Source organism: Dryobates pubescens, chromosome Z (assembly GCF_014839835.1).
Source record: "Dryobates pubescens isolate bDryPub1 chromosome Z, bDryPub1.pri, whole genome shotgun sequence".
In the NCBI taxonomy this organism is placed as follows: Eukaryota; Metazoa; Chordata; class Aves; order Piciformes; family Picidae; genus Dryobates; species Dryobates pubescens.
In genome coordinates, this window is record NC_071657.1 from 41903128 (window position 1) to 42047306 (window position 144179).

General features: G+C 41.8%; 3 protein-coding genes across 4 annotated transcripts; 2 read left to right on the top strand and 1 right to left on the bottom strand.

The window, feature by feature from the left end:
* Nucleotides 1-4301: 4301 nt before the first annotated feature.
* Nucleotides 4302-15143, bottom strand: GIN1 (gypsy retrotransposon integrase 1). Its single transcript, XM_009903094.2, is given in 10 exon segments — nucleotides 4302-4683; nucleotides 4685-4711; nucleotides 4713-4797; nucleotides 7631-7919; nucleotides 8388-8552; nucleotides 8650-8838; nucleotides 9443-9748; nucleotides 10822-11015; nucleotides 12085-12230; nucleotides 15075-15143. Coding segments are annotated over 9 exon segments (1572 nt in total). The 5' UTR covers nucleotides 12224-12230; nucleotides 15075-15143; the 3' UTR covers nucleotides 4302-4505.
* On the top strand, nucleotides 15005-75437 carry PPIP5K2 (diphosphoinositol pentakisphosphate kinase 2). Its single transcript, XM_054178958.1, has 31 exons — nucleotides 15005-15088; nucleotides 23971-24362; nucleotides 25756-25951; nucleotides 26626-26716; nucleotides 37343-37428; nucleotides 38973-39127; nucleotides 39502-39603; nucleotides 42159-42320; nucleotides 43362-43483; nucleotides 46533-46634; nucleotides 47200-47286; nucleotides 48201-48276; nucleotides 48361-48470; nucleotides 49470-49555; nucleotides 50191-50316; nucleotides 50420-50541; nucleotides 53844-54026; nucleotides 55979-56120; nucleotides 57049-57272; nucleotides 58803-58930; nucleotides 59125-59239; nucleotides 59978-60085; nucleotides 60172-60288; nucleotides 61467-61640; nucleotides 64043-64216; nucleotides 65425-65494; nucleotides 67497-67616; nucleotides 68489-68551; nucleotides 72337-72468; nucleotides 73994-74122; nucleotides 74535-75437. The coding sequence occupies exons 2-31, from the start codon at nucleotides 24219-24221 to the stop codon at nucleotides 74636-74638; spliced, it is 3750 nt and encodes a 1249-aa protein (XP_054034933.1). The 5' UTR covers nucleotides 15005-15088; nucleotides 23971-24218; the 3' UTR covers nucleotides 74639-75437.
* A 9756-nt stretch (nucleotides 75438-85193) lies between these two features.
* MACIR (macrophage immunometabolism regulator) lies at nucleotides 85194-93268 on the top strand. 2 transcript variants are annotated; one of them, XM_054178741.1, is made up of 2 exons: nucleotides 85194-85270; nucleotides 92246-93268. In XM_054178741.1, the coding sequence occupies exon 2, from the start codon at nucleotides 92258-92260 to the stop codon at nucleotides 92888-92890; it is 633 nt and encodes a 210-aa protein (XP_054034716.1). In that variant the 5' UTR covers nucleotides 85194-85270; nucleotides 92246-92257; the 3' UTR covers nucleotides 92891-93268. The 2 variants fall into 2 exon arrangements, with proteins under 2 accessions (XP_054034716.1, XP_054034717.1); XM_054178742.1 differs by lacking the exon at nucleotides 85194-85270 and adding an exon at nucleotides 85395-85455.
* Nucleotides 93269-144179: the final 50911 nt, after the last annotated feature.

Genomic DNA, 144179 nt, shown 5'->3' on the forward strand with positions numbered 1-144179 from the left:
TATCTTTGCCCACATTACACCAGCCATTTTGGGGATATATAAATACCCTCAGATGCATTAATAAAGTGTCTTCAATGTCTTCAATCACCACATTGGAGTCCGTGCTTTAAGCTACTCTATCAGGTCAGAACTTGTGTACATGGAACAACTTTACACTATGGCAAGTGTTCAAATTTTCTCTGAGCTTTCCCAGCAGAGTGTGGTGCTTGCAATCTCTCAGGTTTCCTGGTAGGTTTTGTCAGTTTCTATTGTTTGTCTGTCACATCATTAGTTTGAAATCCGGTTTTATTTCAGTGAACTTCCCCTATTCACATGTGGCCCCATTTAAGTGCACTGAAACCTGCAGGTTAATGCAGTAGACCAAAATTAGCAGGAAGCCTTAATGATCAGCATTGCACAGTATGTTGAATGTTTCCTGGTTTCCCCATTGCCTTGTTACCGTAGCCTTTTCTTTCTTTCCAATGCAGCTGTTATAAATACACTTGCAGTGCCCAAGAGCTTCCCCAGAATGAAGCTGACTGTATTGTGAGCAAAGAACTAATCAGTTCAAGTGGAGGAAACAAATAAACAAACAAATACAACAAGTAAAGAAGAGGAAGTAGTATTCTTTTGTGCCTAACAAAGCTGAAAGAACTCTTGCAAAGAACTTTATTCTACAATTTTATGGCTGATACTATTTTTTTTGCACATACTAGATACATTTTGTAATTGCACACATGCACATTTCTCATATAATAAATCCACCCTAGCAGATGATCTCACTTTAGTTGATAATGACCACAGAAGAAACAAAAGTTCATACAGAGGAGGACAGGTTGGTCTTTGAGACCTCTGTTAAAGGTTAGCGTAGGAACATTATCCTGAAATGAAGCTCCAAAACCCATGGCACACAGCACTAAAGCAGGTTATTGTCTTTGAACTACTACTCCACAGTAAAAACACACTGTATCACCACACTGCTCATCACTAAAAAATTTAAGTAAGGCCACTGTTCACAATTAGTGGTAATGCCATATTTGCACGTGGGTTTATTTTCCTGTTGTCAGTAGTTAGACAGGATTTCCTAGCACTTACCAAAAAAATTAAGTAAGTTAAAAAACCCCAAACAAGATTACAAATGTATTTCACTTACTTTACTTCCTTTACTTCCTTGACTGCACTAGACTGAAGATTATAAAGGTCAGCTGTCCACAGGGGACAGCACTGATTGAAGGTAAAAATGGCTAACAGAAAAATGGGCTTCTTGGATATTCTGCGCTTGCTAATGACAGCACAAAACTTGTTCACCTCCAAATGCTCCCTGGATCTGGCATAGAGAAAGAGCTTGTTAAGCCAGCATCCAAAACTGCCTCCTAATACTTTCTTTCTGAAACAGTCACAGTGGGGAAAAAGTATGTATGTAGGCCTGGATTTTCAGAAGACACAAAATACTTTATTTCATTTGAATTTTAAGAAAGATCCTCTCTCAGTACTGAGCTCCTTTCTTACACAGCTGCATCCCATGATATCAAGGAGAGTCGGTACATTAGGTACTATTTTCTGCACAAGTTAGACACCACATTAGCCTTGAGGACATCTTGTTACCTAAGATTAACTGAAAGGTCTATGCCATCTACTAAGATGGTATTTTCTCCACCTGTTATTAAGTCACATGACAGTCAACAGCAAAGATGAGAAGGAATGAACCCATTCTGAATCACCCACAATACCAAGTTTCTCAATTTCTAAATTCAGAATTTAGAATTTCTCCTAGTTTTCTTCCTCTTCATAGCAGTCCCACATAAAAATAACTGACTTGCACTCTTCAGTTTTCCAGATCACACAGAATTTCAGAATCACAGAATGTTAGGGGCTGGAAGGCACCTTGAAAGATCATCTAGTCCAACCCCCCTGCCAGAGCAGGATCATCTTCAGATAGATGAGAGCAATTTGTTACAATCTAAAATACTAGATCACTCAATGAAGGAGATATGCTAAGCAGGACTCTATTGAAAACAAGTTAACTATTCTGATAAGCAGTTGTTTTGTCAAGCTATGTTGCTGTAAAACCAAGTTGTATTTAGCCTTTTCTTCTTGCCTACAGCAATACCTATCGTATGATTGAACAAGAGGACTTCGATATTCATACAAGATTGCACACCATTGTGAGAGGGGAGGATGAGGCATCTACAGTGGAGTCAGTAGGCCTTGCACTAGTCAAGTTGCCAGATGTCCTGAACTGCCTGAAACCTGACATAATGATCATTCATGGAGACAGATTTGATGCTTTGACCCTGGCAACATCTGCAGCACTGATGAATATTAGCGTACTTCACACTGAAGGCAGGGAAGTTAGTGGGACCACTGATGATACATAGAATACATATTGAATACATAGAATAAACCAGTTTGGAAGAGACTTCAAGATCATCGCATCCAACCCATCAACCAATCCAACACCACCTAAACAAGTAACCCATGGCACCAAGCATCCCATCAAGTCTTCTCCTGAAAACCTCCAATGACGGCGACTCCACCACCTCCCCAGGCAGCCCATTCCAATGGGCAATCACTCTCTCTGTATAGAACTTTTTCCTAACATCCAGCCTGAACCTCCCGTGGCGCAGCCTGAGACTGTGTCCTCTTGTTCTGGTACTGGCTGCCTGGGAGAAGAGACCAACATCCATCTGTCTACAACCTCCGTTCACGTAGTTGTAGAGAGTAATAAGGTCACCCCTGAGTCTCCTCTTCTCCAGGCTAAGCAACCCCAGCTCCTTCAGCCTCTCCTCCTAGGGCTTGTGTTCCAAACCCCTCACCAACTTTGTTGCCCTTCTCTGGACACTCTCCAGCAAGTCAACATCCTTCCTAAACTGAGGGCCCCAGAACTGGACACAGTACTCGAGGTGTGGCCTAACCAGTGCAGTGTACAGAGGCAGAATGACCTCCCTGTTCCTGCTGGCCACACTGTTCCTGATGCAGGCCAGGATGCCATTGGCCCTCCTGGCTGCCTGGGCACACTGCAGGCTCATGTTCAGTCTACCATCGACCAGCACCCCCAGGTCCCTCTCTGCCTGACTGCTCTCCAGCCACTCTGACCCCAGCCTGTAGCTCTGCATGGGGTTGTTGTGGCCAATGTGCAGAACCCGGCACTTGGATGTGTTAAATCTCATGCCGTTGGACTCTGCCCATCTGTCCAGCCTGTCAATGTCCCTCTGCAGAGCCTCTCTACCCTCCAGCAGATCAACTTCTTCCCCCAGCTTGGTGTCATCCGCAAATTTACTGATGATGGACTCAATGCCCTCGTCCAGATCATCAATAAAGATGTTAAAGAGCATGGGGCCCAGTACTGATCCCTGGGGCACACCACTACTGACTGGCTGCCAGCTGGATGTGGCACCATTCACCACCACTCTCTGGGCTCGGCCCTCCAGCCAGTTCCTAACCCATCGCAGTGTGCTCCCATCCAAGCCATGGGCTGACAGCTTCGCCAGGAGTTTGCTATGGGGAATGGTGTCAAAGGCCTTGCTGAGCTCCAGGTAGACTACATCCACAGCCTGCCCCACATCCACCAGGCGGGTCACCTGATCATAGAAGGAGATCAGGTTGGAGAGGCATGACCTGCCCTTCCTAAATCCATGCTGGCTGGGCCTGATCCCTTGGCCATCCTCTAAGTGCTGTGTGATTGCACTCAGGATGATTCCATCAGACATGCTATAACCAAACTGGCCCCTTTGAAATAGTCTTCTTAGCACAAAATTCAGACCAATAACGACTTCATCAAAGAATTCAGAGAGTAAGTCATACCAGTCTTTCATCTTTCCTAGACTACTGTCAGTGGACAATTTCAAGCCGGTACTGCCTCCAGGAAGGTGTAAACATAAGTGAAACCACTGTTTGTGATGAAAGCACAAATTAATATTGAATGCTCTTAAGACTTTGACACACTTGAGAAACTGGAATTGTTCACCCTTGGTAAGTTGGGAGCAGCTGAATTTCTCATTATTTCACATGCAGAACTCTGTACTTGATTTTGGCAGCTTTATTTTTTTTTGAGATCTTGCAGCTGTGGATTAGACTAGAAATTACAAGCTGTGAAAGTCAGAGTTTGCATCTTCTAAGGAAGAATAGGAATTTGTTTTATAACAAAGGAAAAGGAGGACTTTCTGTAAGGAGGAGCTTCTCTTCAGTGGAAGTAAAATTTACATCAAGTTACTTAGATTATATTCATTCCACAGTATCTCTGCACATTAGGAATGAGACATCTAATGAGCAATGAAAAGGTCACTACATAGAAATAATGCATTGTGTCCTGAGACAGTTGTGCCTGAACTTCTAGTCATCAAGTGAATTATTCTCAATTCTTCTTCTGCCATAAATTAACCACTGGACCCATAAAATGCTCTTGAAATAGTGGTAGAATGTACTGTTACTAGGTTGTGTCTATGCCCCTACAAATTAACCAGTACTCCCATGGCTAAGGAATTCAGAAGTTCCACATTGTTTGGTAATGAAAGGTGACACAAGACTTATGTTTGAGAATCCTCTGTCTTGGTCTGAAGTGTCCAAAATGGAAAAGGGCATTGCTCTGATTTTAGAGTGTTTGATTCAATGCAATCATCTTCTGTCAACTCAGACTGATGTTCATCATCTGTTGATTCTTGATCTTTTCAGGCTGCAGGTGGCATTTGTACAGCAGACGTACTAGGCATTTATTTCCACTTCAGCAACAGCCTTGTTGGCTTGGATTACAGGATGTTTCAGATAAGCCAATATAGTCATGGTCAACAACTACTGCACCTTGCAAAAAGTAATGGCTGTCTGTAAAATAAAAGAAACCATTAAATCAGATGCTTCAAGGCATACTTCAAATCTTACCAGAGCCCTAACTTACTTTTCATAAAAATTTCTGTAAGAAGATAAGAATGTTTGAGTGGCAGCAGTCTGATAATGTAAATTTTCTAATTTTACAGAGCATCAAATGTTTGGCTACATCCATCCAATAACAGATGCCATGCTCCACATTAAGGAAGTCTTTGTTTGCTAGATATTGACTAGTTTCTCACAGACACAAAAAAAAAGGTAAAATAGTCAGGTTTTGCCTTACCTCTTTAAAACCTTGCCAAGTTCACACATCTGAAGTGTGATACACATAAGATACATTTGAGATTTTTGGAGCAAGGTAAGCTAAACAACACACAAAGAAGTGCTTTTTCCACATTTATTTTTTCCAGTCAAGGTTATGCCACCTGACTGACATCACAGAAGCATGTATAATAAATACAATGCAGATTAAAAATAGTCCACCCATACTCATAAATTGAAGTCCTTTATTATAGAATCATAGAATTGTTTTGGTTTGAAAAGACAACTGAAATCATTAAGTCCAACCACTGACCTAATATCACCATGGCCATTAAATCATGTCCCAGAGTGTCATATCTAGACATTTCTGTAACACCTCCAGGGATAGCAAAGCCACCACCTTTCTACAGCCTACTGCAGTGCGTGACCACTTTTTAAGGAAAGAGGTTTTTCCTACCATCCAATCTAAATGTCCTCTGGCATAGTTTCAGGCCATTTCCTCTTGTTCTATCACTTGGTACTAGGGAGAAGAGGTCAAACATTCTCCTCATTATAACCTTCTTTCAAGTAGTTGTAGAGAGCAGTAAGGTCTTCCCTCAGTATCCTCTTCTCCGGACTAAAAAAATCCCAGTTCCCTCAGCCCCTCCTCCTACGACTTGTTCTTTATGCCTTTCACCAGATTTATTGCTCTTCTGTGGACATGCTCCAGCAACTCAATGTCCTTCTGATCGTGAGGGGCCCACTGAACCAGCAGCCCCAGGTCCTTTTCTGCTGGGCAGTTTTCCAGCCAATCTGCCACAAACTTGTACCATTGCATGGGATAGTTATGACCAAAGTACAGGACCCAGCACTTGGCCTAGTTGAACATCATAGATTCATAGAATGGTTTGGATTGGATCACCTATTTCCAACCCCGCTGTCACTGGCAGGGACATCTTTTACTAGACCAGGTTTCTCAAGGCCTCATCCAGCTTGGCCTTGAACAGCAACAGGGAGGGGGCATCCTCTGGTCAACTTAATCCAGTGTCTCACAACCCTTACTGGCAATTATTCTGACAAAGCCTGGTCTACATCTCTACACAAGGTAAATATGTTTGAGTATCAGTCTATAATTTTAAGATTTGTAATCATTCATAAGCCATTCAATTTTTCATCTGTGTCAGACAACTAACATTCTGTCACTTCCTGGAAAGAAATTCTACATTTATGTACTGCTTCTGCAGTATTTAGTGGTAAACATATTACGCTCTGATGCTACATAGACAACTACTTTTAACTATTTATACTGTGACATGATTGTAATATTGTAATACCTGGAAACTACCTGCATGCTTGACATGCATGCAACTTTCTCCTTACAGGATCAGCAATTTAATGAAGACTAGGAAACCACAGAGTGATCATCCAACAGTAAAAGTAGTGCCCTGGAGATGTGACATGTAATTGGCAGCTTGGTTATGAAATCTGTAGCTGACAACTAGCACAAATATCAGCTTTTCACATGAAATTCCAGAATTGGTTTCATCTTTACAAATCCCTCAGCCTTAAGAGGCAGTGAAAGAAATTAGCATCCCATTACAGTTTATGCATTTTCAGGAGTGAAAGCATAACCACACATAACCAGTAGCTTGGGAATTGTTCTACTTTTCAAGAACCCTGAAGCAAAGTGTACTTGTTCTGTGACAGAAGTCTTCTAAACACTGAGTGTTCATTTTCCTCAAAATACCTGTAGTGACTGAAAAACAGCATCAACATAAAAGAAACAGCTGCCACTGTCTGATTAACACAGCAGTATTGCAGAAGGACACAATGAATATGTAAAAGCAAGAGTGCTGCCTGATTACTCAATCCTCCGGGAATTTCTAGCAGTCCTATTGCAGAGCATGACAATTTTGTTTGCACTGGTAAAAGAAACACATTTTCTTCTTTGATAACACAACTTAAAATAATCTCCTCAAAAATCACTTCTCTAAAGCATTAAAACAGGAAGACCACACTAGAGAACATTCTTTTGTTGTTAAAAAAAAAAAAAGTCTAAACATGTAACATCTACACTAGTCAGACAGCGAAAACGAAAACAAATATTCTATCTATAGCACAAGCAAACTGAACCTGAATTCCGTCTGCATCAAAACAAAAATCAGTCAGAAAATGCACAGCATGAACAGGCCCAGACTTCAGATTAGAAGCAACTTTGTGGAAGCTATTTTTAAACAGACTATAAACAAAATTCATTATCTCTGCTCCATGCTTCATAGCCACTCACATTCACAAGTCTCCTTACTGAAAACTACAATTATTAATAGTTTAGTATTAATATCCAGTATTAACTTCATCTCATGTTGGTGAGTGAATGATACTTATTCATTCTGATAACCTAATACTATGACATGACGGAAAAGCTTAAACAAAAAAACCCTGAAACAACAACAGGAAGGAAAAAAAACCAACAATAAAACCACCAAACAACAATAAAACCTAGAAAAAACCCAGCCAGAAAGAAAAGTACAAACAGCCCACCAAAACAAATCAAACTTATATATACATATATAGAAAAAAATACACACACCTGTTTCACTGGACCCTCTTATGTATGGCCTGAGGTGAGACATCTTGATGGGTCTTTTCAACCTCAGTCCTCTGGCATCTCTCAATATTGCACAGCCATTGTCTGTGATATAATCTATAATACAAGGACCAACCCATTCTGACTGGAAACGACCATCTTTCCACCAGTTTTTCCTTTGTCTGAGGACTTCGTGACCAACTTTAAGTCGAAGGGTGTTTAATTGCTTTGGCTTCTTTTTGACAGTGATTTTGTTTCTGATTTTTTGTTCATCTGAAGTGTTCTTCTCCACCTCAAGAAAGACACATATGAATTACATTTTCTTTTTCCAAAAGTAATAATGTATTTTTGTAACATTGGTTAATAATACAGGACCATAACATTAAGTGATTTTGGATGCATGTAGTTCATAAGATGCAGAGCTGGAGAAGATGAAAATGATTAAATACTGAATAAACTGATTTTATCTTCATAAATTAATAGTCCATAGTTGATGGTTTTCAGGTTCTGTAAATATGTAGCCCTCTACATCAGCTATGATGTGGTAACAGGTGTCATTTAAGGTCACTTCCTCCAAATATAGGTGAAATTTGTTACAATAAAGCTCACAGAGGGAGGTTAAAAACCAAAACAATCAACAAAACAAACCCTAAAAAGTCACATTGCTTTAAAATATTAGTTATAATTTTACACCTCAAGCCCTTCCACCTTTTTTATCTTCAGTCTTCTTACTAGTAAAATTTCAATACATAATGATTACCTGGCAAACTGAGGATTTCTCTTCAAGCACTTGACTGGCTTTTTTAGTTGCTTCAAATATTTCAGCAAACATACTGTATTCTCCTTCCACACATACATTCATTGGCTCAGCAACATGTGGGTTACGATTAAACATTTGGAAATATGGGGTATTTTGATCCGGCTCCTATTTTAATGGGGAGAAAAAAAGAATGGAAATTTAACATACAACTTTGCAGCTATTTGGAGGGGCATCAGTCAAAAGAGGAAGAACTTTCACATACCGAATTTATCAAATTAAAAGCATAGGCAATAGCAGACAACTGTTCATCCCAGTCATTTGGATGGTCAACACAGTATTTGTTAAGGAAAGGTTTTATTGTCTTGCACGTTCTTTCATTTATATCATCTATTTGAGGATAAGACAATACAATTTTTTTCACTCCAAACATTGCAAACAGTTCTTCATTGATCTTCAAAAGAAAAAGAACACAATTACCGAAAGGTTCCCTCTTCTGTATCATAGTTCAAGTAAATAGTTTCCCACCCCTTTTGTTGAAATGATGGTGAGCAAGCAAGAGTCTTACATACATATTCCCACCAAATTGTCCACAATCAAGAATAAGAGCTAAAGGATCAGTAGAGCTTAGGAGCCAGTAATTGATAGTTTCTAAACATCAATTTGGCATATCATAGTCTTATGATTTCATCACCTCTGAGAGGAACACAGTGTGAAAAGTTCTTCATAATCAATATAGGCTAATGTGAAAAAATACGCTTAGCTGTCTGCTACACTGGAAAATACTGGAGTGTGAAAGCATGTGCCAGTTCAACTGCATGACAAAACCTGCTCTATGGCTGCAACAGAAACCTTCTGTTTTGCTCTTTATTCCTGCGAAACACTGCAGAATTTTACCACTGCAAATAATTCTTGTCATTTTCTGTATGTGTCAACTTATTTTTTTGCTATTGAAGAATATTTATTTTTTTCCACAGTCTTAAGATCGAATTTAATATAGGGGTAAACATATTCTTTCTTGGATAAATTAAAGAGAAACTAGCCATTCAAATACTTACTTGATAAACAAGCTCCTTGCCTTGATCAATAGGCATTTTTTGAGGAGGCCCATACAAGAAAAGCACATTTACAATTGCCTTAGCAATTTCAGCTGCTGAAGTGTCAAGCAGTGGCAGGATAACAGTCCATCTTGTAAACAAATCTGTCATAATCATGATGCATTTGTGGCTCCTGTCAGTAACATTAAAAGGTCCCATTAGGTCTATAGTGACTGCTGTCCATGGGTCCTCTGCTTTGATAGGGTGTGTTTTGGGTGCTGTGGTAGTTGTATTCTTTGCCACTTGGCAATGCCGGCAAGCATACACCTAGTGTAAATATCAAGATGCTATCAATAAAAAGCAATGGTGAAGACTTAAGACAATGAGTGGGATCATAAATCTCTACAATCCCTCTGCTAAGGTAGGTCAGATTAAGAAATGCGAAACTTATTTTTATCATCTTTATTATTATTTTTTACTTTAAGGAATTTTCAACCCCAGTATAAAAACAAAATAAACACAAACAACAGTGAAGACTGGGAAAAGGACGCATGTAGGAATTCACAGCTGAACTCCACCCCTCCTGCAACCACTGTCCTCTTTCAATTCACAGTATAAATCCTAAAGTCGACTACCATTTGAAATTACTAAAGGAACTATGAAGCAGACAAGATCAAAAGAACACCCTAATCCTTCCCCTTTTGGTTCCAGTGTGTATGCTGTGGTTGAAAAACACTGACAGTGTATATAAGCTTACATGAATAACATAGATCAGCTTTTTCTAGAGAACAGAGACCCTTTGTCCAACTCTGAACTGAAAGCAAAAACTAATTTTCAGCTCATGCTACAGTTGCACATGAATCCAAAGTATTCAGGTGATGAAGCAAGATGACAGGAACAGAAATTTGTCCATAAAAGATGACACACTCTCTGGGGATCATGTTCATGCATCTTTAGCTGAATGAGGAGAAGGAATTTTCTGAAGTAGTGAGTTCTTTAACTGTTTCCTGAACATGCCCAATTATGAGGCAGAGGCAGCATTTTCATACTTTTATCTGCCAGCTGCTACTCTGGCCATGTATCCTGGGGATGGTACACTGCATCCTACCAAAGAAATACAAGGCAGTCTTTGCAAGAGAAATCTTTATCAAAAACCAGATGTTCTCTGCATACTTAAATGCAGTACAACTCCCCACCACAGGACAGCAATATGAGATCACGTGGTCTGTAGTAAAAGAAAAAAGCAAAAGAAAACATTATGCTTTGCCAAGTTTGATTGTAAGCTTACATTTCCTCAACACAAAGCTTTGTGCTGTTGTGTGTGCTGTATCAAAGTAATGATTTCAAAATGTTTGTCATGGATTACTTTTAAAAAGTATCCTGCAGCTATGACACCATACCCATTGCTTGACGTCATTTGTTACAGAGGTCCAGTAGTACTTAGATTCCACTAAAGTCAGTGTCCTTGATATGCCATGATGAGTACCAGCAGCATTTTCATGACATTTCTCAAGCACCTTTTTCTTCTCTTCATCTGAAACAATTACCAAGCGCATTTGTGTTCTGTCTTGTCCAACATAGAACAATTTATTTTCTGAAAGAAGGAAAGTACAAGCAAATTATATAAAACTGCTTTGCCTCTTGTTTAGTTTACCGAACTACTGGTTTCAGTACAGAATTTATTACCTCAGCTCACTTCTGGGCAAATGTAGCTTTGTCTTTACAAATACTTTTAATTTCAACTTGAGAAAAAAAATGCTTCTTTACTCTGAGGATGATGCAGCACTGGAACAGGCTGACCAGAGAGGTTGTGGAGTCTCCTTCTGTGAAGATCTTCAAAACCCACCTGGAAGCATTGCTATCTGACCTTCCCTAAGGGGTCCTACTTTGCAGGGGTGTTGGCCTTGATCTCTGGAGGTTCCTTCCAACCCCTAGCATTCTGTGATTCCTCTGAGGAGACAATTGTTCACCTGTTTATTAGTCTGGATATGAGGCCTTACAAGGGCAAGGTAGAATGCAAACAACATTCCCATAGGAAGTCTAACTGAAATACAAGGTAATGTCAGGGGTAGGAAAAGGAGCTGGGAATCGTTGTGAAACTTATTGTCTGTCTGCCAGCAACCAGACATTGTGCTTTGCAGCTTTAACTTCTCCCTGTCTTCTTTCTACATACACTTAACCAGTTTGATGCAACTGAGAGAGTAGACAAGACTACTAAGGCTCCTCATAGGAATGTATTAAAACTGAAAGGGTCAAAAGGTTCCAAGGTGACAGATGGTAAAGCCACCCTTGCCCTTCTGTCCAGTCTCATAATGTGTTCTTCAGGCTAGACCAAGCACTCCCTTGTCCACAGCTGCTGATCTGGATTTCCCTTTCTGTAGTCCTTTGAATTATACAATGTGATGGCTGCGTATCTCCACAGTATCTAGAGCAAGGTTTGACTTTTGGATAGATACACAAATTCCTCCTACGAAGGACTATAACAGACTCAGTATCCATTTCTGCAAACATTGTTATATATTAGCAATGTTAGGCACCTTTCGTTTCATACAGAATATATTAAAATCACAGTATGCTGCAGAGTAAGAAACACCTTTTTTTTTTGTTTGTATCAGTAAGTCTTCACCTAAAAATCCATTTTCAGAGTAGTTTAACATTTTTACCTTTGAAAACAAATTTTTTGGCTGCCCTCCTGATTCCACTTCTTTCACTTGATAAGGTTGTGGGATGATACTCTCCTGTTCGCTTGTAGTATGCAATTTGCTTCAGGTGGAGCCCACCATTTTTTCCACTACGCACCATTGCTAACCTGAACAAAATGCACAGTATATGTCAGAACAATTGTCAGAGATGCAAATCTTCAGTTTGTACTGGTTTCTTTGTAGTTCAAGAGTATCCCAATAATCTAGTATCTAAGATGTGGCATCATCCATTGCATTGCTCTTGATATGCCCATGCCATCAACTAAAGCAATGAGGAACACTGCCTGATGCTAAGCTTGTTCTATGCAAAGTTATTTTTGGCCACGTCTATTAAAAAACTTCCAGAGTACAGGGACAGCTAGGATAAACTTTGCTGTGTTATCAATGTCAGATGTATGCCAGGAACTTCACATTCAAACAGTGACAAGATCTTTGCTGCACTGAATACTTAATTTTGCACAGCTCAGAGCTGGCTTTCAAAACCAGACAAGTCTCTTGTCATGCAACACTGATGTCTTAAAGTAAAATTCTACTACTGGAGAGAATTTTTCAGCGTTACAATCCCACTCGCAAGGTAGTATTTCAGAACAGGGAGCTGTGGAGCCAGAAGAGCATACAATTGCTAGTCATCTTGACTGGTACAGCAATTTTTTAATAAATTTACATCTGATAGCACAAGCCAAAGTAACCCAGAGCTGGTTAAATTGGGTAACTAATAGCAGAAAGGAAGGTGAGGCTACCATGACAAAATTGGTGTTTAAAGAAGTCAGTTAACTAGCATCTCTGACAGTAAAAGGGTACTCGTGAAAAGCAGTTAAAACATCCTGTATGTCAGAGAGACGCATTCATGCTTTCTTCAGGGTTGTCCTTAAAGGTCAGCCCTGCAGCTGTCCAAGTGTGGCTGCAAGTCAAAGGTAGGATTTATCACTTAATTACTGAGATGATGAACTATTTTGGCTTGGCATAGACTTTCACATAGGGCAAGAAAAAGAGATTATTCTGAATAATCTTTATTCTTCCTGTACATTTTTCTTGTGAAACTGTCCCCTGAAATATGGAACATTCTCTGTGTAGTACATTACACATTTGCATGACAAAGCATTAAGATACATGTAAACAAAAACATACCTTATATTTCGGTTAAGCAAAGATTCTATCCTTCCTGCAATAGCAGTTTCTACTATAAAGGTCTGTAAAAACATGTATCATCCAGTAAAGAAAGAATGCATATAAATATAATCTATTTAGTCAGATTCTGATCCAGCAAATCGTTATCTGCTTCAATAGTCTGCCAGATTGCTGCCTAAAGAATAACATAAAGCAAACTTCCTTTCTGGATATTTAGTTTCCTACATCCCTACTTGTTTCCACACCCCCCACCCCCCACCCCCAATACCTACTTACTTTGGTTTAATCTTGGGGGGGGGGGGGGGAAATGTAAAAGTTTTTAAATTTATAAAATCTTCTGTCTTTCTAAGTTAAAATAAACCACATTACATCAAGTAATTTTAATGCTATTTCTAGCAATACTCATACTCTATCTAGTAGTCTACAAAAACACCAAAGACTGTCAACGGTTCAGGCCCAGCCAGCCGCCAAGCTCCACATGCCTACAACTACCCCCAACCCACAATGGAATGGGAATCGGGAGTTCAAAAGAAAGAGGGGGGGGAGGGGAAAATAGTGCAAAGCCCTGGGTATTAAGTCAAAGAGAGTTTAATTGCACAGTACAATGAAATAACACGTCTGCCTGCTCCTGGGTCCCAAGGCAGAAGAAACTGCCATATCACAGTTGCAAGATCAAAGATCACTTTTGCCCTGCACAGCACTTCCCTTCCACAGCGGGTATGGCATCAACATGGTATTGAATACTCATTGGCCGGTTAAGCTGCCTGTGTTGGCTATAGCCTCTCTAAGCTACTTGTGAAATAAAAAACAACAACAAAGAACAAATAAACCATCTTCCCCCTCCCCAAATGAACAAAGCAGAAACAAACTGCACACCAAAAAAGCCCCAAACTAAACAAAACTCAAAAAACCACAACCAAACCAAATCAATCCAACAAAACAGTAACACCAAACCAACAAACCTTTATCCCTATTCCATCCAAAGCCTGGACAAGCCTTTCCACCATCATTAAGCAATTCTTAATACCTTTGAAGCTAGAAAAGAATACACTGCTTTAAAATATTTCAGTAAGGAGAACAGAACTTCCACATAACCAGCTCTCGGTTTGGTTCAGTGCCTTGGCTTGAAACGGTCATACCTGCTAGGGACTATTTTTCCTTTAGCATCTCCACTTTCAAGTGTGACATCTAACCGGGCATTGGCACTATTAGATTAAAGACAGTTCTCAGTTAGGATGGAAGCTGCACTGCAGATGTTAAACAGTACAACCTCGTTGGCGCAGACGGGTAAATAAAACCTCTGCCCTAACCTGACTACCGCGTCGCAGATACCCTTCTATTGATTACTGCAACCACCACACGAAGAAAGACGAGTAGGCACGGCCGTCGCATGGCAGGGAGAGGTCTAGCACAGAGACCAGTAGAACTGTGAAGGTAGGTACACTCAGCTTATCGCCTGCCACAGCATCAGATGTGCCTCCCAGAGTAGTCCTACCCGCCCTCACCATTCAGAGATGCAGCGATACCACAGCCCCAAATCCGCGCCCAAGCCCCTATTCCCACGCGCCCACAATACTACAGCGCCCAAGATGCCCGACAAAAGCCCGAGACAGCCAACTGAAATACTTTTGCCCACGCAAGGCACGCTGGGAGCTGTAGTCCCAAGTCGTCAAAAGACCCCAGGCGGCAGCGTGGCAAGCCTGACGCATGCGTAAAGCAATAACGACGCGATCTTTTCCCTTCCCTCCCTCCTCTCGGCTCCGCGGTGAAGTCGCTGACATGTCAGGCGCTCAGGGAGAGCCGCCGGACTCCTAAGCACGCACCTACTTCAGCAGAGGTATCAACACGGCCTGTCCTAGGAGCCGCAGCCCACTGACTTGACTTCACGTCCCGACGACAACCCTTGCGTCCCAAGACTTTTGCGGCGCTCCCAGAAGCAGCGGAAGGGAGGGTGAAGGCGGGGCGCACGGTGCGCGGGGACGGGACGGGGCGGTGCGAGCGCGCGGAGGTGGGCGGGGGATGCAGCTTAATGGGACGCGGAAGTACAGGTGGCGCCACGCATGGTGGTGCCGCGTGCAGGTGAGGAATTCGTCCCCAGTGGTGCTTAGGGCCTTTTCTTAGCTCTCTGTTGTTTCTCTTTCCCATAGGAAATGTGGAGGGTGTCGGCTTCATCGACCTCGCCTGCCGCGCCCCTCTATAGGATGAGGTGCGGCGGATTGTAGCGGGGCGGGTAGTTCCTTCGGTTGCGGCCTGGGCACCGGCAGCGCTTGCCGCTGTCCCGCGCGCCCGGCTCCCGCACGAGGTCCTGGCGTCGGTTCCCCCTCTGATGCGGCAGCGCCTTCGGTAGCCGGCGGAGGGCCGGCGCCCTGTGCCGGCCGCTCAGCGGGCTGTCGCCTGAGCTCCCCGGGCGGTGTCGGCGGCGCCTGTAGTGAAAGGTTCGGTGGGCTGTGTGCAACGGGATCGGCCCTGATGGAAGGGCGATCCTGAAGGCAGAATGGGCAAAACCTGTGTAGACCACTGTCTTTCATGCAGACCTAAAACATGCTGTTCGGTAAGCTGCAATCATTAGTAAGACACTGTGGGCACGGCCAGTAAGCACACGTAACTTTTAGCTGCATTTTATGGTTACTTAAGGTCTCGGAAACACTCTAACAGCATTGAAGTTAGTTCGCAGCGTGCTGTGCTGTGAAAAAGGCGAGTCATACTTTTCAGTCTGGGGTGAAAGGCAGTGTGCCTAAGCAGATTATGTGTGGGTGTGGAATATCACATCTGTTAAACTGTTGGATTTGGGGTATTTTGGTGGTATTCCAAAAGCTGATGGTAAATTCAAGTGTAAAATCCGTTGAGGTAAGGGAGATTGCTGTCTACGTTTTAATCAAGGTAGGAAAAAAAAGCAGCAGCAGGCCTGAGGCTGTGAATCAATTATATGTAGTAACCAGAAAACAACCTGTTGGGCGCTGAGGTGGGAGAGAGTATAGAGTAGCTGTGTAATGTTTTGCTTTGTTCTACTGGTGTTTTCCTGAACCTGGAGACTTCACTACTCAGTGGTAAGCTTTGACTATGCTTTGGTTTTGGCACTTTTATTCTTGCCTTGTAGTAGCTGGTTTTGTAGTTAGCCAGTCTCCTTACACAAGCAGAAGGACTGGGGGAGATGGGTATCACGACCACAGGGAAAAAAGTGTTTTTCTTTCTCATGAAAGCCACTTCCATAATGTATCTTAAAGTGAAAATCTAGTTGTTACAGTTGTTACAGCATTTCCACATTTTGTGTATCTTTCTAATTATTGTTTCTCTTTGTCTATTTAAGCTGCTACATTTCCATCCCTTCTGCATCCTTTCCTCATAATTTCTGCAAATTTTGCTATTCTAATATTAAGTAATTTTTTTTAATTTGCCTTTAGTGTCAAACTCATATAATCTTTTATTGTGATGAACAAACTTTGATTCAATCAATAAATTTATTCTTGCTGGTTTTAGCATTAGGATTTGACTGAAGTAATATGCCTCTTCTATGGTTCAGTATGTGGGAAGTATGAGTTTTTATACTGATTGGCTGATTCTTTCTGAAGAAGAAGAGTTTCATCCTTCTGGTAGTTGTAGTTAGAAAAGATCGGACCTCCAGAGGCTTAGCCCGAGAAGCTTTAGTACATAATTTTTTGCAAAAACTTTCTCATGTCTACAAAATGGAAGGAAAAATATTTTAATGATAATATGGTGAAGCTGTTTTGACATCTTTGAGTAGGATCTCTATAAAGTGCAGAAACCAGCCTTTCTTGAAATACTCAAACTTGCCACAAATGTGTCTCTTTATGTGATATGTTTGATAAGGTTCAATTTAGAAAGGAGCCTAGAGGTTAATGAAGATGAAGGTTATCTGCTCTGTAGCTGGGCAGGAGAGGCTTGTAAAGCATGCTTGATGTCAGTTTGTAATAGCGTTTGCCAGTTTAAAAGAAGAATGCCTTTATATCTTGAAGGGAAGACAGTGATATTTACCAGACATGGTTTTTCTGGACCTTTCAGGTTATTCTGACACCTCTGTTGAAGGATGGTTCATTATACAGTTGATGATTGTTGAAGAGCTGAAAGGTGCCTTGTGATAATACAGTGTTAGGGGCTAAAACTGACAAGTTTTAAATGAATGTCATTACTCTTGCTGAAAAGTCACACTTCAGCTGGTGGGATATCAGGGAAAAAACAAATTCTGCATGTAAAGAATTTGGTAAGATGCATTTAAAATTTCTTTAACTTTGAGATCGGAAATACTTTGCTTAACTATGATTCCTAGGAAACAAAGTGAACATGGAGAAACCAAGCAAGTAATTACTGTTTGAAAACTTATGTTTGTACTTTAAATCTAGAAATGTCATTCATTAAGAACCTAAGAGGCTTATGTTTCCTTGCTGCAAAGCTGACTTTTTAACAGAATCTTGATTTGCATGGCACAGTACAACTCTTTTTAGTCTTCTGGGCTAAATTGTGGAGGATCAAATTGAAGACTTAATTTAGGCACAAATATTTGGTACAATTCTTGAGAAATAATTCTTCCCTGGGAGAAGATTGAGGCAAATGCAGTTAGTTGCCTAACCTAGCCAAACAGCATTTCAAGAAATGTAAAAGCCCCTGTAAGGAACACTGATAAAAGTTGTTACCAGTAGGAAATGTCAGTAAGGTGGGTATTTCTGGATTCTTGTTGCTTGAGAGCATAGATGTCTTGCAGGTAAGATTTTGCATCAGCCTTCTGCTTGGAATGCAGATCAGTGAGCCCTCCCTTGTGGAAAGAAACCCAGTAGTTACCTTTAGAGAAAGAAAGTGGTACATGAGGAAAGTGAAATTGGATTATGGTAGTCTGATGATTCATCAAAAGAGCTTCAAACTAAATTTGAAGGGGAGAATGGATAAAACCAGGCTTGCTAGCAATAAGCCTGAGGGTGGCACATCAGTATTTGTGGGACATGATCCTAGCCAGGGTCTTCAGTCTGCCATCCTAGTGAAGGTATGGGATGGAGTACCAATGCAGTACCAAAGACACAAGGTATATTGATGGGCTAGTAATCACAGAAGTGCCAGGGAATGGCCAGGTAGGAGTTAAGCCTTCCTTACCTTCCCAAGAAGGTGACAAGATAGTAGCTGAATTGAAGTGAATCTACATGAATGTATGCATGCAGCACAGGCAACAAACAGGAGGAGCTGGAAGCCATTGTGAAGCAGGAAAACTATGATATAGTTGCCATCACGGAAACATGGTGGGATGATTTGCACAGCTGGATTGCTTCAATGAACGGCTATAAACTCTTTGTAAAGGATGGACCAGGAAGGAGTAGGAGTGCAGCGGCCCTGTGTGTTAGGGAGTATTTTGATTCTCTTGAGCTTAATGATGGTGACAGTAGCATTGAGCGTTTATGGGGAAGATCAACAAGATGGATAACATGGTAGGAGTCTGTTACAGGCCACCCAGCCAGGATCAAGAGACACGTGTATTCTATAAGCAGCTGAGAGAAGTCTCCGTCACTACCACTTCTTGTGGGGGTCTTCAACTTACCTGGTGTCTGTTGGTAATGCAATACAGCAGAAAGAAAACAGTATAGGAAGTTCCTGGAGAGTGTGTAAGCTAAGTTCTTAACACAGCTGGGGAGTGAGCCAGCCAGAGAAGACACCCTGCTAAACCTGCTGTTTGTGAACAGAGAGGGACTCTGGGTGCTGTGAAGTTGGAGGATGTCTTGGGCATAGTGATGGTGAAATGGTAGTTTTCAGTTCTTGGGGTGGTAAGGATGGGAGGTCAGTAGACCTGCCATCTTGGACTTCTGGAGCACAGACTTTGGCCTGTTGAGGAGATTCATTGACAGACTCCCTTGGGAGGTAGTCCTGAAGGGCAAAGGAGTCCAGAAAGACTGGTCCCAGTTGGCTGGAAGTTAGCAGATGTGGGACTCTTTACAAGAAGGGCCAGAAGGAGTCTGACCTCAGGACTGTGAAGGTCTATAGAACATATCACCTTGAGTGCCGTTATGCAGTACATACCAGACAACCAGGGTAGGCCCTCAGCAAGGGTTTATGAAAAGCAGGTCCTGCTTGACTAACCTGATGTGCTTCTGTGGCAAGATGGCCCACTTAGTGGATGAGGGAAAGGCTGTGGATATTGTCTACTGGGGCTTTAGTGAAGCTTTTGACACTGTTTCCCATAGCATTGTCCTGGAGAAGCTGACAACGCGTGGCTTGGATGAGTATAGTCTTTGTTGGCTTACAAACCTGTCTGGAAGGCTGGGCCTCTGAGGTGGCATTGAGTCACAAATGTTGTTCCCCAGAGCTCAGTATGTGAGCTGGCTCTCCTTAGTATCTTTATCAACAGACTGGATGAGAGGATCAAGTACACCACCAGTAACCTTGCATGTAACACCAGGTTATGCTGGACTGTGATCTGCTTAAGGGTAGGTAAGATCTTCAGAGGCATCCAGACATGCTGGATCAGTTGGCCAAGGCTAGTGGTGAGGTTCAACAATGCAAAGTCCCAGGTCCTGTACTTGGGTCATAATAACTGTTTGCAACGCTTGGGGAAGAGTGGCTGGAAGGCTGCCCAACGGAAACGTATCTGGCATAGTGGTTGGCAGATAACTGAGTGTGAGCCAGCAGTGTGCCCAGGTGGCCATGGACAACAACATCCTGGCCTGGATCAGAAACAGTATGTACAGCAAGAGTAGGAATGTGATTGTTCCCCTGTGCTCAGCATTGGTGAGGCTGTACCTCGAATACTGCTCTGGGCTTTTTGCTACAAGAAATTCATTTAGCTGCCAGACTGTTCGAAGAAGACTAGTGAAGCTGATGAGGGGTCTAGAGTACAAGTCTTGTTGAGGAGTAGCTGAAGGAATTGGAGTTGTTCAGCTTGGAGGAAAGGGAGGGAAGACCTAATCTATCACTCTTCAACTACCTGAAATCAGGCTGCAGCAGGGTGAGTGCTGATCTCTTCTCCCAAGTAACAAACAATAGGACTAGAAGAAACAGCCTCAAGTTGTGCCCGGGGAGGTTTATATTGTATATTTGGAAAAAATTCTTTGGTGGAATAGGTTGCTCAGGGATGTGGTTGAGTTGCCGTACCTGGAGGTATTTTAGTCATGGTGCTCAGGGACATGGTTTAGTGGTGACTTGGTAGTGCTAGGTTAACAATTGGACTTGATGATCTGAAAGCTCTTTGCCAACTGACACAATTATAGGATTATAAGATACTATGACCTTTGCTGGCTACCAGGTGCCTACCAAGCCACTCTATCACTCTTCTTCCTTCAACAGGGTAGGGGGAGGAAATGTGACAAAAAGTTTGTCTGTTGAGATAAGGACAAGGAGATCACATAACAGCTATTGTCATGGGCAAGACAGACACTATTTGGGGAAATTAATTTAGTGTATTGGCAATGAAACAGAATAGGATAATAATAATAAATAAACAAAAACCTTTCCCTCACTCCTTTTTCCCTGGCTCAGCTTCACTCTCAACTCTTCTACTTCATTCCCGTAAATACTACAGGGGAGATGGAGAATGGGAACTGTGGGCAGTTCATAGCACTTTGTTTATGCAGCTCCTTTCTCCTCATGCTCTTCCTCCGTCCCACTGTGGGGTCCCTCCCATGGGAGATGACATGTGGCCTAAGGCTTCAGCAATTTACAACTCACATTAAATAAAGCTCAGCAAATAGCATACTAAATAACACAATATTATAACTTATGAATCACTCAATTTGAATTTATTTAAGCTAAACAATTAATAATCTCTTAGCGCACGTAGAGTATCATGTAACAGAATGAGCATCGCTTACAGTTCTTGAACAGGTAGCTGTTGAAATCCACAGTGTGAATGTCACAAAGTGGTTGGTAGTTCTTTTGTTACAATGGCATCTCCAAAAGTATTTTCCTGAGTGGTTTGCGATTTAAAAATATTTTACAGCTGTTTAATGCATTATATATTGTTTTTACACTTAACAGTTGAGCAGCATTTTTGCTCTATTTTTTCCTTTAGTTTTCACTAGAATGCAGTACAGGCAGTGTATATTTGTTTTTCTGATAGCTGTAGTGGCACAGAAGAAACACCAGTGAAATCCATCTGTTTATATGGGAGTTGTATGTGTTCTTATTGGTATTTGGAACGTGGCTGTTAAAACTTTGAACCCCTTTTACATGGCTCTTCAGACCACTGCTGCTATGTTGAGCTGATTTTGTGGTGGCAGTTACTGGAATGCTTATCTTTATGCTCTAAGTATATCTGGGAAGCACCACGGTTGGATGCCTGAGGTGATGAAATGTGTGGAATGAGGACAGAAAAACTCTCTGTTAACACTCAGTGAGGAGTTCTGGATTATTCTTTTAGAATATACTTGTGGAATTCTTATATAATATACTTATGGAAGTGGAGAAATACTGTGTTAAAAAAAGTCTGTAGTACGCTGCTGGAGTGAACACTGGACGGGAATTGCTTAGCAGGCTACTGAAAGCTATGATTTGTGTACAGCCCTGTTTGTATGTTAATGTTGAGCTTGTCTGTGTGTCATTTTTTATATTATTTTATACACCTTCCACTAGTAAGTGTAAGGTACTAAGTAAATGTGCAGATGAGTTTCTTTTAACATGAGAATGTAAAATTAGTGGATTTACTGTTTAAGCAGGTGTTTTTTTCCTTTTAATCAAGTTTTATCATTTGTTGGTCATGAATAGGAGGTTTTAGGACAGGTGTAATGAGCAGGCCACACATTTGTTTGGAAGTCTTTTATTAGCTAAATTGTGGTTTTTCAAAATGAGGGGATATAATATTTTGTTATCTTAAAGCTGTAGAACGGAAGCCTTGTGTTAACATCAGAGGTTTGAAGGGAACATAGTCTAATTAATTTTTATCTGGACGGGTCATTGCACGGTAGACTATTGTTGCCCAATTAGTGTTGATACTATCTCTTTGGAAATGGGTCAGTGTCTATTTCAACACAAAGCTCTGGGTTTTGTCTTGCTTGCATTGCAATCTTCCATGGTAGACATGCATGTAATCTTCTAGTCTTCACTGTCTAATGAGTCTAACACCAATACTCTCCAAATTCATGAGTTAGAAAGGTAGAAAACCACTGAATTTCATATAGGTTTGTTAGGGAATTAAGCTTGTCAGGTTATATCTTTGTGTCATTTGGAGACAAATAGGTTGTATTTTCCCTTCAGTTGTTATTTGTATAGTTTCTGCTTCCTTTAGAAATAATGGGTTAGAGAGACTTGGGTTGTGCCAGAGATCCTCAAAATAACCATTCATTAATTGTGCACAAAATTCACAACTTCTGCTGCTCTCACAAAGTGCACTACAGAGACAGATAAAAAAAGCTTAACACCTCTCATTTGGTGACCTTATGCTTATCTGCTCAAGTGGTTAGTTTTCCTTTATGAAAAAATGTTAGGTTTTAAAAAGCTGTTGATGTACTTGTTTCCAGTTTACAGAATTTGGGTAGAGGGAGGGGAGAAGCTGGTGCAAGATCTGTTAAACTTAATTTTCAAGCTTATGGGTATTTTTGGTTTAAATACAATATTAAAATTCTCTCTTAGTTGCCAGTATATATTGATAATAATCTCTGCTTTTTTGAAGCTTGCTAGAAATAGGACTTGGAAAACTTGCTTTCTTCACCATGTCATAAACAGGAATGGTTTATTTCAGTACCTAATTACTCACTCTCATGTAAGCAAGATGAATTAGGTGTTTGAAGTTTCGTTTTATTCTTGTCACTTGAAGGACAAAATGGCTGAAGTTTCACATTCTAAGAGAAAGTAATTTTTCATCAGTGGAATTGAAGGAGAGCAAATACATAAAAAATATATTTAAGAAATTTCTCTGTCATTCCAGGATCATTATATGTCAGTTGTTTGTTCTTCAGCTTCAGGATCTGGAACAGCTGTATTGTTTACCCAAACTTATCCTATTGCTCTTTGACTCAGGGCAGATTTTTTTCTGAGTAACTTTTACCCTGTTTACCATGCTTTTTCACAGGAAGCTAAATCATTGCTCACCTTTGGGAATTTACTGTTGCTTCACTTAGTTCATAGAACAGCCAAAATAATTTTGGCAGATACTTAAAAACACATTCAGTTCTGCTGAAGCATCATTGTTGAATGGCAATTGCATAATGATCTGACTAATAAACAACCTGAAACATGTAACTGAACTTCTAAACAAGTAGCTGCTTATCAATATTCTAAGTACTAATAGTGGATTATAGTTAATGGTATAAACTCATGCACAACATAGAGCAGGAACAGTTACTCAGTTGAAACAGCAGAATACTGAGCTTTGAGCCTGTTTCTGTATAGCAGCTATTTGGCCTAAATTTTATTTTCATGACTGGTTAGTAGAACGCAATATATGGTCACTTCATTGGTATATTAGTGCTTAGAAGTACTTTTGACCAAAAGCAATGGTAGTGTACATCTCCGTAAATACTAATTTTTCAGTATGAAAATAAAACAGGTTTTCGTTGAAAATAAATAAACAAATGTCAAGCTGGCATGTGTTCTGCTTTTGCACTGAGGATTCACTGTTTTTGAAAGAATAGATTTAAGAATAGTATTTAAGAATACTATTAGATCTATTTCTTGTGCTTTTCTCTGAGGTATGTAAATTTCCAAACACCTTTTATAAATCAGAAAGGTTTATTTTTGTATGTCCTTATAAAATGTGGGGTTTTTTTTTGTTGTTTACATATTTCTTTTTAGGTTAATCAGTTATGATATGATCTCAGGGAAGCAGTAACCTATTGTGGGCTTCTTGGAGCAGAAAACCAATAATGAGCAGATGATACCAGTTAAACAGTGTCTGGCAGACGTCATCACAGTGGCAGTACTACACAAATAACATCCCCGAGCAGGGGACTTGTGTTTGCAAGACAGAAGGAAACATGCCCAGTATCTCAGCTTCCAAACTGGCTGCAATTTCTGCATAGATTTTTCCCAATCTTGTAACCATGTCTGTTAATGCAACAGAGAGTGATCCTCCTAGATTCTTTGTGGGTGGAGAAGATGGAGAAGAATTATTTGATTCAGCCAGATCTACAGATTACGAACACTTCTATGATCATGGAGAAGAAGAGGAGGAAGAATATGACTCTGTATGTACCATAGGAGCATGTGTGTAGTGTTCTGTGTGTTTTCTAGTATTATTTTCCCTTAAAATAGCATTAGATCACAGAATTATAATACTGAAATTACGTTCTGTGTTGGGAAATTGTTCATATTCAGACAATGATATGTCAGTTATATTTGTAAATGCAGTGCACTTGAAAAGTGAGTATACCTTGAACTTCAAAGTGGATGTGCTTGACCTTAATACAGAGCAGGTGATGTTGATATGTCAGCTTTGCAGACTTGATTTGGATTCTGAGAATGAGCTTGATGGCTTATGCCTTTGTTTTATTTATTAGGATAATTAGTAGCAAAAAATATCAAGAGTTTTTCTGTGTATTGTCAGCTGCTGCAGAGTTCACTTTTGATTTATGAGTTTGATCAGACTTAACGTTTCTTTTTTTCCCCCTATTGTTATTTTCATGAAGATCTGACATGTTATCATTCCTCTTCCTTGTCTTGGTGTATAAAAGGTGCATATTAAATTAATCTTGAGTTACAGTGTAGTTTATTATCCACTCAGAGTGTTCTGGATTATATTTTAGCGTTGTGATTATCTATTTTTAATTTTAAGGCAAACTTTTAATTGTATTATACATGAGTCATCTTGTTGTTCCAATTTTTTTAGCTGTATTTTGCTGTAATGGTTTATTTTCAGGAATAGTCAGATTAAATATGCTGATTTTAAGCTTGTCTAAAAAATTTAAATACAAAGAAGTGTTAATAAAAGACTTCATCATGATTAACTTGGAAATGCAGAGAAGTGGTGCAGAACTAGCAGCTTAGACAGCTCAATTCATTCAGTGTATTTTAGCAAGGGAAGGCTGAAATAAAGGATTGCTGTGCAGGGATTTTTTGGTTCTTTTTAAATAGAGCAGGACATGGGCTGTTGCACTTAGGAAATTCTTTAAGGCTTAGAACATGAAAGAATATATAGAAGAACATTATATTTTCTGGTTTACTAGTTTTCCTTTTCTTAATTGGTTTATAATATTAATAGGATGAGATGCTTTGTGACTAGTAAGTAGATACAGAAAAATTAGAGAGTTTAAAAAGTAGATAATTTCAGAGTAAATGATAGGTATGATTTAATTCAGAATTGACATTTCTGACTTAGATTTTGGTCTTAAAAATTTGGTCCTAAAACAATAGTCACAGAATTATTGTAAAGCTATTGAATGGTTTAGCTTTCTGGGACACTTTTCATATGGATGCAGTGCAGCACACTGTTAGTGGTGCATTTTGTTACCTGCTAGCAATATAACTGTTTGAACACTTAATCAAAGGTAGTGCAAAATTCTAATAGAAAATGTCTTCTGATGGTAAACCCCTGTTCTGTTCTGAGAAAAACTTAATAATTGCTTTCCTCCCCCTCTTCAGCCACCAGAAAGACAAATCGCAGTTGGGATTTGTTCAATGGCTAAGAAATCTAAGTCAAAACCAATGAAAGAAATTCTTGAACGCCTCTCCATGTTTAAGTACATAACTGTGGTAATATTTGAAGAGGATATTGTTTTGAATGAGCCAGTAGAAAACTGGCCTTTATGTGACTGTCTCATTTCTTTTCATTCTAAAGGTAAATCTCATAATACTATAAATATTTTTGACATCTGAGTATTTTAACTGACTTGGGGATATATTTTTTTTGTGTGTCTTGTTTTATTGACTTCCCTGGGAAGCAATTAATTTTTCTGGGTTAATACAATACAACTTACTTTTGGAATATTTTCATTACTTGAGAAAGGCCTATCTGACATTGTATTTAAAATACCTATTCCACTGATAAATGTGTAGCCAGTGGAAATGGTGATTTAATAATTAATTGATGCAGTATCTGTGAAGGCATGCTGCTTTTTCGATCAAATGTTGGGAGTCTGGACACTTGTTGATGTATCTTTGCTAAGGTGCTTTATGGGGCTGGGCAGTTAACTAAAGATGAATAGGCTGAAGTTAAAAATCATATTTTCAAGCAGAGGCAATAAAAGCAATAGTGCTGGCCTTACAGAAGTATAGGGCACATGAAGCAAGGAGGAGTGTGTTGAAAACAGGACCACTACTTTAGGCAGCCTATGCTGACCTTAGCTTGTAGATTCATGATCTTAAGCTGATGTTGTGTATGTCAGTATTTGAGGGAGCATCCCCCTACTTAAACATTATCTCTGGTTGTGCTCTAAAGCCTGGATATGAAGATTCCAAGCTGTTTACTGGTGTTGTCTTGCAGTTTTAATTTAATTGCCTTAATTATTTTAGGATTTCCACTGGACAAAGCAGTTGCCTATGCAAAACTCAGGAATCCATTCATAATCAATGACTTGAATATGCAGTATCACATACAAGACAGGTAAGTAACACTAAGTACCTGTAAACAGCAAACTACTTTTAAGGTGGAGACTGAGAATCTGTTGTCCCTGCATAGACTACTGTGCAATATACAGAACTTTTTCTAAATAAAATTACAGTACATCTTATGTTTTGTTAATGTATGCATAGGTGTCTGGGATATGTCTTTAGGTGTGGGTTTTTTCATTTACATCTTTTGTATTGAGACATTTGAAGATTTGGCAAGGTAGAAATTTGGTAGCACATTTCTTCAAAGCTTAGCAAATAAAAAAAATAACTTAAAATGTGTATAGCATAGTTATGTATAGCAACTGTAAAACCTCCTATAATTAAAGAACTTATGACTTATAAAAGACTATGCATTTTCCTGTTAAGTGAATACTTACAGGAGTTGTTGGTATTCAAAGATTACATGGTTATTCAGAAAGAATTTTCTTTTGGAGCCTCATTCATGTATAGCAAATATTAACAAAACAATAGCAAGCAAAGTACATAAACATTGGAGCCTTCTGAATATAGAAAAGACTTTGGTTGCTGTCCTGTATAAATTTTTTCAACCATTCATGTTAGTAATCTTTAATAAGATAACGCTTGTCCTTGTTGAACTTCATGAGGTTTGCAGAAACCCATTTCTCAAGCCTGTCAAGGTATCTCTGGATGGCATCCCTTCCCTCCAGCTTGTCAACTATGCCACACCATGCAGCTTGATGTCTTCAACAAACTCGCCAAGGGTGCACTCAATCCCACTTTCCAATACAGATGTTAAACAGCTCTGAACCAAATACCAACCCCTGTGGAATGCCACTCATAACTGGTCTACACTCACATGTCAAGCCATCAACTGCAACTTTTTGAGTGTGACCATCCAGCTAATTCCTTATCCACCACATGATCCAGTTGTCAGATTCCTGCCTCCAAGGATGTTGTACAGGATGGTGTCAAATATTTTGCAAAAGTCCAGTTAGACTGTAGTAACTCCCTTATTACTGGGAGGCCATTTGCATGATGAGTGAGGCATGAACACCATTACTGCTCCACAGTGGAATTCCAGAAATGCAGAGAGTAGAGAATCTCAGAACTCCTTTATTACAGCATTGCAGAATCCCCAGCATCACAGAGTTTAGAGTGTCAGAGAGTCAGAAGTGTAAGTCCCAAATATATCCCTAGCAGTATCTTTATCCCCAATCTACCTCTGTTGCTGAAAGTAGCTGTTTAAATACCCTTTCTTATCTTTTCATTCAACCAACAAAACCCACCCCTGTATATAAGCCAAAATCATCCCCCAGTAAATGGTACCAGCATGTCAGGAGGCTGGCTTCTGCAGGATGTTTTCCTCAGGCATACTGTTTTTATTCTTTGCAGCGTCTGACTTGCTCGCTAGAGGATCATGTGCTCTGCATGCATCCCACCAACTACCTTTGTTTGCAGAACAGCATCTGCAACATTAGATGACATTATTGGCTGTTCTCTTACCCACCAATGATGTAACCTCATTGTAGGTGGCCACCGATTTTGTCAAGCATGCTTTGCTCTTAGTGAACACTGACATGATGGCTGTGACTAGTCATCTCTTTATTTTCTATGTACCCTAGCATGGCTTCCAGGAGGATCCACTCCATGATCTTGCTTCTTGGTCTTTCTTTTTCTCCATTCAAAAAAATTAGTTACTACTCCCTTTTTCCTGTCAATGGGAACTTCACCAGACTGACATGACTTCTCAGATATGATGGATAGTGGCTTAGCAGCTTCATCTGCTGGTTACCTCAGGACCCACAGGTGCATCTCATCAGGTCCCATGGAGTTGTGCCCCCTTCAGGTTCCTTAGATGGTCTCAAACCTGATCTTCTCATACAGCTGGCAGTTCTGCATTCTTCCAGTTCCTGCCTTTATATTCTGTTGCTTGGGACTTGTGCCTGAAGCCCTTGCCAATGAAGACTGAGGCCAAAAAATATAATTGCTGAGTACCTCAGTCTTCTCCATATCCCAGGTAACTAGGTCTCCCATTTAGTTTTGGAAATGGCCTAGATCTACCCTAGCCTTACCTTTTGTCATTGGCATATCTGTAGACGTTTTTCTTGTTGCTCTTGATGTCCCTGGCCAGATATAATTTTCAGGGCTTTGGCTTTCCTAACCTGATTTCTGGGGGCTGCTGCTGGCAGTTTGTGTTCCTCCCAGGTTATCTGTCATTGCTTCTGCCCTATGCAGGCTTCCTTTTTGTGTTTGTTTCAGGATCTTCTTTTTCATCCATGCATACCTTCTGGCATTTTTCCCTGACTTCCTTCTTGTTGGGATGCATTGCTCCTAAGCTTTGAGGAGGTGATTCTTGAATATTTATCAGCTTTCTTAAGCCCCTCTTCCTCCAGGACTTCATCCCATGGTACTCTTATCAAGTAGGCCCCTGAAGAGTCCAAAGTCTGATCTCATGAAGTGCAGCGATTACTGTGCCCCCTCCTTATTGCCCTAAGAATCTTGAACTGCTCCATTTCATGATCACTGCAACCAATGCTCCCCTTGAACTTTGTTCCCTGCCAGCCACTATTTGTTGGTAAATACAAAGTTCAGCACAGCACCTCTCCTCATCAGCACTTCTATCACTTGGTGAAGGAAGGCATCAAGGCATTCCAGGAACCTCTTGGGTTGCTTATGTCCTGCTGTATTGTCCCTCCAACAGATATCAGAGTGGCTGAAGTCCTTGATGATGGGGGGGTGAATGTGAGGCAGTCCTATCTGTCTATGGAGGGCCTCATCTACTTGGTCTTTCTGATTGACTTCCTGTAGCAGGAAATCACTATAAAGTCACCTGTCCCTGCTGTCCTGACCCTAAGCTCTCAGTCAGCTCCCTCCATCCCCAGGCAGAGATACATTCATTCCTGCTGGTCATGGACATACAAGGTGAAATCCTTTGCTCTTCTCCATAGCCTGTCATTCCTGAAAAGCCGGTATCCTTGCATTCCAACACTCCAGTCATAAGAGACATCTTACTGTGTATCACAGTATAACTAAGGTTGGAAGAGACCTCGAGGATCATAGAGTCCAACCTGTCTCCACAGACCTCTTGAACACCTCCATGGATGGTGACTCCACCACCTCCCTGGGCAGCCCATTCCAATGACGAATGACTCGCTCAGTGAAGAACTTTCTCCTCACCTCGAGTCTAAACCTCTCCTGGCGCAGCTTGAGACTGTGTCCCCTTATTCTGGTGCTGGTAGCCTGGGAGAAGAGAACAACCCTTTCCTGGCCACAACCACCTTTGAGGTAGTTGAAGAGGGCAATGAGGTCACCCCTGAGTCTCCTCTTCTCCAGGCTAAACAATCCCAGCTCCCTCAGTCTCTCCTCACAGGGCTGTGCTCAAGGCCTCTCCCCAGCCTTGTTGCCCTTCTCTGGACATGTTCAAGTGTCTCGATGTCCTTCTTAAACTGAGGGGCCCAGAACTGGACACAGTACTCAAGGTGTGGCCTAACCAACGCAGAGTACAGGGGCACAATGACCTCCCTGCTCCTGCTGGCCACACTATTCCTAATGCAGACCAGGATGCCATTGGCCTTCTTGGCCACCTGGGCACACTGCTGGTTCATGTTTAGGCAGCTGTCAATCAGCACCCCAGGTCCATTTCTGTTTGGCTGCTCTCCAGCCACTCTGACCCTAGCCTGTAGCTCTGCATGGGGTTGCCATGGCCAAAGTGCAGCACCTGGCACTTGGACTTGTTAAATGCCATGCCATTGGACTCTGCCCATCTGTTCAGTTGGTCGAGGTCCCTCTGCAGAGCCTTTCTACCCTCTAACTGACCAACATCTGCTCCTAACTTGGTGTCATCTGCAAATTTCCTGATGACTGACTCAACCCCCTCATCCAGATCATCAATGAAGATGTTAAAGAGGATGGGGCCCAGTACTGATCTCTGGGGGACGCCACTAGTGACTGGCCGCCAGCTGGATGTGGCACCATTCACCACCACTCTCTGGGCTCGGCCCTCCAGCCAGTTCCTAACCCACCACAGAGTGTTGCGGTCCAAGCCACAAGCTGACAGCTTAGCCAGCAGTTTGCTGTGGGGGATGGTGTCAAAGGCCTTGCTGAAGTCCAGGTAGACTACATCCACAGGCCTCCCCACGTCCACCAGACGGGTCACCTGATCATAGAAGGAGATCAGGTTGGAGAGGCAGGACCTGCCCTTCCTAAATCCATGTTGGCTGGACCTGAGCCCTTGGCCATCCTTCAGGTGCGCAGTTATTGCCGCCAGGATAATCTGCTCCATCACTTTCCCTGGCACTGAGGTCAGGCTGGCTGGCCTGTAGCTTCCAGGTTCCTCCATCCGACTCTTCTTGTGGATGGGGACCACATTGGCCAGTTTTCAGTCATCTCGGACCTCACTGGTGAACCAGGACCGGAGGAAAATGATGGAGGGCGGCCTGGCCAGCTCATCTGCCAGCTCTCTCAGCACCCTAGGATGGATCCCATCCTGTCCCATGGACTTGTGAGTGTCCAAGTGGATCAGCAGGTCCTGAATTCCTCATGGATTTCCGGGGCATCACACTGCTCCCTGACCCCATTGCCCAGCTCAGGAGGCCACTCGTCCTGAACTCCCGCCTTGCTGTTAAACATTGAGGCAAAGAAGGTGTTCAGGACCTCAGCCTTTTCCTCATCTTCAGTCACAGTGTTCCCCTCCAGGTCCGATAAGGAGTGGAGGTTCTTCTTGCCCTTCTTCTTAGTGTTGATATATTTGTAAAAATGCTTTTTATTGTCTTTCACAGACGTGTTCAGCTTCAGTTCCAACTGGGCCTTTGCCTCTCTAATTTTATTCCTCCATAATCTAACAACTTCCTTGAACATACCTCGAGAAGCCTTCCCCTCTTTCCAAAGGTGATACAGCCTCTTTTTTCCCTCTTAAATCCTCCAGGAGCTGCTTGCCCATCCAGGCCGGTCGCCTTCCCCGCCGGCTCATCTTTCGGCACATGGGAACTGCCAGTTCCTGTGCCTTCAAGAGCTCCTGTTTGAAGTAGGTCCAACCCTCCTGGACCCCTTGGTTGATGAGGGTTGCTACCCAGGGAACTTTACAAATAAGTTTCTTAAAGAGGCTGAAGTTTGCCCTCTGGAAGCTCAAGGTGAAGGTTCTGTTGGTGCTCCTCCCTATCTCTCTGCATATTGAAAACTTCACTATCTCGTGGTCATTACACCCTAGGCAGCCTCCCACCGTCACAGTATCACAGTAACTAAGGTTGGAAGAGACCCCAAGGATCATCAAGTCCAACCTGTTCCAACAGACCTCACAACTAGATCATAGCACCAAGTGCCACGTCCAATCTCCCCTTGAACACCTCCAGGGATGGCGACTCCACCACCTCCCTGGGCAGCCCATTCCAATGACAAATGACTCGCTCAGTGAAGAACTTTCTCCTCACCTCGAGTCTAAACCTCCCCTGGCACAACTTGAGACTGTGTCCCCTTGTTCTGGTGCTGGTTGCCTGGCAGAAGAGACCAACCCGCTCCTGTCTACAACCACCTTTCAGGTAGTTGTAGAGGGCGATGAGGTCGCCTCTGATCCTTCTCTTCTCCAGGCTAAACAATCCCAGCTCCCTCAGCCTCTCCTCATAGGGCTTGTGCTCAAGGCCTCTCCCCAGCCTTGTTGCCCTTCTCTGGACACGTTCAAGTGTCTCGATGTCCTTCCTAAACTGAGGGGCCCAGAACTGGACACAGTACTCAAGGTGTGGCCTAACCAATGCAGAGTACAGGGGCACAATGACCTCCCTGCTCCTGCTGGCCACACTATTCCTAATACAGGCCAGGATGCCATTGGCCTTCTTGGCCACCTGGGCACACTGCTGGCTCATGTTTAGGCGGGTGTCAATCAGCACCCCCAGGTCCCTCTCTGTTTGGCAGCTCTCCAGCCACTCTGACCCCACCCTGTAGCTCTGCATGGGGTTGCCGTGGCCAAAGTGCAGCACCCAGCACTTGGACTTGTTAAATGCCATGCCATTGGACTCTGCCCATCTGTCCAGTCGGTCAAGGTCCCTCTGCAGAGCCTTTCTACCCTCTAACTGACTAACATCTGTTCCCAACTTGGTGTCATCTGCAAACTTGCTGATGACTGACTCAACCCCCTCATCCAGATCATCAATGAAGATGTTAAAGAGGATGGGGCCCAGCACTGATCCCTGGGGGACGCCACTGGTGACTGGCCGCCAGCCGGATGTGGCACCATTCACCACCACTCTCTGGGCTCGGCCCTCCAGCCAGTTCCTAACCCAGCACAGAATGTTGTGGTCCAAACCACAAGCTGACAGCTTAGCCAGCAGTTTACTGTGGGGGACGGTGTCAAAGGCCTTGCTGAAGTCCAGATAGACTACATCCACAGGCCTCCCCACATCCACCAGACGGGTCACCTGATCATAGAAGGAGATCAGGTTGGAGAGGCAGGACCTGCCCTTCCTAAATCCATGTTGGCTGGACCTGAGCCCTTGGCCATCCTTCAGGTGCGCAGTTATTGCCGCCAGGATAATCTGCTCCATCACTTTCCCTGGCACTGAGGTCAGGCTGACTGGCCTGTAGTTTCCAGGTTCCTCCATCCGTCCCTTCTTGTGGATGGGGACCACATTGGCCAGTTTCCAGTCATCTGGGACCTCTCCAGTGAGCCAGGACTGGTGGAAATTGATGGAGAGCGGCTTGGCCAGCTCATCTGCCAGCTCTCTCAGCACCCTAGGATGGATCCCATCCGGTCCCACGGACTTATGGGTGTCCAAGTGGCTCAGCAGGTCCCGGACTAATTCCTCATGGATTTCTGGGGCATTACACTGCTCCCCGACCCTATTACCCAGCTCAGGAGGCCACTCATCCTGGACTCCTACCTTGCTGTTAAACATTGAGGCAAAGAAGGTGTTCAGGACCTCAGCCTTTTCCTCATCTTTGGTCACCATGTTCCACTCCAGGTCCAGTAAGGAGTGGAGGTTCTTCTTGCCCTTCTTTTTAGCATTGATATATTTGTAAAATTGCTTTTTATTATCTTTCACAGAGGTGGCCAGTTTCAGTTCCAACTGGGCCTTTGCCTCTCTAATTTTATTCCTACATAGTCTAACCACTTCCTTAAACATACCTCGAGAAGCCTTCCCCTCCTTCCAAAGGTGATACAGCCTCTTTTTTTCCCTTAAATCCTTCAGGAGCTGCTTGCTCATCCTGGCCGGTCGCCTTCCCCGCCGGCTCATCTTTCGGCACATGGGGACCGCCAGTTCCTGTGCCTTCAAGAGCTCCTGTTTGAAGTAGGTCCAACCCTCCTGGACCCCTTGGTTCTTGAGGGTTGGTACCCAGGGAACTTTACAAATAAGTTTCTTAAAGAGGCTAAAGTTTGCCCTCCGGAAGTCCAAGGTGAAGGTTCTGTTGGTTCTCCTCCCTATCTCCCTGCATATTGAAAACTTCACTATCTCATGGTCACTGCACCCTAGGCAGCCTCCCACGGTCACACCTCCTACTAGCCCTTCCCTATTGGAGAGCAGCAAGTCAAGCAGAGCCTGTCCCCTGGTAGGCTCACTCAACAGCTGCGTCAGGAAGCAATCCTCCATCCGCTCCAGGAATCTTCTGGACTGCCTTCTCTCTGCTGAATTAAGTTCCCAGCAGATATCCGGCAGGTTGAAGTCCCCCACGAGGACAAGATCTGATGATCTTGAAACAGCCTCCAGTTGTTTATAGAATAATTCATCAGCCTCCTCATCCTGGTTGGGTGGTCTATAACAGACTCCAACCAGGATGTCAGATTTGTTGGGCTGCCCTCTGATTTTAACCCACAGGCTCTCAATTCCCTCATCTTCCACCTCGAGTTCTGAGGCAGAAAGTGTCTCCCTAATATACAAAGCCACCCCTCCTCCTCTCCTCCCTCGCCTATCCCTCCTAAAGAGCCTGTAGCCCCCCAGTGTAGCACTCCAATCGTGCCTGTTGTCCCACCATGTTTCTGAGATGGCAACTATATCATAGTTGCCCTGGTGGATTAGGACCTCCAGCTCATCTTGCTTATTGCCTAGGCTGCGTGCATTGGTGTACATGCACTGCAGCTGGGCTCCTGAGCTCTCAATTGACCCTACCTTGTGCCCTACTCTTACCTCTGCAGAGGGACCGATGTCTTCCCCCACCCCCTTCAGACCTAGTTTAAAGCCCTCCTAATGAGCCCTGCCAACTCTAGTGCTAGGACTCTCACATCTCACACCAGCCCTTCTCTATTGGAGAACAGCAGGTCAAGCAGGGCCTGACCCCTGGTAGGCTCACTTAACAGCTGTGTCAGGAAGCAGTCCTCCATGCACTCCAGGAATCTTCTGGACTGCCTCCTCTCTGCTGAATTAAGTTTCCAGGAGATACCTGGCAGGTTGAAGTCGCCAACAAGGACAAGATCTGATGATCTTGAGACAGCCTCCAGATGTTTGTAGAATAATTCATCAGCCTCCTCATCCTGGTTGGGTGGTTTATAACAGACTCCCACCAGGATGTCAGATTTAGTAGGCTGTCCCCTGATTTTAACCCACAGGCTCTCAATTCCCGCATCTTCCACCTCAAGTTCTGTGGCAGAAAGTGATTCCCTAATATACAGAGCCACCCCTCCTCCTCTTCTCCCTCGCCTATCCCTCCTAAAGAGCCTGTAACCCCCCAGTGCAGCACTCCAATCGTGCATGTTATCCCACCAAATTTCTGAGATGGTGACTATATCATAGTCACCCTGGTGGACCAGACCTCCAGCTCCTCTTGCTTATTGCCCAGGCTGCGTGCATTGGTGTACATGCACTGCAGCTGGGCTCTCAAATTCTCAATTGACCCTACCTTGTGCCCTAGTCTTTCCTCTGCAGAGGGACTGATATCCTCACCCACCCCCTTCAGACCTAGTTTAAAGCCCTCCTAATGAGCCCTGCCAACTCAGGACCCAGCAGGTCAGGTGCAGTAAAAGTTGTCCCATGATCGAAGAAACCAAAGTTCCGCTGCTGGCACCACCCCCTGAGCCAATTGTTGATGGTATGGGTTCTCCCGTTCCTCTCAGTGTACACCCCTGCCACTGAGGGAACTGAGCAGAGCACCACTTGAGGTCTTGCCCCATCAATCAATTGTCCTAGGGCCCTGAACTCCTTCTTAATCGCCCTGGTGCCCTTCTTGTCAATCTCATCACTCCCAGCCTGTATTACCAGCAGAGCATAATAGTCAGAGGGCTGGATCAGCTTTGGGATTCTCCTTGCAATGTCCCTTACCCACGCCCCGGATAGGGAGCAGACCTCCCTATGGGATGGGTCGGGACGACATATGGTTCCCTCAGTACCCCCCAGGAGAGAGTCCCCAACAACTATAACCCTTCTCCTTTTCTTCTCCTTTTCTTTATCTCTGTGATGCCAGTAGGATGGCCCTGCAGGCAGGCACATGCCTCTAGCTCATTTCACAGAAATCACAGAAGCATTCGGGTTGGAAAAGGCCCTCAGGATCGTCAAGTCCAACTGATAACCCTACTCTACAAAGTTCACCTCGTGAACTATATCCCCAGGCAGCACATCCAAACAGCCTTTAAACACATCCAGGGTTGGTGACTCAACCATCTGTCTGGGCAGCACATTCCAATGCCTGACTACTCTCTGTGAAAATTTTTTTTGCTAATGTCCAGTCTAAACCTACCCAGTCATAGCTTGAGGCTAATCACTAATTACCTGTGAGAAGAGACCAGCACCAGCCTCTCTACAACGTCTTTTCAGGTAGTTGTAGACAACAATGAGGTCTCCCCTCAGCCTCCTCTTTTTCAAAGTAAACAGCCCCAGCTCCTTCAGTTGCTCCTCATAAGATTATTTTCCAGGCCCTTCACCAGCTTTTTTGCCCACCTCTGCACTTGTTCCAGTACCTCAGCATCTCTCTTGTATGGAGGTGCCCAAAACTGGACACAATACTCAAGATGTGGCCTTACCAGAGTTGAGTACAAGGGGACAATCGCCTTCCTACTCCTGCTGGGCACAGTGTTTCTAATGCAGGCCACAATGCCATTGGCTTTCTTGGCCACCTGGGCACACTGCTTGCTCATATTCAGTTGCCCATCAATTAGAAGCCCCAGGTCCCTTTCTGCCAGACAGCTTTCCAGCCATACTTCCCCAGGTCTGTACTGTTGTTCAGGGTTGTTGTGACCCAAGTTCAAGACCTGGCATTTGGCCTTGCTGAAGTTCATCACATTAACATTGGCCCATTGATCAAATTTGTGTGTTTGCGTAGAAGCATTTAAGTTGTGCCCCCAGTGAATCTTGTTTACTGGCTAGAGTGACTGGAATCCCTTGGTGTGGCGTTTCAACTGCTGTCCTGCTGACCTGTGATCTCTCTTGAGACTCCAGTCATCTATTGCTGGCACTAGCATTGAATTGAGTGGGATAAGTTGGGTTTCCCTTGTTGCAGTGCTAGAATGGAAAGAACAGGACTGGCATAGCAAATGACATTTTTAATTATATTGATGTGATCACTGCAAAGATACAGCTGTGTCTGTGATCTATAAAGGATTATATTAATGACTTACACATATAATCTTACGAGATTTGTAAAAGAAATATTTGCATGTATTTTCTCCTTTCTTAATCTTGGACTGTAAAATACCAATGTTGACAGGATTTGCTATCTTATTATGCAACTTTTTTTCTTCCAGGAGAGAAGTGTATGGTATTCTGAAAGCTGAAGGCATTTTACTTCCTCGCTATGCAGTTCTGAACCGTGATCCAAACAATCCCCAAGGTAAAAACTGATGACTGATGACTAAGATTTATTGATGCAGAAAATGATGTCTCTTCTAGTATTTAAATTATGAATTAACCTGTATTGACTGGGGGGGTCAATAGTTCAAACAGAAAAGGTATTGAGGCTATTTAAGGACTGTTCAGCAATCATAAAAAACTGTCAGTGTGACTTTGGTGCCAGGGATGGTTATTGAGAAGATCATCATGAGTGCCATTATACACCATATACAGGACAACCAGGTGATCAGGCCCAGTCAGCATGGGTTTATGAAGGGCAGGTCCTGCCTGACAAACCTGATCTCCTTCTGTGACGAGATGACCTGCCTGGTGGATGAGGGAAAGGCTGTGGATATTGTTTACCTGGTGTAGTGGTGTGATGTTTTAGCCCACATGCACTAACAAAGTTGAGTCTTAGTTCTGTTCAAGAATGTTAAATTAGTCATATTAAAGATCCAGTTGGGTGTCACTTGGGAGTTAAGCTCAGCTGCCTTCCATCTCTCTGATACCTGTAGAGAAGCTGGAACACAAGGGAGTTCATGTCCTGCCAAATTACCCATCATTGGACTGTTACAGAGGCTGGCAGGTCAAGGGAGGTGATTCTGCCCCTCTACACAGCTCTTGGGAGACTTCAGCTGGAGTAGTGTGTCCACACCTGGACCCCCCAACACAAGAAGGGCATGAATCTGTTGGAGAGGGTCCAGGGGAGGACTGCAAAGATGATCAGAGGGCTAGAGCACTTCTCTTACGAGGATGGGCTGAGGGAGCTGGGTCTGTTCAGCCTAGAAAAGAGCTGGAGGAGGTCCAACTCAAACAGTTCTGTGATTCTATGATTCCATGAAAATGAAGACTTACAGCAACAGAAGGATATTGCAAGGATACCTTAAGACAATAGAATAGGAGATAAGAAAAATAGTACTACAGTATTATTACTTCAGTGTAGCTCTTCAGAGATAGGGAATTTTAGGTAAAACACATAATCTAGGCGGTAAAGGAGTCATTTATGCTACAAAAGCTGCTGCATACAGCCTACTGTAATAATGAGATTCTTGATTTTAGAGGAACCTAATGTTCTCTGCAAGGTTCATCAAGCACAGTGTGAGACAATTCTCCACCTATTAAAAGTACTGTTGCATCTGGCCCCACACCATGTTCACGTCCCATCTACCATCCTGATACTTCAAAGAAAGGTACTGAATAAAGAGACAAACAGCCCTACCCTGTCTTCAAAACATTTCCAAAAAAAGACAACCCATGCAAGCTTACACATCTGTAGGAGACAATTTCCTGTTTGAAATTAAGGGAGTCAGCAGAAATCCTGGAACACAGTGTTAAAGTAGCATGAAACATATGTGGTATAGCAGATGTGTTCAGCATATTATCATCTGACTTTGTGCAGTAAGTAACAAATTAGTGAACCAAAAATCTAATACAGTCTTTTCATTTCATGGTACAGTGTTGTCCCAAATGTAATGATTTAATGAATTCATTGATACATTTCATGAATATATTATTGTATCTCTGTTGTTTGCACTGTTTCTTCAGAATGCAACTTGATTGAAGGAGAAGATCATGTGGAAGTGAATGGAGAAATCTTTCAAAAGCCTTTTGTTGAAAAGCCAGTTAGTGCTGAGGACCACAATGTTTACATTTATTATCCAACATCTGCTGGGGGTGGAAGCCAGAGGCTCTTTCGGAAGGTGAGGGTATTGTAGTTGCAGAGGCCTAACAGAATTGCAGAGTAATTCTACCCTATCCATATGTTTTATCATGTCCTGCTTGTCTATGAGTAGTGGCAGATTAGAGAAATTAATTTCAGGGTAATGCAGATTGAAAGAAGACCCTTGTTTCTCACAGTGGATTGTCAGTCACTGCATATTCCCATAGGTAAAAGAAGCATATGCTGTCAGCGTGCTTTTAGGCTTAGGAAAATCCTTTTTGAGTATGCAAAAGCTGCTTGCTTTTCCTTGGTACAGGAAGTATTTTCTCAGTATACATGTGTTGTTTTCAGCAGTTTTAAAGTATCTCAGACGGTAGCCTAGTGATTTTTTTAACAGACAAATATTAATTTCAGATTGGCAGCAGAAGCAGCGTTTATTCCCCTGAGAGCAGTGTGAGAAAAACTGGCTCCTATATTTATGAGGAATTCATGCCTACAGATGGCACTGATGTGAAGGTATGACAACTGCACATTCCTGCTTGTGTTTAGAACAATCAAATGCCCGAAGAGCTTGTTTCTTTTAAAGATTAAAGTGTATAATTGTGTCAGGGATTAATTTTAATGAAGTTTTTATTTGGTTCATAAAAAAAATAACTTAATTCCTTAGGTAAACACAGTACTGTAATGTAGAGCAGCTTGACTTATGTTGGTATAATCAAGTGCTGGAGTCTTATTACAAAATACATTGTCTTTCCTTTTTTGTGTTGCATTAATGCCAGACAGCATATACTTTCCTAAGTAAACAGAAGTTGCTAGGTATTCTGTCTGAAGGTTACAAAGACATCTGCATCGCTCATATCTAATTATTTGCAATTTTTGTTCATTTATTTGCTTAATAGATGTAAAGATTAGGTAGCGTTGAAAAATGCTAAAACACAGCGATAAGAGATTAGGTATTAAGCCAGCCATGTATAAAGATTGCTTTCTTTCCCTTTGCTTTAGTTCTGGGTGTTTTAAGAGCATTACAAAAAATGTAACAAATGTACAATATGCATGACAGGTAGAATAGAATTAACCAGGTTGGAAAAGACCTTTGAGATCATGAAGTCCAACCCATCACCCAACACTATCTAATCAACTAAACCACGGCACCAAGTGCCTCATCCAGTCTCTTCTTAAACACTTCCAGTGATGGTGACTCCAATGGCCAATCACTCTTTCTGTGAAGAACTTCTTCCTAACTAGCCTAAACCTCCCCTGGCACAGCTTGAGACTGTGTCCTCTTATTTTGTTTGTGGTTGCTGGGAGAAGAGACCAACCCCCACCTGGCTACAACCTCCCTTCAGGTAGTTGTAGACAGCAATAAGGTCTCCTCTGAGCCTCCTCTTCTCTGGGCTAAGCAACCCCAGCTCTCAGTGTCTCCTCACAGGGATTGTGCTCCAAACCCCTCACCAGCTTTGTTGCCCTCCTCTGGACACATTCCAGCAATTCAACATCTTTCCTAAACTGAAGGGCCCAGAACTGGCTACAGGACTCAAGGTGTGGCCTGACCAGTGCAGAGTACAGGGGCAGAATGACTTCCCTGCTCCTGCTGGGCACACTGTTCCTGACACAGGCCAGGATGCCATTTGCCTTCTTGGCCATCTGGGCACCCTGCTGGCTCATGTTCAGCCTATTATCAACCAGTGCCCCCAGGTCCCTTTCTGCCTGGCCACTCTCCAGCCGCTCTGACCCCAGCCTGCAGTATTGCGTGGGGTTGTTGTGGCCAATGTATAGAACCTGGCACTTGTATGTGTTAAATCTCATGCCGTTGGACTTTGCCCATCTGTCCCCTGAGAGACACCACTAGTGACTGGCTGCCAGCTGGATGTGGCACCATTCACCACCACTCTCTGGGCTTGGCTGTTTCAGCCAGTTCTTGACTCAGGGCAGAGTGCTGCTGTCCAAGCCATGGGCTGACAGCTTGGCTAGGAGTTTGATATGGTGGAGGGAGTCAAAGGCCTTGCTGAAGTCCAGGTAGACTACATCCACAGCCTTCCCCACATCCGCCAGGTGGGTTACCTGATCATAGAAGGAGATCAGGTTGGTCAGGCAGGACCTGCCCTTCCTAAATCCATGTTGGCTGGGCCTGATGCCTTGGCCATCCTGTAAGTGCTGTGTGATTGCACTCAAGATGACCTGTTCCATAATCTTGCCTGGCACTGAGGTCATCCTGACAGGCCTATAATTCCCTGGTTCCTCCTTCCGGCCCTTCTTGTGATGAGCATCATGTTGGCCAGCTTCCAGTCATCTGGGACCTCTCCAGTGAGTCAGGACTGTTGAAAAATGATGGAGAGCGGCTTGGCCAGCACATTTGCCAGTTCTCTTAGCACCCTAGGATGGATCCCATCTATAACTATATTCAGACAAAATGTTGAGGTTTACAAAGTGTATGATCTAATCCAATCGTAAGACAGAGAGAGCCTTTATCAACTGCTGTCAATTTCTTCCACTTAGTGTTACATGAAGGCAATGCTTATTTTATGTTCTTGGACAAATTCCCTGTTTTAAATTTGCTATATTTTCATGAGCTATACTAATGAAAAGTTGATTATACTATGCAACACTTAACAATACATACATAATCTGAGTTTAGAGAGACATCTTTGTAAGGGCTTTAAAGACTGTTTCCAAGAAGAAAAATTTCCTTCTACCTGGAGAGATGCAGATGACTCGCAGGCTGAGGACTGTTTTGACTATTTCTAGTGTAGTCATCAGGGTGCATCTGTGGACTTCAAACTCATTCTATTGCCTGAAGTGACTAAACAGGAAGCATTTCCAGTTACCTGGTTTAGATGAATGCTTTTTTTAATGAAAGCTTAGAGTTTTGTTTTTAATATGAGTGACAGTAGCCCATTTTTGAGGGGTGCTTCCAAGTTTCTTCTAGTATGTGTTTTCTCCTCTAGCTTTATCCTAGGTTGTCAGTAAATAATGGGTGTTCTTTTGAAGTTGTTATCACATGAGATAAATTTAGATAAGTGTATGCATATATGTAGTTACACTGAATCACGAGCTCCTGTTTTTCAACAAAGGTATACACAGTAGGTCCAGACTATGCTCATGCTGAAGCCCGGAAATCTCCAGCTCTGGATGGCAAGGTAGAACGCGATAGTGAAGGAAAAGAAGTAAGGTATCCAGTCATCCTAAATGCAAGAGAGAAGTTAATTGCTTGGAAAGTGTGCCTTGCCTTTAAAGTAAGCAGATTACTTTCCTGCTTGATCAAATGTTTAGTGTTAATTAATTGCTGATAACATTAAAGTTCTGTAAGGTTTTAGTGAACTGAGCTAGCAGTGATAATTGCTGCAGAATTTGTAGGAAGGTGAAACATTAGGCTTCCACATCACATCTTTTTTTAATCTAGAAGAGTTCTTGCTTTGTCAGACTGAAGTTCTGTATGGGTTGCTTATGCTGCATAAGTTTACTTAATTCAGATGTTGCTATTATGCTTTGCTAGTCCACAGTGTAACTGTTTCATGTATAACAGGTTCACACATTTTGTTAATGGTTTCCAAGCTGACAAAATACAGTTTCAGTAGTCCTGTTTTTGTAGATTTTTTTAAACTAGTATTTACATTGAGCCCAATTAAATGTTAATTTGGTACTAGCATGAGTAGGTCCTTGTTTGAAGTATTTGATCACTGACATTTTTGTTTAGTTTTAAAATTCATTGTTTAAAACTTCAATCTTTTACCCTTCTTTCACTTGTCTCTATTAAAAGACTGTCTTGCAATCTGTCTCATTATCTGTATGTAACTATGATGACATTCTGGAGCTTGTCGAGCATGGATCTCTATCAGTCAGCAAAATGGGCTTTGAGATGTGAAAAAGTAATCTGTTGAAATATCTTACACTAATAAAGTCAGTATTATGTCAATGTCAAAACTATCCTGTCAAATTTAAATTTGGACAAAAACTGTTTTTATTGATGTATTGTCATTTCTTACCTACCAGCCTCAAAAATTATGTGTAGTGGGAAACCACTGTCAAAATGTGGAATTTGTAGGCCTGTTGTTGCTATGCTCGAAGTCTTAAATAAGAAGTTCATGCATGAGAATATGACTTTCGGCACTGATACTGAGAGAGATATGTAGGAATGGTAAAAGGTACTAAGTATGAAATCTGTCATATTTTTGTCATGCATTTGCATTAATACTATGTTAAAATTTAAAGTTTATTTAGGATAAGAAATCCTAAGGAAGGTGATCGATGACTTGAACTTTTATTCTTAAAAACAGCAAACAGTTTGTGGCTTTGATTTGCTGCGTGCTAATGGACAGTCCTATGTGTGTGATGTGAATGGCTTCAGTTTTGTGAAAAACTCCATGAAATACTATGATGATTGTGCTAAAATACTGGGGTAAGAGTTTACTATTTTATTTCAGGAGTTTTGCTTGTTCGCTCTTGTCTGTGACTATAGTTTATGTGCTACTTCCTTAATCCTAAATTAATTATTTTAAATGAAATAGCACATAAAATAAGTTATTAAATTAAGTAATAAATTGCCATAAACAAGGCTAAATCAATAAATAAATCCTAAATTAATTCCTTATTCCTAAAATCATCCAAAACATCTGACTTGGGGTGCTTTTTGAACACTTAAAGATAGTGGAACAAGTATTTTGTAATCCAGATTATGTTTTTAAAGTAGTCAAGGTTTGGTTTTTTCTGCAAGTAGAGAAGCACCACTGGACAGTAACACTTGCTAATAATGTACATTATTTTTGATCTGAAGGATATTGTACATTTCTGAAGGACATTTGCAGATTTCGTACAGGTAGATCCAAACTGATGTAGCATCAAAGTGTCACTTGTCATTGCATCTTCCCTGTGCTACTGACAGCAAAGAAAAATAAAACAAGGATTCATACAGAATGAAGTGTTGTCCTCAAAGTAGGCTGATCTTGTTTTGGCCAGTTAAACTGGCTTTATAGTAAGGTTGCACTGATGAGATGCAACATGGTTTTCTTCATTATCAAATGGTCTGGAATTATATTAAATGGAGGAAGAGCTAATCTGAAATCATAGATGACAATTGTAGTTCTTGTGAGTTGGCGTTACAATTGTCAGACCTGTTTTGATTTCTCTCTATTCAACTTTTAACTATTAAATTGTATGAAAAAAACCTATTGCGTCATTTTTTTTCCCCTATGCTCTATTCCTTGGAGCCCCAAAGTCCTTGAGGCCCCAGAGGGAGACAGGACAAAGGTGGTATTTTCTGTGGTTGATGAGGACTGGAATAGGGACAGTTAAGTAATTTGAACATCCATAAATCTGTGGGTCCTGATGGAATGCACCCACGGGTGCTGAGGGAACTGGCAGAGGTCATTGTCAGACCATTCTCCATCATCTTTAGTGGGTCATGGCAGACTGGAGAGGTGCTTGGGGACTGGAGGAGGGCAAACGTCACTCCAATCTTCAAAAAAGGATAAGAGGGAGGACTGAGGTAACTATAGACCGGTTAGCCTCACCTCCATCCCTGGAAAGGTGATGGAGCAACTTATCCTTGGAGCTGTCCATAGGCATGTCAAGGACAAGAGGGTCATTAGGAGTAGTCAATATGGCTTTACCAAAGGGCAGTCATGTTTGACCAACTTGATAGCCTTTTATGAGAACATAACCAGGTGGATAGATGATGGTGGAGTGATGGATATGGTCCATCTTGATTTCAATAAAGCATTTGACACTGTCTCCCACAGCATCCTTGCGATTAAACTGAGACAGTGTGGGCTCAGTGATCAGGTAGTAAGGTGGATTGTAAACTGGTTGAAGGGAGGGAGTTAAAAAGTTGTGGTCAATGGGACAGTCTAGTTAGAGGCCTTTGTCTAGTGGAGTCCCTCAGGGGTCAGTACTGGGACCAGTACTGTTCAATATATTCATTGATGACCTGGATGAGGGAACAGAATGCACTGTCAGCAAATTTGCCAACAGCACCCTTCTGGTGTGTCAGCCACTCCACCCAGCTTGTTGTGCTACCATTCAGCAAGACTTGGACAGGCTGGAGAGCTGAGTAGGGAGAAATTTGATGAAGTTCAACAAGAGCAAGTGCAGAGTCTTGCACCTGGGAAGGAACAACTCCGTGCACTAGTATAGGTTGAGGACAGACGTGCTAGAGAGCAATGAAGGGGAAACGGATCTGGGGGTCCTAGATAGAGACGGATGACCTTGAGCTAGAAGTGTCCTTTTGGGGCTAGGAAGGTGTGGGTTTAGGCCATTCTGGCATGTATTAGAAGGGGTGTGGTTAGTAGCTCGAGAGAGGTTCTCCTCCCCCTCTACTCTGCTCTGGTGAGGCCGCATCTGGAATATTGTGTCCAGTTCTGGGCCCCTCATTTCATGAAGGACAGGGAACTGCTTTAAAGAGTCCAGCACAGAGCCACAAAAATGGTTAGGGGAGTGGAACATCTTCTGTATGAGGAAAGACTGAGGGCTCTGGGGCTCTTTAGCTTAGAGAAGAGGAGACTGAGAGGTGACTTCATCAATGTTTATAAATATGTAAAAGGTGAGTCCCGAGAGGATGGAGCCAGGCTCTTCTCAGTGGTGCCTAGTAACAGGACAAAGGGCAATGGGTGGAACCTGAGGCATAGGAAGTTTCACATAAATATGAGGAAAAATTACTTCACCATGAGGGTGACAGAGCGCTGGAACAGGCTGCCCAGAGAGGTTGTGGAGGCTCCCTCTCTGGAGATATTAAAAATGTGCCTGGATGCATTCCTGTGTGATCTGGTGTAGGTGATCCTGCTCTGGCAGGGGGGTTGGACTAGATGATCTTTCAAGGTCCCTTCCAGCCCCTGAAACTCTGTGAATATATTATAAGTATTAAGTAACAGCAGATTCTTTATTGGTGCTTTTTAGAAATTAGACTGTGGCTTTGCTACTTTAATTATTTTTCCCCCCTTTGTGTTACTGCTTCTTTTTAATCTGAATGTCAGTGCATTTTGAATTTGAGAAACTGAACATTAGCAATATTTAGCAAACCTGTGTAGATGAAGGCAGTGTTACAATTTTGTATCTGTGACCAGAGTGTTTACCTATTTTTCAACTTGATCTCTCAAGGGAAAGGCTTGCTGATTATCAGAGACTTTGTTAGGCAATGGAATCAGGTGTCTGAATGTTAAATTAACAAAACTAAATCATATCCAAGGAATTCTTCTAGGAGCTGGCATTTAAAAACTGGAGTTTCTACAAACCCAGGGCCATTAGGCTAATGTCTCTGCAGCAGTTATTATAACTTTAAATTGTTAAGAAGTCTTTATTGTACAATTTAAAGAAAAATATTTGTGTAGCGACTACTGCCTGGTAGTAGTCTAAAAACACATCGATAAAAATATATTATTTAATTTGGGATTTTTGTGTTATATGAGGTATACTTTAAACTTAGTGTTTGCTTTACTTTTTAATTCCTTTTTCAGAAATATCATAATGAGAGAACTTGCTCCCCAGTTTCAGATACCATGGTCTATTCCTTTGGAAGCTGAAGACATCCCTATTGTGCCAACCACCTCTGGAACAATGTAAGAAAATAGCATCTTCACTTCAATTGTTACAAACTCCTAATATAACTTCTGTTTAAAGTTTGTTTTTCTTTTTCTGTTCACAAGGTGTGTCCACTTTGGCCTATGAACAATTGTTTTGTGTGATGAAAACAAGGAAAGAATCACAATTACTATGCCATCAGTCAGAGTTTGACCCTTAGTCAAGCTGAGTGTAGAACAGCAGATTTTCAAGAGTAGCATTTCTTTGTGTAGCTTCTTTCATTGCTAATCATTGTCCAGTGCCAACTTAATAAATGCTTCTAAACCACATGCTCTTTCATTTGATAAATCTCAAAATCACTGTTTTTTAAAACTACTTAAAATATTCTGTAGTGATCCATGTCTTAAAATCAGCATTTATATTTTATACCTTAAATAATTTTCAGTTAAACACATATTGTTGCATATCCTCCCATCTCTTTTGTAGTTACATCAGATAACCACAACTTGGTCAGTTGTCCTGATTTGTGGTGGGTTTAATTTTTTTATTTAAAAAAGACTTTCATGTACAGAGTTGTTAAATACATCTCTCTTGGAATTTCAGGATGGAGCTTAGGTGTGTTATAGCTGTAATACGCCATGGGGACCGAACACCAAAACAAAAAATGAAAATGGAAGTAAAACATCAGAAGTAAGTAGAACCCTGGTAAAAAATAGTTTGGATGGTTCAGACCAGAGTTCACTTCTGGGTGATGTGAAAGCAATTAATTGAATAAGAATTGCATCATACAAGTGTTTGATTCTTTGTTTTGTTTTAAATCTAACCAGTGTTTTATCTATTTAACAGGTGTGGGCCTCTTTCTGACAGGACTGTTAAATAACTTGTGCAGGAGTCTTTCTTCATGCACTGTGCCTTGTGAAGCACCTTGCTTCATCCTAATAGAAATTCACTTGTCTCTATAGATGCCTTTTTTCAAAATAGTGTAGCAGAGAATATTTCTGGTTTACCATTTGACCATGACTTCTGTCTTTTTTATCAATGTTCTTGCATGAGCTGTCATCCCACTGCAGCACCTTTTTGTCTTAATTTTGTAAAAAGTTGATGACTCTGCATTTCTGATAGGTACCATCTTTATGTTAGCATTCATGAAGTGCCTTACATAATTGGAGTTAGGTGCTGTTTCAGTAAGAAATAATTATTTGTTTTGGGACTAAGTTCTTGCCTTCAGAGATACAATGCTGTGTGGAAGTGTGAGACTGTTCATTTGGTATTTTTGTTCCCTACTTCTGTTCAGGATGATTCTTGAAGATTAAGAATTGATACACATGTATTTCAAATTTTATGTCATTTTATATATAGAATGTCTTCCCTTTTTCAACAGCAAGTCAGTAAGAGACTTTTTAGTGCACTTCATCTTCTAACGTGTTGAAGACTTTTTTGGCAAATGGGATTTGAATAAAGCTTGGTTTGACCTCTAGTGCAGATTTTAACATTCTTTTAAAATAATGTAAAGGTGCTAATTTCAGACTACTTTGAAAGACACTTATTCAAGTAATATTTTGATTTATTAATGTGGTTTTTAATCAGTGTTCCTTCTCTTAAAGGTTTTTTGATCTCTTTGAAAAATGTGATGGATATAAATCTGGAAAACTAAAACTGAAAAAACCAAAGCAGTTACAGGCAAGTTTGTCTTTATTTTCTTGCTATGGTGTTTTGTAAGTAGATGATTATGATTTAAATAAATCCTATGTTTCTGTTCTTTAGGAAGTTCTTGATATAGCAAGGCAACTTCTTGTAGAACTTGGGCAAAACAATGATTCTGAAATTGAAGAAAGTAAAGCAAAACTTGAACAGCTGAAGACTGTGTTAGAAATGTAAGTGACTAATTTTCAGGCTTCTTATCAACAAAGTTCTCTCTGCCATTTTGATTTGTTTGACCAGTTACTGCTTGGATTGCAATGTTTTTCAAATATATAATGATAAGTTCATTCAAGCACAAGGGTTATCAAGATAAGAATGTTGTATTTGGCATCATAAAGGAGAACATCACTGTCTCCTTGGTTTTGCTTTTAATCTTTTCAGTTGAACTTACTGCTTTTTCTAGTATCACAATACACTTTCTACATTAAAAAGTTACTTTCTGTTATCTCAAATTGCATCCTCTTGAATGCTTTAAAAATGACAGTATTTGAGGGTCTGCTTCTTGAAGTATGTTATACAATGAAGCTGTATGGAGCCAGTAAGAACTTTCATTGTCTGTATTGTCTGCTTTGGAGGATTCCAAATAAATAAGGCATTGTATATTAAGCCTGAAATACCTACTAATTTAAAACCCCCACTCCTAAGGCTTCAGGGTTTGTTAAAGACCAGGGGTCTCAGAACTCTAAATGATAGCAGATAACTTAATTTTTAAAAAGCCAAGACAAAGACAGTTATTTGAAATCTGTGATAATTGTTTGAAATACCAAGTTCTGTTTGAGAATTTAATTGACAAGCAAAATAATAGCTATCTACACCGCCAAATTCTGGATACTGATAGCTGCTGTCATAGTGGTTATGAATTGATAAAATTACTACTGCAAATGCCTTTTTTCAAAAATTATTTTTCAAATTTATTTTTTTTTAAATAATATTTCTGGTTTGTGTTGTGGAAGAAAATAATACATACTATTCTTAGATATTTCATTATGGAATGGCTGATATATCTGTAGCCAATTCTGTGCTTGCAAATTGTTTGTTCTAAACACTGGTCAAATGCAGAAATCAAGGACCAGTATTTCTTTAGTGTATGCTATTACAGAAACATAGAAGGAAAAAATACTTGAATTGTTTCTCTATCTTTCCCCCTCTCACTTTCCCCTGTTCTACCTCAGGTATGGGCATTTTTCAGGCATAAATCGCAAAGTTCAGTTAACATATCTTCCTCATGGTTGCCCAAAGACTTCCAGTGAAGAGGAAGGTACAGTATTACTTTTCACTTAGTATTGTGCATTTAAATAGTCACAGACCAGTAGTATAATGTCATGATATTAAGAAGGAGGAGTACGTTGTTTCGAATTTGTTTGTATTGTTGGCAGATACTCAGAGTCTCTTAATCTGCTGAATTGTGCATCTGGAACTTTGTAGTAAGTTTTTATTCTAACTCTGCTTTCTTGTAACAGAGTGGTAGGGTGAAAAGAAGCTTCAGTGATTTAGTAAAAACAGTGTTAGATTAAGAATCTCATTCAACATTAACTGCCATCTTTAAAATTTTCATAAGCTTTTTTGGTCCTTAGCCCATGGTTATTGACTGAAACTGTAGGATATTTAGTATACAACTTGTTTGAATTTTTCTGTCTTGATTTACTTTTTGCTTCAGACTTCACGCTAAATATTTTTCATTTGTGTTTTCTTTGTAATTTAACTATTCTGTTTAAATTCCTATTTACTTCTCTAGTTAAATATTTTCTTCATATTAGAATGCTATTAACAATTCATAGTGTTGAAGAAATCTTTTCTGAAGACATGTATAGTCCAAATATTTTTGTCACTTCAAGAAAAAAATATTTAGAACATACTATGCTACTAACCTCTCCTCTCTCTCTGTACAATTAGATAATAGAAGAAATGAGCCATCCTTGCTTCTGGTTCTAAAATGGGGAGGAGAGTTAACCCCTGCAGGCAGGGTTCAAGCAGAGGAGCTTGGAAGGGCTTTCAGGTGTATGTATCCAGGTGGACAAGGTAAAAAAACCCAAAATCACCTATTCTTTTAAAATGTATTGTAAGGATTAAATCTAGATAATAAAGTGCAAAAAAGAGTTTGAACAAAATGTTTGTTTGGTAGGAGATTATGCTGGATTTCCGGGATGTGGTTTACTTAGATTACATAGCACTTACCGACATGATCTCAAAATCTACGCTTCTGATGAGGGACGAGTTCAAATGACTGCAGCAGCCTTTGCAAAGGTACAATGTGAAATCATATTTTAAATTTTAAAAATTATGATAAGTTTTGGGGTTTATTTTGAAGACTAGGGGAGAGGAATATTTATTGTTTATTAGAATCCAAAGTGTAAAATGAGTCTGTATTTTAAAAACTCTGGGTTTGAAGAGTGTTTGGTTCAATGTGAAAAAGTATCCATTTAGTGTGCCAAGCATTTGAAGTTCTTGAGCAGATGAAGGCAGGTTTTAATTGTATGGCCTGAGCAATATACTTTAATCTTTCCCAGTAACAACCTCCAAAAACATAGACTCATAGAACAATTTGGGTGGGTCAGAACCTTAAACATCAACTTGTTCCAGCCCCCTTGCCATGGGCAGGAACACCCACTAGGACAGGCTGCTCAGAGTCTCATCCAGCTTGGCCTTGAACACGTCCAGGGAGGGAGTATGCACAAGTTCTTTGTGCAACCTATTCCTGCATCTCACCACCATCTGTAAAAAAATTACTCCTGTATCTACTCTGCATCTATATTTGTTTAGTTTAAAGTCATCGCCCCTTGTTCTTTTTCAGTAGGATCTACTAAAAAGTTTGTCCTCATCTTTCTTACGAGCTCCCTTTATGTATTGAAAGGCAGTAAGGTCTCCCTGGAGCCTTCTCTTCTCTAGGCTAAACAACTTCAGCTGTCCTTGTAGGGAATGTACTCCAGCTCTGTTCCTGATCTCTGTGGCCCTCCTCTGAACCCACTTGAGTGGGTCCATGTATTTCTTATGCTGTGGGCCCTAGATATGAATGCAGTACTTAGGTACCTCCCTTTATCTGCTGGCCACACTTCTTTTTTAATTGGCACCTTGCTTATTTACTTAGAGCTTATTTTTCTCAAATTTTATCAGATTTCTGTGGCAAAGTGTGTTTTGGCTAAAGCACAAACATTACTGTTGCAGCCACTGCTCTGAGGGCAGCTGCTGAATGTGTGCAGAGTGCATGATTCCTTAGCTGACCAATTCCTTAGCATGCTGCCAAGAGCAAAACTGACATTCCATGTGTGCCAAGAACATCCTCATGTTGGCAGTCTTTGATTGGAACATGCTGCAGAAGCCACCTCCTTGACATGCTGGCACCTGTTATTGGGAAAAGATTTTAGCTCATATATGGTTGGATTTTACTGGTTAAGGGATTGATAATAAAGAATGTATCAAGAGCCACTCTGAGCAATAGTTATCTTTGGTTAGGGTTTTGGTTAGGGACTTCCGCTTCTGTTAGTTTGCTACTTCTGGGTAGAGCTTCAGTGTAGGGATGCTGTGAGGGATGTGCTCGGGACTTCTGTTAGCTGCTTTGTCTGTTGAGGGCTTCTGGGACTTCTGTACAGGCAACTCTGAGACTCTCTAATGCTGGGGATTCTACAATGCAGCAGTAAAGGACTCCTGGGAGGACTTCTGAGTTTCTCTGATCTCTGCATTTCTGGAATGTCATTGTTATACGGCAATATGGTTCATGCCTTCATTTGTCATTCAGTGGGCCCCAAATCAGGGGAAGAACAACATACTACAACTTGTTTGAGATGATGCATTTTATGTGAGCAGAATCTGCTTTTTTCAATGATTTGGACCAGAAGATTTGGAGTTCAAAATGCATCACTTTTTATGGAAACCATCTTTCATTCACTGATTTTTAACTTTATAGAAGAAATTCGACAGCTTGAAGCTATTAGAAATGTGGAATTAATAAGCTATTTTGCATAATTTTTAATGGGAAATTTTACAGACAGTACACTTGTGGATTTTTTTTTAATTAATAGACGTTGTTTTGGCAGGAGACTTTTTACTTTGGGTCAGTCAAAAGGCATACCTAATACATTAGACATGGTAGCAGCACTGCATCTTGGCACTTTATAGAATATTTTTTACATGCCTTTTTGGATGTGAATTTTTGTTTTATGTAGTGATGTTTTACAAAGCATGAGCTTTTTTTTCATTACTAATTGAATTTATAGGAACGGTCAATATGAAATATATAATTCAGAACTTCCTACATCTATAATTCTTGCCAAATTATTCTTTTACCTTTCTTCATGATAATAATTTTCCTCTTTATGTTGCTTCTCCCAAGTTTTCTTTTGCATGTATAATATTTTTTGCTCTTAAATAATTTGTAGACTTCCTCATTTCAGTGGTACAGACCTTTTAAATGTGTGAGAGGACACACTGCAAATGTTATGCATCTAAGTCTTCGTGAGTTTTAGTAATAACAGGAAGTAATAGGTTTAGGTTTCAGGGCACTTGCAATCAGGAAGCTGTATCCAATTGTGTTAAGAAAACTTCATCTGTTTCCGCCTTCAAACTGCCTAGTCTGTTGTAGAAGCCCACTTTGATGTTTTCCAGTGCTTATTTGTTCACTGATCCATACAGAGGAGATCTCATCTTTGCTTCTTGCTGGTTTAAAAGCAAAGGTTCAAGCTGCTTCTTTATATACAGATTAATTCTGCTTCTTTACCTTCCTGGCTTTCAAAAGGCCCTGTATCTACCTATAGCAAAATTCAGTTCGTGTGAACTGATCCACCACATCTCTGTAATTTGAGTGAATTTAAGGCTCTGCAAGTGGTAAGATTTGTTTCTCCTATTTGTTTCCATGCTGCATGTGTTGGTGCAGAACTATGTCATCCATCTGTCCTGCTTTCTTGTTAGGGAGCAGGCTTGAGGGGAAAAAAATTGTATTTCTTTCCTTCTCCCAGAGACCTTATGTTGCCAGAAAGGAAACAAAGGTTTCCAGCTGTCTCCATTTTGGAAGTTTCCATTCACCTTTTGTTTAAATGTAAATTTGGATTATCCTTCCATACCACACAGGATTTGGGCTTTTGCATCTGTAGACTACTGGCAAAAAATCTTAACCTATCTTCTGTTTGTCCTCCCAGATGCTATTTGATTTGCTAAACTTTTCCCATAAGTACTGTCTGGTGACTTAATGTGTTCTGCCGAGCATGTTCTCCACTAGTCAGGCTGCTTTTGCTTCCAGCCTCAGGGCCCCCTGCTACACAAGACAATAGCTGTGGTCTCCCAGAAGCAACATTGGCACTACCAAGATGCTGAGGTCCCTTTAGCTGGTGCTGGGGAACGTGTTCCATGGCATGTCACCATCACTCTAGCTCCAGCTGTAGCAATCCTGCACACCAAGACAGTGCATTTATCTGCATTGTCTGCCATGTCCATTTATCTAACCCATAGGCAGATGATACAATTGTGAATTTAAATTGGTGTTTTGGGTGGATTTAAGATGTTCTTATATTCTCATTTTTATATGTTGGCCCAATTAATTGTGGTATTTGCTTCAGGGACTCCTGGCCTTAGAGGGAGAGCTGACACCTATTCTTGTCCAGATGGTAAAAAGTGCTAATATGAATGGTCTGTTGGACAGTGACAGTGATTCTTTAAGCAGCTGTCAGCATCGTGTTAAAGCAAGACTCCATGAAATTCTCCAGAGAGACAGAGAATTTACTGCTGATGACTATGATAAGGTTAGCATCTGATTACTTTTCCATTAAATTATATAGCTACACAAATTCTTACGTAGAAGTAACTAGCCTTGATTTTAGGTGTTTTGAAAAACTTTGTGTGCTTGCAAGTAGTTTAAACTACAAAGGAAGCTGTACCAATTGTGGTATTAGATATTCTGAGATTTGAGTAATCAGAACAGCTACAAACTTTGAAATAGGAGTAAGTGGGAACCTCTTTCATAGATTTTTTTTCCCCCACTGTTTCATTACAAATATTTTAATTATTCAAGAAATTAAATTGTTGTTTACACTTTATGTAACCTGTACTTTGACCATGTATGGTATTACAAGATGTATTGCCTGCCTACTGAAGTTTTTTCAATATTTAAGCTGCTACAAAGCCTTTTTTACTCTTAAGAATACATAGATGGCAAAAACCAGAATACTTTGTAATCACTGAAAGGATTAACATGTCAAATTAGTGCATGTTAATGTAGTTAATGCTGACTTAGTACAAAACACATGATTGTTCGTGGTTTAAGTAATATTTGTTATTGTTAAGAAACTTCTTTCCCTTTCAAAAGCCCTTACTCAGTCTGGTTTCACAACAAATTCAAGTCCTCAAATGAAGTTTAAGGCTAACCTACTATTTTCTAAAAGACAATGAGAGCAAATTATTGAAAAAAAAAAATAACTACCCTGCCTGTATATACCATGTGGATTTGTTTAAACATCTAGATCATAAGTATCATCCAAACCACTCTTGAGTAGTGGATTTGGCAGTAGTGAGAGGATACAAGGTCTGATGGATTGATTGATTGATATATTTCTCTATTAAATTAAGTGAGAGGGTACAGTGTCTGAAGGATTTATTTATTTATATATCATGTTCCCCCCTCTTTTTTGTATATAATCTGTATTGCCCTCCTTCCCTCTGTTTTTTGCTGTACAGATATAATGGGATTTGAAATGTGGCTGAAACTAAGAAACCACACTCTTCTAAAATATTCTACTACTATAACTACCCTTTGGGATTATAAAATGATAATAACTTTTTGGGATTGACTTACTTGTGATTTGAGCGAACAGTATGATTTTTGTTCTGCAGCCTAGAACCTTTCCTGTTGATTTACCTGGTCATAATTGGAAGGTGGGAACTGCCCTTAGGCAGGGGATAGAAGTTTTCCATACATTTGAGTAAGCTAGGGAAAGTGCCAGTATATGTGTGTGTTACATTTATAAATTATTATTCCCTTTTTATTATTTTTTATTATCATTGTTTGCTTACTTTGGGTTATGCAGACTTTTCTGAAGAAATTAAGTTAAGCCTCAATTAGATGGATATTGGTTGTATTGTTTTAGTGACACTCAACTTGGTGGCAATAAGATATAGCTTCTACAATTTCTGTAATTAAGTCAGCTCTGAAGGACATCTTGTGTATCCTTGATGTATCCACATTTAAAGTGGTTTTGTGTGCGTGTGTGTGTGCAGTAGTCCTATAGAAATAAAAACCTAAACCAAGAAGAGATGAACCTTTATTCATGTGTGAGTTACTATTGCAAATCTGGTTCTTTGAGTTAGGCACAGGAGCGTGCTTTATAGAACAAAAAAATTTGTGAGGTGCGCAGCCTAACAATAACATTTCTTACAGAAATTGTTATGAACTTTCAAATACAATGGTTACTCGAAAGGCAGTTATGGAAAGTTGCTGAAAGTTGCTAAGTACAAATAATGTTTCCAAGTTTTTTTTGTATCTTTGAACAATATGAGAGTTTTTTAATCTTTAGATGTATTAATGCCTCAAAGGGAATAGCTAATTGCGAAATACTACTACTTCAAAAAGTAATAGCAGCCTACTTGAATGCTTTTTCTCCAGTACTTGGAATCTCTTATATATTCCATCTTATCTCCCCAGTTCTTTCAAACCCCAGTCAGTTTGTCTAGATAATTTTATGTTTATTTCAAATTGCAGCTTACTCCGTCTGGAAGCATCTCCTTGATAAAATCCATGCAGATTATTAAAAATCCTGTAAAGACATGTGATAAGGTCTATTCCTTGATCCAGAGCTTGACTTCTCAGATCAGGCAAAGAATGGAAGATCCAAAGTCTGCAGGTATTTAAATTAAATCCAGCTACAAAAATGTTTCTCTTTTACATTTGAGACAGAGTTGTAACATGTTTTTTCCATAAACTCACTTTTAGCAGAACTTTAATGGAATTTTCATAGTCTGATTCCATATGTGTCATTTTAATGTAAAATGCTGCCGGAACACATAGTTATATTGCAAGCAATGGCTTTTTTGGGGTGTTCAGACCCAAATTTTGCAGAGATTGTTAATTATTTGAAACTCAGCAAAAGCATAGGGAAAGCAGACAATACTAAGCCAAGTTACATACATACATTTTTATGTTTAAGTATCTTTGGTGAGTTGGTCAGTTGTTTTCTGTATGATGTGAGTAGTATTGAATGAAATTATACTTAATGGCAATGAGTCAATAATGCAGGAAAATTAGAGCTGGAAGTGACCACATTGCATTTCTGGTACTATACATACATACTATCAGTGTTCAGTGATACAAGTGTTCTGAAATGTATAGTATTCAAATAGCTGTTCAGAGGTTGAGCAGTACAAGGGTCTGCTATACACAGTATCAGAGGATTTGGTCTACTCACCTTCCTCTCTGCTAGTCTCTTGGTGTTGACACATGCAGATCAGAGAGAGTGATGAGATGTGTGGTCAGTTCTAAACCAGGGTTGTCATTGTAGGATACTGTGCTGTAGGATACTTCATTTCTTGGTGCTGGAGTTTTGCTTAAATGGCTAGTGGTGCATTTCTGCAGCAAAGCTTTCTACTGTCTTGATACTAGCTATATAGTTGTAATGCTTTCATATGCATGTCTGTTTACTGTTCTTAGAAGTAATGTAGTTAGCTTATTTGATCCCTTTTATCCATCTGTATTCAAGTGTTACTAAGATGTGATTAAAATTTTCCTTTTGTTACTTGGTCTTGATTACTAATGAAAGGTATGTGTCTGTCCAGATATTCAGCTGTACCACAGTGAAACACTGGAACTGATGCTGCGCAGGTGGGCCAAGCTGGAAAAGGACTTTAAAACAAAAAATGGAAGATATGATATTAGCAAAATTCCTGATATCTATGATTGCATAAAATACGATGTGCAGCATAATGGCTCCTTAAAATTAGAAAACACAATGGAATTATACAGGCTTTCCAAGGCTTTAGCTGACATTGTGATCCCTCAGGTGAGCATTTTCAGTTATTTAAATAGAAAAAGTTATAGAATAAATACTTTTTCATATTTTGTGAAAATGTCTACTCAGTCTTTTCTGCTGAAGGTTCTTGTGTTTTGCAGTAATAGAAGCTTCTAATGTTAACTCTTATTTTCTGGTAGCAAGCTGATTATTTTTGTAAGAAAGATTTGATTCATAGTTTATTAAGATGTGTTCAAAGTTAATTTTTCTATCAATTTAAGCTGTGACCATGTCTGCTTGGTTTGCAGGCTGAATATTAAAGTGATGCAGTTATTCTTTATAGATTTAAGTAGAGTTCCTGTGAACACCTGTGTATTCTAAAATTGCATTTAATTTCAATCTTCCTGCTTTTAGAGATTTCATTTTCAGACTCTTTGCAAATGCCACAGTTAATCTGTATCTAATTGCACTCATCCTAAGCAACTGAAATTCTAACGCTCCCTCATAAAAATGCATATACTAAGTTTCATGGAATTTCAGGCCAGACGCAAGACAAATTAAACTTTCATATACTACTGGCTATTAAACTCAGGCTAGCTCTTAGATATTGTAGGCAGCAGGACATGAAATAGTTTTGCAATAACAGGACAGAACAGACTAAAGTTTTCCCCAGGTATTGCTGCAGTTACAGAGCAATCATGTAAGAGAGCTACTATCCATATTGTATGCAATAAGTGAGGGAACATCTGCATGTCCTCAAACTCCCTGCAAGCAAGGAGGACAAAAAGCACAATGACAATAATGTGTTGTGTTTCATGGGCCTGTTAAGCTTCAATTTTGAATAGTGTTAGAGAAGAGTAGGTTAAAATGAGGATACATACTAAAGGAAGAAAACCAATGAAAACTTGGTAAGTCTGTATAATGTGAAGGGAAAGTGCTCATGTTGCTTTCTAGGGTAACCAGATGATCCATCATAAAGATGAGAACAGTTTCATATCATGTACAGCACAAAGAATGATGATTCTGGAGCAGGTTTTTAAGTATCATAGCTACTCTAACAGTTACAGTATTTTTCCAGTTGTATTTAATTACCATTTTCAGTTTTACTTGAGGCAAATAGATCTTCAGTGGGATGGTTTACTGCATACTAAGATAAACATATTTAAATAGATAATGTATGTGTGTCTCTTTACTCTCTGTTTTCAAAAAATATAGACGTTATTTGAAATCAGGTGAGATTAAATGTATCATAGATGTCTATATCTGGGTCAGGCAGGGGATGGATTCCTGAGATTTTCTGCTTAAGAAAACGTAATTCATCATACCAGAATGTGACTCTACTTTTGTGGTTTGACTACTGAATGAAAAACTGTTTCTCTGTGTCAAATCAAACAGCAAAAGGCAAATGGTTTATTGCTTGAAGAGATGTAAATAATGTAATAAAAATATTAAACGAAAGAGTATACAGCCAGATCAAGATAACAGATAACTAATTGGCTTTAATAAGTATCTAAGTCATTTATAATTAGAAAGCATTGTAATCTTTAACTGAATTTTAAAAGTCACTTTCTTCTTGCACAGGAATATGGTATTTCAAAGGCTGAGAAACTAGAGATTGCCAAAGGTTACTGCACTCCTCTAGTTAGAAAAATCCGTTCTGACCTTCAGAGAACTCAAGATGATGATACTGTAAACAAGCTTCATCCTCTGTAAGTCTTTTTCACATGGTTCCATTCATTTCCATAAGACTTAATGGAGATACTGCATAGCTTTCTTATTTGAAATACCTTATTAGCTCATAGTAATTTTATAAGTATGATTCATTTCTGTACTGACAGCTGTTTTTAAAATGGATGCAAATCTCATTATGGCCTAATAAGATTTTCCTATTGTTTCCTTCAAGTTACTCCAGGGGTGTTATGTCCCCTGAACGCCATGTTCGTACACGGCTGTATTTCACCAGCGAGAGTCATGTCCACTCCCTGTTATCCACCCTTCGTTATGGTGCCTTGTGTGATGTGAGTTGAACCCCTTGTCTTTTAAAGCTCTGGTATTTTAGAGATGAACTGAAAGTACTCCATCTTACTAAAGTTTTGTTACTTGAAAGCTTAGTTTTCTGAAGTGGCTTTCATTGCACTTTTGGAAACATTTGATTTCACCCATAGGTGCAGAGACACACTGCAAATTGCTGGTGTGCACATTGGTGGAAATCAGCATGCCCATTAAAGTAATGCTGAGTTCCGTTGGTGTGTTCGGTATATTTTGTATATTTTACATTTTTTTAGAGCATGAAAAATGGTGAATACTTATTTTTAATAGTTTGGGGTGTGATAGTTATGTTTCCTATATATGCTGGAAAACTTCACTTACTCTATCTGTTTGACTGGTAGAGGGATATGTAGAAACATTTTCCACAATATAATAGTTGAAATGAGTTTATTACAAAATTAATATTTCCTATCTGCAGAGTTTAAAACTAACTCTATCTATAAAACATATATCATCATTGGCAAAAGAATGTGAAAGATACAGTGAAACAAAATATGAAAAGTTCTGTTCCCTACTTTTTATTTGATAAGTGTAAGTCACTTGTTTTTTTCTGTTTGCATCTCTGTTTCTTCCTTAGCCCTAAAAAGCTTCATAATTCTGCTGTGAATGTAAAATCCATGTAAAGGGGAAAAAGGGAGATGATCATTCTTTTTAAAGAAAATATCTGGGGTTTATTTGTTGATTTTGAATTTTTTTCCCCTCTTAAGGAATCAAAAGATGAGCAATGGAAACGAGCTATGGATTACTTAAATGTTGTTAATGAACTCAATTACATGACACAGATTGTTATCATGCTTTATGAGGATCCAAACAAGGTATTTAAAATGGTTACATATCTTCAGAAACAAATAGTGCTAAGCTGTGTATTAAAGTGTAAACCTATTTGATAATTTTCTTTCAGGAGCTTTCTTCAGAAGAACGTTTCCATGTAGAGCTGCACTTTAGTCCAGGAGCCAAAGGCTGTGAAGAAGATAAAAATTTACCAGCTGGCTATGGATACAGACCTGCCTCCAGAGAGGTAATAATTACACTTTAAACAAAGCAAAAGTTAGTTTTTCTGGATGTGGGCACATCTAAAATAAACACTATGAAATTGTTTTGGTTTTTTTTTTAAAGTTATTTTTATTTTGGTAGTAAAAAGTCTGGTAAAATACAGACAGTCACAAGGTCCTTTTCCACTTTGAATGGACACAGAGGTAGTGGACACAGGTAATGTTGATGTCTGTGGCTTTACCAAAATTTTTCTAGAAAAAGAAAATACTCATTGTTAGAAAAGTGATATTGACATCACTGTTGCATCAGTGATATTCTAGCAGCAGAAAGAAATATTTAAGAAAATAAGTTTCTTTGGCATGTTTATGAATACAGAGCATTGAGGAAGGATTGGTCTGTGGGTAAGGTCTGTGGATTTACCACCTGCTTTTTGAGAAATTAGTGAAAGCACAGCTTGACTGGAATTCTTCAATGGAGTTGTGGAGCAAAGATTTTATTACTGTGTCCACATACAATTAGAGTGTTGTAGTTTGAGCTGGGTGCCCCCCTGGTGCATTCACTTCCTGTGTCCAGAAGTCCAGCCCAGAGGGATGGACACAGGAAATTGTGTATTTCCTACCATAATTCTTTGCACCACTATAAGATCCAGTGCGGAGTCTGGCACTTCCTCTTTCCTTCCCTCTCCGAGACTTGGTAACTGGGGGAGAGATCTCCCGGCCATGGGCCTGATTGGGCCCAAGGCCACAGGGGGATGGGCAGTCTCAGGCCTGGCCAGCTGAGACTAGCCCAGCAGAGGGAGGGGGAAGAAGGAGCCCTGGGGGTTTTGCATGCACCCTCAGGTGGGGATGGGATCTTTCTTTGTCACTGCGCTTTGGGTTTTCTGTAACATTCACTGCTTTCTATTTAAACTTTCATCACTTTTGCAATCCGTTTGCCTGAGTCGTTATTACTGCCTGTGGTGGGGAGGGGACCTGCCCCAACCCATTACATAGAGTAAGATACATTATCTGAAACAGTGTCATTAATTAGGACTGCATTTTCATATGCAGTAGATTATTAAAAGTCTACAGAAGTGTCCTCAATGATACGTGATTTACATCTTGTATTTTTTATGCTTATGCAGAGATTTGCTTAACAATTACTTTTGTCTACATGTTGCAAGGTGTGCAGCTAAAGAGAAAATGATTTATGTATTTTTTATAGAATGACAGCTCCAAGAAAACCTCTCATAGAAATGATAGCGATGAAGAGACGTATGTGCCTAAAAGAGATGAAGCAGATCGGTCAGTAGTGATGTTCAAGCCAATGGTATCAGACCCAATTCACATACACAGAAAGTCTCCACTTCCAAGATCCAGGAAGATTGGTTCTGTTGAAGTAAGTGTTTAGGTTACAGATTTTCACAGAAATTACATCTTTGTTTTAACAAAATAAACCCAAATGTAATTCTACTTCTGATTTACACATATTACATGATGTTATGTCTCACAAAAGGGTTGCTTACTCTGTGAGAGATCCTTCATGGCAGTTACTTGTCTGAAGGATTTTTTTTTTTTTTCTAAAGATGAAGTATGATTTTGTGGTAAGATTTGTTTCCATTTTCCTTTTAAAGTAATTTTAGAAAAGCCAGCATTTGAAAATGAAGACCTTTTCAATCTAAACCTACATCCTTAAACTAATGTACACAGATTTTTGTATTCATCCTTACAAGACAGCTGCTATTGGGAATTAAGCAAACCTTCAGGTGATCATGCTGACAGGGAAGAGAGGGACTGGGGGTGGTGGTGGGGCACAGGAGGTGAGAGATGTCTTCTAGTGTATTTGCTTTCATGTGGAGTGAAAGTGACTCCACTTGTCAAGCATTTAAAGGTAAGCGAATAAACTGGAAGTTTTGGGTTTGGTTTGGTTTTGTTGTTTGTATTTATTTATTTTCATTTGGATTTTGTTGTTTGGGTTTTGTTTGGTTGGTTTTTTAAGTGAGTAGGGGCTGTGTGTCACAAATGCTTTAGATAACATCTTGAACAGTCTAGTCTCCTGTCTTGAAGGCCATGACATCTAGGTGTGCTTCACAGATACGGCTTTAATGTCACAGGGTTGGGGGCATGATACTGCTGTACATTGAGTGGCAAAACTTTAGATGGTGCATAGTGGCATATTACTGCTAGAAGCAAACTAACAGCTTCTAATTGCCTCATTTTCTGTTGCTTAATACCATCAGAAATGAAGATTCACACCAAAAGCTTTTTCCTGTCATGTTTGTGTGGGGAATGGGCTGTTTGAATTCAATAAAAATATTACAGATTTGAAAGAAACTTGGTTTTTAGTAGCTTGGAAAGAAAAAGATGCATGGTTCCTTTTTAGAAGGAGATCTGTATAACTTCACATGACTTCCATAAATTAACAGAAATAATAAATGTGAATGTCTTACATTTTCTATTTCCAAGTTGTATCATAAAACAAATGCTCACAACATCAGTATTTTTGATTTTTAAAATGTTTCAACTATGATCATGCAAACTCCCCTCCTAGTTAAGAGTTCACATACAGCCTAATAGCTACTACTTCAAACTTCTGTTGGTTTAATTTTCATACATTATGTAGAAGTTACTTTCAAGTAACTTATTAATAACATAATTGATAAATTTTTAATGTGCAGATAATTTATGTTCAGATGGTCAGCATTCAGTGCTTGTTTACTTGCTGGAAGAAAGTAGTTGATTTAAGGAAAACATACACTGAAAAAAATTTTTTGAGAAAGTGAAATGGGAAGTTTCATCTGGCCTACTGAAATCTGCAAAACTGGTATTTGGAATGTTTAAACCAAATGATATTTCACAACATTTTAAAAAGTCATTGAAACTTAAACTGCAGCTGCCTTGAAACTTTTTTATTGTCTTTTTTTTTTTTTTTTCCCCCTGTAAGGCAATTCTCTCTTCACCGATGTCCATTAATTTGAAAGGACACTGTCAGGTGTGAGATTACATGGAAGTTTTAATTGCTGATTATGTTATTAAAATAAAAAATTTTAAAACCACACTCAAAAAACTCCCAACAAAACAAACAAGAAAACCCCCCAAGACAAAACAGTTCAAACAGTAAATCAAGAAAATAAGGCTCATCAGCACTGGATACCAAATTCTGTATTGCTGAACATGTTGATTAGTCATGGCACATAGTGATGTCTATGGCATGGGGGACTCTTAGCCTGACACTGTCCTCCCTTGAGGTCCTAATAGGTGTCCAGCATGAGGTAATTTTTAGGACTTTTTATAAGGTTGAGAAACTACCACCAGACAGGTCAGCGCTGCTACCAGTGCATCAGCTGTAAACTCTCAAAGGCAATTCTAAAAATGAGAATCTCTTTGGTAAGGCTATAGACTAGAAATTAAAACTATTAAGTAATAAATAGGAAAATTTAATGTACTTAGAGGGGGAAAACTACTAAACAGTATGTCAAGGATAACAGATGTTCTCTTTTCAACATGTGGGAAATTCATAAAATTATGAATCAACCATTAACAACTGCTGTTTTCTCATACCTAGTAATTAGTGTACCAGAAATTTGATTGTGGTATTATAAGCTAGGATTGGATTATAAGATTTAAGTGGAACTCATAAATTCTTAATATTGTAGTATTACTTTTCACTGTTTAATAGTTTTAAAAGCAGTTTATAAAAGGGTGCAAGCAGATTGAGTTTTATTTCTTTTCTGTTCATTTGGCTCTGTTGAATCTAACTTTGCATGCTTTGCTGTTTTTTGCCCCCTTTCTCACTTCCAGGAAGAGAGCCCCCTGAGTGTGTCTAGCCCAGAGTGTATTGGTACCTGGCTGCATTACACCAGTGGTGTGGGTACTGGGCGTCGAAGACGCAGATCAGGGGAACAAATCACTTCTTCCCCTGTCTCCCCTAAATCATTGGCTTTCACATCCAGTATTTTTGGCTCATGGCAACAGGTTTTTAAACTTTACTTCATTAAACATTATTATGCATTCCAAGCAACAACCAGCTGTCTTTAAGGACATCTAATCCTTTATTATGGATTACATTTAAAGGAAATTCTTCCACTTCTTAAAATAACTTCCCGAGAATGTTTGGGGGAAAAAGAGCAAGTGCATGTTTTTTCCACTGAATGTATTACATGTTTTCCTAAAAATGTGATTTCTTTATAGGAAATGCAAAAGTTACCACAGTAAAAAAGACTTAGTCTACTGCCTAATGGAACAGATTTCTGCTTTGGTTTAGTTGTCCTTTAAGACTTTAAAACCAGCATTGCTTGATTTGGTGGTAGGTAAATTGAAAAAAAAATTGTAATAACTGCAAGCAATACACTTTAAAATAATTTATTTGGTGCTTCATATTGGTATTCAAAACTTGTTTTGCACATAGCATATTTTCAGTGGCCTGGTATTAACTACTGCAGGGAAAAAACTCTTAACACTAATAATTCTTGCCTTCTGTATTAGGAGGTATCTGAAACTCCCAACATAGTACATCATTCATTGACTTATACAATATTTTGGAGATTTTTCTAAATATCTGGGGGGAGAAGGGCAGGGAAAAAAAGAATTTCTTTTTAAGTATTACTGAAGCCTAAAGATTGTCGAAATATTATGTATATGGCAATGGATGGTGTTCTGTTAACCATATCCTTTTTCTTTGAAAATTTTCCTAATTTATTGTGAAAAATCCTTCAACTACTTACATTGGAAAATTTTGTATTGGTAAAGGCTGTGAGCATCTGAAGATTACACTGATTAAGCCCCGTGCATGGATCAATTATTGTATGGTATCCTCAATAGTTTGTCTGTCATTCCTTCCCTCCCCTCCTTTTTTCAATACAGGCGCAGTTTAGGCAAGTGCATTTGGTAAAATTAAATAAAATGTCTCAAGTATCTGTTCTCACATCGGTCTTGGTCTGTGTCCTTTCTCATTCTGAATGCTTGCTTTGCACCACATCATTGCAAGGAACTCGTATGTGAAATGAACTCCCTTCAGAAGGGGATGTTGCATGATCTTTCATGTTTCTTTTATGTATTTTTACTAACATTTATCATACAGCTTATTAACACTTGTCTGTCTGAAACAGGCTGCTCTATCAAGTTAAATGGACATTTCATGCTGCTGTCCTACTTTCCCTTATTTTTCTGTTTTTTATATCCAGGTCCTATCAGAAAGCAATAGTAACTTAAGAACACCAAGAACTATTCTGGAACAAAAGCAGAGTGGTCTAGGTATGTGCCTACAATTGAAATTTTGTTTGGCATTAGAACCCCTTTTTATCTGCCCATTTTTCTGTACAATTGTACATTCTTTGAATAGCTTTTATGTTAACAGGACCTAATTGTACTTGTTATCAATAATATATGCTGAGTGTCTGCCTATGAACTGGAGATTCTTTCTGCAGCAAAAGTTGTCAAATAAATTGCAATTTAAAAGAAAAAAACGTTTGATACTGTTCACACTAACTGTACTGCTCACAACAGGTACACAGGATTAATTTTAATGAAACTTAGATTTATTTAAGATAGTGTAGTTCATGACTGAGTTTCTGGGTTTTGCAAGAAGCTATGGAGTTGAAATGGCCTGCACTGGAAACTGTTAAAACTATTTTCTTGAAAATTAACATTTCATATTGTGGGCAATTGATGGAATTGAAGGTGCTTTACCAGGGGTAAGAGGATGGGGAACAAACCTCAAGTTTCTTGATTTGTACATATTCCCTCTCCTAAAATAATTTTTTTCCTTCCAGCAATGAAATCAATCATGTTATAATTCCATGAGTTGTTTCAAACTCTTTTAAGCCAAGTGGTGCTTTTATGTTGCTTCCTGGAAACAGGCATACATATGACTGATACATAAAAATACAAAATCTTGCACTACTGTAAACTGATATTGTGGGGTTTTTATTTGTCTGTTTTCATGTGAAAAAATAAGTGTAGAAAATGGATAAGCTATATGCATAAACTTAGAAGTAGCTTTTCTTTGGAAAGAGCCGCAATTTTTGTATGTGTAATGTTTCAGTAACATTTTTCCCCTATAATATTTTTCCCGTAGTAAAATGCATACATCAGGTGCTCTTACTTAACGAAGTTATGTTTTATATTATGTGCTTGCTAAAGTTGAACAACTTTTCATTTGACAATGTATGACTCAATATGGTTTGTAGAATTTGATGCATTTCTCTATGTAGATGAAGGTATTGCATTTGCTGTGAAAGGCTTTTGCCACAGACCAGGCACCAATTTATTTTGGCTGTGATTGGTCACATGTGCTAGTAATGTTTCCCTTTACCAGTTCATTGACTGTAGTGAAAGTATATATCACTGGACAGATAGTTAAGTTTTTAAAAAGTTGGCTACTAATCTAAAATATAAAAGATAATTATGAGTGAAAAACCACTTCTTTAAACTAGTTGCAAAAACTAAAGGAAAAGAAAATGGCAACATTTTCCCTGTTTTGTTCATTGTATGCAAATTTTGTTTATGGTTGATGATTATAGAAGTTACTTTTCTTTGTGTGACTCACAGTAGTTTGTCAAAAATCCCACCCTGATAGCAGGAATGTATGAGTTGTAATAAAAATACTCTCATTTGCATGGAGATCTATGAAAGTATTCTCAGGAAAGGAAGTCAAGCTAAACTTTATTGAATTTCTAGGTATTATCAGTTTGTAATACTGTCAGTGATGGTAGCTGAAATACAAATAAGGTGTTTCTAATTAGGTTAACTTTTTCTTGGGGCTGGAAGGTAATTATTTTCATATTAAGTCTGTGGAAATGCAGTAATTCATTGCAGCTTGTCAAAGGTTGATTTGACTGGGATTAAATCAGTGAGCAATATTTTTCCAGATTATATTTGTTTCAGAAATGCAGGTTTTAAAACAATAACATCATCATCATCTTGGTTTTATTTTGATGTTTTGGTTATATTTACATTGATGCTAACTGGTAATTTTTCTTTACTAAAAGTGAAAACAGGACAAGAGCTCACTTTGCCAGTCCTCTGTTTGCATATATAGCAGAGGGTGCTGTCATGAGTAGAAGCAAAGTAAATTATGATAGTTTCAGCTTACAAGTACCACTCTGACATTACAAGCATATTGTGAACCTGTCCAAGGCACTGCCAAAAGCTGCCTTTTGTGTGGTAAGAGCCATGTGCTTGCATGCTGCATGCATCACCAATGTGAATGGACGAACACCTGGTTGTTGTATGTATTTTCTCTAACTCCCATCAGGGTCTCACTGTGCGGGCCTGTTTAGCACCTCAGTGCTCGGGGGTTCTTCAAGTGCACCTAATCTACAGGATTATGCTCGTACTCATCGTAAAAAGCTGACTCCTTCTGGCTTCATAGATGGTATGTGCACACTCTCGCACATGCACGCACAAACCCATGTGCCACATTAAGCTTCTAAAGAGAAATCCTAGGTTAGTGATTTTAATGGAATCCTAGAATCCTTTGCCTTAGTATTAGTTATATGAGTTTCTGTTGCTTCTTTATTGCCCATAGTTTGTTATTTTTAACTTAATAGTACAGTTAATTCCTGTTTCTTTCTTGAACACTAGGCCACAGACTTGTGATGCATGACAGGAGATTTCAGTAAATGCATTTTCTAAGTGAACTAAAATTTGGGATTTGAAGTTCCTTTCTCATTTTAAGCTTAGGATTTTATCATTACTTCCAGATCTTGGAATTAAATAAATTACTTAGAGCATGCAGAATGAATGAAATAAATAATAAACTAATTACTTAAATACTGACAGTGAAAATTTTAGGATTCCTGACCATTTTTGGCTACAAAGGAGCAGGAAGTTTTTGGCTTGGGATAATCTGGGGGTAAAGAAGAAATTCTCGCAGTTGATTTCAGAATGTAAATATGCCAAAGCACACCTTTACAACTCCAAGATGAAACAGTATTCAGGCTGGTTTTGCCCCCAGTTCACAACTCAGTGTTCAACTCTAACCTGATATAACATTGTATGCCAGAATCATCAGCTCATTCTGCTTGTTTTCATACACTTCATTACACATCTTGTAGTTACCAACAAAATAAATTTTCTTCTTCTTAACCTCTGTTTAGATTTTAGCCCTTTTCCTTGGTCTCTTCTGCATGACACTCAGTTCTAATACGTTCTCATCCTTTTTTCTTTCTTCTTCCTTTCCTTTTTAAAAATGTCCCTCTTTGATAGCTGTTACAAATTTCAGGTACCTGTTTTTCTCTTTCTCAGACACCACACGCGGTTCTGCTGTTAAAAGGTTTTCTATCTCATTTGCTCGACACCCAACCAATGGTACGTTTTGCTTTTATTTTAAAAACAAAAACAAAACCAGAAAGTTCCTTGCTTCATCCCTTTTATTTTTATTTCAAATATGGGGTGTACAGTATCATCCAGCCATCTGTCATTCCTAACTTAAGCACAACTCCAAATATATTTGTAATCATTAGATATCCTAAATCCCTCCATTAGTATAAATGCATCAAAATTCATTCCTTACAACGATCCTTGAAAAAACTGAATTGCTATTGTTAATTGCGATCTCCATAACAAATTACTCTTCACAATTTCTCGTATGATCAGACTATATAGTGCAAGATAAAAACAGAACTAAATTTGATCTTTGTTGGGCATACAGTTCCTGATAGCTGCTACTTCTTATGTCTTTCTTCTGCTGAGCTGTTTCCCCTGAACCTCTTGATTCTAAAATAAAGCACTGAAATGACAACTGGACTTTATGACTGTCTTCTTGAAGTGATACTAAATTAAAAATCCAAAGTTGAAACTTTGGTTCAATTCCTGCTAAATTTCTGTATTTATCATGGGACAAAAAATTATTTTACCTTACCATACTTCTTTGTTCATCAGATGTGCAAAATATTTAGATACTGCACTGAACAAGTCACAAGCAAGAGATGTTTCTTAAACTGATCTCTTGAACTTCAAGAGTGAGGGTTAACTTGTCTTCAGTCTACCATAGTTACCACAAAAAAAGTGGTTTAACACACAGGACAGAAGTACGTCTTTTCTTTCTCAGTAAAATATTCAGTGTCTAGCATTCCACATGATTAAATAGACCCAAAATTCATACTGCTTATTAAAACTCAGTCTTCAGTATACACCAGATTTTAATGTAGTTTTTACAGATTTCTTTATAGCAAGCTTTAAAATGTGTATGACTGCTGGCTGATTACAGTGACAATAATATTACTGAAAATGGAATGGAAAACATCAGCATTTTCAAGTTAGATTCAAACTAAATCATCTTAGAAACAAGGTTAAAACAAACGTGGTTTTGTTTGGCTTTGGCAGATGGAAATAGTCCTTTATTACATTCATTTGGAATCCATACTGAGTTTCTGCACTGAAGTGCCTCTTGAAGTAAGGCTCAATTAATACTATTAAGACTGTGTTTGATCTAAAGGACAATTCTAGTGTTCTATTTCAAATAGGAAATTTAGGAGTCCATTTTAAACCTTTAGACTCAAACCAAATAACATTTCCAAAACATAAAAGGTCAGAAAGTAAGAACTGCGATTGAGTGTCAGTGTCTAGTAATATGATTACTTTCTGTTCCACTTAGCACTATATTTTTTGTGGCTACATTATTTAGAAGAAGGATCTAAATTGTTTTTTAACAAATGCATTGATCTGATACATTTAATACAGCAGTATTACCACCCATCTTTTATAAGATTTGTGCATGCTGTATGAGCTCCTATGAAACCAAAGTGCATTGAAGGTTTCCAAGGGTTCTCTACTAACATAAGAACGTGTTGTTTTGTCTGTCCTCTGGGCTACCATTTTGATTCTCCTTGTCCCTTTCACTCTGTTTGTTCTTATTTATGTTGTTACCCCATCCTCTTAACTCATTTCAGACTACCCCCCCATCTTTAGTTCAAGGAACATGGTGAAACAAGTATCTTCTGACAATGCTTAAACTTATTTTCTGGGCCTGTGTGCAGAACACCCACACCTCTTTAGGTGATGGTCCATTTCTTGTGTGGAATTTCTAGGCTCCAGTGGTATGTTTCTATAGCTTTTAAATGTAAGACAACAGGGTGGCTTTTTGAAATTCTGCGTTAACCCTTTCATTGCCTTGCCTTTTTGATGGGGTCAGTGCCTTAAGAGTAAATACAGCTAGACATCAAAGACTGTTAGTTTACAAGAAATTGCATTTTTTTAAGGGATACTGTCAGGCTTCTTAATTATTAAAATTCAATTTTATTTCTCATCATAAAATATTTATTATTAAATATTCAAATAAAACACTGCAGATAGATTATAGGGTACATTTTAAGTCATATCTTTTAGGCAAAGATAGCACAACACCATGCTGAGATATGGTTGAACAAAAATCTGTGGAGGGGAAACTACTGAAAAAAAGAAAACGTTTTTCTTTATTCTTTAGTAGGGCATAGGTATATTTTGAAATTCCTTTCTGGTTTTCTGTAATACTGCCCTATAACAGCAGTAGTTATTAAAAAGTTAACCTGACATTGTCCCGCTGTTATTTGCAAAATTAAGAAAGTTAATTCTCATTTAAGTGATGGTAACTTTCCTGTCAGGGTAAAGAGGTAAATCTTACATTTTGCTGCAATGCAAAGAAAGGGTTTGCACTCTACATGCATGCGTAGTTTTTTAGGATATTAATATGTATGCCAAACATCTTAGTGCTTACACTGAAGCTTAGCTACTGCCTTTATAGGAAAATAGAAATTAAGAATGTAATGGTGTTTCTTTTATACATGAAAACCAAGTTTCTGTGATATGCAACATTTATTTGTAATACATTGAGGGTGACATAAGTAGACTTCAGTTGATTGTATATTTGAAGTTGGCTGTCCCTCAGATTTGAGTATGGCCAAGGTAAATGCTAATATAAATACAGACACCAGGGAGATTAAATTTTTTTGAGTTACTTGTCCATGCAAGGCATTAAATGGGAAGTGAAAGGGCAACACTGGATATCACAGGAATAACAATGCTTATTATTTTAGGGGAGGGGATAGTTCATAGTCGTAATTGTATCTCCTATAAATGTACCTTGAACTGAATGTATAAACGTTATCTCATTCAGTACTGTTTCTCACTTATATACCTTAAATGAAATTTAGCAACCATAAATTTATAATACTGAATTGCAAAGTTGTAATGTTACAGCGGTATATTGACAAGACTGATGGACATGTTTTTCTCTTCTGCACTGCAATTGAACGAAGACCTCTTCATTGAGATATCAAACTTGCATCACTTTAGAGACCTACAATTTTTTCTTTACCAAGATGTTTACATACTTTTTAGTATGATAGCAATATGGGTATGCATGGTTGGTGTATGGCTGAGACTAATGTAGAAAAGCAAAGTCCAATAAATTTTTAGATTTTGGGTTTCTATACTTACCTGTTTTATCATAAGAAACATAGTCATTTAAATACTGCTTTTAACTGCACAAAGGTAGGTGTAAATACGTTATACAAAGATAAGCATGTAACCTCAAGGTATGAAATTGCTAACAGTGGTTTTCCTTTGATTTTGAAGGCAACAGTTTGTTTTCACAGAATACTGAAGTTGATAGAATGTCAAGTCTGCAAATTTATTGGTTGGAAGTTGTAGAAATTTTAGCTGATTTTCTAACAGTTGAAAACACAGCTATTGCATTTTACTTGCATGAATGACTTATCTAATTACTGTTGTGCCAGGTATGAGAATTGAGAAGAGAAATACTACCGTTTCCTGACTTCTTTTTCTTAAATTATTTACTGAGTGTGTCTTAGGGAAAATTTAGGTTTCATTAACTGATTTGGGAGTAGAGAACAGTTGTAATGTTTGAAGACCACTTCATCACTTTATATGCACATGGGATTTGTGTCCCATGGTACCTTTAGTTTAGTTCACCCTGGAAAATGGTAAATCTTGTTCTGATGCCTATAATACTTAGGGTCCAGGATTTCAAGAGTACTTTGCACATGCTGATTTAAAATAAGTACTTTTTGTAATACATAAATATTTGGCCCTGAAATATCTTAAATCCTGTCTTGTGTTTAGAAATCCCTTTTTTTTTATTATTTTTCTTTCAGGTTTCGAACTATATTCCATGGTGCCTTCTATTTGCCCTTTGGAAACTCTACACAATTCTCTGTCTTTGAAGCAGGTGGATGAATTTCTTGCTTCTGTTGCTGCTCCATCAAGGGAGAATCTACAGGAGACATGTACTGATTCTAGTTTGTAGTTATGTTAATTTTAAATTGTTAAATATAGTGTAGATGTCATTCAAATAATGTCTCTGTTGACTGGGGTAGTAAATTAAAGAGTTAATGAAATTGTAATTTATTTATTTCCTCACATTAAGAACTGCTCTGTATTGTCCACATTATTAGCTGAATGAATTTTAGTGGGCATGCATTATTTCCAGCTTGACACTGTACTGTTTTACTGGCAGTAATATCAGCAGAATAGGGTTGCCTTTTACAAGCCTTTTATACCTTAAAACTGTTTATTTCCTGTTTCTTTCATTATTACTTGGGTTTTCATCTCTGAAGTGTCTTTCTGATACTTACTTGTTAATAGTTTTTCCTGCATGTTTAAGTGATCTTGAAATGCATGTTCTATCTGTGTGCATGCCTCTGGGATTACTTACCATTGTGATTATACTATTGTGTCTTTGGAAATGGTTTCAGTTAGGTCAGATTTACCATATATTAATATGTTTTTAATTCATGTAGCAAATGATTGAAAATCATTCTTCTTGAGGAAACTTCTAAAGACTCACACTTTCATCAGAAAACTTGTACTTGCTGGTACTGACACAAAGATTACCTAGCTGTTCTCTTTTTTTTGTTTTTTGTTTTAATTTTATACTGTTTCAATTTTAATCAGTAGCTAACTTGATAGGGTAGGCCTTATATCTGAGAAGATAAACAATTTAAAAAATCAGATGTTATTGTAAAAACTTAGACTTACAGGTATTTTAAAATTCATAGCTATTCAAATAATTTTACTGGTTTGTAAGTATGTGTGTCTTCAAAATCAGCTCAGTACACAAGACAAAAAAGTATTTTTAAGAAATTGTCATAATTCTGTAGTGGTCGTCACCTTTTTACAAAAGAGCGGTTGGAAATTAGACCTGCTAGGATTGCGAATATAGGTGCTTTGCTCTCCTGTTTTCCTGTAATATTTGGAAGGTGCGTAGAGAACAATGCACTGTGTATACATTTTTTTCATAGGCCTTTTGGACAAAATGCCTATTCCAGTGTAATCTTAATAACCTATGAGAAGTAATAATGCTTTTGTTAGACCTGTGGCCAAGCAGCTGATACTGAAACTCAGCTTAGCACCCTTAGCATCATGAAGTTGTATTGCTTTATGACATAAAAAGGAGAAGTTCCATTTAAATATGAGGAGGAACTTTGGAACTTTGAGGGTGGTGGAGCGCTGGAACTGGCTTCCTAGAGAGATGGTGGAGTCTCTAGAGTTATTCAAAGCCCACCTAGAAGCCATCCTGTGCAACGTGCTCTAGGTGAACCTGCTCTGGCATGAGGGTGTGGACTAGATGATTTCTGTTCCATGCTTTGAAGTTTTGACGAGTGCAAAATCAGTAGCTGAGCTGCTGGTTCCGTAACTGTAGCATCTCGTGATGGACAAATACACAGTTCTGTGCTTGCTATTTCTGATTTTTTGTTCAGGTGAGAGTATTGTTGTTACTAATGACGTTTACCTTCTTCTGCCCCATTTCAGCTTCTCCATCTTTCACGATTCCACTGTCAGGACGAAAAATTCCTTTAAACACATACACGCCTGCGAAAATTCAACCAACACCACTTGAAACTTTGCCTGAAAGATTAGCAATAGAGAAAACAACCTCATGTAAGTAACTTCTGCCAACCTGATTACATTATTTCCATCAGACAGATTCTTACCTGCATATTGTTTCTTACAAAAGCTATTTTTAACATTCCCTGTGTAAGTGGGATAATTTTATCGGTCAGAGAGAACTCAGTACTGTTGCAAAGTTATTTCTAGTGGTAAAACTGTATTAATAACTACTTTCTCTTATCCTTGGAAGTGTTTGGAAGTATTTCTAAGGCCTGCGAATTTGTGGTGTTTAGAGGGCCTCTGAAACAAAATACCATTGCATTGCTGGCTTCATTCAACACAGTTTAGTTTTGTGTGTGTTTCTGTGCTAGATAACTGGCGTTTTTCTTGCTTTTGATGCTTTTTAGCATGGATATTCTTAAGTGTAAAACCTAATACTTTTTTTTCCCTTTTGTCTGTACAGCTACCCCTGGATCTTCTGCTTGTATATCTAATGTTAAGTTATCTCTTGAAGAGGCCTCACTAGATGCAGAACTTAGTGATGAAAAGCTTTCTGAGAAGAAATAAAGATCATACAAAACTGGAAGCAACTTCTTAAAAAATCTTTAGTGTGCATCTAAATTACTGAGCTTTCAAAAGCCATTCATGCCTGTAGTTCATAGTGCACTTAAGAATATTCAGATTATATATGGCTAACCAGCGTGCACGCTACATATTTAGGTGAAATGTCTTTCCTCGTTTTCTAAAACACTTCAGGAAATAGATTTTTCAGTTTGAATGGCACACCTTTAATGGAAATTAACCTCTTCAGTGTCTTAAAATGTTTACTGTAAGCTTGTACACAAAGAAAATACCAATGCAGTGGTATGTCTTACAGTGGCTCAGTTGATGTCACTATAATGAAGGCATTGTCTATTGACATTATTTTCATGGATTTATAATCACCTGAATTTCTTTTGTGGGCTGAAAGATAACACGCATCATGGCCAGAAGGTTTTTCTTTTCTTAATTTATATACATTTCCAAAGAGATTTCTTTTGCCTGGTTTGGATGATAAGCGGAAGTTTTCTGCTTTTGAATTACTATGTCATATATGCTGCAATAATTAGGCATGATAGAGTGAGCTAATGTATTGTCACTTTTGACTCATTTTTATTCTGTGTTTACATCAGACCTGTAACATTCAAATATTCTCATTTGTTATTTAGTATACATGCTTGTATACGGGTACCTGTATATCATCCAGCAGATAAAACTGGTTTTAATATGTTTTATCAAAACCTTTTGTTTACTGAAAATGCAGTTCTATTTGCTTTGCCATATGTTTCTACAAAAAGGCGATATTAAAATGCAGGTTTTGTAAAAAGAGCAATGGTTCAGCTGATCTGCTAGGAACTTTATCCTAAAAATTGTAAATATTCTATCGATGTTTTGTAATTATCCCTTCTAGGTAGACATAGACTGTGGTCTACCAGAACTCAGTGCTTGCTGTTGCAAAATTCTCAGGATTCATCATGGTCTGGGGATACTCCTCTCCCTCTCCTTCCAGTCTAGGTGGTTGACAGCTGCTCTCGTGACAAAACCAACCAAACAAAAAACCCAACCAACCAACAACAAAAAATCACAGATTTTGCAAGAGCTGTGAGAAGCATTAGAAGTTAGTAGAACTTTGAGTTACTGGGTTATGTAAACTAATCGTACAGTCTCAGCAGTTATTGTGATTTTATCTGTGGCATGGAAAATTATTTAATTACTGTTATTATCTCAGATGTATACAAATACTGTCCACTTTTGTAAGTTCAAGTGGCAGTTTACTAATAACAAATTCCATAAACTACAAGTTAGGTAAGTCCTTTTACATTTGGATTGCAGAAGACACCTTCTGAGTAGTACTTTTAAATATGGTTCTTACTCCAGACCCAGTGCAACTGCAATTAAATTCACTTTGCCATGGGGTCTGTTTTCAGTGTTTACTACACATGAAATGGCTTCAGCAGGCTAATTCTAGAAATGCTGGGTAAATACCAAAAATAAGGAGGGTTTCACAGCTTACAAATGTACTTAAAACATTTAATGTTCTATAGTGTAACTGTGTAATTGATGGTGGTAGTTTTGCACACAACGAATGTATACTTGTTTACTGTTTAAAAACATACTGTAAAATTTAAGTATGCATATCATTCCAGTCAACCAAAGCTGTGGCATATTTTTTTTATTGTGCTCTGAAATAAAAATGTCACTGGCAATATACCTCCATTTTGATTTCTTTTAAGCATATATGTGATATACAGTGAGTTGTTAACTCAGTAATCTTGGCAGAAAACAATTTACAAATAAGCCATTAATACGGAAATTATGTAGCAGATCATCTTGAGTGCCATTATGCAGCATGTGCAGGGCATCCAGATGATCAGGCCCAGCCAGTGTGGCCAGGTCCTGCTTGACAAACCTGATGATCTTCTACAACAAGGCGACCCCCTTAGTGGATGAGAGAAAGGCTGCATGGACTTTATAAAGCATTTAACACTGTTTCCTTCTGGAGAAATGGATTGCACAGGATTTGGATGTGTGGATACTTCACTGGGTTAAAAACTGGAGGGACAGCCAGGCCCAAAGAGTGGTGGTGAATGGTGTTAAATCCAGTCGTTGGCTAATCACTAGTAACTCAGTTTTGGCACTGGTTCTCTTTAATATCTTTATCAATGATCTCAATGAGGGATTGGGTGCACCCTCAGTAAGTTTGCAGATGACACTAAATTTGTGCTGATTTGCCTGAGGGTAGGAAGGCTCTGCAGAGGTATCTGGATTAATGGGCCAAGCTCAATTGTATGACAAAGCCAAGTGCCAGATGCTGCCCTTGAGTCACACCAACCGTTTGCAACACTATAGACTTAGGGCAGAGTGGCTGGAAAGCTGCCTGGTGCTACAGGACCTGGGGGTTATGGTTTACAGCTAGCTGAACATGAGCTAGCAGTGCGGCCAGATGCCCAGTGGCCAACAGCATCCTCCCCTGCCCAGCAGGAGTAGGCAAGTGATTATGTCCCTGCACTTCACAGAATCACAGAACATTAGAGGTTGGAAGGGGCCTCCAGAGATTAAGTCCAACCCACCTGCCAAGCTTGGCACAGGGGAAGCTGCACCTCAATACTGTGGTTTTGGGCTCTTCACTACAAGAAGGTGGCCAGAGAAGAGCAATGAAGCTGGTGCAGTGTCTACAGAACAAGTATTACGCAGAGTGGCTGAGGGAACTGGGATTGTTTAATTTGTGGAAGAGGAAGCTGATGGGAGAAAGACCTGATTGCTTGCTACAAGTGATTGAGAGAAGGTTGTAGCAATGTTGGTCTCTTCCCCCTACTATCAAGTGATAGGACAAGAGGAAATGGCCTAAAATTGCACCAGGGTATGTGTGGTGGGTTGAAAGGAAAGGCTCCGCTTTCCCTCCCCCACTGAGAAAGAAACCACGGCTAGACTCAGTTGGGGAAAGCAGACTATATTTACAAACATATATAGGAAGCAGATTATATGTAACACAACAAATACAGGTATTTTACAATATATACAGAAATATACAGCAAATAAACACAATCAGAAACCAGGCCCCTACCAGAGGGGCCTTCCCCCTGTGCCCCCTTCACCCCCCTACCTCCCTTCTCCCCCAGAGAGGTAGAAAAAGAGAGAAAGGGCGGTTAGCAAGGCAAAGGAAGGCCTGGTACAGGAGTTAGTTCTTATCTCTTGGCCAGAAGCAGTCCAGCTGAAAGGGAGAGCAGAGAAAGGAAAACTGAAGGAAAGTCCCAGCTGCTCTGGGTCTAAGACTTTACCTCCCACAATAATCCGCCAATGAAATTCGTTTAGAATACAAAATATTTTATAAACATTTAGCCAGAGTGCCCCTTCCTTAAAGGCACAGCCTCAAACAGTCACAGTATGTTTAGATTGGGTATTAGAAAAATTACTGAAAAGGTAGTAAGAGATTGTTTTTATCATTTTATATTGAAATTATTCCTCAAAAATGTAAACAGTCTTTGGTCTGATTTGGCTTCAGGAGGACAGTGGGCTATTTATGAAGCTTCTTGTGATGGGCTCTTTCATCTTTCTGGGTAAACTGAGGCACAGCAAAATTCTCATTGCAAGGGGAAGTGAGGCTTGGCTCCAGCACCTGAGGCTCATGGCTTCTCTAGCTAGCAGTGTATAGGGCTTGTAGCATGCAACTCAAGGCAAGGCAAATTAAAGCAAAACAGAACCAAGCAGGCAAAACAAAGGCAAGGCAAAAGTGACTACAAATTAGCCTGTATATATATCTTGCCAAAGATTCAATTGTGCCAATAGGGCAACTAAGCCAGCAAACAGTTACCTAATGAAGAGGGATTCTGCCAGGCTGTGGCCATGAAAGGTAGAAACATAGGCTTGGTCAAGGAAAAGCAGGGGCCAGTACACGTGCTCTTACCACAAAAGGAGACTTGTTTACCAGACACGTTAGGTCCTGTCCCTTTGTCCTTTTCCTGCTCTATCCCAACTTCTGCAGGAAGGAGGGGGCAGAGGGAGACCATATCTAGACATATCCAGGCCTGTCTTGAGTTTGTGCTGGGCCCATTTGGCCCTGCTGCTACAGAGCAGTCAAGATGGTCTGAATCAGAGCTGATAGTAACTGAAATCTGTAAACCACAAAAAGCTCTAAAACAACCACCTTTTTCACATTCTTTCCTGTGTGTACTGCCTCCTTCAGAACACAAATCCATCCTCGCCTCAGTAGTCATAATTCCCATTAAAATCAGTTTAACTAGGCAAATAGTGAATTTGGCCCAAAAAGTAAATCAAGGCTACTTATTGTACCCACAAAAATTATCTTTTTAAAATTGTTACATAAAAATTAAAAGTATGACTGGCCATTTAAAGAGACAGCAACAGTGGCTTTGGCACTCCAAATCTCTAGCTGGGAGCACTTTATATTGGTTTTAATTTTTGGTAAGCACATAAGCTTTAGCTTACAAGGAGCCTGGAGAGGCAGAGGAGGGGGCATGGTCGCTGCTCTCACATGCTCTCACAAGACTCAGCAGGGTGTTACCATGGGAACATTAAAGCAGTAGGGAATGGCACATGGAAGCCATTTAAAGAGATAGCAACAGCTTTCAGTAATGCAGCGCACAGTGTAAAATGTAAAAAAAAAAAAAGATTAAAAAAAAATAAAATAAGGCATCAAAGCAAAATGGTCTATACCCAGCGGAAGAAGTCTGTGTTCGACAAAGTGGAGGTGGGAATCCAGACAGAGCTCCCACGACTGAAGTGATGATGCAGGTTGCAGACTGCAGGGACACAGCTGTCCAGACCACTGACTGACTGCAGGGAATATCTGAGCCACCTGGCAGTACCAAAGGATAGCACAAAAAACCACCTGCATGTGGTGTGAGCATGTGAATGACCTGCTCTGTATGGTGGCAGAGCTTAAGGAACAGGTAGAAACAGAACAGGTAGAAAGAAGCATTTGGAAAAGTGAAAGGGAAATGGATTGGTGGAGTTACACCTTCCGACTCTGAGAGACACTCACCAGGTGTCAGAGGAGCACCATGCTACTTATTGTTAGGCAGAAGGAGGATGTCACCAGGCAAAAGGAAGCAGCCTAAGAAAAGGAGGCAAATGGTTACAGGTCCCTGCTTGGGGAGGTAGGTGTACCCCTTTCCAGCCTCCCTCACCTTCCCAGTTACCTCCACACAACAGATACAGAGCACTGGAAGGCCCCTGTGTCCTACACCTGTCAGGTGGAAGACAGAAGCTCAAATGGAGGGGGTGAACAGTGGTGGGTTCATGGCTGTGGCAGGGGTCAAATGTACATAGCAACCTCTTCCACAAGGAAGAAGAGAAGGGTTCTAGATGTTGGAGACTCACTCCTGGAAGGAACAGAGGCCCAAATATGCAGGGTTGACCCTCACTATAGGGAAGTCTCCAGTCTTCCTGGAGCCCAAATCAAGAATATCACTAGTCAACTCCCCAACATGGTGAGGTCACATGACTATTATCCATTACCAATCTTCCAGACAGGTGGGGAGGAAGCTGCATCTTGTAGTCTGAGGGGAATGAAGAGAGACTTCAAGGCCTTGGGACAGTTGGTGAAAAAGTCTGGGGTACAAGTTATTTTCTCTCCCCTACTTCCAGTACCTGGCCACAATATGGAAGGGAGTAGAAGAATCCATTTGGTAAATACCTAGCTCCAAGACTGGTGCTACAGGCAGGGCTTTGGGTTCTTTCAAAATGGTTGGTTTTATTGGACACCAGGACCAAAGGTAGTACATGGGAGAGACTTGTCTCACAGGAGGAAAAGAATTCTAGGACAAGAACTAGCAGAGCTCATTCACACAGCTTTAAACTAGAATCAGAGGGAGATGGGGTTGTTACTGGGCTTGCACCAGTGGGACAGTGTTCCAGTATTAATGAAGACCATAAGGCCTCCCACCCCTGCAGGGTAGAATCAACATGCTCAGCTTGCTCCCTGCAATGCCTGTACACCAATGCATGAGGCATGGGCAATAAGCAGGAGGAGTTAGAAATCCACGTGCGGTCAAGGGATTATGATCTGGTGGCAATTATAGAGACATGTTGGGACAGCTCACATGGCTGCAGTGTGGCCATGGATGGCTGTGTCCTTTTTACAAAAGACCTATCAAAAAAGTGAGGTAGTGGAGTTGCTCCCTATGTGAGGGAGCAACTAGAATGTACTGAGTTCAGCCCAAGGGTGGCTGAGGGGTGAGTTGAGAGTTTGTGGGGCAGGCCAGCATGGACCAACTGTTGATGCTTATTATAGACCACCTGATTAGGATGAGGAAGCTGATGAGGCCTTCTACAGGCAGCTGACAGCAGCCTCACAATCACAGGCCCTGGTTCTCATGTGTGACTTTTAACTACCCTATTTGCTGAAAGGCCTACTCAGCCAGGCTCTTCTTGGTGATGCCCAATGACAGAACAATAGGCAATAGGTGGAAGCTGAGGCATAGGAAGTTTCATGGAAACAGGAAGAAAAAGTTTTTCACTGTGAGAGTGACAGAACACTGGGTCAAGCTGCCCAAAGGGGTTGGAGGGGGTTGAATATCTCTGGAGATATTTGAGACCTGCCTGGGTGAGTTCCTGTGTGATCTGGTATAAGTAAGCCTGCTCTGGTAGGGGGGTTGGACTAGATGATCTTTCGATCCCTTCCAGCCTCTAATATTCTGTTTTATTCAATGGTGTATTTAAGGCATTTTGTTTAGGTGTTAAGTAAATTTTCATTACAGGTTCTTCTAACATAGCTAAATGGCCTTTTAAGATATGTTAAAAAGTTGCTTAATGTGGTACTGTGAAGGTTTAATCCTTCCACCACATAAAGCACAGCTAAATTCAGTCAGAGGAGCAAATAGAAAGCTGTATTTTACAAGCAGAATAAAATGCAATGAATATATACAAAATATACAGTATTTACAGTATATACAAAAATATACAGGGAAGAACGTAACACAGAAACACCCTCCTGAGGAGAATCCACCCAGGTTCTCCCAAAACCCCTTCTCTTTCCCCCTTTCTTGTCCAAGGCTAATTGAATGGAAAAAGGATTAAAAGAGAAGTGGATATTAAAGGGGAAATAATTAGTTCAAAGTTCAAAGTTAGAGAAGTTAGTTTTCTTATCTCATAAGTTTCAGTCCAAGATCAGTTGCATGCACTCTGGCCAAGAACAGAAAAGAAAGGCAGAACAGACTGAAGACATACTGTAAGTTCTTAAAGTTATATTCTACTGATCTGCCAGTGAAATTCGTTCAGAATTTTCTTTGTTTTCCTTTTTACACTTAAACATTTCAGCTAGAGAATTCTGCAGCTTGTCTTTTCATAAAGGCACAGCCTAAAACTGTCATACTTAGCTTTTGGGTTTGGATGGCAGAAGTTACTAAGTTGTATGGCAATAAGCAATTTATTTTCTTTTGCTTTAATTATTAAAATATTCCAGTTTTAATGATTTTTTTTCAGTGAAAAAATTACTTCTTCAGCCATACCCTGATCAAAATTTTTCTCTTCTCTCCAGTCCCCCAAATAAATACTTTGTATTTTGTCCTGAATGTGGTTATGGATTTTCCAGCAAAATCCAGATTTTCTGAATAATGGCTACAATCCTGAATCATGCCATGACTGAACACATTGGGTTTGAAAGGACCCTCAAAGGTCATCTTGTCAAACAACCCTGCAGTGAGCAGGGACATTTTCAACTACATCAGGTTATTCAAGGCCACATCAAGTTTGACCTTGAATGTCTCCAGCAATGGGGGTTCCACCACATCTCTGGCCAACCTGTTCCAGTATTTCTTTACCCTCATAGTAAAGAACTTACTCCTTATGTCTAACCCAAATCTATCCTGCTCTAATTTAAACCACTGCCCCTCATCTTATTCCTATCTTTGTAAACAGTACCTCCCTTACCTTCCTGCAGGTCCCCTTCACATATTGAAATGCTGCTATAAGGTGACCCCAAAGCTGCCGCCTTCTCCAGAATGAACAATCCCGACACTGCTATCCCATCTCCTGAGTTGAGGGCCCCAGAGCTGGACACAGTACTCCCATTATTCAGTACGGGAAAAGAAACAGATTATTTAATTAAAAATATTTGCCTTACTAGCCTCTGGAATTAACTCCATGTCACAAAACTATGTTTGTGGTGACAACATGGTTGTCAAAATACACTGAGTAAATGTCCTTTCCATCATTCAGCTTTCATCTCTTGTGATTTAATAACTTCATTAATGCTCAAATCACCATAGCAGTTTCCAATGTGCAAGCCTGAACCACACACAAGGGAAGAAAGACTTTTGTCAAAAGCTATTTAAGGATAATAAGGAAGAACTTACAGGGAAGAAAACTGAGTCCTTTTTTTCTGCATGCATTACCTTTAATACTATGTTTACTTTACAACTTGAGCTATATTGTCATTCTAATTGACTGTCATTGATGCAGGAACGTACTTATAAGTACAATCATCCCAAGTTGTAGGTACCAAATGTTTTGGTTAGGGTGATGATACAGAGAAAATGGTCTGTAATTGTTTTTCTCTTGTGTTGAAGCAGCACTAAAAAGTGTTAACCAGATCTTAAGGGGGAGGGGGGAGAATCAAAACCCAAGCACTTCAAACTGTCTTGTGTGTGAAATCTTGGGTGACTTTAAGAGCACTGCCAAAACCAATGAAATACAATAGTCAGTCTTAGAAAGATCTTAATGATGTTGCTTGTTCCATGGAAAACAGAACCCTGACAATTCTGTGGCTTTAGGAAGATCCAGGTTTATTTTCAAATATTTTGTGTGGAGTTCAGATACCACCTTTGGGAGAAGTTTTCAAAATCTGCCTTTCTTTTGGTACCCAGTAGTCTGAAAGCCAATTTTGCTAGTTCTGTTGGCCAGATAAATGTTCTTAAATATTACTGTTTATTAAACATTAAAATACCTGTTTTGTGAGAGGGAAAATCACTAATCCATAGAGTTTTTATTTAAAATATTTACTAGCTAGAACAAATTATGATCACTCCTAAGCATCTATTATCTCCTGAAGTCATTCACCACTGTGCCAACCTCCCACACTATCAACCTTGGAAGTTCATCTCAGAGACTGACAATTCTGTTGCCAGCAAGGGGGAAGTTGTGGTAGGAATTACACTGAGGAAAGCTGTGAGATACTGACTCACAGGACTTTATAGCCTCACTGATTACAAAGGACAATACAGGAAGATGGGATTTCAAACTGAGACTAAGACTAGTATTGCAGGCATCAACATGAACCAACACAGTTCACGTATGGTAAGCAACAGAGAATCATACTGACTCCAAAGTACACGCCAGATTCCTCTTACTACTCTACTGCTTGACTAGATACGTTCTTCATGTTTACTAAATCTACTTCTTAGAACACATTTGTGGACTTACAAAACTGGGACTTGCAGAGCTAAGGAGGTTGTCGTTAACAAAGCCCTTGTTCTTTGTTTCTCTCTTGGTTTTCTAGCTGAGAACTTGCAAGAAATGCAAATTCCAAATACATTTGGGTGGACAAGCAGCAGTTAGTCAAGCTAGTCTAGGTGCATACCTAATGTGAAATTCTCTGCATTTTAAGACCAGATGACCTTCAGCATTCTTGATCACTGGGACAAGAGGGAGGCCAAAGGATGGCCTTCATAGGGGCCTTACACACATTTCCAAGGAGAATCATGAACTCAGTTACTGTTTCTTTAAAGACCCAAGTTTAGGAACAAAGGCTGACCCAACTCCACCCTAGGGGGGTTAGAAATACCGGCTGTCGGCTCAGCTCCCAAGCAACTACTTGGGGGAGTGGGGAGGGGAGAGAGAAAGCCATTATGTTACCCTTTCTTTTCCTCTCTTGTAAAAGGGACGTTAGGCGTTTGCAAGATTTAGTGCAGTAATAGCTCCGCCTTCCCCCAGTCTTTGAGCAGGGAAATAAACCAGGAAAATTATTTAACTGGTGATTGTCAAAGCCAGTACTACAGGTTTCTATCTAGTCAGTGGCCAGATTTTGTAGATGTTATTTTATCGGTGGAAATGAGTGGTATTACAGTGAAGAAAAAGTCACTGAGAGGTGATTAAATCGTCCCTTATAAATGTGTGTGATGTGAAAGCATATGTGAGGCTAAAGTTTAAGTAACAGAATAGGTCGAACGCATGTAAATGAAGGATTATACCAAGGCTCGCCAGTAACTACTTCATGAAGTGTCACCTCTGAAAGAAAAACAGAAAAGACACTTCACTATTATGACCCAGTTGCTCGGTATCGTCTTCCTCTTTTAGTGCAGCCATGGTCCCAACGGCAAGTCGGAGTGCTACGTGAAATCATCAAGCACTTGCCCGCTTTGACCAGGGCTGCTCTCCCCGATGCTGATCACGCCGGGGCACGGTGCGCCCAGTCCTGCCCCAGCTGTCCTCCTTGGCCTCCTCCGGTTTTAGAGAAAGGAAGGCGCGCAGGACGGAAAAAGACGTGGCAAGAAGTAACGCCAGCTGAACCGGCTGCATCATGTCACGGGGAACCCACTAGGCTCCACTACCCCATGCAGGGCCCGAGCCCGAGCGTACAGCGCCACCCACTGCCGCCACGCCACGCCCTCAGCCCCGGCGCACGGGGCGGGACTCGGTGGGTGAAGCGAAGCGCCCTTCTCTCGATCCTTCCGCGTCGGGCCTACCCGTCCTGGATCACAGGTAAGAGGCGGGGAAGCTCCACTCCACGTAGACACTGGGGCGGTTCCTCGGTCTGTGTGGTCTCGGGCCCTGTCCGCTCGTCACGGTGCGGGTGCTGGAGCAGGGTCGCCTGGTGGGCCTAGGGCGGGCCGTAGACTGAGCCGAGCAAGTCCGACCCTGGAGCCTCGGCGGAGCGGTGTCATACGGTGGGGCCGAGCGGAGGCGTGGGCCAGCCGGCATTGTTGGTGGGGGGCAGGCGCGGGCCGCGTCGGGGCCCGCCTGCGAGCCGCAGTAATACCGCCCGCGCTGTGCGGCCGGCACAGATTGTCACAACTTGACGCGGCCTGGCCCGCCCGCGGACGGCAGCGGCGACGCCTCTGCGCCGTCCTGGCGGTCCTGGGTGCGGCAGTGGGGCCGCTCCGTGCCTGGGAGCTGCGTGGTGGCTTGACCCGCGAACGAGGGCGTGTAATACGCGCTATCTCGCCAGAAGCGCGGAGATTCTAGAGCATATACCGCGTTCTGCTCATCCGTGATCTGAGCGGAGGTCCCCGCAGGCCTGTGCAACCTATGCTCTCAGTCCATGGCTACTTCTGTTTCCCTAGCAGGAGCTGATGAATGCAGTGAAAGTAAGCAGTCAGTGAGGAGCACCGCAAAGCTTTCGTGGAGCTGGCCAAATAGGTCTAAGAGGACACGAGGGTCTCTGTCTAGGTACTCGTGTATGGAAGGAAGCCTGGCAAATGGTCATGTAGTGGCCTGAGGCCTTCAGTGAGATTGTACCAGCCACCAGTAACAGTGTGGTGGAAAAGCTGAGAGTTCAGCTGTGTGAGCACCTGTATCTGTTTACAACCATTTATATCTCTCTTTGGTTGCAACTTAGAACCACCAGCAACCCTCATACCATTCTTTGAGGCAAGTGCTAAACTTGTATATGACCTTACTATTCAGTCTGCTAATCACAAAGTGCCTCTCTTTCTGTGGGTAACTTTGTACTTGTCCCTAATAAATCTGGATTAGTCAGGAGTAAATAGGCTCAGGGCTGTTCAAATTTGGTTGTACCATCCATGACACTCATTGTGCACTCTACGTGTAGAGTGTGAAGCTTGCTGAGCTGCTTTAGTTTATTGGCAGGCATGTTTTGCCAGTTTTGTCTCTGCATATTAAGGTATTGGGGGAGTGTTTCTGAACAGCTGAGATACTGTTCTGAGTGGTCTACAGATGTGTAGGAATATTATATCAAGTCTTGATATAAAAGATACATGTATGATGTTTTACATAGGGGCTTTAGCTGGCATAAGTCTGTGGTGTATATGTACCTACTGTAAAGAAAACAGATTATATGCATTACTTAATGATTTCTGTAAACATATCTCTGCTCATTAGTGTCCCCTCTAGAGTGAGGTAGTACCTCACTATACATACATGCATTGAAGGCTTTTCTTCCCACCACCCTGCTACTGTTGGCATATTTTGAACAATTTTTGTTCTGCATGGTATGGCTCTTCCCCTTAGAGAGGATCACTTGTTAGAATAATGAAGATGAAGGAGAATGGTTCTTACAGTAACTTTGTAACAGAGGAAAGTGATGCAGTGGTAGTGTGATTACTGAGATTAAGTTGTGTAATATTAGATGTTACATTGTCTTGTGTCTTTCTTTATACTGTTCTCTTCTTTGACTGGTCTTACACTGCATGCTTGGCCACAAAGCATGCCTAATCATATGCAAACAAGTATGTTATGGTAAAGTCAGATGAACTGAGTATTTCAGGACAAAGTTTTCTATTTGTTCTAGTTGTAAATTTAATGTGAGTTCACTGTACCTGCATGTACTGCTGGACTTTTATTAATTTTTATTCCATATTTGCATTATATTTACATACTGAGGTTTAGGTCACATTTAAGTATAGGAAGGAGAATTTGAGAGGAAAGCAGAGAACAAAACTTTAAAGCTATTACATACATAACTCTAGTAATGTTGAGGATGTGACCTTTAGTGGATGATACAAATGACTGAGGCACCTTTCCAATGAAGACCTAAATGCCTACTGCAGATTTCATCAAGACAATTAGTCATGTAAAGTGCTTCAATTAAAAGAACATAAAAAAATTAGATTGCATTGATTAAACTGATTTTTCCTGATATCTTTCAGAAGGTCTTGTTTTTAACTGATACATTTCTCTGGATAGCTATTCCTAGTTAAGGGATGAATACAATATTGTTTAGGTTGATAGTTTCAAAATAATATCTGTGGAGCTGTGTTTTTAGTTGTGGCAACATAGGTTAGTACCAAATGTACATTTCTTATCTGACACAAAAACAGTGGAATCTCTTACTCTCATGAGCATTTTTTTTTAAAGGCAAGACTCAGTGTCCATTCAGTGAGATCTGTAATACTTCAAAAAATTCTGGGTTTTTTTGCCTTTTCCTCCCCTCCCTTCTCCCCAGCTCCATCTTCATTATTTTAAAAAGGTAAATTAATTTTTGTTGACAAATCAGGTTGTGAAATGATTTTTTTTCTTCCAAGTAGGCTGATTTGAAACCAGAGGGAACTTTGAAAATTAAACTTAATTTTGGTTGGTGAGAAAAATAAAAATAAAAAAAAATACAGAGAAATATAATTACAAAGAAAACACCATTTTAACTTACCAACTAAATAAAAATTACTTGGTTGACAGTATGCATCACCTTCTTTACATGTCTCATTGTTTTCTCTTTAGATGAATAACAATAGTAAACAGCTATCTTTATGTAGGCTAGGAGCATCAGCAACTGATGGAGTTGGGGGGAAGCATTGATCTGTTATTCCATCCAGCAAGGAAGTTGCATTGTTTATTTAAAGGGCTAAAAGTATTTCACAGAAGTTACCCTCTGTTAAACACATCCATCTAATACTACTTCACAAAGAGATGCTAGAAGTGGTGGCCTTCTTTCCCACCGTTTTCATTTACTTTTCCAGCTTGCTAAGTTTGCTCATACAAAATTAGTTTTCCTACTCTGACTTTTGAAACTCCATCTGTTTCCTTTCTGTTTAAATTATATGCTCTGTCATAATAATCCAGTATGAGCTAGTTGCTGGAGTTGCCAGTTGTTACTCAGTAATTCATTTGTGAACCTCTTCATTTTTAAAAGGTAATTTCCGGGATCATAATTATTTTCTTTTTAAAGCTGCATTAGTAGAAATAACAAAGTGGTTACATAGTGCTTCTTGCAGTAGGAATATATTATTAGAAACTGATTTAATCTATTATTAACCAAATTTATCTTAAGTAATGGGTGGACTCTATCTTAAAGGTCTTTTCTAACTAAAACAATTCTATGATTCTTTTACAAAACATTGTAATAATTCCTTGTTCTATGTAAACCACGTGGTGTTTATTGTTCATTACACTGGATTGCAGAAGGGCTTCATACTTCACCTGTTGACAAGAACCTGCAGGCACACATGCTGTTTTGTAGTTCTCATTTTAACTGGCTGTTACCTGTCTTTACTCTTGGTTTCAGTAGTACAAATTCATTCCTCTGTTTCCTTTAGGCCGGCAGGATCATCGCATGCTTTTTATATAATTTTGTTTTCTTGTACATAATTTTGAGGGGAAAAAAAGAATCTTTACTAAAGTTTGTTCTTGCACCATTTGAATCTTGTCTTATGGTGCAACAGTTTAGTATTCACTCCATTCTCTTTAGTTTTGACTAGTTCAGCTTTTCTCTTAAGCGGCAAGAGTTGGTGACAAATATGCTACTTCACTGATACCTTTCATGAATTTGTTCTCTGGGTTTTTCTTGTGTGTTTTTTTTTCACATGCCCCCTCCCATTTCCTGTATCTACAAACATGGTAGCAGTTTGTGAAACATAACACAAATATTATAGGGGACTTTCAAGAGTCCCTTCAGATGAAGGTAAGGGGCGTGGCTAAATAGCAGCCACCTGGTTTTGGCAGTACATGCAGCAATATCCCAGATTTGCTCTGGAGGAACCTGTAATTTGCATACATCTGTCTATCCTAGCTCTAGAAAAAGAAATGTGGCACATTTGTGAATACTCTTACATAGTTGAACTTAGCTTGATTTTTCTCTTTCAACAACTTTTGCTTCTTTTAGTTACAGATTGGAAATAATTATTTCCAGAAGACTTTGCTTTACAGGTACATAATTACATCAGCATCTTTCATTGACAGCCAAATGAGCACATGCTATATGTATGTGAATTTTTCATTTCAGACTAGAAGGGAAAAGATGTAGAACTTACTCTTCCCCTTCACAAATGGAAACAACTGATACAGTTAAATATGTATGCTGGCTTCACGTGTGCTAGGTGACTTTACTTACGATGTTTGATAGACATTGTATTTTTAAGTGCATTGTATGTATTAAGTAATGGCAGCACACAGTAAAAGGTGTCAGAACTTGGTGTCTGTCTTTCAACATGTTTGGCTCTTACAGAATTGATCTCACCACCTATTGCTATTTTTCCATTTTGCTGTGTCCTTATTGCAGTTTTCAGCATTTTATCAATGAATCAGATCTTCTGTGGTTCTTAACAAATTATACTATCTGCTGGTTTGGAATCTAGGAAAAAAAGGAATCTGTTCTTAAAAAAATCCAAACAAAAACCAACAAAACCCAAGCAAACAACAACAAAGGCACAAACAAAGACACAACAAAAAAACAATGCCTGGTTGGGAAAGTAAGTAGCATTGGAAAGACCACTTCACAGCCATCTCTTTAGCTGAAAGCAACTTACTGTGGTGGTTTCAAACACAGACCTTTTAGAAAGTATAGGAGTGTCAAGGGAAACCCCTCTTCATCTTTCTTTGTTCTCTTTAAATATTGGGTGAAGTGGGTGTTTTGTCTGGGTGGGTTTAGGGTTTTTTTGGGTTGGGTTGTTTTTTTTTCAGTCACGTTTTTCTCTGCAGAAAGACACTAAGGAATCATTTAACAGGGAAAAAATTAACAATTTATGAGGGAAAAGCAACCAACCTCCCCAATAAAACAAACTAACAAAAAAAACCCAACCAGAAAACCTATGAAAAACCCCAAGGCAAAGATGTCATTGGGTATGGTAAACAGCTGGAAACAGGTGATTCCAAAACCAAACAATTTACAATGCCTGGATGTTAGCATCTTCTGATGCTACAGCTATTCTCAAGTGTCTGTCATATTTCTTGGTTTTGGGGATGTTCTTTGCATGGGAGCACAGAAATAAAAGCTCTTCAGTTTCAGGCTGAATTACTAGACTGCAACTTGCTGGCTTGAGGCTTTTCTGCTCAGATTTTCTGTCATACTATTTTGGCCAGTGAGGAGTAACTGTTCAGCAATAAACTCCTGCCTCATTGCCTTCTGCTTGTAGTTACTCTTCAAAGTTGTTTGCTTTTTGTTACCAGGGCACACACCCATGCTTCAAACAGAAGTAAATTAATTTTAAAAGCTATGTTCTGAGAAGAGCCCTGTATTCTGAGAACAGCCTTTCCATTGCTTGTAAGTTCTCAAGGCTTTAACTTTAAAAGTGCATGAAGAAATCTCATTCTTTCTCTCTTTTCTTAGAGTATGTATTACTGTGGCAAGCAGTTGTTGACTTTGGGTGGGATTTTTTTGTTGTTGCTGTTGATATGTGACAAAATTATATGATTCCTTTCTAATCTTTTTGTATGACTGTTTTATCTACACTTTTTATAGCATCATTTCAGCTTTTTAATAGAACAGGTTGAGTATTTCTAGAAGATTCCTGGAAAGATTTCTGAACTGCAGGGTAAAAAATGGGAATTAAAACAACAGGAACAGTTAAATATTTAACTTGCTTGGACAAAACTGTAAGGTAACCAAGAGTTCTAGTGCAGAATTCTTCTGTGCTATACTTAAAGTAATCACGGTCCCTGATGGTGTCAAACCTATAATTTCTACTTAAGGAATTGTCATTACTGTCTTTAACTCAGTGCCTGAAACCTCATTGTGTCTCACTACTGTATATGATACTAAAATAGGGAACAACACCTGCTTCTGCTATTAAAGTTTTAGTTGACTCAATAAATGAAATTGCAAGTCAGTTAAATAAAATGGGCAAGTTGTATGTGGATGTTTTTTTCTGTTTAAAATGTTGGTGTTTGGTTTGCTTCAGTAATTAGCTTAGTAATTGCTTAGTAATTAGCTTTACATGTGTTATTTGTATAATTAAATGAAAAATTAGAAACTGGATGAATTGTATCTTTTTGCTACACAAAATTGCTAATGAAGTAACAGTAATTGGAATAAATTAAAAAGGACATTTAAGACTAAAGGAATGGTCTCTTCCTAATAAAAGTTTGTCAGTAACAAATAAAATCCTCTTCAGCAAAACTATGGGGATTTTGTTTACTCCTGGTTTATCAGCTTAGGGAGCACTAGGTTGATAGGATACCTAGCAGGGAAGTAAAATTTGGAACATTACTTAAAACTGTTTCCCAGTTTCTGAACAGGGGCATGGTAGGCTTAAATTTTGCATTAGGCTACATTATTTTCTTTTGTAAGTGAGATTCTTCTTGATGTGATTTGGGGTAGGGGAGGCGCTAACTACAGGGCTTTGGATGTGATGTTTGTTGGATCCTTGCTGCTTGGCTTGTGACTTCTCAGCCTCAGAATGGCAGCAAGTAGCAACTTAAAGTTTGCAAACTGGTAATATGTATTTTAAATCAATCCTATTTTGGCAGCATTGCTGAGCTTTTGAATGTGGTTTATGGTGACCTATAATGAATTTCAGAATTGTTTCTACTTTACACTTGCATTCTAATTTGTTTTTCTTCTTTGAGTTTCATTCCCTGTCAGCATTGTGGAGCTATGATACATTGGTTGTTACTTGATACTGGCTAGAGAGGCACTAGCTATGCTTTATAACAGCAATGAGGCTGACAAAAAAGGAAGCATAGATTTGGAAACAAATCCAACCTTTCTACTTTGTGAAGTAGTTGTGCCAACTCTTCATGTTGTATAATGGCATTATTTCTGATCAAGCTCTTTTTTCATTTTAGGAGGATAGTGTCATGTTTAAAATGGAAGTTGACATAAATAGAGAGTCCCGAGCTACTGTATCCACCCTCCCTGTGCCTCTTGCAGAGGTGAATCCTGCAGGCAGGATGGAAGCAGAGAAGCCCCGCTGTTCCAGTACACCCTGCTCACCAATGCGGAGGACAGTTGCGGGATATCAAATCCTTCATATGGATTCTAATTACCTGGTTGGCTTCACAACTGGAGAGGAGCTGCTAAAATTAGCTCAAAAGCATACAGGAAGTGAAGAGAATAAAGGGGAATCTGGGACAAACCTATGCTCCAAACAGCTTGATTCAGGACTTCCACGTTCCTCCCGTTTGTACAAAACTAGAAGTAGGTACTACCAGCCATATGAGATCCCAGCAGTAAATGGAAGGAGGAGGAGACGGATGCCCAGCTCAGGGGATAAATGCACTAAGGCTTTACCATATGAACCTTACAAGGCACTTCATGGTCCCTTGCCTCTTTGCCTTTTAAAAGGTAAAAGAGCTCATTCAAAATCCCTGGACTACCTCAATTTAGACAAAATGAGCATTAAGGAACCTGCTGACACGGAAGTGCTTCAGTACCAGCTCCAACACCTTACCCTCAGAGGAGATCGTATATTTGCAAGAAATAACACATGAGCTATCATCTCAGATTTGGAACCAGTTTCAGATTGTTTCTCCGCTGCTGCAAAAATACACTGTTGTACTGTACATGCCTGGATCATAGATTGTTGTGTCAGATAAATGTCACAAGAAAGTAATTTACTTGAACAGAATCTTGACAATGCAATGAGTCACAAATACTTGGAGGGGAGTCTTTCCAGAGCAAGCAGCTTCTGATGCAAATTTGACTGTGACTGGTGCATATTTCTTTGGACACCTTTTAACAAAAAAAAAGTGATTTTGGGGATTTATGATACTTACTACTTCCTTTTTTTTTGTAGTTAGATCTGGTATTTATAGTAATTTAACACTGAAAAATTGGTGGTGTCTGCTTGATTATTGCTAATTTTGGCTTAATGTAACCGCTCTTGGATAAGCACTCAAATTTAGGAGGTGTTTTGGTTTTACTCTTTGTTCCTGTATCTGCAGTAGTGTGTATTTTTTGTTTTACATTATGGAGAGGAAAGCTAGCTTGTCTAAATTGGATTACTTGCTGTTTAAACAATACAGTTCAAACATTTTTCAAACTGCATTTGCACTGGTGATGAAGGTGAGATTCAGCCATAGAACAAACCTGTGCTACTTGAATCCTATGAATTTTTGTTTGTTTCTGCATGGAAGTGATTGCTTTGCCTCCTCTGCTCTATAGACTTTGCTCAGGATGTGTATTTCAGTTATTAAAATCAAATTTTGTAGCAAGTTTTTGTTTATAGGAGTTTTGGGGGGTTTATTCTGAAGGTTTTGTTAATGGGATTTACATTGTCTTCACACAAAAACAACAATTCAATGCAGATTCCATTAAATGCACTGCAATATCAGTAAAGTTGTTGATTTTAATTCACAATTTATCATATAATAATGGAAGGTATCAAATAACATAAGCACTGAACACTTCAAATCTGCAGGCCTTTTTTTCCTTTTTTAATTATTCTGATGCAAGTGCAGTATTTCTGTATCAGCATTGAAGAGATGATCTTGGATTATTCAACAGAGTACACTGGCTTACTTTTGTTACTTAATTTTTTATCTGAACATGACAACTGCAGTTTTGACAGCAGTATTCCTAGACATATTTAAAACAGTAATTAATGTTTAAAAATGCAGAATAGTTTTCCAATTTTCCTTTTATAGGTGCAATTTTATACTGAAGCAGTGTGCAACTTGGTTTTGAATGATGATTTCTGCAGAAGTTACAAATAGGATCACATTGTTTTCAAACACAAATCATCGAATCATTTGGTTTTGATAGAATTAAGATTTTGTTTCTTTGTTATATGGGATGAATGGAAAGCACAGTGCCTGCACTGTGAAAAATTTGGAGTTCTCATTCTGTCACTTCACAGTTGTAAATGAATGCAGCCCGGTATGCATTCTTCTGGTTTGACTTCTATTTATTTTTTAGGTTTATTAGAATCCTTGCAACAAATTGATGTGTATTTTAAAAGTTAATTGCAGCTGTGTAAATCTAATGTATTGAACAATGAGCTTGAAAGTAAAATCTTCCTAGATAGTCTTTAGTTTGAAAACCAGAGTATGTTCAGATGCCAAAGAGAGTGTGGTTTGTTTAAGGAATAAACACCACTTTTTATTGAAATACGATATGAAACTGTATTTCTGGCTGAAAAATAAACAAGAGTGGTATAAATACCTATTGTTGTGGAGTCTTTTGCTGTATATGAGAGGATGTTACAGCTTTATACCAAGAATCACTTAAACACAATGTTGGGTCTGAATCTGCTGCTGTTAATCAAAACCATTCTGCTTCAATGCCAGTGTCAAAATGTAAGTGCTATCTGGAGCAAAGTATGGAGCTTGAAGTTCAGATTGTAACATAAGATGTTTCCTTTGGGTTCTGATTTTTGGATGCAGGCTCTCTCCTGTTGAAAAGGCAGCTCAGTGGGGAGGGATTGGGGAGTAGCTCCCTGGCTTGGGTTTTTAGCTCACTGCCTTTTTGCTTGTTTCTGCTTTCTGCTGTGCTTTTTCTGCAAATAGGCCAAAGTAACTGTGCATTACATTATCTCATTTATATTAAACTACTATCTCACCTCGAGGGTGTTTGTGTGTGTGTGTTACTTTCCTTCACTTCTGTGTGAGGAAAAGACTAGCACACACAACTTTAAAATGGGGATCTTAGACCTCTATGAAATAGATGGTTTGTTGCTTTGTTTCAGGAAAGGGGCCATACAATTATTAATAATTTGTGCATGTTTCTCATGTCCTTCTCTGCCATAATTATGTACCTACACTAAATGGGAGGTTGACCGCTACTTAGTTCAAACTTTAAAAAAGTGTTAGTACTTTATGTCTTTGGTGAATTCCTTGTGATGAAGGTGTTCGTGTATGGTAAAGTTTGCTTAACACACACACACACACACAGAATAGAATCGAATAGAATAGACCAGGTTGGAAGAGACCTTCAAGATCATTGTGTCCAACCCATCAACCAATCCAACCGACCTAAACAATTAAACCATGGCACCAAGCACCCCATCAAGTCTTCTCCTGAACACCTCCAATGATGGTGACTCCACCACCTCCCCAGGCAGCCCATTCCAATGGGCAATCACTCTCTCTCTATAGAACTTCTTCCTAACATCCAGCCTAAACCTCCCCTGGTGCAGCCTGAGACTGTGTCCTCTTGTTCTGGTACTGGCTGCCTGGGAGAAGAGACCAATCTCTGCCTGTCTACAGCCTCCCTTCAGGTAGTTGTAGGCAGCAATAAGGTCACCCTTGAGCCTCCTCTTCTCCAGGCTAAGCAAACCCAGCTCCTTCAGTCTCTCCTCATAGGGACTGTGTTCCAAACCCTTCACCAACTTCGTTGCCCTTCTCTGGACTTGTTCCAGCAAGTCAACATCCTTCCTAAGCTTAGGGGCCCAGAACTGAACACAGTACTTGAGGTGCGGACTAATGAGTGCAGGGGAGGGCAGAATGCCCTCCTTGCTCCTGCTGGCCACACTGTTCTTGATACAGGCCAGGATGCCATTGCCCTCTTGACTGCCTGGGCACACCGCAGGCTCATGTTCAGCCTACCATCGACCAGTACCCCCAGGTCCCTCTCTATCTGGCTGCTCTCCAGCCACTCTGACCCCAGCCTGTAGCACTGCATGGGGTTGTTGTGGCCAATGTGCAGAACCTGGCACTCGGATGTGTTAAATATCATGCCCTTGGATTCTGCCCATCTGTCCAACCTGTTGAGGTCTCTCTGCAAAGCATCTCTAGTCTCCTGCAGATCAGCTCCTGCCCCCACCTTGGTGTTGTCAGCAAATTTACTGATGATGGACTCAATCCCCTCATCCAGATCATCAATAAAGATGTTAAAGAGCATATGGGGCCCAGCACTGATCCTTGGGGCACGCCACTAGTGACTGGCCACCAGCTGGATGTGGCACCATTCACCACCACTCTCTGGGCTCGGCCGTCCAGCCAGTTCCTAACCTATCACAGTGTGCTCCTGTCCAACCCGTGGGCTGACAGCTTGGCCGGGAGTTTGCTGTGGGGGGCAGTGTCAAAGGCCTTGCTGAGGTCCAGGTAGACTACATCCACAGGCCTCCCCACATCCACCAGGGGGGGTCACCTGATCATAGAAGGAGATCAGGTTGGTCAGGCAGGACCACCCCTTCCTAAATCCATGCTGGCTGGGCCTGATCCCTTGGCCATCCTCTAAGTGCTGTGTGATTGCACTCAAGATGACCTGTTCCATAATCTTGCCTGGCACTGAGGTCAGGCTGACAGGCCTATAATTCCCTGGCTCATCCAACCGGCCCTTCTTGTGGATGGGCACCACGTTGGCCAGCTTCCAGTCTTCTGGGACCTCTCCAGTGAGCCAGGACTGTTGAAAAATGATGGAGAGTGGCTTGGCCAGCTCATCTGCCAGCTCTCTCAGCACCCTAGGATGGATCCCATCTGGTCCCATGGATTGGAGGGGATCCAAGCAGCTGAGGAGATCTCTAACTACCTCCTTGTCCTGGAACAGAGGGAAACTATGCAGTTCCCTGGCTCCTTCTGCCAGCTCTGCAGGCCAGCTGTCTGGAAGACATTCTGTCCTGCTAGTAAAAATTGAGGCAAAGAAGGTGTTAAGTACCGCTGCCTTTTCCTCATCCTTTGTCACATTTCCCTCTGTGTCAACCAAGGAGTGGAGGTTGTCCTTGCCCTTCCTCTTGCTATTCATGTATTTATAGAAGGACTTTTTGTTGTCCTTCACAGCAGAGGCCAGTTTAAGCTCCAAATGTGCTTTTGCCTCCCTAAGTTTTTTCCTACATGATCTAGCAACATCCTTAAACATTCCATGGGTTGCCTCACCTTTCTTCCAAAGATGATACATCCTCTTTTTTTCGCTTAGCTCTATTTAAAGTTCATTACCCATCCAGGCTGGCTGTCTGCCAAAGCGGCTCATCTTCTGGCACATTGACACAGCCTGTTCCTGCGCCTTCAACAGTTCTTCCTTGAAGTAGCTCCAGCTCTTCTGGACCCCTTTGTTTTTAAGGGCTGTTTCCCAAGGAACCTTCTGAGTTAGTTCCTTGAGTAACCTGAAGTCTGCCCTCCAGAAGTCCAGAGTGGAGGTCTTCTTGCTGCCCCTCTTAGCTTGACTGAATACTGAAAATTCAATTATCTCATGGTCACTGGCCCCTAAACACCCTCCGACCACCACATCACCCACCAGCCCTTCCCTACTGGTGAAGAGGAGGTCAAGCATAGCCTTACCCCTGGTAGGCTCATGCAGCACCTGGGATAAGAAGCTGTCTTCCATGCACTCTAAGAACCTCCTAGACTGCCTCCTCTCTGCTGTGTTGAGATCCCAGCTGGTATCAGGCAGGTTGAAGTCACCCATGAGAACAAGGTCAGGTGATCTTGAGACAGCCTTAAGCTGCCTGTAGAATGACTCATCAACATCTTCCTCCTGGTTGGGTGGTCTATAACAGTGAATTGAATTAATTCAGAAAATAAGGCTACTAGCGCTTGATAAGCGAAATTATCAATTAACAGAAGGGATTAATTTATTAATAACAATTTTCCGTGCCAAATGTTAATAAACTTATTTACAATTTGTTTAGGTTCGGGTGTCTGGTGGGGAATCACTTACACAAAATGTTGGTAATTCTAATGATGTGAACACTTTAGTTGGAGAAAGGATTCGATCTAGAGTAACTACACTCCTGATATCAAACTCACAGTCGAAGGGAGAGAGAGAAGCCATGATTCTTGATTCAGTAACTAATTTGGTCTCCCTTGCTCCCTGGTGGAGCAAAGGCAGAGGGTGAGAAGGAAATTAATGTCCAAATATGCTTTATGAATTCAATAATCAGAATCACTTACGATGCAATATTCAGTCCAGAGATTTCGAATCAGTCCAAGATGTGGTGTTGAGAGCAGCAGTTAGGGAAGTTTATAATCCAGAATTGTGTTCTTGATATAATTTTGTAAAGCCAAGGAAAAGTAAAAAGATAAGATCCAAGCACACTGCCCAACACTGAAAGCAAAACTGGAGTATACACGGTGGATGCTAGTGGAGGGAGATGCACACACCTCGCCGGCAGGAGACGAGCCAGAGCCAAAGGAAGAAAAGGGCCCCGGGTTACTGAAGAACCCCTCTATTTAACTGCTGTTTTGAAACAAAACTGACCACTGGCAGAAAAGTAATTTGAAACTTCGCCAATCACCTTCTGGGCATCAACACAGCGGTGAGTGGTTAGGATACCTGCCAAACAGGTTTGGCTGGCTTTTTTATTGGTACATGTTTTCCTTTGTCTATCTCCCCCAGCTCCTAGTCATGTCCAACCAGGACAAACAGACTCCAACCAGGATGTCTGCCCTGCTGGTCTTCCCTCTAATTCTTACCCACAAGCCCTCAACCTGATTGTCCCTAATCTCCATCTCAATGGCATCTAATGTCTCCCTGATATACAGGGCCAGCCCTCCACCCCTTCTTCCTTGCCTGTCTCTCCTGAAGAGCCTGTAGCCATCAATTGCAGCGCACCAGTCATGTGAGTTGTCCCACCACGTCTCTGTGATGGCAACTACATAACTTTCTTGCTGCAACAAGGCTTCCAGCTTCTTGTTTGTTACCCATGCTTCATGCATTAGTGTACATGCACTGCAGCTGGGCTGCTGGTATCACATCTGGCTCTAGTTTATCACCCCCAGCCTCCTGCGAGGGGACTAGTTTCAGCCCCTTCCCCCTTCAAAACTAGTTTAAAGCCCTGTCAATGAGACTTGCCAATTCCCTTCCCAGAATCTTTTCACCTTTGGGGGACAGGCCATTCTCGTATACTGTGACCTTTCCCCTCCTCTGGGACAGATGTGCTCCATCTGTTGCCAGCTGACCTGGTGCAGTAGAAATTTTTTCAAGATCGAAAAACCCAAAATTCTTTTGACTGCACCAGCCTCTAAGCCACTTGTTGACTATAGCTGCTGACCTGTTCCTTATGGTATTCCCTCCTGCAACTAAGGGTATTGATGAAAAAATTATTTGTGCACCAGACTCCTCAACCAGATCTCCCAGGGCCCTGAAGTCATTTTTGATAGCCCTGGGAGTTCTGGTTGCAACATCATCATTCCCTAACTGCATAACTAGTAGGGATAGTCGTCAGAGGGCTGCACCAGACTAGGCAGCCTTTTGGTAACATCTCCAACTTGGGCTCCTGGGAGACAACAAACTTCCCTATGAGATGGGTCTGGCCGACATATGGGGCCCTCTGTTCCCCTCAGGAGGGAATCACCAATTACCCTCCTCTTTTTTTTGAGGGAGCAAGTCCTGATGCCAGGGGAAGGCTGTTTAACCTTAGGCTGCTTTGCCTTAGGCTGTTTAACCTTAGGCTGTTTAGCCTCAGGGAAAACCCCAGATGGTGTGTCCTCTGGCATCAGAATCACCTCACCCTTGATCTCCAGTGTCCCATACCTGTTTTCCAAGAGCAGCGGGGAGGGTGAGGGGAGGCAAGGAGGTTTAACCTTGTGACTTCTGAGAGGAACCTGCATCCATTCCCCTTTGCTTTTTGGATAACCAGCCTCTGCTGGGGGAGCCTAGAGCCTGCTGACTCTGGTTCATCTCTTTCCTCCTCTGGTTCATCTCTTTCCTACATTCCCTTACATCTCTAAAACTAGCAACCTCGTCCTTCAGTCTGGCCGCCAGGTTAAGCATATAGTCGATCTGCTGACACCTTATGCAAGAGTTGCCCCCATTACCCTGCATCTCAAGAGCCAGGCTCCTGCACGCTCTACAGCCAGATACCTGGACAGCTACCTGTTTGTGTTCTACCTCAGTCTGGGTTGACACTGATTTTTTTAAGGAGTTTTTGCTGCGAGTTACAACCATGCCTGTCCCTGGCCACAGCACCTACTGGACAAAACAAAACAAACCAACCAACCAAACAAACAAAACCAAAACAAACAAATAAAAAAGTGCGGCGGCACGTGAGAGCATGAGAGAGTACGAGAGAATATGGGCTTCCCGCCGAATGGGAGCCCTGCGAACCACAGCTGTGGCTTTTAAAATCTGCCGCTGCCAACGCTGGTATCACGAGCCCCAGGCACGTGAAAAGAAGGCCCCTCCAAGCCTCGCAGCGTGTGCAGGGATCTCTGCGGTGCCGGCGGTTCCCGTAGCCCGGAAAGGAGAGCAGCGGATGGTCCCCAGAGGCTGCTGGTCCCGGTGCGGTCCCGAGAGGGCTTCCTGCCGAATGGGAGCCCCGCAAACCGCGGCTGTGGCTTTTAAAATCTGCCGCTGCTGACACTGGGATCACGAGCCTCAGGCATGTGAAAACACGCTACTCCAAGCCTTGCAGCGTGTGCAGTATCTCCGCGGTGCCGGTGGTTCCCGTAGCCCGAAAAGGAGAGCAGCGGATGGTCCCCCGAGGCTGCTGGTCCTGGTGCGGTCCCGAGAGGGCTTCCTGCTGAATGGGAACACACACACACACACACACATTTGCAGCTGTCATAGTATAGCATCATTCAAATGCCTGATGTTTTGCAAGTTTGGTTTGTAATGTTCTTTATAAGAACTCTTATATCCACAGGAGCTCTTGGTTTTACCTCTAAATTAAGCTAAATGGAAGCTTTCAATTACGTCTTATATTTGCTGCTTATATCTTCCATTAAAGCAGGCTGTTAAAGGTGAGATGGCTGTTCAGACAACAAAAGTGAAATATAAAAATACTGACCTTTAAAAGTGAGTTCTTCCTGTTCTTGTACCGTTATTTTAAAAAGGACACTAAAAATAGTGTTTCCTTTTTGGCTTGAGGTGTCTTCCAGTGGATAAGACTGAAGGTAGAAATGATACGGCATGGCAACAAATGACTTCATTTAACAAACCATTGACACCAAAGCAGACCTAGAATCAAGCGGAAGTATATAAGCAAGGATGTTGAGGCAGATCTTGAATTCAGGCACACTGCTGACATTTAAAAGATACAAAGGATTGTTATTAAGTCCATTCTTTATGTCACTGGTTTTTTTTTATTTCAAGTATAAACTTATCCTGGTTTGAGGCTGGACAGATCCTCTGTTGCCCCTGAAAGGGGCAAAAGAATGACACTCACACAAATAGATTGGATAGTGATGGAAAGTTTAAATGGAAAAGCAGTTAGTGTTTTACAGAAATGACAAAGCATAGTGGGAAAGAATCCCAAAGCATATAGAGTCTACACTACGCCCAAGGGCCCCCGACACTTCCCTTCTCCCCACCTCAGGGTATACCCAAAACCCCCAGGGCTCTTTCTTTCCCCTGCAGGGATCTTTCTTCCTCCCCAGCCCTTCTAGGCTATTCTCAGGCTGGCCAGGTCTGAGACTGCCCTCACCTTCTGGCATTAGGCCTAGCTAGGCCTAATAGGCCTTGAGATACTCCCCCACTGTTACCTGATAAGGAGCATCTCCCAGAAGTGCAGAAAGGGAAGAAAGCAGAAGAGAATGACTTTACAGATTAATTTATATGGCGCAGGGTTTAGCGGTAGAAATAGGCTATTTCCTGTGTCCACCTACTGGGTTGGACACTTGGGACACCAGAGGTATAACTTATGTGGCAGTAACAGGAGACACGCAGCCTAAACTGCCACAACTTGGAGTTATGGTTTGTATTTACAGTTCTATACTGTAGCTTTGCCTTCTATGTCCATCAGTTGTAGTCTGACTTAAAATTGGTCCTCTTGGGTGATGAGCACATTTACTGTAATGGCTATAAGTTGCATAAAAAGCTTTAAAAATCTACAATATGCTGAAATACCAGATAAAATGTTTCAGTAAATCTAGGTGATGTCTGGCTGTATAATTTGGTTTTAAAGAAATGGAAAAGCCATCAAAGTCTGAAAATATTGAAATGGATTTCAAAATGTGTTTTTATTTAGTAAAACACAGGATTCAGTTCAAAGACTAAGTTTTTAAGGTGAATACTAAGTTAATGCCAAGTGTTTTGGATATAGGAAGGGAAAATGCTACCTGTAATACATATTAAGCAAAGTGTTAATGGATAACATTGTTTCTAACTCTTTTAATAGTACCATAGAATATGAAACAGAAGTTGCCCAACATAGTATTTTGATGTTCTTGCTGTTTGGAAAGGTGGACTGGATGAAGTCAGTTATCAATGTTTAACTTGTTTAAAGTGGAATGTGTACTAAAAAGAATAGAAAAAACAGTGACAATAGAAGCATTTAAAAAAAAATCAGAAAAACTTACATTTCTGTAATGTAGCTCCACTACAAAATTAGTCTAAGCTAAGCTATTGTAGGAAAAATGCAGATCTAAAATGTTGAATTTTTTTCAACATTGTTGTAGTATAGCTGTTGTAATTACCTTGAGCAATGCTTTCTGGACCAGATGTAAGCAGGCGAAGACATTTATTATGTTATACAGTAAAGTTATATAGTCTATCAGAAGGCGTGTTACATCTCAATTGTTCATTTTCTACTGGCATATCTGCAATTAAGGCATACAATAGGTCAAAATAATAAAACAATATTTTAACACATCCAACCAAATTCTGCCTAGTTTCTCTCCTTCAGTTACAATTTTCTAAAATTCTTTGCGTACACAGAAGCAAGCAAGATAAAACTATAGAGCAAAAGCAGAAGTTCTGTAATGCAGCGTGTGTAACAGACTCCAATTACTCTTAGCTTTAGTAACTTGATGGTACAGAATAACATAAAAGAAAAGTGGGGAAATTCCAGAATCAGCTGACTTGCACTGAAAACAAAGGGGATGGGAATGATATTAACCACATTTCAAATGTTTTTAGGAGAGTTGCCCAAGAATTACTTGTCAAAGAATTGTTGTAGAGTGAAAAGAGGGGGAGGACAAGAAAGAACTTTGCACAGTGTCCTGGAAGAGGCATTAACAAGCCAGCTAAACCTGTGTGAGCCACTGCCCTTTTTCCTCCCTCTGCATTTGCAGGGTCTGGATTTGAGGTCAAGGAGCCAATAGGCAGGCATCATTAAAGCTGGTTAGAGGGGGTGGAAGCTGGACCCCGAGCCTCACATTTCAGAGAGGCAACTGCATGTGTCAGAGGCTGTTTGAGGTGTGTGCAGTTTTTCCTGCCAGACAACATTTTGAACTGATTGGTGGGAGTTTACAGGGGAAAATTTCGGAGCCCACATCTTTGTTCTTTTTATATCACTCTGTCTCATGTTCTCCCCCCCCTTTTGTTAATGGGATTCAAGCTGTCGACGAGCATCTATTTGCTCCTGTCTTCAGGGAAATTCGCTTCTTTCGTCCTAGCAGCATGATGTTTAGGTCTCCACCACATCAGTGTGCTCTCTCTCACTCGCTTCCTCTAATTTTGGATACTACCATTAGGACTATTCCTGCCCTTTGGGATTACAACTACGAACTCAGAGCATCGCTTCATTCAGCAAACGTTTTGGTAGTTAACAGCTTGGTGGTTCGTGAGTAACTTACACTAGTGTACCTGGTTATTTCTAAGGTTTGTAGCTTGTTTACCTGTTGGTTAACTCTGTTGTGAACTTCAGGTGGTCCATCTCACCACCCAGGCAGCATTGCTGATTGTTTATTGCGTATAAGAAAATTCCATTTGTTCCTCTGTATTGCAAGTTCTGATTTTCTAGACTGTTATCCCACTGTTTATTAGCATCCTTTCATGTGTAATTAACCTATCATTGACCAGAATCAATTGGCTCAGACAAATATTTTTTTGGTATTTAATAAACCATATTTATATTTTATCCTATTTCCAGCTTACCAATTTGATTAAAAACTTAATCACACAGTGGTTTTCCTTCTGTGAAGAATGGGAGGGCAGAAAACATTCATCAGAATACATCAGAGGAAATGATTGAGAAATAATTGGAAAACCTCAGAGGGGCAACATTACAAGAGTAGGATGACCGAAACAGTGTATGGTTTCAGTGTCAAAAAAAAAGCAAAGACTAGTTTGGGTTGGAAAGGACCTTAAAGATCACCTAGTCCCAACCTTCCTGTCATTGACAGGGACAGCTTCAACTAGACCCAGTTGCTCAAGGCCTCATCCAACCTGGCCTTGAATGGTGTTCTGCTCTCAAACATCTAGAAAGCAGTTGCCCATATTGCTGGATGATTAAAGAGTCTGATGGAACATTGTAGCCAAATGTGTTAATAGGAGCTGGGTTGCACTGAAAGTAAAAACGAGGAGCTTGAGGCTGTATGTGTACACTTACATACTCCTAAGCATAGAGGAAATTTGGAACAGAGTTCTGTGAATATTCTTAATGTCATTTGACTATAGTCTGAATTAGAATCCTGTTGTGTTTCTGTGATATTCTGCAACTCCACACACTGACAGTAAGGAAATGTTGCAATTTCATAGTTCTTTCACCAAGCAAAGTGAAAGAAGCTGCCTGAACAAGAAAGCTTTTATGTGTTGTGTTTCTTTATTAATATTTTCAGTAAAAAAAAATCAGAGTTCCTCATGTATTCCTGTATGAATATTAGCTATGATATGCTGGAATTATTTCCTCCTTTCATTTTATCATTTTGCTAGACTCTTGCCTGCTGAAGCCCCTGTTAATCTGTTCTCTCAATGGTGATCAAGGAGCTACAAGTGCTAAAATGTATAGGAATTTTGAGAACAGTGTAACAGCTTGAACCTTATGCAAAATGGAGCAAGCCATGATTTACTATAGTGCTTTACATTAGCCTATTTTTTAGAAACTCAACAAATTGTTGAAGTATTAAGTACTAGAATGCTCTTAGAAGTCTATTTCAGGCTAGAATATTGTAGTGTAGAGCTTGATACATTTAAGGATGTTGTTAGATTATGCAGAAAAAAATTAGAGAGGGAAAGGCCCAGTTAGAACTTAAGCTGGCCACCTCTGTAAAAAATAATAAAAAGCATTTTTACAAATATATTAATGCTAAAAAGAGGGACAAGAATAACCTCCACTCCTTATTGGACCTGGAGGGTAATACTGTATGTAACTAAAGATGAGGAAAAGGCTGAGGTTCTAAATACCTTCTTTGCCTCAATTTTCAACAGTAAGGCAGGAGGAGTTCATGACAAGTGGCCTCCTGAGCTGGTTGATGGGGTCAGGGAGCAGTGTATTGCCCTGGAAATCCATGAGGAATTAGTTCAGGACTTGCTGAGCCACGTGGATACTCAAAAGTCCATGGGACCAGATGGCATCCATCCTAGGGTGCTGAGAGAGCTGGCAGATGAGCTGACCATGCCACTCTCCATCATTTTCCACCAGTCCTGGCTCACTGGAGAGGTCCCAGACAACTGGAAACTGGCCAATGAGGTCCCCATCCACAAGAAGGGTTGGATGGAGAAATCTGGAAACTACAGGCCTGTCAGCCTGACCTCAGTGCCAGGGAAAATTATGGAGCAGATTATCTTGGTGGCAATAACTGTGCACCTGAAGGATGGCCAAGGGATCAGTTCCAGCCAACATGGATTTAGGAAGGGCTGGTCCTGCCTTTCCAACCTGATCTCCTTCTATGATCAGGTGACCTGCCTGGTGGATGTTGGGGAGGGCTGTGGATGTAGTCTAGCTGGACTTCAGCAAGGCCTTTGACACTGTCCCCCACAGCAAACTGCTGTCTAAGCTGTCAGCTCGTGGCTTGGACAGCAGCACTCTGTGCTGGGTTAGGAAATGGCTGGAGGGCCACACCCAGAGAGTGGTGGTGAATGGTGCCACATCCAGGTGGTGGCCAGTCACTAGTGGTGTCCCCCAGGGATCAGTTCTGGGCCCCCGTCCTGTTTAATATCTTCATTGATGAGCAAATATGCAGATAACACCAAGTTGGGAGCAGATGTTGATCTGTTAGAGGGTAGAAGGACTCTGCAGAGGGACCTCGACTGACTGGACAGATGGGCAGAGTCCAACATGATGGCATTCAACAAATCCAAGTGCCAGGTGCTGCACTTTGGCCACAATAACCACATGCTTGTACTCTCCACTGATTAGGCCACACCTTGAGCATTGTGTCCAGTTCTGGGTCCCTCAATTTAAGAAGGACATCGAGACACTTGAAGGTGTCCAGAGAAGGGCAACAAGGCTGGTGAGAGGTCTTGAGCACAAGCCCTATGAGGACATGCTGAGGGAGCTGGGGTTGTTTAGCCTGGAGAAGAGGAGGCCCAGGGGAGACCTTATGGCTCTCCACAACTACCTGAAGGGTGGTTATAGCCAAGAGGGTGTTGGTCTCTTCTCCCAGGCAACCAGCACCAGAACAAGAGGACACAATCTCAAGTTGCACCAGGGGAAGTTTAGGCTTGAGGTGAGGAGGAAGTTCTTTACTGAGAGAGTCATTTGCCATTGGAATGGGCTGTCCAGGGAGGTGATGATTGTTATGCATATGAATGATGATTTATAATAAGGCAAATATGATATTAATAAAATGATTAATTATTATTTTTAATATTTTTAATGGCAAAAAAATAGTAGGCACAGTGTATGGATATAGTGTATTTACGATGGAGTAAAGTATATGGGCAATATTAACAATTTAAACAGTATTAAGCAAAATGTGAAAATACCACTGGGAAAGACAATCTGCCACTTGTCCACTAGAAGAGACTTGACAGGAACCTTGCCAAAATGGCAGCAGTTAAAGACAGATAGAACCTTTTACAAAGAGGTTTTATACAGATAAACAATTATTCCCAATATTATTTCTCTGGAATTCTCTCTGGGGCTGCAATATAGTCCAAGTTACACAGAGCAATGGGAGTTTCACCCACATAGAGGGGTGTTGCTGCAATAGCCTGCTTCTCTTGGTACTTTGCTGCAAGGTCTGGATTTAAGAAGCAGGCACTTAATCTGGAAGCGACTTATCACTGCAGGGGACGGTTCTCATGTCTTGCCCCTTTTGCCTGGCAAGAAACTTCTGTCTCCTCCTGGGCGTTCATGACACAAAGAGGCTGACTATGGTTTCACGGCAGATTACATGAAGGACCTTGCATCTTTCTGGGTAAACTAAGGCTTCTTTTCCTGGATCTTGAGCAAAGCAAGGCACCTCGTTTACATTTTGGCTTTGCTTTTATCATTTGCCTGAGGATCAATTTGGCCAATCAGCAACCAATAGAAAGGGATTTCACCAGGCCATGACTGTATAAGGTAAAGACATAAGCCTAATATAAGTGAAGCTTGTTGTGACCGTTTTAGGCTGTGCCTTTAAGAAAGGGACAGCTGCTGGAACGCTCTGGCTGAATGTTTTGAAAACATTCAGATATTCTAAATTAATTTCATTGGTAGATAGGTAAAATGCAACTGTAAGTTTTAGTTCTGTTTGAGTCTCGGTCAGTTCTGTTCTGTCTGTCTTTTCAGCCTGTCTGCTTCTGAGCAACAGCTGCGGGACCTGTTAACCTTGAGATAACAGATAAGAAAAAAATAGTTCTTGCATGTGCTTTGAGCTAACAGAATTTTCCTCCTTAATAATTACCTTTTCTCTCTCTCTAACCCTTTTTGGGAAAAAAGGGAGGTAGGGGGAGAGAGAGGGTACAGGGCGGGGGACCCTCCTCTAGCTGGAGGAGGGAGTTTTGTTCTGTATTACGTTCTTTGCTGTATATTCCTGTATATATATTGTAAATACTGTATATTGTGTATATATTCACTGCATTTCATCCTGCTTGTAAATACAGCTTTAATTCATCTCTGCTTCTCCGACTGAGTTAGCCGTGGTTTCTTTGTGGGGGAGGGAAAACTGAACTTTTTCTCACCACCACACTTGTGCAGTGCAAGTGCTTGTTTACCACAAAAGGAGGATGTATCCCTTGTATACCAGACTTTCTGATGCCTTGGTTCTTTGTCTTTTTCCCATGTTCCCTGGACCCCTGCAGGAGGGAGGGGGAGAGAGGGATCATGCCTGGACATGACTTGTTCTGGGTTTGTGGTGGGACCATTTGGCCCTACCACCACAATGATAAGGAGATAACTGGGGAAAAAACAGTATCAGACAAAGAAATGCTGATGGGAATATCAGTTAAAATTATAGACAGCCTTTAATGGAAATGGTAGCAGTCTTTATTTAGTAATGTGAAACAGAACTACAAGTACAGCAGGAAAAGAATTCATCACTTCAAGGAGCAGAGGTGATCTGTAAAGATTGTTCTAATCTGTAGATTTTGTATTTCAGAGGTGATCAAGTATTTAATTAAAACAAACATTTCAGAGGGATTTTTAGGCTAGATTACCCATTTCTCGTAGACTCATTAGGTTGGAAAAGATCTTTTAGACCATTGTGTTCAACTTTAAACTTAATTCTGCCAAGTCCATCACTAATTTATGTCCCTAATTGCTACATCTTTTAGTCATAGGAAGATTTTGATGTGTCTCCAGGTACATTAACCAGAAAAGGTGAGTTAAAGAAAGCATCCTCCCTTGATGAGCAACACTGGGGAACTTGTAGCAGTGGATGAGGAGAAGGCTGAGATTCTCAACCATTTTTGCCTCAGTCTTCACTGGTGTGGTAGGTTGAAGTTTCCCCCCCCAGCATTAAGTTTTAGCCAGACCAACTCAGTTAGGAGCAAATGAAACTGTATGTACATGCAAAAACTACACTCCACAATGGAATGCAATGAATATGTACAAAATATTATATATTCTAGATATTTACCCAATGAATTTGTTTAGAATAATCTTTTGTTTTCCTTTTTACACCTAATAGTGGTTTATTTATACTTTTCTACTTTTCTACTCAAAATTTGTAATTAAATTTTAAAGGCATAGCCTAAAACCACCACAATCCACCCTTCTAAACAATTTCATTGGCTGCTAATACTACCCATCTAATCCCAGGCAGCCAGGAGGGCCAATGGCATCCTGGCCTGCATCAGGAACAGTGTGGCCAGCAGGAGCAGGGAGGTCATTCTGCCCCTGTACACTGCACTGGTTAGGCCACACCTCAAGTACTGTGTCCAGTTCTGGGCCCCTCAGTTTAGGAAGGATGTTGACTTGCTGGAGCGTGTCCAGAGAAGGGCAACAAAGTTGGTGAGGGGTTTGGAACACAAGCCCTATGAGGAGAGACTGAGGGAGCTGGAGTTGCTTAGCCTGGAGAAGAGAAGACTCAGGGGTGACCTTATTGCTGTCTACAACTACCTGAAGGGAGGTTGTAGACAGGCAGAGGTTGGTCTCTTCTCCTGGGCAACCAGCACTAGAACAAGACAACACAGTCTCAAGCTGCGCCAGGGGAAGTTTAGGCTGGAGGTTAGGAGGAAGTTCTACACACAGAGAGTGATTGCCCATTGGAATGGGCTGCCCAAGGAGGTGGTAGAGTCACCATCACTGGAGGTGTTCAGGAGGAGACTTGATAGGGTGCTTGGTTGCATGGTTTAGTTGATTGGGTGTTGATGGATGATAGGTTGGACGTGATGATCTTGAAGGTCTCTTCCAACCTGGTTTATTCTATTCTATTCTAAAACAATATCTACTATGATGAGTAAGTAAAGTTCACAGTCCATTCTGGCTATCTCAGATGTAGATGTTTCAGAAGTCACAAAAACAGGAAACAGGAAAACAGAAAACAGTTTGTCTCTCTGCAGGCAAGGCGAAGAAAAGGAGCAGGTACTCTCAGTTGACTCAGGGCTCTCAAGGTTCTTAGAGTTCATGCACTGTAAATTCCTCATGGATTCTTCTCTTGGGCATGATGTATCTGTACAGTACTCTGAATTTAAACTCTCTCAGCTAAAGTTAGATTTCTTTGTGGAATACACTGAATTTCACCATTCTCTTGCATTACCCAGTAAATGTGACCAGGAACTTCAGCAGAAACCACCCCTCAGACAGGTTTGGCCTCTCCAGAAGGAGAAAATACACAGTTTTCCCTAACAGATTATTTTCTCTGACAACAGGAACTCTATCACCTTCTGCTTTTCGTAGCAAATCTGAGTGTGCAGGTTGAGCTCAATTCACTGAACCTCTACTATTTACCAGCCAGGTTGCTTGTGCTAGATGTTTCTGCTAGTTTTTCAAAGACCCACCCCACATGGCTTTGAGAGTGGTCTTCAGCAAACTGTTGTAGTGTTCAGTCTTCCCTGCAGCTGGTGCATAGTAGGGAATGTGGAATATCCACTCAATGCTGTGCACTTTGGCCTGGTTTTCCACAGCACTGTTTTTGAAATGCGTTCCGTTTTCTGACTCAGTTCTCTCGGGAGTTCCATGTCTCCACAGGATTTGTCTCTCCAGACCAAGAATGGTATTACATGCAGTTGCATGTGGAACTGGATAAGTTTCCAACCATCTAGTGCTTGCCTCTAACATAGTCAGTATGTATTGCTTAGCAGATTGAGAATGAGGAAGAGTGATACAGTCAATCTGCCAGGCCTCGCCATACTTGTACTTGGACCATCTGTCACCATATCACAAGGGCTTAATTCACTTTGCCTGCTTAATAGCAATACAAATGTCACAGTCATGGATGACTTGTGTGATAGCATCCATGGAAATGTCTATGGATCTGTCATGAGCCCACTGGTAAGTTGCATCTCTGCCTTGATGTTCTGATGAATCGTGAGCCCATCAAACTAAGAACATCTCAGCTTAGTGTTTCCAGTCAAGATCAAAATCAGAGTCCATGTCTACTTGTGAAACTCTTGCAGCTAGATTTGCCTGATGGTTGTGGTGCTGTTCCTCAGTAGCTTTGCTCTTAGGAATGTGAGCATCAATGTGTTTCACTTTCACTGGAATTATCTTGATTTGAGCAGCAATGTCTTGCCACAGCAGCCCAAATAGGCTTTCTTTTTCTCTGCCAACCATTCTTTTTCCAGTCCTTTAGCCAATCCCACAGAGCATTGGCTACCATCCATGAGTCAGTGTAGAGATAAAGCTTTGGCCATCTCTCATGTTCAGCTACGTCAAGAGCTAGCTGGGCAGCTTTTACCTCTGCAAATTAACTGGATTCTCCTTCTCCATCCTTTGCCTCTGCAACTCGGTGTGTTGGACTCCACACTGCAGACTTCCATCTTCACTTGTTCCCAACAAGATGGCAGGAGCCATCTATGAACAAAGCATATTTCTTTTCATCATCAGAAAGGTCATTGTAAGGAGGAGCTTCCTCAGCACAAGTTACTCTCTCCTCTGGAAGTTTAGTACAGTTGGTACCTTCAGGCCAACTGGTGATCACCTCCACCAGACCAGGTCTTTCAAGATTTCCCATTCGAGCTCTCTGTGTTATCAGAGCCATCCACTTAGACCATGTGGCATCTGTGGCATGATGTGGTGTGGAACCTTTACCTTTGAACATCCAATTCAGAACTGGCAATCTAAGAGGTAAAAGAAGTTGTGACTCAGTTCCAATTACTTCAGAAGCACCTTTTACTCCTTCATAGGCAGCTAGAATCTCTTTCTCTGTTGGAGTATAATTTGCCTCTGAGCCTCTGTAACCTTGACTTCAGAAACCAAGAGGTCATCCACGCGTCTCACCTGGAGCTCTTTGCCATAAGCACCAGGTTGTCACTTGCAACTGTTTACAGGATGTTCTTAATGTCTGGACCAGTTCAGACAGGTGCCAGATCCACTGCTTGGACTACTTATCGCTTTATCTGGTCAAAGGTTACTTGTTGCTCAGGACCCCAGTGGAAACTGTTTCTCTTTCGAGTCACATCATACAGAGGTTTCACAATCTGACTGTATCCATGAATGTGCAGTCACCAAAATCCTACTATAGTTTCTTTCTTCTTCATGGGATTTGCCATGGTAGTGACTCTGTTTACCACATCCACTAGAATGTGTCGGTGTCCATCCTGCCACCGCACTCCCAGAAACTGGATCTCTCTGGCAGGTTCTTTTACCTTGTCTCTCTTGATGGCCGCACCGGCTTTCAGGAGAATGTCAATGATTTTGTTACCTTTTTTGAAGAATTCTTCAGCAGTTTTACCCCAGATGAAGATATCATCAATGAACTGGATATGTCCTGGAGCACCACCTTTCTCCAAAGCATCATAGATCACTGCATGACAGATGGTTGAACTGTGAACCCAGCCTTGAGGCAATTTGTTAAAATTGTATTGGACTCCTCTCCAGGTGATGGCAAACTGAGGCCTGCATTCCTCTGCTATGGGCATAGAGAAGAAAGCATTAGCAATGTCTATGGTAGCGTATCATTTAGCCTCTTTGCATTCCAGATCATACTGGAGTTCCATCATGCCTGGTACTGCCACACTCATAGGTGGAGTTACTTCATTCAGGGCATGGTAGTCGATTGTCAGATGCCAGTCTCCATTCTGCTTTCGCACAGGCCACACTGGACTGTTGAAAGGTGAATGAGTTGTGCTGATGATTTTCTGACTCTCCAGCTGATGAATCAGATTCTGAATGGGCAACAGAGTCACGGTTGGTTCTGTATTGTCTGTGATGGACAGCCTGAGAAGCAACGAGTGTTTTTTCATTTTTATTTGACAACTGTGGGAAGAAGATAGAGACCTTAGTCTGACAGCAGTCAATGCTTATTACTAATTTATAAAAATCAAGTAATAATTGTATACATGATTAACCAGAGGAGGGATGGCAATGATTTTAGCCAGTAGTTGGAACCACAGGACATACACAAAGTACCTCTTGAGGACAACTTAGGAAAACAAATCCAAACAAATTGGTATCTGCAATATTCTGTTTGCACAAATGAGAACTTTTCTATCTTTGATTTGGAAAATTCATATTTAATCCTTATTTTGGGCTGAAATAATAATAATCATGATTCATAGTTGTCAGAAGCTTTAATTTCCTGCAAAGAAAAGGCCAGCAATGCTGTTCAGTGGGGCAAATGCTGTTCAGTGGGGCAATTTCAACACAGCAAGTGATTGTTCCAATTAAATCTCCCATTGAAACCAAATGTTTTCTGTGATTGGAACACTGAATCTGTCCTTAATCATCTAGATAAGATGATGTCACCAGGATGCTATAAACTCTCCAAAAGGTTAAATATTCACTACCAATGCAAATTTAATCTGGAAGTTAGAAAACAAAAAAGCTGCCCTTTATAGTTCTGTGATCACCACTATTTAGTATGAACTGTAACTAAATAATATAGCTGAAGAAATAAAATCTGTATTAGAAGTGTGTTAAATATAGTGGGTTGTTGGTTTTTTTTTAATACTGGGTAGATAACATCTCAAGAATGATTCTGGGATAATTTATGGTAGGGTGCTCTTCTGCACTTGGTCACAGATGACACTGAAGAGTGGCCTGAAGATGGATTACTTGGACATTTCTGTAGTTACAATTACAATACAGTTAGGTTTATAATGGTAATGGGAGAGAGGAGATCAGGTAGATCACACATGCAGTATTTATCCACATAAATACAGCATGTATTTTAATTATGTAAAAATATGGCAGTCTCAAAACAAAGAAGCCTACAGACAAGGTGATCCAAGAATGTCATGTTTGACTCATTAGAAAAAAATTGAGTAGATGTTGCAGGGGAAAGATTTACATTAAGAAATTAAAAGCTTGCTTTAAATGCAGAAGACAAGACAGCCAATATATGGACTGGTTGAAACTGGAAACGGGAACGTAAGATGGTATGAAAAATCACTTTGCTAAGGAAACTAAAGGTGATAGTGCAAAGTTTTCTAACTGTATCTAAAGAAGAAAGACATCTAGGGAACTAGTGAGAATGCACAAGGAAAATGTGTCAAAAAGGTGCTCAGGTGATGAGACCATGAAAGAAATTTGGTAAATTCCTTGTGTAGGTTTTTACTGCTGAAGAGGTTGGGCGAAGTCTCATGCATGCAACAAATCCTTTAGAAAATAGAATAGAATAAATCAAGTTAGAAGAGACCTTCAAGATCATCACGTCCAACCTATCATCCATCAACACCTAATCAACTAAACCATGCAACCAAGCACCCTATCAAGTCTCCTCCTGAAAACCTCCAGTGATGGTGACTCCACCGCCTCCTCGGACAGCCCATTCCAATGGGCAATCACTCTCTGTGTGTAGAACTTCCTCCTAACCTCCAGCCTAAACCTCCCCTGGTGCAGCCTGAGACTGTGTCCTCTTGTTCTGATGCTGGTTGCCCAGGAGAAGAGACCAATCTCTGCCTGTCTACAACCTCCCTTCAGGTAGTTGTAGACAGCAATAAGGTCACCCCTGAGTCTTCTCTTCTTCAGGCTAAGCAGCCCCAGCTCCCTCAGTCTCTCCTCACAGGGCTTGTGTTCCAAACCCCTCAACAACTTTGGTGCCCTTTGCTGGACACGCTCCAGCATGTCAACATCCTTCCTAAATTGAGGGGCCCAGAACTGGATGCAGTACTTGAGGTGTGGCCTAACCAGTGCAGTGTACAGGGGCACAATGACCTCCCTGCTCCTGCTGGCCACGCTGTTCTTGATACAGGCCAGGATGCCATTGGCCCTCCTGGCTGCCTGGGCACACCGCAGGCTCATGTTCAGCCTACCATCGACCAGTACCCCCAGGTCCCTCTCTGCCTGGCCGCTCTCCAGCCACTCTAACCCCAGCCTGTAGCTCTGCATGGAGTTGTTGTGGCCAATGTGCAGAACCTGGCACTTGGATGTGTTAAATCTCATGCCATTGGATTCTGCCCATCTGTCCAGCCTGTTGAGGTCTCTCTGCAAAGCATCTCTAGTCTCCTGCAGATCAACACCTGGCCCCAGCTTCGTGTCGTCCGCACATTTACTGATGATGGACTCAATGCCCTCATCCAGATCATCAATAAAGATGTTAAAGAGCATGGGACCCAGAACTGATCCTTGGGGCACACCACTACTGACTGGCCACCAGTTGCATGTGGCACCATTCACCACCACTGGCTCTCCAGCCAGTTCCTAACCCATCGCAGTGTGCTCCTGTCCAAGCCATGGGCTGACAGCTTGGCCGGGAGTTTGCTGTGGGGGACAGTGTCAAAGGCCTTGCTGAGGTCCAGATAGACTACATCCACAGGCCTCCCCACATCCACCAGGGGGGTCAACTGATCATAGAAGGAGATCAGGTTGGTCAGGCAGGACCACCCCTTCCTAAATCCATGCTGGCTGGGCCTGATCCCTTGGCCATCCTCTAAGTGCTGTGTGATTGCACTCAAGATGATCTGTTCCATAACCTTGCCTTGCACTGAGGTCAGGCTGACAGGCCTGTAATTCCCTGGCTCATCCAACCGGCCCTTCTTGTGGATGGGCACCACGTTGGCCAGCTTCCAGTCTTCTGGGACCTCTCCAGTGAGCCAGGACTGCTGAAACATGATGGAGAGTGGCTTGGCCAGCTCATCTGCCAGCTCTCTCAGCACCCTAGGATGGATCCCATCTGGTCCCATGCACTTGTGGGGATCCAAGCGGCTGAGGAGATCTCTAACTAGTCCCTTGTCCTGGAACAGAGGGAAACTATGCAGTTCCCTGGCTCCTTCTGCCAGCTCTGCAGGCCAGCTGTCTGGAAGACATTCTGTCCTGCTAGTAAAAATTGAGGCAAAGAAGGTGTTAAGTACCGCTGCCTTTTCCTCATCTTTTGTTACAATGTCCCCCTCCATGTCCACCAAGGAGTGGAAGTTGTCCTTGCCCTTCCTCTTGCTATTCATGTATTTATAGAAGGACTTTTTGTTGTCCTTCACAGCAGAGGCCAGTTTAAGCTCCAAATGTGCTTTTGCCTCCCTAATTTTCTTCCTACAAGACCTAGCAACATCCTTAAACATTCCGTGGGTTGCCTCACCTTTCTTCCAAAGATGATACACCCTCTTTTTGTCGCTCAGCTCTATTAAAAGTTCATTACCCATCCAGGCTGGCTGTCTGCCCCAGTGGCTCATCTTCCAGCACATTGACACAGCCTGTTCCTGCGTCTTCAACAGTTCTTCCTTGAAGTAGCTCCAGCTCTCCTGGACCCCTTTGTTTTTAAGGGCTGTTTCCCAAGGAACCTTCTGAGTTAGTTCCTTGAGTAACCTGAAGTCTGCCCTCCAGAAGTCCAGAGTGGAGGTCTTCTTGCTGCCCCTCTTAGCTTGACTGAATACTGAAAATTCAATCATCTCATGGTCACTGGCCCCTAAACACCCTCCGACCACCACATCACCCACCAGCCCTTCCATATTGGTGAAGAGGAGGTCAAGCATAGCCTTACCCCTGGTAGGCTCACGCAGCACCTGGGATAAGAAGCTGTCTTCCATGCACTCTAAGAACCTCCTAGACTGCCTCCTCTCTGCTGTGTTGAGATCCCAGCAGATATCAGGCAGGTTGAAGTCGCCCATGAGAACAAGGTCAGGTGATCTTGAGACAGCCTTAAGCTGCCTATAGAATGACTCATCAACCTCCTGGTTGGGTGGTCTATAACAGACTCCAACCAGGATGTTTGCCCTGCTGCTCTTCCCTCTAATTCTCACCCACAAGCACTCAACCCGATCATCCCTGATCTCCAGCTCAATGGCATCTAGTTCCTCCCTGATGTACAGGGCCACCCCTCCACCCCTTCTTCCTTGCCTGTCTCTCCTGAAGAGCCTGTAGCCATCAATTGCAGCGCACCAGTCATGCGATTCATCCCACCACGTCTCTGTGATGGCAACTACATCATAACTTTCCTGCTGTAACAAGGCTTCCAGCTCCTCTTGTTTGTTGCCCATACTTTGTGCATTAGTGTACATGCACTTCAGCTGGACTGCTGGTTTCACCCCTGACCCCAGTTTACCACCCTCAGACTCCTGTCTGGGGGGATTGGTTTCAGCCCCTTCCCCCTTCGACTCTAGTTGAAAGCCCTATCGATGAGACCTGCCAATTCCCTTCCTAGAATCTTCCTAGATCGAAAAACCCAAAATTCTTTTTACTGCACCAGCCTCTAAGCCACTAAGCCATTATAGCTGCTGACCTGTTCCTTCTGGTATTCCCTCCTGCAACTAAGGGTATTGCCCAGGAGGCAACAAACTTCCCTGTTAGAAGGGTCTGGCTGACATATGGGGCCTTCTGTTCCCCTCAGGAGGGAATCACCAATAACAATTACCCTCCTTTTTTTTTTTTTTTTTTTTTAAGGGAGCAAGTCCTGATGCTGGGGGAAGGCTGTTTAATCTTAGGCTGTTTTGCCTCAGGGAAAACCCCAGATGGTGTGTCCTCCAGAATCAGAATCACCTCACCCTTGACCTCCAGTGCCCCGTACTTGTTTTCCAAGGGCAGTGGGGAAGGTGATAGGAGGCAAGGAGGTAGTGGCCATTATCAGGGCTCAGGAGGCAGAGAGAATTCTGCCTAGAGTGGCTGGAATGGAAATATGTCCAGCAGCAGCAGCAGGGTCCCCAAGAGGGCTCAGTAATGCTGTTCTTATGCCAACAACTTTTTCCAATTCAGCTGTGTCTTTCCAAGCAGCACCAGTGTCTGTAAACCTGGTTGTTACTGTGGAAAAGGATCCTTCTTATCCAGCTCCATCCACCCCATGTAAGACAGACAAAAAAACCAGTCTTGGATGACCCCTTTGAGGGTATGTCTGAGGGTACTTCTGCTCAAATGCAGACAAGAAGTCAAGCCAAGAAGGTGAGAAAGGTAATGAAGAGGAAGAGACAGTCTCTTTTTAAATTATCTTTTTAAATTAGTGAAGCCACCAATAGGGGGTGAAGATACAAAGCAGGGTAAGGATTCTAAGAGAACAGGAACCAAGGAAGGTGATTCTGAATTTAAGGTGATCCAACAGAGGCTTCTAGCAGAGAGTCCCCTAGGACAGCAGGATGAAGAATATGAGGATGATGAAGATGTTCTCATGATGATAGAGGTAAGTATGATATGCAGCCAAGGCACCCAGGCAGGAAATTAGACATGTAAGAAAAGATTTTCTCAGAGGAGACCCCGAACCAATAATGAGTTGGTTGGGAAGATCCTATGATGCCTCTGCTTTAGTAGCAGATGATGAGTCTGCAAAACAGCTGGGAACCCTTGCAAAGGATTCTGGATTGGATAAGTACATAGGAAGTTCCATTGTGAAAGTTTCTCTGTGGGCATGCCTTTTATTGGCTGTTCTGAAGTGGCATTGTGATGGGTTACACCCATCCTGAAAGTGGTGGTGGGGGGGTAGGGGAAGGGGTTGTGAAAGTCCTGCTCTCCCCAGAGGGGGGTTTCCCTCCTGGGAAACCAGGTTAGTCTTGTGAGAAATTGTTTCTAATATTTGGCTTTCGCAAGGGGAATTACTGGGGACCGTGGGGTTCGGTCGTTGGGCTGATTGGTTGGTGATGGTCTGTATTGTGTGGGGCATTGGAAGAGAAAGGTGAGGCGCCAACAGCACCTGCGGTAGTGCGGAGGGCCCACCAGGGACTGCTAAAGGATCAGGCCCAGGAGGTGGCTAGGCTCAGGTCGGAGAAGGAGGGTTACTGGTGTTACCAAGTGTGAGAGTCTAAATTCCTTTATGATTCAACAAAGATAAAATCACTTGCTGCTTGCCCAGACAATACCAATCCTGGATGCAAATCACCTTGCGAGTGCATCGTGATAACACTGGACTGCAGCTGGCTTACAACAATGACCCAAGGACCCAGCCATCACGCCTATCATTTCCTAGGTATCAGATACCCCCAGAAAGGGAGGGTGATGAGTCAGTGGACTCTCCACCTGTCTCCTGATGTGTGATAAGTGGGTAGGCAGGGAGATGGAGAGGAAGGAGGCGGAGGCCCCCCCCCCCCATCCAGACCACTGTCCAAACTCACACGAATACACAAAAAGACTTCCTGAGGAACGATATCTGGATACTTATGATTTCCTGGCTCCTGAATTCCTGAGGGACAATGCTCGGACACATACCTAAGGACTAAAACTGTATAAAAGACTTGACCACTACTGGCTCAGGAGGAAGAAAACCGCAGTGGAAGAAAAACGCAGGAGAGAAAAACGCTGAAGGAGGACCATGCCGCTGAGAAGGAAGGAAGCAGACTGAACCCTTTCTCCGTGTCCCAAGTGCCACTTGCTGCCACTCATGGAGCTGACCCACGCTGCCCAGTGGACCTCATCTATCCTCCAGCCAAAGCCTCAGCACCCTTTCTCTACAAACCCAGCATCTCCTGCAGCACCTTTCCTCCACAGACTCAAACTGCCTTGGGCTATTGGGGTGAGGGGTGTGGTAATATAATTCCTTTCCTCTTCTCTCTCTCTTCTCTCTCTCCCTCTCTATCTTCTCCCTCTCGCCTTCTTATTTCCATTTTATTTATGTAATAAATAGTCTAGCTGTTGATATTTTGGCTTCGCTTATGCCTTTAATTTCACAACATGGGAATATTCAAAAGAACTGTGTCTCCTTCCCTCTCCGGACCGAGACACCAAGGTTCCTAGAGGGGGTGTGGAGAGCGAGTTTTAGGGGCAAAAGGGGAAAGGTTTAAAGTCCCGGTAGCTCAGGATGTTAAATTGGAGACTGAAGCTAGAATTGGGCTAGGATATATCTTAGTGTAGCACCAAGTGCAAGACATAATTTACTAGGGAGAGATAGTTCAGTTGACATAAGGGAAGTTCTGGAAGAGGGGCAGATGACGGTCAGAAGAAAATAGAGGGCGGTTAGGTGTATATATCTCGGGATAAGGGGCAATTAGGGTTGGAAGAAGGATTGTGTCTCTTCAAACCCCAAGGCAAGGATTGTTGGGGTATTTTCGGGCTGTGAAGGGGCAGTGTTGTTTCTACGGTCTAGGGGCTGTGGAGACTGGTCGTCCGTAGGGATCGGGCGACCAGCGCTGCGTCCTGGTGTCCAGCGTCCCGGTGGTGAGGGAGCCGGTTCAGGGTTTTTTTGGTATCCTGCGGTCCGGTTTCTAGAGGGGCCTGGGCCATGGGGGCCCGCGTCACAGTGGCAGTCACAGGTTTGACGTCCTGGTTTCTGGCGATGGGGGAGCCAGTTTGGGAGTTTTTTGTATCCTGCGGTCGGTTCCTTGGGGGGGCTTGAATTGTGGGGGCCCGTGGCGCGGTTACGCTCATGGGTTTGACGTTCCGGTTTCTAGGGGGGGACCTTGGTTTGAGGGACCTGGTTCAGGAAGGAGTTTTTTTTTTGTGGTTTCAGGCTCCCGCAGGAGGGCAGGGACCTGGGCTGCGGCATGTGAGGGGTTTTTTTTTGCTGTTTGACTTTGCAAGGGATCGGCACAGTGAAGGGGGGTTGGTTGTTCGCAGGGAGCAGGCTAATGGCTCGGAGCCTGCGCTTCCAACTGCCACCACTCGGTTTTGATCCCCGGTCAGTGATTAGTGATCAGGAGAATGGGACAAAAGAAAAACAAGTCATCAGAACTCCCTCCCATTCCCATCCCAGAGAGCGCGTTAGGGATCATATTACAGTATTGGGATGATGACGAGTTGAGAAATGGTTTATCTTTTGATGATTGGATTTGCCAAGCTTTGGACCATCATGTGAATTCTAAAAAGTGGTTTAGTAGGGAAGAAGCTGAATATGCTGCTGTTTGGATTAGGGCTTCATGCCCTACCCCTGTTCCCATATTTACATTAACAACTGAGAATAAGGACAAAGACAAGGAAAAGGCAGACCAGGCTGGCATGAGAATATGGGAGAAGGGGGGTTGGGGGGGGGCACCAGGAAATCAGAAGTGGCCTAATCAAGATCCTCAGTGGGACTATCAACAGCTTCAAGGGAGACAGAACATGGGATGTAATACAGGATATTAAAGAAACTGGGCCCAGAAATTTTGATAAAGCCTCTAGTGAGCATCAAAAGAAGCCTCCTACGGAGTGGATGGTCAGATTAAAGAGAAGTTTGCAGATGTATTCTGGAATAGGTCCCAATTCTGCATCTGGGGTGATACTTATTAGGATGCAGTTCGTGACAAATCATGGGCAGATATTGGAAAGAAATTGGAAAAGATCGAGGATTGACAAGAGGATGTGAAGCTCATAAAGTGTTTGTAAGGAGGGAGGGATGAAGAGAAACAGAAGGCGAAAGTTAGAATGTTGGTAACTGCTGTAAGGGAAGGTCAGAAATCAAGCAGCTGCTCTGATTTCTGGGGTACCGTTGATTATGGATAGAAAAAAAAAAAAAAAGGAAAATTCAATAGTAATATTAAATGGAGTCCAGAAGATGATGAGTGATTGGATAAATAAAAAGAATGTTGATTGATGCCCTGCTTTAAATTTGCCTGATCTTTTTTTGTAAGTCAAACAGCACATGGGGTGTTGACCCAGGACTGGACTGGAAGTAAAAATCCTGTAGGGCATTGTTCCAAGTTACTAGATTCTGTAAGTAGGTGAGGGCCAATTTGCTTATTAGTAGAGGAGGCCCAGAAAGCAACTTTTTATTTTGTATAAAATTAAAGCTGGGGATAAATTGTTAAAAGCTTGGAAAGGAGAGTCACTAATTTCCCCCTGGGAAGGATCTTTTCTTGGTTTTGTTAACAACAGATCCAGCTGTCTGTACTGCAGAACAAGGGTGGACACATGCTTCATGAGCAAAAGGACCACTTCAGGAATGTGCTTATGAACACCTCGGTCTGAAGGCTCTGGAGCCAGCGAGACAAACCCACCTTTTGAAACATCTGTCATTGTGTGACATCAATCTGCATTGTAAGAAAACATTGAGGAAAGCCCCATTTCATTCTGTGTATAAAACATCCTGGGACTTGATGTCATTGGGGATGGGTAAAGTGTAAATGTTGTAAGAAATGGTATTTGTTATAATTGAGGAGTATTTTATCCTGACTGAACTGGAAGAAGTCCATGTCCCCAGGTGTGGATAAATTCTTCTCCAACAATAGTAATGGTAAACAGGTTGAAAACTTAAATTTGTGTGTGTGGTTATAAATGTATGCCTTTGTAGTTATGTAATTAGGTTTCCTGTGGGTTCAAAATTATCAAATGTAAATTGGCTTGTTGGAACATTGAGGACAGAGGATTCATCTATGTTCTTTGTGTTAAAGTACCAAAAACTGTGTTCGGCTAGTGGGACCACAGAGACTGCAATGCAGACAGCCAACATGCAACCAGAGCTAAAGGACTGGTGGATCCATCCACTGAATGGACTGTGGTACCCCAAATGGTGGACATAAAGCTAGTATCAGAATAGGAGTGGTAATGGTCCTTGCCTGAAAACATCACAAACTAGAAACAGGTCGGGGTTTGAAATTGGAACAACCTCCTTGGACAAGGGAAGGAGACATGGTCCAAGCAGAGCATTGGTGGGGACTGAAGGAGGCAAGACTGGGTAGACCTCTGTAATTGCCACAAAGAAGATCCAGAGCCACGGCTGTGGGCAGCAACCCCATAGGCCATGTGAGTGGAGCTGCAAGTCAAACCGGACTCCTAATTCCCAGGATTAACCACTTGGAGGGAGAAAGTTGTCACCCAGATATACCATACCCACTCCCTGTGTATGGTGCCTATTAAAGTAAAAGAGGAAATATTTTCAGGCAAGGAACATCAGTTATTATTCCATTCCTTTTACCAGGAAGTTGAAATTGGAATCCTTTTGCTTGTTGTAGAATTGTTGCCAAGTTAGGTTATTATGGCTCAAGCCAAATGTAGTAGAAAGAAGGGGAGGGATTGTGAGAAATTGTGTTTGGCTTTTGCAAGGGGAATTACTGGGGACCGTGGGGTTCGGTCGTTGGGCTGATTGATTGGTGATGGTCTGTATTGTGTGGGGCATTGGGAGAGAAAGGTGAGGCGCCAACAGGTCTAAAGACTGGCCAGGTTAAAAGTGCAGGTTTTGTCCCAGTCCTGATGGAGAGGGGTGGGAGCGTGCTGGGGAATATATGATGTTTGCCGCCTATATAAGTTCAACTCATGTTGTTAAGGTGCGCCTCTAGCAAACTCGCTATGCGCCCAGCGCTGTGTTGCCTTTATTTTATAATAAACTGGTTATAAATTTCAGCAGTGAGTTCGTTTCTCACAGCATGTACCTCTTGAATTCTTTGAAATTCACTGGCAGTGGTAATTTCTCTAACATAGAAACTATGAAACTAACAGTATAGATAAAAATGTCTTTGATTACATTACAATATGCTCTATATTCTTAAATATAATCCTTATAGGAGCATTTGCTGTGACCATGCCGGGTGGGTGTAGCACTAACCCATTAAGAGCTCTTTGCAGATGGATGAGGCAGTCTTTTGTAAGCTCTAACAACCGGGAGGGTGTGTGCTGTGAGCACTGCAAGCACTGTGTAAACAGAAAGAAGGAGGGGTCAGATTGTAGTGAGTGCTGCCCAGAGAAAAGGGCTTCCTGATCTCAGCCCGAGCCCCAGGCACAAGGGTTTGCCCCACCACCAGCAGTTCCACCCCTGATGCTCCTGCCCATGCAGTTTCCCTAGCACCTGTGACCACACGCAGGAAAAGGAGACAAAAATCATCTCCAAACATGGATGGCGAGGAAGTCACATCAGCAGGGCCTAGCACCTTGCAGATCCCAGAGGTGGATGAGGATGACTTGGATCAGGGAATAATAACTCTTACATCTCTACCCAGAAAGGAATTAAGGCAAACTCGTCTGGATTACACACGGAAAGAAGTTGAGCCAATACTAAGCTGGGCCCTGAGATGTTGGGATGAGGGGGTGGACACAGTGGACCTGGATAAGAGGGAGGCAAAGCTTTTAGGCTCCCTGACTTGTGATGCTGGCCTGAACAAAGAGTTAGCCAAACTCAATGGACACACACTCTCTGGGCCCAAATTCTCAATGTCATAAAGAGCCAGTACCGCTCAAAAGACGACCTGTCCTGGGCCCCAATTAGATGGACAGCTATGGAACGGAGCATACAGTATCTGAGACAAATGGCTGTGCTGGATAGAATCGAATAGAATAGAATAGAATAGAGTAAACTGGGTTGGAAGAGACCTTTCGAGATCATCATGTCCAACCTATCATCCAATACTAATCAACTAAACCATGGCACCAAGCATCCCATCAAGTCTCTTCCTAAACAGCTCCAGTGATGGTGACTCCACCTCCTTGGGCAGCCCATTCCAATGGGCATTTACTGTCTTTATGAAGAATTTCTTCCTAATATGCAGCCTAAACCTCCCCTGGCACAGCTTGAGACTGTGTCCTCTTGTTCTGGTGCTGGTTGCCTGAGAGAAAAGACCAGCCCCCACATAGCTACAACCTCCCTTCAGGTAGTTGTAGAGAGCAAGGTTTCCCCTGATCCTCCTCCAGGCTAAGCAACCCCAGCTCCGTCAGCCTGTCTTCAAAGGGCTTGTGCTCCAAACCTCACACCAGCTTTTTTGCTCTCCTCTGGACACGTTCCAGCAAGCCAACGTCTTTCCTAAACTGAGGGGCCCGGAACTGGACACAGTACTCAAGGTGTGGCCTAACCAGTGCAGTGTACAGGGGTACAATGACCTCCCTGCTCCTGCTGGCCATACTGTTCTTGATACAGGCCAGGATGCTACTGGCCTTCTTGGCCACCTGGGCACACTGCTGGTTCATGTTCAGCTGGCTGTCAATCAACACCCCCAGGTCCCTTTTTGCCTGTAGCACTGCATGGGGTTGTTGTGGCCAATGTGTAGAACCTGGCACTTGGATGTATTAAATCTCATGCCGTTGGACTCTGCCCATCTGACCAGCCTGTCAAGGTCCCTCTGCAGAGCTCTCCTACCCTCTAACAGATCAACACCTGCCCCCACCTTGGTGTTGTCTGCAAATTTACTAATGATGGACTCAATTCCCTCATCCAGATCATCGATAAAGATACTAAAGAGCATGGGGCCTAGCTCTGATCCCTGGGGGACACCACTAGTGACTGGTTGCCAGCTGGATGTTTTTGGCAACGGAGAATGGAGTCAGTATGGATGACCAATATGATCTAGTATTGTTCATTTATTAAGAGAACTTCTACAGCTTATATAGACTCAGAGAGCATCATTGGCATAGCTTAATTGGCTCCCCATGAGTGACCACACATTGCACTATTATAGATTATTGGTCAAACTACTAATAACATGCGAGGTTGTTGATGCAGGTGTGCGTCCTGTTATTCCCAGATAACTTTCTGTGTTTATAGCTACCAGTGCCTTGCTTTAGTTACATGCTGCTAGCCCAGCACTGTTTTGCTAAACTGCTAGCTACTTCTGCACTTATACTGAGCATGGCCTACCACCGCTTATACTGCCAAATTGCTCACACTGCTTATTGCTACCATTGCCACAGGATGTGGCACCATTCACAATTTATGGAGATGGCTGGCTTCTTTTGGACCCAGAAGAGGTGCCTATGAGATGGTCCGTCATAAAGAAACTCACCCAGGGTGCCCCTCAAAAACATGTTGACATATTAGGAGGGATACTCCTGACTGGACAGGATGGAAGTCCAAAAATTGTCTATGAGTTTGCTAAGGTAATTTAAGGTAATATGAGGATGGTGTAAATCAGAAACCCATAATCTCAGCCATAGAAACTATGACTAAAGACATTGTCAGAGATTGAGACCTCCATGTCTGAACTGAAAAAGGGGAACAATACTTCTTTTTGCCCTTCCCCTTTTCCTTCAGAATGGGTCCATGTTTCAGCAATCAGGAATAGGTGACCTTCCCCTAGGCGATCACCCCAAGCCAATTGGGGGATGTCAAGGGGGTCTCTGTGAAGGATCCTCTGTGACCATGGAGAGAACATGGACACCTGGCACACCCAACCCACCTCTGCCCTCTGGAACAAAGTGTAGGAACTGCAAGGTGGCCACACTGAGGATAATTCGTCCCGGAGAAGGGCTGCCCCAGTTTCCCTCTCATTCAAGAGACCCTTCTCCTAGCAACACAGGACCCTGTGATAGGTGTGAGCATTGCCACCATCATTAGAGGTGCCCTACCTCCAGCCAGGTGGAGGCCAGGGACAACAGAGTGTACTGGGATGTCTGTGTGAAATGGCCTGGCACTTCAGAAGCCTTGAAGTACTGAGCTCTGGTGGACACAGGGGCCCGATGCACCCTGATACCATTGAGGTACAAAGAGGCTGAGCCCATAAGCATTCAGGGAGTCACCGGGGCCTCACAAGATTTGACTGTACTGCAGGCTGAGACAAGCCTGACCAGGAATGAGTAGAGAAAGCACTGATCCAGATGCACCTTGCATTCTTGGCATTGACTTTCTGTGGGAGAGATGCTTCAAGGACCCTAGGGGGCACAAGTGGGCATTTGGGATAGCAGCTGTAGACACTGCAGGCAAAGAACAGCTGTCTACCACACCCAAACTGTCAGATGACCCCTCATAGTGGGCAGCCATAAGAGGCAGGATTTGAAGTTACCTATTGCCTCTCGCATAGTACATCACAGGCAATACAGGACCAACAGAGACTCTCTGCATCCCATACACCAACTGATTCGACAACTGGAGAGCCAGAAGGTGATCAGCAAGGCTCACTCCCCCTTCAACAGCCCAATATGGCCAGTGTGGAAGTCAAATGATGAATGGAGACTGACCGTGGACTACTGTGGCCTGAATGAAGTGACTCCTCTAATCAGAACTGTTGTGCCAGACATGTTGGAGCTCCAGTATGAGTTGGAATCAAAGGCAGTCAAGTGGTATGCTACAACTGACATTGCTAATGCCTTTTTCACCATTCCCATTGCAGAAGAATGCAGGACACAGTTCACTTTCACCTGGAGGGGAGTACAGTACTATTGGAATCAGTTGCCTCAGGGCTGGGTCCATAGCTCAACCATCTGCCATGAGGTGATCCAGACTGCCTTAGAGAAACGTAGAGCCCCTGAGCATCTGCAGTTCATTGATGACATCATTGTATGGGGTGAGACAGCAGAGGAAGTTTACCAGAAGGGTGAGAGGATAACTGATATCCCGTTGGAGGCTGGCTTTGCCATAAAGAGAAGCAAAGTATAAGGCCTGCCAGGGAGATCCAGTTCCTGGGTGTTCAATGGCAAGATGGCCATCACCACATCCCTTCAGGAGGTGGTGAACAGGGTAGCCACTATGGTGCAACCCACAAATAAGAAAGAGACACAGTCCTTTTGGGGGCTTGTGGGTTTCTGGAAAATGCACATTCCTGCGTACAGTCAAATTGTGAAACCTCTCTTCCATGTAACACAGAAGAAAAATGCTTTCCAATGGGGACCTGAGCAGCAGATACCATTTGAGCAGATAAAATGAAAGGTGGTCCATGCTATGGCTCTGGGACCTGTTCAAACTGGACCAGAGATTGGACTTGATGATCTTTGAGGTCTCTTCCAACCTTGGCGATACCATGATAATTCAGTAGGGAGAAGCGTGGCAGATCAACTACATCAGCCTTCCTTGGTCTCACAGTGGCAGACAGCATGGTGGAGGCAAGTGCAAGGTGGCTGGAAACCTCATGCCACTGCTCACAACACCATGCTGGGCCTAGAAAGACATGTCCTGTGGAGACTCAGCACCCCTGGGAGGATTGAATCAGACAATGGAACCCACTTCAAGAACCACCTCATAAGGAACTGGGCAAAGGAACATGGGACTGAGTGGATTTACCACATCCCATACCGTGCACCAGCTGCGGGGAAGATCAAGCGCTACAATGGCTTGCTAAAGACCACCCTAAAAGCCATGGGGGGGTGGAACCTTTAAGAACTGGGAAAAACACCTAGCTCAGACCACTTGGTTAGTGAACAGCAGAGGATCTGTAAACCGAGCTGATCCTGCTTAGTCTGACCTGCTGCAAACAGTGGATGGAGATGGAGTTCCTGTGATTGCTGAGAAAAAGCTGCTGGGGAAGTCAGTGTGGATTTTCCCTGCTGCTGGTGGGGACAAACCAACCCAAGGGGTGGTGTTTGCTGAGAGGCCTGGTCACAGAAACTGGGTCATGTTAGAAACTGGGGACATTCGGTGTATCCCACAGTGGAACGTGACTCTGGCAGAGAGGGGATGAACTCAGATGGGGCAATGCAGATCAATGTAATATAGTCACTGCATAATATTTATAAGTTGTTCTAAGTTTTTCCTCTCCTAGTTTAATACCAGCCTAGCAACCAGGACTCAACACGAACACACCGCACACCAATCCAGAGAGCTCCTGCATCATCTCACCTGTACCTGTTCTTGATGCCCCACAGCAAAGGACTGTTCCTGTTTCCCTACAGCAATGGATTATTCCTAATTTTTCTTTCCCTTTCAAAGACAGACTGTTTCCTGGTTCCTGATTCTTCTCCACATCCCTGCCCAGCTCAAGCACCACATACACTGACCAGCACCAGAGAGGGAGAGACTGTCCTGAGAGAGAGACAGACGGGATAAGGAGGGACTTGCATTGAGGATTCTAATAGCACATGTCATGATTGGATGAAGGGACTGACAGGACAGTGGAAGTGGAACAGAGGGGTGGACTGTGATGGATTATGCCCATCCTGAAAGTGGGGGGAGTGATTGTGAGAGCCCTGCTCTCCCTGGACGTGGTTTTTCCCCCTGGGAAAACTGAGTTGGTCTGTTCCACTCCCCCTCCCTGTCCAGCAAAACTATAAAGGGGAGGGTACATCAGGCATTTGGCTCTCTTTTGCTTCTGCCTCGCTGGGATGAAAGGATAGTTGCTGCTGGCTTCCTGGTTCTCTGCCACGTGGTCGGGCCTGCTGCATCTACGCTTCTTTAAAGGACTATTGGTTTTGTATATCTCCTTATCCATCCTTGTTCCATACCCTTGTGAACCCTTCCTGTTCTATCTCTATCTCTATCTCTATCTCTATCTCTATCTCTATCTCTATCTATCTCTATCTCTATCTCTATCTCTATCTATCTATGTATCTATCTATCTATATATCAGGGCTTTAAGAGGGCTTATATAAGAGGGCTTTAAACTAGGTCAGAAGGGGGGTTGTGAGGAAACAGTCTCTCTGAAGAGGAGAGAGTGGGACACAAATTATGGTTAATTGAGAAATTGAGAGCCCAGCTGAAGTGCATGTAGACCAATGCATGCAGTATGGGCAACAAGCAAGAAGAACTGGAAGTCCTGGTCCACCAGGAAGACTATGATATAGTTGCCATCTCAGAAACATGGTTGGATAACACGCACGATTGGAGTGCTACGCTGGGGGGTTACAGACTCTTTGGGAGAGACAGGTGAGGGAGAAGAGGCGGAGGGGTGGCTCTGTATATTAGGGAGTTGCTCTTTGCCACAGAGCTTGAGGTGGAGGATGAAAGGATTGAGAGCCTCTGGGTTAAAATCAGAGAGAGGCCTAACAAGTCTGACATCCTGGTTGGAGTCTGTTATAGACCAACCAACCAGGATGAGGAGGCAGATGAAATACGCAACTGGAGGCTGTCTCAAGATCATCAGATCTTGTACTTGTCAGCAACTTCAACCTGCCTGATATCTGCTGGGAACTTAATTCAGCAGAGAAGAGGCAGTCCAGAAGATTCCTGGAGCGCATGGAGGACAGCTTCCTGATGCAGCTGTTAAGTGAGCCTACCAGGGGTCAGGCTCTGCTTGACCTGCTGTTCTCCAACAGAGAAGGGCAGGTGGGAGATGTGATCATGGGAGGCTGCCTTGGGTGCAGTGACCACAAGACAGTGAAGTTTTCAATATGTAGGGAGATAGGGAGGAGCACCACCAGAACCTTCACCTTGGGCTTCCAGAGGGCAAACTTCAGCCTGCTTAAGAAACTTATTTGTAAAGTTCCCTGGGTATCAACCCTCAAGAACTGAGGGGTCCAGGATGGTTGGACCTACTTCAAACAGGAGCTCTTGAAGGCACAGGAACTGGCAGTTCCCACGTGCCGAAAGATGAGCTGCCCGGGAAGGTGACCGGCCTGGATGAGCAAGCAGCTCCTGGAGGATTTAAGTGGAAAAAAGAGGCTGTATCACCTTTGGAAGGAGAGGAAGGCTTCTCGAGGTATGTTTAGGGAAGCTGTGAGATTATGTAGGAATAAAATTAGAGAGGCAAAGGCCCAGTTGGAACTGAAGTTGGCCACCTCTGTCAAAGACAATAAAAAGCATTTTTACAAGTACATTGACACTAAAAAGAAGGGCAAGAAGAACCTCCACTCTATATTGGACCTGGAGGGGAACACTGTGACTGAAGACGAGGAAAAGGCTGAGGTCCTGAACACCTTCTTTGCCTCAATGTTTAACAGCAAGGCAGGAGTTCAGGACAAGTGGCCTCCACCCACAAGTCCATGGGACAGGATGGGATCCATCCTAGGGTGCTGAGAGAGCTGGCAGATGAGCCAGCCAAGCCACTCTCCATCATTTTCCTCCAGTCCTGGCTCACCGGTGTGGTCCCAGGTGACCAGAAACTGGCCAATGTGGTCCCCATCCACAAGAAGGGTCGGATGGAGGAACCCGGAAACTACAGGCCAGTCAGCCTGACCTCAGTGCCAGGGAAAGTGATGGAGCAGATTATCCTGGTGGCAATAACTGCGCACCTGAAGGATGGCCAAGGGATCAGGTCCAGCCAACATGGATTTAGGAGGGGCAGGTCCTGCCTCTCCAACCTGATCTCCTTCTATGATCAGGTGACCCGTCTGGTGGATGTGGGGAGGCCTGTGAATGTAGTCTAGCTGGACTTCAGCAAGGCCTTTGACAGTGTTCCCCACAGCAAACTGCTGTCTAAGCTGTCAGCTTGTGGCTTGGACAACAACACTCTGTGCTGGGTTAGGAACTGGCTGGAGGGTCGAGCCCAGAGAGTGGTGGGTGAATGGTGCCACATCCAGGTGGTGGCCAGTCACTAGTGGCGTCCCCCAGGGATCAGTACTGGACCCCATCCTCTTTAACATCTTCATTGATGATCTGGATGAAGGAAGGGATTGAGTCAGTCACTAGCAAATTTGCAGATGACACTAAGTTAGGAGCAGATGTTGGTCAGTTAGAGGATGGAAGGGCTCTGGTCAGGGACCTCAACCGACTGGACAGATGGGCGGAGTCCAATGGGATGGCATTTTACAAGTCCAAATGCCAGGTGCTGCACTTTGGCCACAGGAACCCCATGCAGAAGCTACAGGCTAGGGTCAGAGAGGCTGGAGAGCTGCCAAACAGAGAGGGACCTGGGGGTGCTGATTGACAACCACCTAAACATGGGCCAGCAGTGTGCCCAGGTGGCCAAGAAGGCCAACGGCATCCTGGCCTGCTTTAGGAATAGTGTGGCCAGCAGGAGCAGGGAGGTCATTGTGCCCCTGTACTCTGCATTGGTTAGGCCGCACCTTGAGTACTGTGTCCAGTTCTGGGCCCCTCAGTTTAAGAAGGACATTGAGACACTTAAACGTGTCCAGAGAAGGACAACAAGGCTGGGGAGAGGCCTTGAGCACAAGCCCTATGAGGAGAGGCTGAGGGAGCTGGGATTGTTTAGCCTGGAGAAGAGGAGGCTCAGGGGTGACCTCATTGCTCTATAAAACTACCTGAAAGGTGGTTGTAGCCAGGAAGGGGTTGGTCTCTTCTGCCAGGCAACCAGCACCAGAACAAGGGGACACAGTCTCAAGCTGTGCCAGGGGAAGTTTAGGCTCGAGGTGAGGAGAAAGTTCTTCACCGAGCGAGTCATTCATCATTGGAATGGGCTGCCCAGGGAGGTGGTGGAGTCACCATCCCTGGAGGTATTCAAGAGGGTATTGGATGTGGCACTTGGTGCCTTGGTCTAGTCATGAGGTCTGTGGTGACAGGTTGGACTCGATGATCTTTGAGGTCTCTTCCAACCTTAGTGATATTGTGATACTGTGATGATTGTGCCCTTGTACTCAGCTTTGGTGAGGCCACACCTTGAGGATTGTGTCCAGTTTTGGGCACCTCAATACAAGAGAGATGTTGAGGTGCTGGAATCAGTGCAGAGAAAGGTAATGAAGCTAGTGAAGGGCCTGGAGAATAAATCTTATCATTAGTGACTGAAGGAGCTGGGGCTGTTTAGTCTGAAAAAGAGGAAGCTGAGGAGAGACCTCATTGCCTTCTACAACTACCTGAAAGGACATTGTGGAGAGGCTGGTGCTGGTCTTTTCTCACAGGTAATTAGAGATAGAACAAGAGGGAATGGCCTCAAACTGTGACTGGGTAGGTTTCGATTTGACATTAGGAATATTTTTTTCACAGAAAGAGTGGTCAGGCATTGGAATGTGCTGCCCAGGGAGGTGGTTGATTCACCAACCCTGTATGTGTTTAAAGGTCATTTGGATGTGGTGCTTAGGGATATGGTTTAGGAGTGAACCTTGCAGAATGGGGTTATCAGTTGGACTTGGTAATCCTGAGCATCTTTTCCAACCTGAATGTTTCTGTGATTCTGTGTTATTCTGTGAAAATACTAATTTAACATATAACCAACTTAAACTGCCCTTTGTGGTGTTACCATGTAGCTACTAACACATGGAGCTATTCAGCTGTGTGCACATACATAGCAATTACACACCCACAATAATACTTAGCACCTACTTTTTGCTGATAAGCAGACCACATTAAATAACTTACCTAAATTACAGACTCATGTCCAGTTAACATCCTTATAAAAATCATGGTACTTATTTTGATGAAGTGAATGTAACTTACATATCTATATCCATATATTTCATTATATTAAAGTGCTAGAAAGAAAAAGCTAATACTCTTTGCCATTACATTGGTTTTAGTTTGTATTATAATCCCATAATTTCAGGCCCTTCAATCCTTTCAATCACAGGCCCTTGTTATGCAATGGTTTTGTATTACTACAGCACTTTTGAGCAGTAATAAGGCATCAGCAATATACTGGTCCTCTCCAGTAATTTTTAAACTAAGGTAACCTTGTCTCTATACTCTTGCTTCAGGCCATCTCCTAACATCTTTGGTAGCTATCTCTAGAATTTTAAGCAGTCACATTCATGCTCAGACCACATTTTTTGGGAAATAACAAAGAAAATTTAGGATAATCTTTCTTTACTCTGAGCCTTTTGAACTGTTGTGCTGTTACCTAATCTCTCTAAGTATTTCAAAAGTCATCTAAGCTACTTCTCTCTCATTTAGATTACACATGGAAACATCACTTTAAGAGCAACAGGGGGGTTGTGCCTTAATAAGTCTAATAAAACTGGTCAGTAGCTTGGCAAACCAAATTAAAATTCAGAACAAGGCCTGTTTTGGTCTGCATAATTGGAAACCACAAGGAGAAATGACAGCATCTAACAGAGAGACAGGTTTTATATTGTCAAAGTAGGGAAATTATTTTTTAAAAAAAGTCCAGTGTACAAAGATCATGCCTCCTTTAACTTGCATTCTTGTAGTTATCTCTAGGCATTACTTGCTCTTAATATCAGAATACTTTCCATACTTAATGAAACAACAATAAAATCTAAAATATATTTATATATAAAATATATCTATATCTATATCTATTGTTTAAAGAAAATTTTGCTTCCAAACCAACTCCAAATTATTTCTCTGTAGATTTTCCTCCTCCCTTTTTTCCCTTGTCCCCCTTACTTTCTGTGGTTTTGTTTTGTTTTGTTTTTTTTCTTCTCTTATCTCTCCCTGTTCTTTCCCCTTCCCTTTATCTCTTGACTGGGAAAGAGGAGGGGGGAGTGGGGGAGGGATTCTCAGTCTTGCCCCCCATCTGGCTCAAACCACCACAGGTATCCATCCCGAGATGATATCCCATGGAAACCACTGAAGTGGACTATGATAGATCAAGGAATCAAGCACTTGAAAGAGTTTGCTGTGAGAGAAATAATTTATGCTGAATCCTGATGAAATTCATATGGGGACAGGTCTTGCGAAGAAACTCATTAAACTTGCTCCTCCTAATTATGTTAGCATTTTGGCAGGCAGTATTGTGGCAAGACACTATGGTGGAGCACCTCCTACTGTGGTTGTTTTACTGACCAATGAGGCAATTGGAGGATAGTCTCACACATAGTTCTTTGGTCTCAGCCACTGAAACTCTAACTGGAAAGATAAGAGATGGTACAGAATAGCTGAAGTAGGAATTACAAACCTCAATATCCAAATGGGCAGAGAGGAATGAGATCAGTCCTTCCTCTTCCAAGTGGATACAAGTTTCAGCTGTCAGGAACAGATATCCTCCTAGAAGGCCAATAGAAATGGCCAATTAAAAATAGACTGTGGCAATCACATAGGAGTCTTTGGATAACCCTGCATAACCAATTTGGTGAAAACATGAATAAGTGGGATGGTCAGCCCACTTCTGTTCTTTTCAAGAGAATGAGGGAGCAGCAGAATGGCACAGCCAGATGTAATAACACCAGAAGCGCACTTCCTCAGTTTCCCAGAACAACTCTAATTGCTCCAACAGTGATTCTGACACTATGGACTGTGTCAACTGTATGTGTCCATGTGATCCCCATAATTAGGGGTGCCCTGTCTCCTGCCAGAGGGAGGAAAGGGATAATGGAGATAACAGAATCTATTGGGATGTATTCATTCAATGGCCTGGCACTTCAAAATTTCAGAAATACAGGGCCTTGGTTGACACAGGAGCTCAGTGCACCATAATACCATCAAATTATCAAGGGACAGAGTCTATAACTATTACAGGAATCACTGGTGGATCTCAAGAGTTGACTAAGATACAGGTTGACATAAGTTTAACTGGGAAGGAGTGGAAGAACACACTATTGTGGCAGGACCTGATGCACCTCGTATTTTGGGAATTGACTTTCTGAGAGAAGTGCACTTCAAAGACCCTAAGGGTTACAAATAGTCTTTTGGCATAGCAACTGTAGAAATTGATAGAGGAAAATTGAAGCTGTTTGTTAGATCTGAACTTTCAGATGAATCTGCAGTTGTGGGACAACATGAAATAGAGGATGTGAAACTTCCAGTTGCTTCTCAATCTGTGCATCACAGGCAATACAGAGCAGAACCAACCATGACTCTTTGGTGCCCATTCATAATTTGATTTGTCAATGGGTAGGTCATCAGCAAAACTCATTCACATTTCAACAGTCCAATTTGGCCTGTGTGAAAGCCAAGTGGAGACTGGTGTCTGACAGTTGACTTCTGTGCCTTGCATGAAGTAACTCCACCTATGAGTGCGGCTAGAATCACAGAATCACCAAGGTTGGAAGAGACCTCAAAGATCAACAAGTCCAACCCATCAACACTGACCTCATGACTAAACCATGGCACCAAGTGCCTTGTCCAATCCCCTCTTGAACACCTCCAGGGATGGTGACTCCACTACTTCCCTGGGCAGCCCATTCCAATGGCTAACGACTCTCAGTGAAGAACTTTCTCCTTACCTTGAGCCTAAACTTCCCTTGGCGTAGCTTGAGACTGTGTCCTCTTGTTCTGGTGCTGGTTTCCTGGGAGAAGAGACCAACCCCCTTCTGGCTACAACCACCCTTCAGGTAGTTGTAGACAGCAATAATGGACATGTTGGACATGTTGGAACTCCAGTATGAGCTGGAATCCATGGAGGCCGAATGGTATGCCACCATAGACACTGATAGTGTTTTCTTCTTTATTCCCATAGCAGAGGAATGCAGGCCTCAGTTTTCTTTCACCTGGAGAGGCATTCAGTAGAGGTTTAATGATTTGCCCCAGGGCTGGTAACAGTTCAACAATTTGTCATGCAATGATTCATGATTCTTTGGAGAAAGGTCGTGCTCCAGAACACACTCAGTTCATCAATGACATCATCATAAAACTGCTGAAGAAGTCTTTGAGAAAGGTAACAAAATTATTGACATATTCTTGAAAGCTGGTTTAGCCAAGTCTTTTATAGGTTTTAGTCCTTAGCTATGTGTCCAAGTATTGTCCCTCAGGAATTCAGGGGCCAGGAAATCATCCTTAGGTAAGTATCCAGGTATCGTTCCCCAGGAAAGCTTTCTGCATATTCCTGTGTGTTTAGGCAGGGGTCTGGATGGAGGGGGGGCCCTCCGCCTCCTCCTTCTCCATCTACCTGCCCACACACTCATTACACATCAGGAAACAGGTGGTGAATCCATTGTCTCACCATCCTCCCTTTCCAGGGTGCTTGATGGGTGGAGATTATCTTGTCTTATGAATATTCCTGAAGGTGGCCTCGGTCCATTGTTGTGAGGCCAGCTGTGGCCCAGTGAGCGATGTTATCTTTGCACCTTCCAAGAGTTGTTCCAGTGGCTCTGCCCAACACACATCAGCTATTGTCTGGGCAAGCATCAAGTGATTTTATCTTTGTTGAGTCACACCAGGAGAGACAAGCTTTTAGTCTCTCACAATAGCACAAAAGACACTTTAATTATTTCAGCAATGGAGCATCAAACAATCACAGAAATCCCACATTTTCAACAGGCCAGACAAATCTAGAAGGAGCCCATGGTACCCTCAAGTCCATGTTATAGAACCAAAAAAGGGAGAGTGCAGGTATGATGCCACAAGAAACAATTGCTAAAGCATGTTATGTTCTTCAATTTTTAAATCCCTGGACAGAGGAAGGCACTTTGGGGAAGGATATAGTCAAATAAAAGAAAAGGCACAAGTAGAGATAAAAGATCTGAATCCAGGTTGGAGGGAAGGACTTTATCCTTTAATATTCTGGGGTAAAGGATATGCTTGTGTCTCAACAGTACTAGTGTGATGGGTTTGACCAGTGCTTTCATCACCTTCAGGATGCTGACTGCAGGAGCAGCCATATGGATCCTGAAGCAGCCACAGCAAAATGTGTGGGTCATGCTTGCTAATGTCACAGGACAAGATATGCTGTGCCTCTCATTATCAAAAACTACCAAACCTTTTAGTACCTGTCTGGTAGGTGGTCCAGTGAATGGGTAGAAGGACATCACAGAGAAAATTGAACCATTGAACTTAAAGAGATCATTTTTTATGTGTTTGGGTTTTTTTGTTTGTTTTTTTTTTCATGTGGTTTAACAAAACTTATGGAGGACTTAAAATTATGGTGGCTTTAGTTGGTGGCTTTAGTTGGGAGGGATTTGTAACAACATTAGAATATATGGTTAAGGGTTGGAACTTTCCCTTAGCCAAAATAAAGCCTCAAGAAATTAGTCTTTTAGGATCAGTAAAAATGGATTATTGTATTACTTTTAATTTTATATTGGACAGCACTGTGTATATTCAGGATGTCACTCTGTCAGGGAGGGAATATAGAGACTATATTTCACAAAGTAATCAAACTGAAAACACAGTAGTGAAAGGATTTACTAAGCCTCACTGTCTGCCTGCAGGTCTTTTCCTTAGCTGTGGGGATAGGGCCTAGTTAGCCTCACAGATCAGGGGAGGACCCTGTAGCCTTGGTCATTTGACCATGTTGACACCAAACAATTTGATGATTTTCAACCATCTTGGTAAAAGGCAGTGGCATAACATTCATGCTTTTGAAGCAGATTGTAAAGACAATCTTTATTTTTGGGGAACAGGAAATATCATAGCACCATCTCACTTTACTCCAGGAGAGGCATATGCTAAGGCCCTGGACACTCTGAATAAGCTGGGATGTTGGCTGCAAAGCAAACTAATGGTACTTCCCTGGCACTAAGAGGGCTTCTGTTAGATTCTGTTTGACATGCACTTTACAGAATAGAAGAGCAGCTATAGACTTTTTATTATTAACCCAATGTCATGGGTACCAAGAGTTTGATGGATTGTGTTGTATGAATTTATCCGATCACTCAGTATCTATCCATGGAAGCAAGAGGGTGTCAAGAAATTAAAACAAGGTTATGGTTTTGAATGGTTCAATGGATGGCTTGGGGGACTGGCAGGATGGATTCAGGCAATGTTGAAGATTGGTATGTGTTCCCTGTGTGCTACAGTGGGGGCAGGGTACGATAACTCATACAGTTAACCAGGTCTTCTTTATTAATAAAGAAGGGGGAGATGTGGGAATTGGACCAGCAGGATCTAAGTCCACTTTAAGAGATCAGGCAGGTAACAAAGATGTGTGACAGTTTTAGGCTGTGCCTTTAAAAAAAGCTAGCTGCAGTTTTTGAGCAGGGGAGTGAAGAAGTACAAACAAATCCACAGTTGGGTGTAAAAAGGAAAATTAGAGATTATTCTAAATGAATTTCATTGGTCAGATGTGTGGAATGTACTCCTAGCAGTATCTCACATTTCTTCTCATTCCGTTCTTTCTGCTGGCATGCATGTCTGCTTTGCTGGAAAGCAACCCTTATCAGCTAACTTTGGAGATAAGCATTACTGACTTCTTAACAACACTTTGAGCTAACAAAAAATCTCTCTAATATTTTTCCTTTACTCTTTCCTTTTAATTAACCAGAGGAAAAAAGTAAGGAAGAGGTTAGAGGGGAAGCAAGGCAGTGTCCTCCTGGACAAGAAGGATTTCTGTGCTGTTTTCTCTTTGTAAATACCTATACAATATTGTAAATACTGTCTATTTGTACATATTCATTGCATTCCATTGTAGAGTGTAGTATTGCTTGTATAATACAGCTTTCCATTTTGCTTCCCCAACTGAGTTAGCTGAACTTTTGTTAATGCGGGTGGACTAAACCATCACAGCTTGTAAGCTCAAAGTCATGGAATGCTGTCTAAAAAAACCTGCTGTCTGTGGCTGCCCTGACCTTTTTAGATAAGTGCTGTAATATAGGGTTGTTGCATAGGTGTTCAACCACCCTGACCACAGCTTCCAGAACAAGACATAAGCAGGTGAAGACATGTATTACATTATACAGGAAAGTTATATAGTATATCAGAAGGCACATGTGTCTCACATCTTAATTGGTTATTTTCTACTGGCATGCATATAATTAAGGCATACAATAAGCTAAAATAGCAAAATAATATTTTAACACATCCAACCAAATTCAGAGTAATTTCTTCTCAGTCACAAGATGTTTCCATTCTTTTCCAAGTCAGAGACGAAACATAACCTTCTCTAATTCGAGTGAAGGCAAATCTTCTCCATAGCCTTCCAAAGCTATCCGAAAACAACCTTTCTCCTACAGATAAGGAAGCAGAGATGACCCTGAGTAGTGAAAGAACGTTAGCTTGTTTAAAAGGTTTAATCAGCATAGCTGAAATTTTGCCTACGTGCTGTGTAAGCCATTTTTAGAATATGCACTGCTTTCAGATTTGTTAATAAACTTGTCTTCAATCACAACATTGGAGTTTGTGCCTAACCCACTGTGTCATGTTGTCTTGCAGTATTGCTTTGACCTCTTGATTAGGAATGTATTTAAAAAGTGAGCAGATCAAGAAGCAGTTATTTAAACACAACTAGATGGTGCAGAAGTATCTGTCGATAGCTGATGCACTTGAAAGGTAAGTCTGTATTACATGCTAGTATGGTGGTTTGGTCCTGTCTGGTGGCCAAATGTCCACCAAAGCTGCCCTATCACTCCGCTTCTTAGATGGACAGGGGAGAAGGGAAAATACAACAAAAGCTGCTTAGAAGCAATTCAATAATAAGCAAAGCAACAGACTGCATGGAAACGAAAGCAAACAGAGATGTTAACTTCTACTTCCCATCAGCAGGATGGTGGCCGGTCTTGGGAAGCAGAGAAAAACCCCAAACCAACGCAAAAACACCTTAGGGGTTTTGTACAGGAGAGTTTATGAGAACACCAAGTTATGATAACATTTCCTATTTCAGATTTTATTGTTCAGTAAGTATGGTAAGTATTCTGATATTAAGAGCAAGTAATGCCTAGAGATAACTACAAGAATGCAAGTTAAAGGAGGCATGATCTTTGTACACTGGACTTTTTTTAAAAAATAATTTCCCTACTTTGACAATATAAAACCTGTCTCTCTGTTAGATGCTGTCATTTCTCCTTGTGGTTTCCAATTATGCAGACCAAAACAGGCCTTGTTCTGAATTTTAATTTGGTTTGCCAAGCTACTGACCAGTTTTATTAGACTTATTAAGGCACAACCCCCCTGTTGCTCTTAAAGTGATGTTTCCATGTGTAATCTAAATGAGAGAGAAGTAGCTTAGATGACTTTTGAAATACTTAGAGAGATTAGGTAACAGCACAACAGTTCAAAAGGCTCAGAGTAAAGAAAGATTATCCTAAATTTTCTTTGTTATTTCCCAAAAAATGTGGTCTGAGCATGAATGTGACTGCTTAAAATTCTAGAGATAGCTACCAAAGATGTTAGGAGATGGCCTGAAGCAAGAGTATAGAGACAAGGTTACCTTAGTTTAAAAATTACTGGAGAGGACCAGTATATTGCTGATGCCTTATTACTGCTCAAAAGTGCTGTAGTAATACAAAACCATTGCATAACAAGGGCCTGTGATTGAAAGGATTGAAGGGCCTGAAATTATGGGATTATAATACAAACTAAAACCAATGTAATGGCAAAGAGTATTAGCTTTTTCTTTCTAGCACTTTAATATAATGAAATATATGGATATAGATATGTAAGTTACATTCACTTCATCAAAATAAGTACCATGATTTTTATAAGGATGTTAACTGGACATGAGTCTGTAATTTAGGTAAGTTATTTAATGTGGTCTGCTTATCAGCAAAAAGTAGGTGCTAAGTATTATTGTGGGTGTGTAATTGCTATGTATGTGCACACAGCTGAATAGCTCCATGTGTTAGTAGCTACATGGTAACACCACAAAGGGCAGTTTAAGTTGGTTATATGTTAAATTAGTATTTTCACAGAATAACACAGAATCACAGAAACATTCAGGTTGGAAAAGATGCTCAGGATTACCAAGTCCAACTGATAACCCCATTCTGCAAGGTTCACTCCTAAACCATATCCCTAAGCACCACATCCAAATGACCTTTAAACACATACAGGGTTGGTGAATCAACCACCTCCCTGGGCAGCACATTCCAATGCCTGACCACTCTTTCTGTGAAAAAAATATTCCTAATGTCAAATCGAAACCTACCCAGTCACAGTTTGAGGCCATTCCCTCTTGTTCTATCTCTAATTACCTGTGAGAAAAGACCAGCACCAGCCTCTCCACAATGTCCTTTCAGGTAGTTGTAGAAGGCAATGAGGTCTCTCCTCAGCTTCCTCTTTTTCAGACTAAACAGCCCCAGCTCCTTCAGTCACTAATGATAAGATTTATTCTCCAGGCCCTTCACTAGCTTCATTACCTTTCTCTGCACTGATTCCAGCACCTCAACATCTCTCTTGTATTGAGGTGCCCAAAACTGGACACAATCCTCAAGGTGTGGCCTCACCAAAGCTGAGTACAAGGGCACAATCATCACAGTATCACAATATCACTAAGGTTGGAAGAGACCTCAAAGATCATCGAGTCCAACCTGTCACCACAGACCTCATGACTAGACCAAGGCACCAAGTGCCACATCCAATACCCTCTTGAATACCTCCAGGGATGGTGACTCCACCACCTCCCTGGGCAGCCCATTCCAATGATGAATGACTCGCTCGGTGAAGAACTTTCTCCTCACCTCGAGCCTAAACTTCCCCTGGCACAGCTTGAGACTGTGTCCCCTTGTTCTGGTGCTGGTTGCCTGGCAGAAGAGACCAACCCCTTCCTGGCTACAACCACCTTTCAGGTAGTTTTATAGAGCAATGAGGTCACCCCTGAGCCTCCTCTTCTCCAGGCTAAACAATCCCAGCTCCCTCAGCCTCTCCTCATAGGGCTTGTGCTCAAGGCCTCTCCCCAGCCTTGTTGTCCTTCTCTGGACACGTTTAAGTGTCTCAATGTCCTTCTTAAACTGAGGGGCCCAGAACTGGACACAGTACTCAAGGTGCGGCCTAACCAATGCAGAGTACAGGGGCACAATGACCTCCCTGCTCCTGCTGGCCACACTATTCCTAAAGCAGGCCAGGATGCCGTTGGCCTTCTTGGCCACCTGGGCACACTGCTGGCCCATGTTTAGGTGGTTGTCAATCAGCACCCCCAGGTCCCTCTCTGTTTGGCAGCTCTCCAGCCTCTCTGACCCTAGCCTGTAGCTTCTGCATGGGGTTCCTGTGGCCAAAGTGCAGCACCTGGCATTTGGACTTGTAAAATGCCATCCCATTGGACTCCGCCCATCTGTCCAGTCGGTTGAGGTCCCTGACCAGAGCCCTTCCATCCTCTAACTGACCAACATCTGCTCCTAACTTAGTGTCATCTGCAAATTTGCTAGTGACTGACTCAATCCCTTCCTTCATCCAGATCATCAATGAAGATGTTAAAGAGGATGGGGTCCAGTACTGATCCCTGGGGGACGCCACTAGTGACTGGCCACCACCTGGATGTGGCACCATTCACCCACCACTCTCTGGGCTCGACCCTCCAGCCAGTTCCTAACCCAGCACAGAGTGTTGTTGTCCAAGCCACAAGCTGACAGCTTAGACAGCAGTTTGCTGTGGGGAACACTGTCAAAGGCCTTGCTGAAGTCCAGCTAGACTACATTCACAGGCCTCCCCACATCCACCAGACGGGTCACCTGATCATAGAAGGAGATCAGGTTGGAGAGGCAGGACCTGCCCCTCCTAAATCCATGTTGGCTGGACCTGATCCCTTGGCCATCCTTCAGGTGCGCAGTTATTGCCACCAGGATAATCTGCTCCATCACTTTCCCTGGCACTGAGGTCAGGCTGACTGGCCTGTAGTTTCCGGGTTCCTCCATCCGACCCTTCTTGTGGATGGGGACCACATTGGCCAGTTTCTGGTCACCTGGGACCACACCGGTGAGCCAGGACTGGAGGAAAATGATGGAGAGTGGCTTGGCTGGCTCATCTGCCAGCTCTCTCAGCACCCTAGGATGGATCCCATCCTGTCCCATGGACTTGTGGGTGGAGGCCACTTGTCCTGAACTCCTGCCTTGCTGTTAAACATTGAGGCAAAGAAGGTGTTCAGGACCTCAGCCTTTTCCTCGTCTTCAGTCACAGTGTTCCCCTCCAGGTCCAATATAGAGTGGAGGTTCTTCTTGCCCTTCTTTTTAGTGTCAATGTACTTGTAAAAATGCTTTTTATTGTCTTTGACAGAGGTGGCCAACTTCAGTTCCAACTGGGCCTTTGCCTCTCTAATTTTATTCCTACATAATCTCACAGCTTCCCTAAACATACCTCGAGAAGCCTTCCTCTCCTTCCAAAGGTGATACAGCCTCTTTTTTCCACTTAAATCCTCCAGGAGCTGCTTGCTCATCCAGGCCGGTCACCTTCCCGGGCAGCTCATCTTTCGGCACGTGGGAACTGCCAGTTCCTGTGCCTTCAAGAGCTCCTGTTTGAAGTAGGTCCAACCATCCTGGACCCCTCAGTTCTTGAGGGTTGATACCCAGGGAACTTTACAAATAAGTTTCTTAAGCAGGCTGAAGTTTGCCCTCTGGAAGCCCAAGGTGAAGGTTCTGGTGGTGCTCCTCCCTATCTCCCTACATATTGAAAACTTCACTGTCTTGTGGTCACTGCACCCAAGGCAGCCTCCCATGATCACATCTCCCACCTGCCCTTCTCTGTTGGAGAACAGCAGGTCAAGCAGAGCCTGACCCCTGGTAGGCTCACTTAACAGCTGCATCAGGAAGCTGTCCTCCATGCGCTCCAGGAATCTTCTGGACTGCCTCTTCTCTGCTGAATTAAGTTCCCAGCAGATATCAGGCAGGTTGAAGTTGCTGACAAGTACAAGATCTGATGATCTTGAGACAGCCTCCAGTTGCGTATTTCATCTGCCTCCTCATCCTGGTTGGTTGGTCTATAACAGACTCCAACCAGGATGTCAGACTTGTTAGGCCTCTCTCTGATTTTAACCCAGAGGCTCTCAATCCTTTCATCCTCCACCTCAAGCTCTGTGGCAAAGAGCAACTCCCTAATATACAGAGCCACCCCTCCGCCTCTTCTCCCTCACCTGTCTCTCCCAAAGAGTCTGTAACCCCCCAGCGTAGCACTCCAATCGTGCGTGTTATCCAACCATGTTTCTGAGATGGCAACTATATCATAGTCTTCCTGGTGGACCAGGACTTCCAGTTCTTCTTGCTTGTTGCCCATACTGCATGCATTGGTCTACATGCACTTCATCTGGGCTCCCAACTTCTCAATTGCTCCTAATTTGTGCCCTACTCTTTCCTCTGCAGAGGGACCAATATCCTCACCCACCCCCTTCAGACCTAGTTTAAAGCCTTCCTAATGAGCCCTGCCAACTCTAGTGCTAGGACTCTTTTCCCCCTTCTAGGTAAATGCACCCCATCAGGACCCAGCAGGTCGGGTGCAGTAAAAGTTGTCCCAT

Bases quoted from the DNA above. Each gene is read 5' to 3' on its own strand.
- PPIP5K2 (XM_054178958.1), top strand. From the start codon at position 24,219: ATGTCTGTTAATGCAACAGAGAGTGATCCTCCTAGATTCTTTGTGGGT. The intron at 39,604-42,158 runs GTATGACAACTG...TTTTCAACAAAG, and splicing joins CAGATGGCACTGATGTGAAG to GTATACACAGTAGGTCCAGA. The intron at 48,471-49,469 runs GTAAGTGACTAA...GTTCTACCTCAG, and splicing joins CTGAAGACTGTGTTAGAAAT to GTATGGGCATTTTTCAGGCA.
- MACIR (XM_054178741.1), top strand. From the start codon at position 92,258: ATGTTTAAAATGGAAGTTGACATAAATAGAGAGTCCCGAGCTACTGTA.